At 39.6% G+C, this 132,136-nt stretch overlaps 1 protein-coding gene across 5 annotated transcripts; it reads right to left on the reverse strand.

The window, feature by feature from the left end:
• Positions 1–604: 604 nt before the first annotated feature.
• On the reverse strand, positions 605–114,388 carry ANKRD55 (ankyrin repeat domain 55). Of its 5 annotated transcripts, XR_012031205.1 has the most exons (13): positions 83,876–84,111; positions 83,627–83,717; positions 62,602–62,724; positions 49,065–49,195; positions 45,428–45,537; positions 35,636–35,696; positions 25,458–25,586; positions 18,438–18,622; positions 14,611–14,778; positions 10,785–11,446; positions 7,606–7,662; positions 3,139–3,231; positions 1,081–1,117 (listed from the first exon to the last, which is right to left on the reverse strand). XR_012031205.1 is itself a non-coding variant. In XM_072826487.1 (12 exons), the coding sequence occupies exons 2-12, from the start codon at positions 83,682–83,684 to the stop codon at positions 996–998; spliced, it is 1,842 nt and encodes a 613-aa protein (XP_072682588.1). In that variant the 5' UTR covers positions 83,685–83,717; positions 114,337–114,388; the 3' UTR covers positions 605–995. The 5 variants fall into 5 exon arrangements, 4 of the variants coding, with proteins under 4 accessions (XP_072682588.1, XP_072682589.1, XP_072682587.1 ...); XM_072826487.1 differs by lacking the exons at positions 7,606–7,662; positions 83,876–84,111 and adding an exon at positions 114,337–114,388 and having other exon boundaries at positions 605–1,117; XM_072826488.1 differs by lacking the exons at positions 7,606–7,662; positions 83,876–84,111 and adding an exon at positions 109,561–109,680 and having other exon boundaries at positions 605–1,117.
• Positions 114,389–132,136: the final 17,748 nt, after the last annotated feature.

The raw sequence follows: 132,136 nt of genomic DNA on the forward strand, positions 1-132,136 counted from the left end.
CTCAACAAATAATGCTAATACAAAATGCTAAGTGTTGTACTTGAGATAATTACAGAATGACATATAGGCTTAGAAATAACACAGAATGACTATGATCTTATACATCTAGGCCTTGAAATTTAAATCAGTCCAAATAACACATAAACATCTTAGTGACTTAAGATCTACAGTTAGTAGTAGTCTTTTGAACTTTACTACATCATAAGTTTGGGAATGTCTTGAGTAGGCGGAGACCATTATTTCAAACAGAAAAAAGAATGATTAAACACACAGAGTATTTGAGGAATGTATGAGAAATGCCTATCTCATTCTGTTAGGCCAGGATGTAGATGCTTCCAACTTACATGATCTTCTCACTATTAGAACAACCACATCTGGAAATGACAATAAGTGGAAATAATCAAATAACAAAGAAGATACATAAACATTGGCAAATAATTTGGGCTGTAGCCAGAATCAGAAGATGTTGGAAAATACTTTACAGAAGCTTATACATTTAAAAGCTATTAACTGTGACTGATTAAAGGAATTTGCTACTTTAATTTTACTTAAGTTTCATGAACCTAGGGTAGAATTATAATAAATGTGAAGAGAAAGTATGGAATATGCTTTTCTGTTGTTTTTTTTATTCAGCTAAGCATACATTTTTTAAGACAAAATCATTCAGGAAAAACAAAACAAAACAAAGACAAAAACCTCTGTTGATGTCACAACGCAAACCAAACATAGCAGAGTTTCCCTGCTGATAACAAATCCTGACTTTTTATTTTGGCATGGAGACGTTACAGAAACTCACAGACTTAAAATATATATACAATCAAAGATTCTAAGTGCTTATTTGGGAAATATCATTGGAATAAGGAGTTATAAAACCGTGAATGGCTTCTATAATGCAATTTACTAAATCAGTCTTGGTTCTCACAAACTAGAGTACTCTCATCCTTTGACAGTTGAAAATATATATAATCTATATTTTTACAGTCAGCGACCCACAGTTAATTTTCTTCATTGGTGGGATTGGCAAAGTTTTCACTGTCTTCAGCTGGCATGCTCTGCCCCCGTTGGCTTGGAATAGCAGGAAGCACTCGGTTTGTCCGCAGAGGTCCTCCAGATAGAACTGGGGAGAAAGAACAGAATGAAAGCCTTTCAAGGGTTGCTTCTCTCAGAGTCCCAGGAGGAATGGTGTTGGGAGAATGATGTTATCTCTAAAGGAGTGGAGGCATTTCTACGGAGCTTGTCTTGGTGAGAGCTCAGCTGCAGGAAAAAGTTGTGTCTGTATCTACTCAGGCTTATCACATGTCATCAGGATGTCAAATACGCACAAATACAAGACGGGGCCAAGTTTGATCAAAACATGATTGGACTATGCTTGCCTGGCACAGCTCTCTTTTCCTGGGGTGGAGTAGCTGTTGATGGCCAAGTCAGCACAGTGCTCTAAATGAGCCCCAAGACATCTGTACTGCCTTTTTATGCGATCCTCAAAAGGCAATTGAGTTTCTTTTAGGAAAAGCCCTGTGTACCTTCGCATTTCTTTTTCATAGAGCTAAAGTTGATCAAAGATCTTTATCTTCCCTTCTCTCCTTAAATTTAGTTGTGAAGAGCAAAGCTCCTGGGCTCTGCCTATGAAAATCCCCTCTCTGGCTTCTCCAAACCCCACCAGGATTCAAGGCTGAGAAACTACTTCATTAGATAACTTTGTGAGTCATTTCTGCTTAAAGACAGGGTCGGGCTTGAATTTCATCAGTGATTGAATTCACACCATCCCAAACTCTCACTTTATACAAATCAGTAAAAGCAGAGGAATGGATCTGTTAAGGAAGAGATTTTGTTTTTTGCTACTAATTCCTTGTGTGAGTTTGGAAATAAATCTCCATCTCTCCCTTTCCTTATTTGCAAAATGACAGGGTTATACTAAGACCCTGTGATTCACTGTTTTTACCTAAGAAATCCTAGAACTCTTGATTGGTCCCTTCCACACTACAGCCTGGGGCTGAAAAGACATACTGGGTATTTATTCTGTGCAAACAGTTGCCAGTGTTTTCCATATATTACCTATATTGGATGTATAAATATATTTCCATATATTACCATGTAATCCTTCAAACAACCTTTTTAGGCTGGCACTGTTCTTATAGGCTAAGGGAGGAAACTGAAGGTTAAGAAACTTGTCTGAAACCAGGCAGCTCCTAAATCATTCAACCTCTGCAATTAAGGGGGTATGGAGAGAGAGAGAGAGAGAGAGAGAGAGAGAGAGAATGAGAGAGTATGTGCATGCTTGCATACATGTTATAAATGACAGGGCTGGGATAGAAAGAGAAGGATGGAAGGAAATTAGAATCCAGTAAGAATTGCTTGTTTCCATGAGGCAGCTGACTCAGTGTCTTATAGTTTTGCTCCTGGCTCTGCTACTTACTACCCAAGTAATGCTGGGCAAATCATGCAACCTCTGTGAGATCAGTTTTCTCATCTGTACAATGGAAATAATAATAAAATCTGCCTCCTAGCACAGATATGAGGATATGCAAACTCGGAATTTCTGGGTGTGGAGCCCAGAAATCTACTTTATAACAATCACCCCAGGTAATACTTGAAGTACACTCAAACTTAAAGATCACTGACTAATAGAATATATTTAATATTTTATGTTGTGAGAAATTTTTGTACAAAATATTATTTAATAAATCAATAATGTCAAAAGTAACATGGGTGAACAGCATCTACATAATTATTCCTTTCCGTTTAGGGATGTATAGCCTCTGAGTAGAGGGATGACACATATTTGTACCTGTTCATCATAGTCAGGAAACCAACGTCAAAAGACCAATCTTAAGAGAAAAAATTTTAAAGCACTTTCTTACACACATTAAATAGAACATACCAAAATAAACATTGGTTATTGTTTTTATAATCCAAACACAAAAATTCCTCAAGGGAGGGAGTATTTTTTTTTTTTTACCCTAAACAAGCATTACCAAGTTGGACAAAACTTTAAAGACTGTCTCTATTCTATTTTCCTGTAATTTACAAGTTTTGGCGCCTGATGTTCCCTTGAAAAATGAAAGTAAACTGAAATAACAGTTAGTTGTGTCTAGACATGTTAACTTGCAAAGGAAGCTGAAGAAGATTCATAATACTTACATTTTTGGTCTGGTAGGGGAGCTAGGTTGTTCCGGGTGAAAGGAAGATCCCTGATCTGGGGTCTATTTGGGGAGACATGCTGAAAATTTTGTCCTAGGGACAAACAAAATTGTGTCAATTATCTGAGCATAACCAAGTGCAAATTATAAAATCCAGTGGATAAGAGAATCATAAAGTTGTTAGAGATCACTCAGTTTAAGATGCTAACAACAACAAAAATCATAATAGCTACACTTCTTTGAGTTTCTATTATATACCAGTCACTGTTTTAATGAAATAAAAAGACATCGGAAGTCATTTCTTGAATAAATGAGTTGAAATAAAATTTTATAAACAAGCACAGTTGGCCACTCACTCTATAAAACTTAAAAGTTTGAGGGATGCCTGGGTGGCTCAGGGGCTGAGCATCTGCCTTCGGCTCAGGGCATGATCCCGGAGTTCGGAATCGAGTCCCACATCGGGCTCCCTGCAAGGAGCCTGCTTCTCCCTCTGCCTGTGTCTCTATCTTCTCTCTGTGTCTCTCATGAATAAATAAAATCTTTAAAAAAACCAACTTAAAAGTTTGAAAAAGTAAAATAGGGTATACAATAAAATATATCAGTCAAATCTGTGGTGAATGACACATAAGTAGGATATATTCTTCTCGATCAGTGTTTTTCAATGCTGGTTGCACATAGGAATTGAATTATCTCAGGAGTTTAAAAAAAACACTGTAGCCCAGCCAAACTCCAGATCAATTAAAAGAGAATCTCTGGGGCTGGAATAGGGCATCAGATTTTTATCACTTCCCAAGGTATTCTAATGTGCTGTAGGATTGAGTATCATTGACCTAGAAGATGGGATCTGGGTGAAGTCACCTGGCATGTGGCTATTCTCTAATTTAGGCTATAAGCAGTGCTATGCTGGAGCCATGTGTACTGGCTCTTGGGAACTGATGGTTAAAATTTCAGGAATTTAGTGAGCTCTTGACATCACAGTGGTGGCTTGGCGTCGGTCATAGAAGTATTTACACCATGGAAATCAGCAAGCACTGAGTCAGCTGTTAAATATTTATCAATATACCACCAATTACAAGAGATAGACCTAAATGTCTGAAAATAGAAAGGAATACCCAAGTTATTTATGTCCCTTTAAATAGTTGACCATTTGGTCAACTCCTGGGATAGGAGTAGACTTGTCTGCCAACTTGGGTAAGAGATGCTCCCTCTCTAAACCTCAATTTCCTGAAATACAAAATGGTGAAAGTAATTGTATCTGTCCTTTTCACTTGTCATAAAAATTAAATAAGAGACCAAATGTAAAGCATTTAGCTTACAAGGTGAACACCTAATAAACATTAGTTATTATGACAGTTTTATTCTGTGGAGTGTTTAACACAATCTCCCGGAGAGTGGGGAAAGTATTCATTTGATCTTTTGCCTCATAATTTTGTAAGAATCAGAACAACTATAGGAACTGCTGATAGGCTTAATTCTTCTGCTTGGGCCAGACAGTCCTTAGAATAAGGGAGAAAAAAAGATTAGCCAAGATCCACTGTCTATCTGCATAGGGGCATTATAAGGGCAGCCCTCTGAGCATTGCCATTTGATGAAAATTGAGCAAAATTTACAGTCTCTCTGGTGGATATTATGTTTTTATTCCTTTGTATTCTAAAGGTCAAATAACCTCATAAGCTACTATTTAAAAAGAAAACATCCCTGAGTAGAATAACAGTAAGTAATTACAGTAAGTACCCATATCAACTCATACCTTATTTATCCATGAACATTTGAGCAGAAATTTGCAAAACCAAGAAATGAGATAATGATAATTATGGCTAAAGTTTACTGAGAACTTACTATTGTAGGGACTGGGCTGGATGCTATGGGCATAATTTCATTTAATCTTAACAATCACTTTTCCTTGTGACATAGATGCCATTATCATCCACATTATGCAAATGAAGACACTGGCTTGGAAGAGTTCTCAAATGTGCTCAAGGTTACATAATGGAAAGTGACAGAGCTTGGGCTCCAACTTTGGCCTGACATAAAACTCATCCTGCCTCCCTAGCAGTCAAAGCAATTTTGACAAGATGAGACATGGGCAGAAAGGGGTGGGCGGTCATTTGGGAGATGGGAGGAGAGCCCAACTTCATTCTGCACTGGCATTGGGCTCAGTTTTGAAGGACAAGGTGGATCTGTGCGCAGCCCAAAGCTCTGTTATGTGTGCTGCAGGCATCTCAGGGAGTGTCAGCCCATCAGGATAGGATCAAGGACCACTGTCCTAGATTCAAAGGCGGAAGGGTTTTCACAGTTCAACAATGGAATTCAGTCAAGCAATTAAATAAATTCAGCATTCATCTATTGTGTATCACCGTATTCCTGAGCCTAGAGCGCAAAGAGGACAAGGCAAGGTGCTCAGGAAGGGATAACTGTATGTTGGAGGAAAAACAGGTTAACTTCTATTTTGAAGCCTAAGAGCAGTGGTGTGAGGGTATCACATAGGAAAGGGATGTGGAGAGGTGTGTCTTGAATCCCACAGCACTCGAACTTCTGCTTCATCACTTCCTGCCCAGCTCTGTGACCTTAAGCAGGTGGTATAATCTCTCTATGCCTCAATTTCCTCATTTCCAGAATAGGGATTAAAAACTCCTCTCCAGCAGTGCTGGCAAAAGGGAAGTACGCACTTTGTTATCTGCCTCACAGGAGGCTCAGCAAGGTGGAGCCATTCTATGGTTCACAGTAAGAAAGAGTCTCAGCTCCTAGAGAAGTCAGGGGGACTTCCAGGCAAGGTGGCTTTTGAGCTGGTTCTCAAAAGATTGTACAAATCTGCCAAGCACACAGTAGACAGAAGGTAAAAATAACACGGGCACTGATGCCATAGAGCGAAAGGTATGGGGTGTTGGGGCCCTGAGACATATTCAAGGAAGTGTTCAAGGGGATGGGGGAAAGGATTGGAGATGTAAGGCCCAGATGCTGAGAATGGAGCCCAGCCATGCTGGGAGCATTTTGAGGCCCAGCCATGTGGGAGCATTTTGTTTATCAGCTCAGGAGTCTGGTCTTTGTCCTGGAAAAGATGTAGCACCTCTGATGAGTTTAATCAGAGGGGTCACAGGATCAGACCTACACAGGAAGGAGAGCACATTGCTGCTGGGATAGTCTAGCAAATTGGGGAGAAGGGAGTTCTCTCTTGAGGAAGAAGGGAAGCGAGCACTTTCTTACTTTTGTGATGGCTTGAAAATAACCAGGCTGGTTGCAAACACCACAGAGCTTTCTGTTCCATTTTCTCTGAAAGCTGCTCGCAATGAATTAAGCTGATGTGCTCCAAATTTCCTCATTAGGTTAAGTGCCTCATCCCGCATCTCTCCATCTAGCCCACTGACAGGTCTCAATGAATGTTAAGCAATAATCATTACGGCTAAATGTTCAGGGTTGCTGATGTAAGCACAGGATATTGGCTGCCAGGAATTCAAACAGTAGTACTGCTAGCCCTATTATTTCTACTAAACCCAGGGCAGGAAAAGAGAAAATCCACTGCTAAAGGGACTATCCAAGTTCAGACCAGCAGTGCTGTGGTATGATTTGCAGTATCTAATTGCTTTACCGTATTATACTTCCATATCAAATATGGGCGCTCAATCTAGAAATCTGCTAGACTAACAACTTAAACCACTTAAATGAACCCTCCTAATTGTAGTCCAGAAGCCTCAGTAGTTCTAAAAACATTTCAAATTGGGTTAAAAATGTCCACAAAAATAAAATCTATAAGGCAGGGAAATCTTTTTGTTTTGGGAAGGACAATGTCATTTCTAAGAAAATTGCAGTGTGGGTAATTGGTAAGTATACTAACAAACTTGACTTTGAGATTTAAGGAGAGAAACACATTGCCACAGTGATACCTTGCTATTTAGGGGATGTGGGTTGGAGTGCTGAGAATGTCACTAATTAGTTGTAAGACTTTGAGTAAACCATTTTAACTATTCTAGGCCATGTGAATTATAACTGAAAAGGGCCTCATGAGACATAATGGCCCCAGCCTCTGCGTGAGTAAGAAACTGGCTCAGAGAGACGACATGTCTTGCTTTATCAATCAGGGCTCATCCAAGAAAAAAAGAGACCTCTCTTGGTCTTTCAAACAGAGGGAATTCCCTACATATATTTGTGATAGAAAAGCTAAGAAGCCAAAACTAAGAGAGAGTAGGACAATCCAGAGATTAGCTGTTGCAAAAAAAAAAAAAAAAAAAAAAAAAAAGGCAACCACCCCTAGGCTGGAGAGATAAGAGGAAGAGATGGTGTTATGAAGGCCTACAAGCTAGTAAAAGCCAGAGCCACAGTGAGCAGCTGTGTGAAGAAGTGGGAGGAGTTAGAAGCACTGTTGGGGCTTCCAGAAGAAGCAGAGGGACACTGTGTACAACTACACAGCTTTCCTTCGTTCTCCTACTCTTCCTCTTCTGCCAAGTGCCTCCTGGTACTTGGCCTAAAGTACCTGGAAGCAGCTGCAAGGGAGCCTAAGAAGTGTCGTTTCCTTAGAGACAGAATGGACCTGGGGGGAAAAGAGGAGATGTGAGAGCAAGCAAGCAGTTGACTAGCAACAGGTACTTAAATTTCGTCTTTAAAGCAAGGTCACTTCTAGTTTCTGTCTAAAGCAAACTACATCTAGTTTCTGTCTAAACCATGGCACATGGTTCTTTAAAAAAAAAAAAAACAAAACTTTTGTATGTGTATAACATTGTGTTCGAACCACTGTTCTAAGTACTCTGCATGTATCACCTCTTTAAATCTTAACGGCAACTCACAATCCTATGAGTTAGATATTTCCTCTCAGTTTTTTTTTCAGGTGAAGAAACAAAAACCCAGAGAGATTAAGCAACAGCAAATAAGTGGGAGAGCCAGAATCTGAATCCCGGTGTCTTAACCGCTGGATGATTCTGCGTCTTGACAGATTCCAAAGACCCTCTAACCATTTAATGAATGACTGGATTGCTAAAGTCCTCTCTATTTAAAGACCCTATAATCTTGTATCTAAACATGAGAAGAAAGTTGCTTTAAAGTCAGTTGCAGAATCATTCGAGCAAATCTATATCTTTAAAAAGTTCATTTATAGGCTGAAGATTCTTGGGAGATTTATCTTATCACAACTCAGTTGCCTAGGATGGCTCCTAGTTATTATCAGCGCTTAAAAACATTGGTTGGAAAAAGAAATGCTTTGATGTGCCACAGCTAATTATTCAAGGTTTTCTTGGAGAATTTTGCTTCTTCTTTTCTGCCACCCCAGGACTGACTATTCAAATTATTTCACTGGCAAATGAAGCAAAATTTCAAATGAAGCAAGTTTATTGAGTTTCCTTTTATTTCCAGTAATATAGCAAGTTTAGATGGTTCCAGTGACAGAGCGTACTAGTTCTTCATCCAATATCTACTCTCTTAGAAACAAAAATTCTTCTCTCTTAGAAACAAAAATTCAATTTTTGAGGGACAGCTATGTGCTGAGATTTAAAATACTACAATTCACAGTCTCCCTTGTAGTGAGGCATGACCATGTGACTAGAGTTCTGGCCAATGAGATGTAAGAGAGACATGGGTACTTAGTGGAGATGACATCTTAATGGGAGCTGACTCAGCTGGGGCATATCCATTTTTTTGGCCTCTCTGTGCTCCTTTCCTCCTTGTCTGTTAGCCATAATGCACTGTGAACTAAGCTGAACAATGTTATCATATGGTGAGCTGTGGAGCACACAAATGGAAGGAACCTAAGTCTTTGGTGATGCTGGAGCTACCAAGCACCTGGGAACTACCTACTTCAGACTTCTTTCCTACAGCAGCACTGAATTTCAATGTTGTTCGAGCCATTGTTGCTTTGCTTTCTGTCATAGGCAGCTGAACTCAATCGTAACTGATGGAGAAGAGACAGACTAAGACTGTTTTGGGAAAAGAAAAAGAAGGAGATTTTCACAAATTTCAAAAGATTTTCAGAAGAGAAGGTATTAGCCAGGACAGGACCAAATCCAGAAAGAAGACTGCTTTGAGGCCCTGGAGGCCACTAAAATTAAAAAAAAAAAAAAGAAGATTAATATCTTTCCTTCCTTTATCCTTCTGTTGAATAAAAGCAAAAACACTACCTATGCCACTGACCACACACTTTAGTGCTTTGCGGGGGAAGTAAATGTTGGGTGGAGTTATTCTCAGACACCGGGAAATAGCCTTCCTGTGCTTATCCATATTTATCCTGTGCTTAAATACATATAAATTTATACGCGGGGAGCCATACTCACATGTTTCAGACACCAGGCAAACAGAAATGGGGGAAGAGAGCCAGATTCATGCTGTTTTAAACAGGAAGGAATACTCTACCTTTTCAAATACATATATTCCTCCTCCACTTCTTACCATACACATAGCTCTCTTGGTCTTTCATTCTGTGTTTGACAGAAATAGGGGTTCAAGATACATCATTCCCCCCCCCCCTTAACCCTACCATAAGAAAAACAACAGAAACACATTGATCACAAACAACTGACATGACACAGAGAGACACTGGAAAGTGTTGTGGATGGCGTTGACCTGGGGACCGTGATGTCCAACTGGCGTCAAGGGGGCTGTGGTTATTCCTAACCAGTCCATTATTACCAAGTAGAATTTGGGTTCAGTGCTGCCAGGAGTTTTAATTTCTCAAGAGAAGCTGAATCTTCCATTTTTTTGTAAAACTTCATGATTTTTAAATATTAGCAATTAACTCGCTTGAAGACAAAACAAGATACTATGGTAATGAACTGATTCTGGAAGCTGTTTTGTAACCTCTGTTTTAGAACAATAGTTCCCATTCTCTGGGGTGCATCAGAACTACCTGTGGGACATTTAAAAAATGAAAAACAAGTTTTAGTGTGATACATTTATTTAAAAAGGGGGAATCAGATACATATATATTGCTTGTATGTGTATAAAAACAAATTCTTTAGTGAGATACATTTATTTTAAATGGGGGATATTTGTTGGTGTATATATATTTCATGTGAGTGTGTGTGTGTGTGTGTACATACATGTGCATAAAACATCACTGGAAGAATAAATAAAAAATAACATCAGTAGATTTGGATGAGTGGCGGCGCTGTGTATCTGGGAGAAGAAACAGGAGGGAGAAATGTAGTGTAAGCCTTTGGAATGTGTGGAAACTCGAACCATTAATGTGTGAATATATTTCCTTCCTACGCATATACATAGAAGGCATTGCCATTCTCCTGTCTCCCTCACCAAGATTTTGTTTCGGTATGTTTGGAGTAGGGATTGAACACCTGATTTTAAAAACAAGCCATCACATAAACATTTTGACCCTTTCTCATATTGCCACTTACCCCGGTTAAGAATCTTTGCTACCGGAAATACCAATGTTCCTGCGCTAATCTGCCAGTCACTGCACATATTTGCTAGGTAGATGAGAAGGCACATACTTTAACTTGATGATTGCTTTCAGGGTGGAAAAGCCGAATGTTTCCACAGGCTGGAGATCTTGAATCCACTAGATTCAAGGGAAATAATGGGCCTTAATCATCCATTTTGTTCTGGCCCTGCCCTCTGGGCTACTGCCGCTCCAGTTCCTCATCTAGAACCCTATGAAACATTTCTCATACAGAGCCTGCCCAGAATGAGAGAAGGAAGCAAGGACAATACCTGATGAAGGATTGTGTAGATGAGGAAGATGGGGCAGCCCCAAGCCCTCCTGGTGCCCAGACCTGCTGGTGAGCAATCTGTCCAGCAGCTTATCAGAAGAAGAAACAGTCCAAGCCTTGCAGAACACCTGGTTGGAATCACCTCTCCAGGGGTTATCTAGCAATGCTTGGCAGCCAGTTCTGTTATGCAGTAAGTCCTGCTCACTTCGGCTTTTCTGAGATCGATGGGCCATATGATGGGTACCGGAGCTCAGGCCGGCATGGGAAGTGGCCCCCTGGGAAGCCGTCAGGAAGTTATTGCCCAGGGTGATGGGTGGGAGGCTCTGCGTTCTGATTGGTGGAAGCCCCTTATGGGCCACAGGCTTCTTTTCTGGCAAGAGATATTTTGAATTGTCTGAGGTCCGCTTCTTAAAGTCAATCATAGCCACCTGGTCACCAGGCTCTTCTTGGCAGTTGGTATCCACGATGCTGTCAAAGGTGGTGATGATGTCATCGACTTCCGAGGTGCGCTCTCCTCTAGGTCGGTCCCTGCTGGGATCCTTGTGATAGGCCCCCTGCTCTTCCTTTTTGTTTTTGCAGAAGATTTGGTTGAGCATGCTGAATCGTCCCTCCTTCTTCTGGGGTCTGCTGTTCTGGGAAGGAAGGGGTCGAGTAGGCTCTGTCCTATGGGAATATAAAATAACAAGGATGCTATGAGAGGATAGGAAATGGAGACGATCCCCAACCTCTCCCTCCCCTAAAAAAAGACTTCCTTGTGTTCTATCTGCTTGAGAAGGTTGTCTGAGGTCATCCAAAGACACCCCAAAGCTGTCTCAAGTCAAAGGATGTAGAGGAACTTCCAACACCCTTTGTGACTCCCTTCCTTGCTATGGTCAACTCTTTGTCCAGGTAGACTATTTCTTAGATCCCTCTTGGCCCCACAGGAGCTGTCCTTTCAAAATTTACCTCTAGATAATCTATTTTCACCAAGGGTTTAGTAAACTAAACTAAAATAGCTTAAAACACTGTTCTCACTTCTCAAGGACAGTCAGTAGGCCTGTAAGTTTTATTATGTCACAGAGATGAAGGCCAAGAGTGAGGTGAGGCTTCAACTAGAAGTAGGGTGGTGCTTGTAGAGGTGGGGGATGTGTGGTTTCAGGCTTTCTCTGAAAGAGATCCCAGCAGATCCCGGCAGAGCTCGGACATTATCTACGTCGGGAAGCCGGCCTATTTTTTGCTACTTGAATGTTCTTCACTTCCCTTTTAATTTTTACTAAATCTCCCATTGAAAAAAATGCTTTTAAAAAAAATTGTACTAAAGGAAACCAAGGGAAGAAGCTTCAGTCTGGGCTTCAGCTGCACAAGAGGAAGTGTGTATGCCAGAGATCGGGCGTGGCAGCGCAAGAAAAGCGAGCAGTGCCCAATGGGCAGGCAAATTCTAAAGAAATAAAGGTCAGCAGTTGTCCGGCTAGCTCCTCTTGTGTGGAGAGTTTCCCTGAGGCACCATTCTGTTTTTGTTCCTTGGAAAATTCTGTTATTCCCTTTTGAGGCCAAAATTGACTTTGCTTTCTGTGGTAACGAGTTAATGATGAAACCTGATGAAACCTGACCCATGTGCGCGTCCTAAAAGCCAGATTGCAACATTCCTCTTCGGAGTGAGATATTGTCATCTGTAATTTGAAAAACATCACCACTTGACGGCCTATAATTAATGTTGTTCTTCACAGGCCACACAGTGTGTAACTGAATAAGATTCAGTGATGTATTTCCGTGATGTATTTTTATCTTCCTTCTTTCACCTTTCAATAGGCTTTCTGAACTACTGAACACAACTTCTGAATCCCTGATACTACCAGAGAGCCCCAGGGGAATCTCTAACATTCTTTCAAGTTGACCTGTATAGGATATGCCCTGGTGTGATTTAATCCTACTTGAGTACTTCTACAATCTCTCATCCTTCTGTTACACATTGTGATTTAGGCCAGTGGGTTCTCAGAGTGTGGCCCATTGAACCCTGCAGGTGGGGCCCCTAACGGTGTTCAGCGGTTCCATGAGGTTAAAACTATATTAATAACAATAATATCAAGATGTCTTTTTCACTGTGCTGCTTTTTGCTCTAAGGGTACAATAGAGATAGTGGGGTGAATATGGCCCCTTGGTACAAATCACGATAGCAGCATCAATGGACTTACATTTAAAAAATTGTCATCTGACTTATTAATGCCCAGTAAATGTTATTAATTTTGTTAAATATTAACCTTTGAGTATACATTTTTTGACAAAACAGGAAATACTCATAAGCACTTCCACTATATAATGAGGGTTGACAGTTGTCTTCAGGCAAAACACTTGTGTAATTGTTTGAGTTGCCAGCTAACTCAGACATTTTTTTCCCCACAGAACACAATTTTTATGACTCACAGACAAACTATGGTAATTTGGTTAAAGTTAGATATTTGCAGAAATTTTCACGAAAATGAATAAAATAAACCTGTCATTTCAAGGTAAACAATTGACAGTAACTGCTGCCAATGACAAAAGTCCAGTTCTCAAGCAAAATTAAAAGTTTGAAAAACCTGTATACCATAAGCTTGACTACTTCCTGATACATAAAGGCTTTTCTGATAGGATCAGTGGTGATATTAGCAAATGCAATTTTAAGAAATTGTATAATGAGATGTGTCATTTGGAAAATATTCATAACTGAATGAACCAGTATTTTCCGAATGATTATGCACAGGTATGAAACTCATTTAAAGTGCAATAGACTGGGATGCCTGGGTGGCTCAGTGGTTGAGTGTCTGCCTTTGACTCAGGGCGTGATCCTGGAGTCCCAGGATCAAGTCCCACATCGGGCTCCGTACATGGAGCCTGCTTCTCCCTCTGCCTATGTCTCTGCCTCCTTTCTGTGTCTCTCATGAATAAATAAATAAAATCTTAAAAGAAATAAAGTGCAATAGACCAATTGATTTTAATACAACAGGGTAAAAAAAGTTCATTGATATGCTGATAGTCCACATTGCAACTAACTTTTAGGAAATTAACACTTGTCAAGTTTTGGTGTAATATCAAAGGAAACGTATTCATAATAATCTGAAAATGTTACTGAAATATTCCCTTCTCCAACTACATGTCTATGCAAAGCAAGATTTTTTCAAACACTTCCATCAAAATAATGTATTGCAACAGACTGAATGCAAGAGCAGATGTGAGAATTCAGCTGTATTTATTGTAGTAGGTTCCTATGAAGATATCAAAGAGATTTGCAAAAATAATGTAGAGCTATGCTGTTCTTCTCATTACAACTTTTTTTGGTTTCAGAGAATAGGTTATTCTTAACTAAAACTATGGTACTTGTGTCAACATGTAAATGTCATGGGTTATTGTTGCTTTAAAGGAATAACTAATTAAATATTTTATTAAAATTTTGTTTTAACTTCTAATGCCATAAATATTGATAGGGGTAGCTCACATACACAGAAGCACTTTGGGTTTCGTGAGTTCTGAAAGTGTAAAACAGCACTGAGCATAAAAAGTTTGAGAATTGTTGATTATGGAAAAAAAGGAAAAAAGATTAAGAGAACATGGCATAAAGGGAAGAAGAAAAGAAGAAGAAAACAGAAAGCAGAAATGAAAGTCCAGTGGACGTTAGGCTGATGGATTTGGGCTCACTACTACCATTTTGCTCCACAAGGTAGAGAGAACATGTCCCATTAGATACACTAGACAACGGCAAACACAATATTAAGTTAGTGCTGGCTTTGTGTATCAGTAAGTTAAAGAATGTCAACTGATTTTATAAATTCCCTGAGAGGAAGAAAACAATGAGTGCCTCCTGGTACACTCACCTGCTCTCTTGGGAGAGGAGTCTGATGCAGGCTGCGTGGCCGCAGTACAGGGCGTAGGCCAGGGGTGTGCTCTCCTTGGTGTCTCGCAGGTTGCTGTCTATGCCCAGCTCCAACAGTGACTGCACACAGTCTGCCTTCCCTGCAGCTGCAGCCCAGTGCAGAGGGGTCCTGGGGCACCACAGGGGAACAACACAAGGGTCAGAGCACAGAAATGGCCCAGGTTGCTTAGCCAGTGACAGCTCCCACTCAAAGTCTGGGCCTGGCCTGCAAAACATGTTGCTATTTACACTGTGAAGGTGGTAAGTATTAGACGGGGCTTTGGGGGTGATGGTGGAGCCTCATTGGAGCCTGTCCTCTAAGCTCTAAGCATTCCTTGACCTTTTGCCTTCTCTGGACTTCCTGAGAATGTCCTAGAAGAGGAAGTAGTGGGGCAAAGGCTATGGATAATTTTAAGGCTCTTTATTCTTAGTGCCAAACTGTCTTCTAAGAACACTGACTCAATTTATCCACCTACCAGCTGTGTCCCTATTCCTTCCCTCAACTGAGTGTTATTATCACCTTTAAAAATCTCTGCCAATCTGGTAGGCAAAATGATACTCCAGTGTTGTTTTCTTTTGCATTTCTTTAATAGCAAGGCTGAACTTTTGAAATATATTTTTGCCATTGGAGTCTCCTCACTGAAATGACTCTTAATGCCGTCTCTTAATGCTATTTTTCTTTTAGATTGTTAGTGTTTCTTACTAATTTATATAGGCTCTTTAGAAATTAAAGGTATCGATCTTTTTGCAAATATTTTCTCTAATTTGTTACTTGACTTTTAATGTTTTAGTGATTTTCCATAAAAGTTTTTTAAAAATTACCACATTTAATTATCTCTTCACTTTTCTTTCATAATTTTATGTGTAGAAAGTCCTTCATCAGCCAGAAGGTAGATACATATTCATCAGTACCTAAGCCTTTATTAAATTGTAAAACCAGGATTTTCTCAGGAAAAGAAAGCAAGAGACTGGGAGAAAATACTGTAATTTGTAAATTGTCCTGGGAAAGGCTTGATCCTGAGGCAGGAAAGGAGGGCACGGAAAGCTCTTGGCTTTATGCTGGGGCCTCAACCTTGGGCAGAAAGAAGGGCAGCCAAGTAGTCTCTCAGGAGGCAGCTAAGGGGCTGCACAGATGAGGGCTCAGTTGGGGTTATCTGCCTTAATATTTGCAGAGTAGCCTTGTCCCCATTGTGGCCAGCACCCCGATGTATGGATTGTGTCTCTGGTCAATCAAGCATTCTTCTCCTCAGGTTACGCTATGGGCAGCAATTTGAGAACACTTACTAGGACCATGTCTTTTTTTTTCAATATAGTGATCAATCACGGTGCTTATTTGAATATGTGTCAGATGTGATTCATTCCACTCTCCTTGAGAGAGGTCTCCAGACAATATTTATTATGAAACAGGACGAGGCACCAGTCAGATTATGCCATCCTGTTGAGAGGATATATTGCCAATAAATTCAGTAGATGAAGGGCTGGACATCAATTTTGTCAGGTTTACTAACACATGACAACCCACTTTGGAGCAGTGTGAAATATTTCTTCACAACAATTGTGAAGACTGTTTTAATTCTTCTGACTACCAACATGGAAAAAAGAGGTCCAGAAGAACAGGAGGGAAACTTAAATTGTTTTGCAGAGAAACAAGGGGGAATATATGAGTAATTCTTAACTAGTATACATAGAGCCTTTGTGGACAATCTGTAGTATCCAATCTCAAATTATCTTGGCTATAATTCCTTTCTTTATCTTTAAAGATAAAGAAACACAGCAAACACAGCAGATTGGTTTCAGCTATCACAGTTCAGGGTTCAGGGGTAGGAGTTTATGATTCAAAGAAATTCATTAGAGATGGCTGAGGAGGTAGTCTCTGAATGGCAGAAAATGATGAGTATAAGCATGCGGCAATGGTTGAGGTATCCATAGCTAAGAAATTATTTATAGGACATGTAAACATTCCCTAGAGAATTCCCAGAACTATGTAGGGAGGAGAACTTGATAAAAGACTGTATTTCCTGAAGATGGAATGGGTTGGATATTAAAGTCAAGTCTGACTTCACGGGCTGATGAAACTTGGGATATTTACACTACTTCTGGGTTTCGTGTGCTGTGCCATCCATCTTAGGCTAATTTACACCATGTTTTGAACATCATAGATCTACAAAGTACTTTAATACCTAGGAGGACTAGGGCCCCCACATTTTCCCTCTACTCCTCTCTCTCTCTTTTTTACCATTGCCTTATTTTTCTTTCTTTCTTTGCTTTAAGTGCTTTCTCTCCACTAAGAAAGAAAAGATAGGAAATCAGTTACTATAAATTCTCAAAGCACTTACACCTATGAAAATTTTGAAGAATTCTACTACTAAGACAAGCTCACAGTTTCAGTGTAAAGGCACAGGTGCATGAAGCAGGAAACGTGAAACAAAACGGAGGACAGAATTTGTCAGTGCAGGCAACTGGTGAGCTGAGCTTTGGAGTAGGAACTAGATTCTTCTTGATTTACTTCAATTTGAACTCTCCTAGGACCTTATCTTCTGTATTTTTATTTTTCTCTCCCCTTGATCTTACTTCCTTCCCTGAGGCTTGTGGAACGGGATTTTCTTTGCTAAGTGTGTGATCATGCAGAATGGGAAACAGCCCATTCAGAGTTGGTTCTAAAAGTATTTTGAATTAGGCAAACTTTTCACCTGGCCTCCTTTTTAAAAATGTGTTGCTTTTTTTTTTTTTTCTTACTCTTTTTGGATTATTCACCTTTTCTCTTCATGTAACTTTAGTCTTGCTACTGTCTTACCTGCTAAGGATCAACATCTGCTGTTAGGAAAAGGTCTACTTTCAAGGATCTATACTTTAATTTTAATTACAGTCATCAGGTTAACCATCTCCAGCTCCTGAGACTAATGAGCAACACAAGATTCTCCCCCTGTGTTATTAGGATTTCAGGTATCAGGGAGTAGGAGGTGCTTCTTGGAGTTTATCTAAAGTTAGGAATAATAGGTGGCTAATTTTGCACCTCAACAGAAGAGAGTTTAAAAAAAAAACATACGTAGTGTGTAAGCCTTTTACTTATTTTCAATAGTCTTGTTTGTTGTTATATTATTCTTGTATTTCCATTGAATCAATGCCTAACCTAAACTAAGATTAGATATACAGTATAATTGAAAAACTCCAATAGTTGATTATGGGTGAAAAGCAATTTAGATGAAAAGTTCTATGTTTGGAGGACAAGGGTACAAGTCTTCCTCTAATTGCTAACTACCTCTGAGATAACTCTCTTCCCCTTTCTGAATCCACCCTCCTTTTCTATGCTGATATATTTTTAATGATTGGGTAAAAAACCTTGATAAAGTCATATCTAGTTCTGAATACAAAACCTCTATTATACTCTTGTCTGGATAACAAGAAATTGTTGACTTTATGATATAATCCAGGAATGAAGAAAAAAATAAGAGTTACTGTTAAGAATAAAAAGTGCGTATAAAAAAAAAAACAAAAAAAAAAGTGCGTATAGCAGGAAGTTGACATACAGAAAGCCTTCTGAGAATGTTTAGCAAAAAGTGGAAAATCTGACAATACTGTACAGTCACAGCGTGTCTCTCCATAACAATGATTTTTCCTGCCCTGACTAAAATAGAGTAGTTTTTATTGTCACAAGTACATGTGTAAACATTACTAGCAGTAAGGATATAGTCATATAGGATAACCCCTTAACCATGTTCTTTATCTTAAGACTAACTTTCGGAGAAGAGGTCTGGTAGTCCCCAACGCTTTTAGAGTCGCCATGAGTACCTGTCATCCACATCCAGAGCCTGCAGGTTACATTCAGGCACTCTTGCTAACTCGTTAATAATGTCACTGAAGCCCGCTGCTGCAGCGATGTGCACGCACGTCTTCCCACTCTCGTCATCATAGTTGATTATGGACGGACCCTGGTGGTGGCTCAGGATGATCGAACACAGAATTCTATTTCCACTCTGGAGAAGAGGGGTCAAAGGAAGCTCATTATGTACAGCCCAGGACTCCTCCCTGTCTATGCAGGTTGAGATAAAATACAAGGGGGAAAAAATCCAAAAGAGAAAAAGGAAGTAACCACATTTTATCAAACCCTCTGACAAATTCCCATTTGTCTCTTGTCACTGCAGGGATCTTTGTTTCCCAGAAGAGCTAAATTGTCTTCTATGATTAACCAACTAAGGAGGACTTAAGTTAAATACAGGTATAGTTGATCAACATTGGAGCTGGCACACGCAGAGTTTACCTACACAGTAGCTTGCTGATCACATCTCTGTACTTTCCTTCCCTGACTGCTCCAGAGGCTGACCACTGAGAAGCTGAACTGAATTTTAATGTTAACAAAATGACCATGATAAGTACTCAGTGGTGGCATAATGATGAACAAGATGACCTGGTAATGGTCAAATGCCTATAAATTAAATGAAATGTAATCTTCAAAAATCTTTGGTGACAGGAGATGGATCATAATTTAGTAGCTAATCAATAAAAAAATCAACAAATACGTGAAAGAAAGAACTTCAGACAACCACATAAACTGGGTCTATCTCTCTGTGTAGATCTGTAACAAACTTTTCATCTTATCTTTGAAAGGAGGCTTTCTTTTAAAAAAATTTTTTTATTTATTTATGATAGTCACAGAGAGAGAGAGAGAGAGAGAGAGAGTCAGAGACACAGGCAGAGGGAGAAGCAGGCTCCATGCACCAGGAGCCCGATGTGGGACTCGATCCTGGGTCTCCAGGATCACGCCCTGGGCCAAAGGCAGGCGCCAAACCGCTGCACCACCCAGGGATCCCGAAAGGAGGCTTTTCTATCTACACTCTGTCCCAGCCTTAAAAGCCACCAATTCTTCCCTGAATGTCCTATATCTCTTCAACTTGCCCAAATAGGTGAGTAAAATCTGTGTGTATTACTGGTGTGGAATATCTTTTATTGACCTGAAGAAAAACCCAACAAACCCCCCAAAACCATTGCATGAACATTTGCAATGTAAGATGGCAATAAATCTTTAGGAGTAAAAGAAATTCTCATTTTATAACACACAACAGGTAGTCTTATCTTTCAGATTCTCCTGATATCTCTGGGAAGATCATAAAACAATCCAAATAATCCACTAACATTTTAATTTTCTCAGTGAATCCACAGAGAGACCCTGTAACTCTGTGCACTAGGACTCATGGGTGGAATGGAGGTCCCTCAGAGGCATGCAGAGCAAGTTAAGGAAATAGGAGAAGCAGGTTGTTGTTCTGGAAGCCGAGTGTTGGGCCACGTGCTAGGGTCAGAGACCTGGGCAAGATAGTTGGATTTTTACAAAGCTGCAATTCTGACATGCTTCAAATGCTGTTCAACAGCTACCTCCTGATACATTTTTCCATGTAAAATTTCCTGTTGGTCTTCTTCCCACTGTGTTACCCTGTTTATGTGACCCCAGGGTTGTGTTCTAGGACTTGAGTCAGTTTTACACAATTCCATGGAACAGCACTTATGTATTTCACCTTTCTTCTTCCTTTCCCTCCCTTGCCTCTGTTTGTACCCTTGGCTCTCTGGCTCTCCGGATTTCCCATTACTCAGCTTGCTGCTGGCTTCACAATGAGCCATTGCACAGTGAACCCTGGGGTGTGCTTCCAGGGCATGAGGGGACAGCAGCTGATACCAGTTCTGAAACCTCTTGCAGGACCAAGAGCCAGGAGCCCTCACAGCTCTCAACTTTGAGGTGTAGGAAGACTGCCGAGTGGGTGTTAAACATTACAACCAGGGCCAGATATAAAATGTCTGAGGCTCAGGACAAAATGAAAATGTGAGAGGGCCCCTATTTTTTTTAACATTCTATTTATTCATGAGAGACACACAGAGAGAGGCAGAGACACAGGCAGAGGGAGAAGCAGGCTCCCTGTGGGGAGCCTGATGTGGAACTCGATCATGACCTGAGCCAAAGGCAGAAATACTCACCCACTTGGCCACCCAGGTGCCTCTGGAGCCCCCTATTTACATGCCAGGAAACAAGCTTATTCCCTTCCTTGTTTTTCTTGACACATCACGGTGATTTTTATTTGTTATTTAGGGCTGTGCTCCTTTGGGCCGGAGAGTCTCACCACTAGCGAAACCCTCACGGGTCCCTGGGGCCCCTCTTGCAACCAGGCACATGCTTGATGCTGGCCCTCGCCAGGTTTGTGCCCAGATCCCTTGTCTGTGGGCCGAGAATTTTCCTAAGGAGGGAGGGAGGCAGGACTGTGTGGGCCATGGTGCCATTGTCCTATCCGACTTTACTCATGAAATAAAAATTCAAAGATAAAATTAATGAGAATTTCCAGATGGCGACCACAGAGCATTATACCCCATGTACAGGTCTCCCTTTGGGCATGGGGCTCACTGGTCCCATGCCCATTAAGCGGTTCCTACCCACAAGCTTCTCCCTTCTTTTCCACTCGCAGCCCCTCTTTCCGCTTCCACCCTCCATCCTTCCTTTGCCTAATGACTTTTAAATTATTTGGATCAATTGGTGAAGTTCTTTGGCATGCCTTTTACCAGAAGTCTGCTACACTGAACACATCCAAGCTTTTGTGCTTGCTCTATCAACTTTTCTAAAATTCTTTCAGCTGCTGTTACCTAAACATTTCGAAGGAGTCTAAAGTACACTTGAAACAATCAAGAGCCGTCCACCTGCATTGCCAACACACACACCTCTTAAAAAGCTACCAACCATATGAGAAGGAAAACAGAAGCAAAGAGTTGTCAGTTCAATGAATTTATTCTGTTTACAATTTCCTGGAAAAGCAAAGGAATTCGGGTTGCCAAGGTGATTCAAAGGGCAAAATGCCCTGTGACGATTCTCCCTTTGAGTGGAAGAGTGAGCATTAAGGACAGATAGAAGAAACAAAACCCATCTCCTCATTCCTTGTCCTCTTCCCTCTCCGCCTGACCCTCGGAGCAGCCATGTGGAAGTGGCACACAGAAACCCGGGTGGCTTCCTGGGACCTCTGCACCTGCCAATAACCCACTCAGCAGTTTCGCCTGGGGGCTGAAGTGTCACACACTCCAGAACTCCAGCCCCTTATCCTTTTGCTCCCAAATGCCCTCTGTATTGAGTTTTCCAGGCAACTTGTCTCCATACCCAGCTCTCACTTATACAACATTGTCACTGTATTTCTTTTTCTCTGATAAGAAGATACTCCAAGGAATAATGGGGACAGCTACCTTCCCTAAGTGAACATCGTGTGCCTGGCACTGTTCCAAGCATTTTCACTTACCAGTTCATTTAATCTTGGCAACAACCCTGTGGGGTAGATACTCCTATGATCCCCATATTGTACAGCAGAATATGCTCTTCCAGGTTTACTCTTTCATCTTTTTCCATCCTGCTCTTCAAGCGTTAACCTGTATAAATTGCATCAAATGGGCTCCCTTGCTCTTTGGCTTCTGAGTGGCACTGACAGGAGATGGGTGTGGGAGGACAGAGATAAGAGTGTTTATAGTTCAGTCTTTTCCATGCTAGCTATGGTTTGGTCATTCCACCAAAGGCGACACCTACTGTCGTGGGCCCTCTCCTACAGCTCCAGCTTTTGCTGTCTTTGTAACTCCCCCTTCCCATGCCCTCTTAGGCCCAGATGCCCTAGTGGCAACCTGCTATGGTGTGTTAATAGCCTCTTCATAAATCTCTGCCCAATTTATCACATCATGAATAGGCTATGTTTCCTGCTGTGACCCTGACCTGTACGGTGGGGATAGAGAGGAGATGACAGAGATGTGAAAGCTGAGCAGATAGAATTGAGGGATCTCAATAACCAACTAGACATGAAAGGTGATAAGGAAGGAGTGTTATCATGCAGAGGCTTTTGGCTTGGGCTATGAGGAGGACAGGAATGTGATGGGAAGGGAAGGCCATGGGCTGAGTTTGGACATGTCCAGTTTGAAGTGTCTGAGAAATGATGTGGAGATGCCCAGAAAGGCCAGAAATATGAGTCCAGAACTCCAGAGATCAGATCTGAGAATCTTCTCGATAGAATGATAGTTGAAGTAATGGACTTTTTGAGGCAGAGAGGAAGAAAAAGCCTGGGGACTGAACTTCTGCAGGGTCTCATGGACAGATGAGGGAGGTGAATGAGGGCAATAGGTCCACAGGAGGCTACCACCAGCTAGCTACCAAGGCACCTGAGAGATGGGGAGAAGCCCAGTTTCAAATCACTTCAAGAGCCAAATGTTTCCAATCTTTCCTGCCTTAGTTATCTGGGTCAAATACAGAGGCTTTATTATTTTAAAGTGCTATAGCTTTAAACATGGTCTCATGTGGTCCAAGAGAAAAGCAGGAAGTTTGGGAAAAGGAATAAATGACACCAGGAAATAGACTCATTCATGTGGAAAAACTGTAAAGGGAGCATAATGCTGGTGCTGTGCCATAAATGAACACGAAGGCTAAAGGCGGCAAGCATAATCATGGTTTCAGCTGACATTTGGAATTACCTAGTCTTCTCTGCAAAGTAAAGGGCAGGACACACCACTTCTGAAGTGTATTGCTAACCACAAGGACAGAGAGGGTGCACGGTTCTTCCATTTTTTAGAGGTTGTTACCGATCCTCACTGAGGAATTGAAGAAACTCATGGATGACTTTTTCAGAAAAATGTATGCTAACATATTCACACACTCACACATAGCATATTTCATACAATTGTAGGGGTTTTAGAAGGGGCCTGTCTTGTTAATCCTCTTTACCCCCAATGCCAGATACTCAAGAAATGTATATTAAGCAGTTGAGTAAATAAATGAATGACATAGTAGGCTTATGCCAAATCATGGTCAAAATGCAAATATGTTTAGGTAGGAGTAGATAAGGTTTTAGCACCCATTGATATGAATTCATTGATCATAGCAGTTTTCAACTCTTGCCGCACATTACAATCTCCTGGGGTGAAGGAAGCTTTAAAAAATATGGATGCCTGGGCTCTACCCCAGAATAGATGGCTGAAATCTAAGGGTGTGGGGCCTGTGTATCAGTACTATTTAAAAGCTCTTCAGATGGTTTTAAAGTGCAGACAGGACTGAAATCAATGTCGCAGGTTAAAAGCCCTATTTAGTGGAGAGAAAGAATAAGAAGATGTGGGTATGATAACTCAGCTGTTGTGGAGGAAATCAGGAACCATAATAAAAATGGTTATCTATGCTAATTACCTAGCACATGACATATTGCTGTCATATGCACACTTCATTCATCCACCAAAGATACATTGATAGTTAAGCCAAGAAGAGATTGGTGATTTTTCTCAGATCAAAACCAGGTCTGTCAATGCAAACAGATATTCTGAGTTGAGTACTGAGTGTTCTTTTCATTTTGCCAAATGACCTCTTGGAGGATAAGGGCAGGTGTTCCCACCCCTGAAGAGTCCAAACTGGTAGGTCTGGAGCGGGGTCTGGGAACCTAGCACTTTATAAGCACTGTGGCTGATTTCATTGCAAAGTCAGGATTAGAGCAGCAGCTCAAAACTGGGGGTGGGGTGGAGGATGTGTGAACAGAGACGTGAGCCCCATCCCAGATCTGTGCAAACAGAATGCAAGGGTGATGAGGGTGAAAACAAGAAATGCCTGATTTGGATTCCACTCCCACCTCCACTGAGCACCAACACACATGGTTGTCCAGCCAGAGGACTGGGCAGGGACTGGCATCTGGGAGGCAGAAGCAGAGATTAGATACTGAAAGTACATAGGAGGATGCTACAGGCAGGTGGGGAAGACAAAACAAGTTTTGCTCACTTCATGGTTTTGCTCAGGGCTAGTTCTGATACAGAGTAACTGAAGTCAAAGAGGCACAAAACCAGAGCAGTTTCCAAATCACTTCTGTTACAATTTTACCTCAGGCCTGAAAGTGCCAGGTGCCCGTCTCTGGTATACTCTGCACGTGAAACAAGTGGGCGAAACCGCCAGCAGGGCAGGCAGGAACCTCTTACAAGGATCCTGGCAGCAGTTCAGCAAGGATGCCTTTACTGGGGTGATAAAGATCAACAGTGGAGGTGTCTGTGCTTGGCTCTCAAAAGACAGAATGGGCTAGCAAGCTTGATGCATAGTAGCACTCTCCTCTGAAGGATGTAGTAGATGTCTCTTAATTAATCATTCCTCCCGAAAATAGAAAGCCTGTCAATCGACGTTAGCTATGGGCATTCTTTCACCTTGTCCTCACTTTCCTTCTCTTGGGGCTAGAGATTTCTTGGGCCTATTCTGACTTATTTGGTCATGTATACAGACAGAGACTCCCGTCTGTGATCATGGGATCATGATTTTCAGTGTTCAGCACAGAACTCATGGTCACCCGGAAGAACTCTGTTTTGCAGGATTTGGAAGAAGAGAAGTATGGTCCAAAGACTTTAAAGGTATTTTCATAGTAAAACTTTGAAGGTTTATCCTGGTGCACCATGAGCTACTTGGCAAGCATGGGGACAGAGAGAGAAAGAGAGCAATCGAGAGAAGTGTTATGTGTGTGTGCGCGCTCCCGGGTGCATGCACGTGTGCATGCGTGTATGACAGCCAAAGCAGGCTCTCTTCCCCCTCTGTATCTTGGCAGGGTTTCCTTCTCCACAACTGATGTACCCAAAACCTCCGAAGTGACAGATTTGCTGTTGCCCTTTGGATGTGAAGGGACCAGAGGAGGGCAGTGTGAATCTTATTTGCTCTAGCACACATAGCATCTCCATATCAGTGCAAGTGGCTACACCTTTGATAATTCCATCTTTCAGGTCTGATACACTCAGAGAACTTGTAACATTGCTTTATGCCATCTACACTTAAGACAAGTTTACTGACCAATTTCTCACCTGGACTGCCCAGTGGAGAGCTGTCTTAAAGTCTTTATCCACAAGGGTGGGGTCTGCTCCCTTCTTCAGCAGCATTTGAGTGTGTTGAGGCCGGTTGTGGAACGCTGCCCAGTGGAGTGGTGTCATTCCCTACAAAACCAGTAGGAAAGGGGAGAGGTGAACACAGGCTATCAGGAAGGAAAATGGAGCTCACTCTCCCCCAGACCCGAGGGTCATCACCAGATACGTTGGTCGCTGCCTGTCAGTTCATTTATTCCTTAAGCCATTCAATTAACAGACATCCATTGAGGTTCCGCTTTGTGCCAGGAAAATAGGTATGGAGAATACTGTAGAGAATTAGATAAACAAGATCCTTGCCCTCATGGGAACTGCAGTGTGGTAGAGGAAGACAGATAACAAATGCAAATGAGCAAAAGGATTTTCCAGATTGTGCGATGCTATAAAGAATGCATTCGGGGTGCTGTGAGAGAGAAATTGTGGGTTTAATCACTATTCTACATGGGCCTCCCTGAGCCGGCTGGGGGAACAGGGCAGCAAGTGCCAAGCCACAGAGGCAACCACTTGTGACTGGGGTCACGCTAAGCTGCCATATCCCACCACGAGGGGAGATGCATTGTCCACAGTATCCCCAGCGACTACAACAGAGACTAGATAAATAGCTGTTGAAAGAAAGAATGAATGCAGAGGGAGAGAGTGCCTGTGAGATGAGTCTGGAGAGGAAAGCAGGGCTGATCCTGAGAATGTGGGATGGAGGGATACAAACTCTGAATAAAGCATTTAGATTTTATTCTAAAGTCAATGGAAAGAGAGTGAAGGGTTTTAAGTAGATGTTGACACAATCTAAAGTGTGTGACCTTAAACTCTGAAAGAAGTTGGGTTTCACCAGACGGACTCATTCAAGCGGCCACAGCTTTAGGCATCATTCAATAATAAAATGAGCTTATGCTGGGAAACAGTAACCACGAAGACCCAGCATTATTTGGGAGTGTACTATGAAAAGGTGGCCTCTTCTCCTTGCTCACACCTCTCAATTACACAAAATATCTCTAAAATGACTCTAGATTAAGATGACTCTAGATTAAGATGTAAAGAGTATGGGCAGCTTTAAAGTTGTTTTCATAGTCCTCTCTGCAGATAACATAAAGGTAAGAGTCTAATATTGATCAATCCAATGAGTTGAGTTATGAGTTGTTATGTAGATTATTTGACGGAATCCTCCAAACAGTCTTCTGAACAAGGTACTGTGTTGAAGTCCACTATGAGTTCACCAAACTCTATTTCCTCTTCCTCCAGGGCATACAGGGTACATTTCCTAGCCTCCCAGCAGAGAGATGTGGTCAGGAGACTGACCACATTGTAGACATGAGGCGTGGAAGCCCCTAGCAGGCCTGCCTAGAAAACAAAACCCACATGGTCTTTCACACCTTCTCTCTTTCCTCATCCAACAAGTGAATGCAGAGAACAAGACTGAAGAAGATGCTGGAACCATGTAATTATGAAGCCTGGGACTCTGACTGATGAAGATAAGGCTACTCCATCAACAAATATTGGACTATGACTCTAGTAAGATATAAGCTTTTACTGTGTCAGGCCACTGAGATTTTGAGTTGATTGCTATAACAGTTGGCCAATTCTGACAGGTACTGCTGTCCTTCTTTTTATAGAAGAGGAAGCTGAGCTCTAGAGAAACTCCCAAGTCTGTGAGTGAGCACAGAACTGAATCTAGGGTTTGAGGTTTATGAGGCACTGGGATTAGAATGTTAATTCCTTTGACTAGTTTGAAAATTCTAAATCATTATATTATGGTCTGCTTTCAAGTTGGAAGTGTCATATAAGTGAGATATACTCTTGGGTATATTTTAAGAAATTGGTTCCATATGGAAAATAATGCTGATACAACATCTTATTCTGACAGCTGAATATTTACTGGGGATTCAGAATAACTCAATGTATTTCAATAAGTCCTCTTCATTACAAATTTGGCCCATTGGAACTAGAAATCTGGACTCAAGGGAATCAGATTCTTTTAATTATGTATGGATTTCCCCTTCCCAATGCTGAGTCCCATTTGCTTCAGACTCACTGGCTTCATCATGGAGTGCTACCAGTATCCAGGGTTAAAGACATCAAAGAAAATCTGAAGTCACTGCCATGTAAACTTCATGAAGGTAGGTTCTTGTTTGCTGTCTGAAGCCGTGGAGCTTAGAACAGTGCCAGGAACACTATAGGTGCTAAGTAAGTAGTTACTAAAAATGAATAACTTCTTAACTATCCTTGATTGAACTTTTTTGCTTTTGTAAAATCTAGCTTCACTTTTTAAAAAAACACATAAATTTAAAAAAAGGCAAAACATGACTTCTCCTTTATAGAAAATCAATTTGTCAGATATGGTCATTACTAGCAACTCTTCAACTGAAACCTGAAAGAAATTTTGATGAGTTCTCCAAATAGGTATATGGCAATACTATATGCCTAGGTATGATTTACTGATATGAGAACTCAGTGTGAAAATATGTTTATGAATTAAATTATGATTATGCACTGCTAATCCTTATCTCCTAAACACAACCACTAAGCTTCAAGAGCTATTTCCTTAAAACAACCCCACCCCCTACCAAATCCAACTTCTGTATGCTTTGGTGAAGTGGTGGGGTGGGGGAGGAGCACTATCATTTTTTGTATACCTACTTTCTGTCAATAAATTTATATATATATATATATCATCTCATTGAATATTTATATACCTACACAATCTTAAGTGGCAGGCATTTTTAGGCCCATTTTTAGGCCCATACAGATAGGGAAACTGAAACACAGGTTAAGTAATTTGCCTGAGGCCAAGGATACATGCCATAGTTGAGATTCAAGTCCAGGTCTCTCCAGCACTGGAGAATAACATTCTTCCCAGACATCATGCTGGTAGGCTTTCATTTTGGAAATGAGCTCAAATGCTGGAGAATTCTTTGTGATTTTAACTAGATTCAGGTCCTCTAACTCTCATGGAATGGTAGTTTTTATTAGTGTAAGGGTTGCCATCCTATATTATTATTTGTTTTATTTGGCATTGCCTCTAGGCTTTCACTAAAAACACAGCTGGCAAGTATTTATTTTTGTAAGGTATTGAACTATATATTTCCTCCCACCCCGCACCCTAGAATTTGGGTGATCATGTGTTCCTAAATCAAGACTTGAATCATTCATTCTTTCTTGAAATAATAATTATAAACACACACACATTGTTTATATTACACTAGAGCAGGTTGCAAACCATCAGTCAAGTCAAGGGAACTTTAATGTTGCTGTTTTTTCAATTGGGCTAGTGAGAAATAAAAATAAATCCCCTTAGGGTTAGTAATATGAAAACCAAAACTTTCAAAATCAGCTTCAGTGCAGCCGCTGGTATTGCACAACATACTTTGTTTAGGAAATTAGACTTTTTTTTCAAGTGTCTCCTTCTCTTTCCTCCAGCTTCTGTGGAGCCGGAAGGCATCCTAGTTGTGTTATGTTAAGACCAGTGGCCATTTAAGGGGCTGACTTCGGGCTCTGAGACTGGTATCTGCCACTGAGTGGTGGCAGGTATTCAGCTGTGATGCACTTAAAGGTAGACACTGTGACTTATTTGACGTGGTATGTCCACAGCAGTGAGCGCACAGTAAGTGTTCAAGAAATACTCACAGGAAGAATTCGTGAATTACAGGTTATCAGGGCTCCCCTGGACTCATGGAGAGTATAAACTACCAGAGTCTGTCCAATGCAGGGCAGCCCTCTGTGTCCAAACTGTGGAGATCTTTTCTACCAGCTTACTCCCTGAAATTTCATTTAGGACTCAATTGGGCCTTTGAAGCATCGAGGGGCTGAAACCCTAAGAGTCATTTGCAGACATGTTGCAGCAAACACTCAGATGGCCCTGGTGACAGAACTCCACCTTTTTGGAAAACAAAAAATACTGGTTCAAGACTGAAAAGTAACCCACATTCAGTTAAGACCACAGCTCTCCAGAATGTTTTGAAGGGAAATGTTCAGTTTTAGCTGGCTTAGAATCCATTTCAAGATTGCTGATGGGACTAAGTGTATGTCATAACTGTTGGGTGCCTATCAGGGTTGCTTTGAAACAGCGGTCTTATTCAGATGAGTAATTCTGTGCCTTGAGTCTGTGTCGACGAAATTTTAAGGGCATACAAGACCCATCAATGTCTCAGAACTCCCCACCCCACACCAGCCAAACCACTGTAACTTGTGTGTTTTATGAACCAGAAATCTGGTTAAGTGCTCAGAATGGGAACTTTAGATTGGCTCCAGCAGACACTGAAAGGCAGAGAGAAATGTGTGATATGGCCAGGTGCTTGCTGCATCCCTCATTTTGGTACCCTGGAGGATAAAATTATAGCAAGTGCTGAAATGTCAGCAAGGAAATCTTGATCTTCTAAAGGATTTAGAATTTCAGAGAAGTCCAGCTTGGCTCTCATTGACATTTTAGAATTCACATACTACTATTAATCTCCCAATCACATATGACTACTTCCACAAACGTTGTCTCCTCTAGACAAAAAATAGGAATACACGATGTGCTTTAAAAGATTTTTTAAAAATAGATGGTTAGAAGTGCAGGAATGAAAGCTATTTTCTTTAATTTTTATTTTGGAAATATTTTACAATCATAGATCAAAAAGATTAACAAATTATTTCATTGTCTTTGTTTTAGAGTTTTCCAATCCAGACAAGTTGTGCACATAGTAACAGCCAAAGATTATAACTGAAGACTAAAAATAATTAGATGTTGGATTTTAGGATGGTAAGAATGGCCACTAATGATGAAATACTTTAAAAATGCTCACTCTCTTCCTGTAATAAAGATAAAAACAATGTATCTAACAAAAACAAAAATCTTTAGGGTGGAGATTTTTATAATTTAAATGAGATACTAACACAAGAAAAGCAATATAGATTAATTTAGGCCATGGAAGTAGAAGAGCAAATTTTAACAAGAACAAACTTCTAAACAAAGCCTTTGGAATAGAGACCTAAGTTGTATTTATTTTTCAACTAAACAGAACATCTACATTCTGCATTAAATTGTGAACTATTTGAGCAAGAATCCAGCCTATATGAGACAAGGTAGGTACTTAAATATTTTTTAATGAATAAAATGACTATTTTCCCATTTCAAGGAGATCACCTTGGGAGACCTATAATTATTTCATTTGTTGATGAAAAGGTTTTGGAAGATCCTTTTTTCGAATTACCACTACAGCAGGGGTTCTAGCCACTGACAGAAAACAAGCTTTGTGTGAGCTTAGATCAGAGAAATAAATTACATCTTTACTGTCACTAACTTCAAAGTGAAATTTAGCATCTTCTTTAAATATGAATTTAGGCAACAACACACAGTACTGTTAACAATACCTGTGACTTTGCCAATGATATAAATCACAGATATTTTCATATTGCATTAATTAGTGCAGATACCTCAAAATATTGTTTGTATGTGTCACTAGCACAGTAGTTACTGGTCCTACCACTAAATCTTATTTAATGCATTAGCAAACAAGCTTGCATATTACCTTTACAAACCTGATCTTTATAATATTTTGGTAATTGTCAAAATACTGGTTTCTTTTGTAATCCTACGTATTTTATTTTGTTTCAAACATTTTTCTGCAGAGGGATCCATTGGCTTCGCCAGCACATCAGAGGTGTCCATGTCATAAAAATGAATGAGGGATCCTGGCCTAGAATCTAGAGTACATTTTTTGAAGATCCCAAATAATATAAAATCTTTTTTTTTTTTGAGAGTAGATTTTGGCAATAATTAAAAGTCACCTGCAGAGCCAAGTCTGATAAATAAAATGGGTAACTGAGTTGGATCAACAAAACAAAGAGAAAGGGCCAAAAAAATAAAATAGGACTTTTCCTGAAATTTAGTAATTCTCTAACTATAATATATACACATATACACAAGTCTATATTTGGAGTGAGGCCTCTACTATGTGCAAGTTACTGAGCTAGAGTATAGGGATCCAAAGATAAAAAAGATATGGTCTGCCTCTAGACATTCACAGGGAAAGGGGAACGTGAAGGTTCCCTAAGTAGCAGTGACTCTACTCCATTTTTTTTAAGGTGTTCATTTTTAGGATAAAAATTCTAGAGCATTAAAAAATTTTTACTTCATAATTTTACCTTTTGCTAACTATAAGGTAAAATGATTTCTAGAGTCAGGCACTGTTTCTATTGATTTTGCCTTTACAGTGCACCGTCTCTACTTACGGTTATCTTAGGGATGCTGTAAGAGAATTTAGTGTTAAGAATTATATCCAAAGGTTCATATCTGTTTTCACAACTTGGATTTATTTTCTCACAGTACTGTAATAATGAAAGTTTAGTTGTCAGGTCACTCACATAAATCTACTTATATCAGAATTTGCATTCAATATAGGATCAACAATATATCCTAAATACAATAAAAAACAGTGCTTCTCTGGGTAAATGTGTTCAAAGTTCTAACCCAGATGCCATTAGTTTATAGCCCCTTTTGATGGGACAATCTTTCTGTCAAAGCTAAAATGCCAGCAAGAGAGGTTAGATTCTAGGAGTTTAGCAACTTCTTAACTCCCTGTAACTATAATAGACTGCTTCTCTCTATGTCAGTGATTCCTCTGAGGTCCGGAAGAACAAAGGCACAAAGGACAATCTGACCCATTTTGCCTTTCCCACAGTATTAAACTCTGTAGTGTGGATAGCTTGTAAATAAGTCACTTTACAATTAAGCTCTGTAGTCAATGAAACAGGAAAAATAAACAGATCGTTAGAACAGAACAATTAAAAGAAAACTTAGCATAATGTAGTTATGTCTTGTGGGGTTAGGGAGGGCCTTCTTTAAAAAGACATCAAAGGCAAAAGCAGTAAGGAACAAGAATGATCACTTTGATTATATCATATTTTAAAATTTCCGTACTAGAAAAGACATCACAAGCAGCTCTAAAATGAGCAATGGACTGTGAAAAACTATTTGTGACCCAACAGCAGACAAAGGATTAATGTTCAGAATGGAAAATAAACTATGAATCCATACAAAAATGACAAAGTAAACCCATAGATGAATGGACAAAAGATCTATATAGGCAAGTCACAAAAGGAAGATATAAAAATGGCCATTATGCCTGTGAAATGGTGCTCAATCTCATTAGCTATCAGGGAAATGCAAATTAAAACAAGAAAACATGACCAGCACACTATTCAACTGCAGGTGGAGCTATAAATTGATATAGCCATCTTAGAGAAGCACCAGGCATGTGTATTAAAAATTAAAATGTACACCCTGGTGCCCAACATTGGTTTTCTAGAGAAATGATTGTATAAAATACTCAAGGAGGCTTGTGTAAGAACACTCTTTAGAGGAGTGTTTGTGATGATGAAAAACTGGAGACAACCTAAATATACATTCACAGGAGAACAGCAAACTAAAGGGAGGTATTTCCATTGTGTGAAACATCATGAACCCATTAAAAGAAATAAGCCAAATCTATATGTATCGACATGAATAGAGCTCTAAGACATACTGTTAGGTGAAAAAACAAAGTTGTAGAGCAACATATGGAGTGTGATACCTTCTACGGTACAGTCCACAGTGTCTGTGAATATATACAAGACATTGGGAAGGAGACGCATCAGTAATTAGCTGGGGGCTAAGGTGGGAGGGTGGAAGTAATCAAGGACTTACTATCATTACTTGTAATATTTACATTTTTTAAAAGCAAATGTGTTCACATATTACTCATACAAGTAAAAACTAATAATGTAAAAACATTGTTTTAAGTCCCTGAGCTCGGATCAGGACAGGTGCTAAAGCGATAATCACTTCCCTGATACAAAGTACTACATCATGTTTTATTTTACTTGAATAGTTATAGGAGACAGGCTTTCTTTCTTCTTTCTCTATTCTGTAGTTTCAATTATAATCTAATCTATCTTTTAACAAAGTTAGATTTCTACTCATTGATCCTCTAATCTTTAATCAATATTGTGATAAGCTTGGGAGTCCTTCAGTTATTCTGGGAATATAGTTTATTCAGACTATGTAGAGGTATGCCTTGCTCTTTCCTCTTGTATTAGAAAACCCTAATGCTTCACTAGCAGCATTAACTTACCTTTTCCCTCATTTCTTTTGCCTTTGATCTTTTCTCTTTCCTGTTTTTAGCAGACACAGGGTGTGTGCCTATGCCTACACTTTGTTATTCCATCATACATAATGGAAACTGCATTGTGCCTGGAGCTTATTGGCAAAGTGATTAAGGAAGGGGGAGAGCAGGCCATCGCTTGCTCAGAACACTCAGAAGTCGTAGGCAGGAAATCTACCAAGGTGGTGAATGAAAAAAACGCCTTGGCTGTGTTCTTTCCATGTCCGAATTATCCTTATTTCCCAGGGGTAAAGGGCTTCTAGCCCCTATACATTTATACTGATTGACTCATACTAGCAATGATATCTACATCATTGTTGTGTGTGTGTGTATTTTAAAAACACAGGCAAGTATTAGCAGTAGGCTTAGGTGGGTTTCAGACGAGCTGTGACATGTCCCCAAGAGGAAGCTGCAACATTGTATGTAAGTGTCCTATTTGAGGTCCTGCTCTCTGCACACAAAAGTCACTGGGCCACAACGCTGGTGTAAGAGTGGGAACAATCTCCTCTGAGAGGCTACTTTGCATGCGAAGGAACTGGAGACATTTCTAATATTCAGTGCATATTATCTGAAAAGTGTAACAATCAGCACTGTTAGATCTGGGTCTACTTTCACTGTCCCCAGCAGCCAGGGGCCTCCCAGGGTGAGGAAGAACAAGGAACTATCACTTTGGTGGAGCATATTCTTTCAGCTGAAGGCTGAACAGAGTTAGAGGTCTATAAGAGGAGTCAAGCTTTCGGGTATAAATGACTAAATTTGTGCCCTTTCTGGGTGAGGGTGGGAGTTGGAGGTGGATGAAGCATTTGTCAACTTTGCCAAACTCTAAGGAGTTTGTGATCTGTTGACATAAACTGCACCACTAAAGCTCCTTTTTTTCACACTATGGGCAGAGTGGTCAGAGTGTGCGCTCTCATCACTGGTTCTCATTTTTAAAGCAGAAGTTTAAAACAGTGCAATTCTCTCTTTCCTCTCTTTGCTTTAAACCCCTGAAGACATGGAGAGTGAAAGCAGCGTGTGACCACTGAGTCAGGGTGGTGTCCAACCTCAGATTGAGGTTGTGAAGAAGGGGCTTTTTCAGTGTGGTCATTAATGCCAAGCTAGCTGGGAGGAACCAGAAAGCTCAAGAAACAAGGGGCCCAGCCCTTGTTAGGGGACTTCCTCCCACACTGTTGTCTATGGCTACCTGGCTTCCTTGAAAACACTGTAATCTGGGATTTGGGTGCATATGCATTTTCAATGCTATCACACTTTGTCAAAGTGACCAGACATGCTTAGTAAAGTGCAGCCAAACCAAGCACATAATTATATATATTAAAAAAAAAAAAAAAAAAAGCTAAAAAACCAGGTATTTAAATCAGTTTAAAGAAGCTTGCTAAAGAAAACAGGCTAGGTAATGAAAATCAGTCCTGCTTTTTAAAAGAGTTAAGTAGCTAGAATAAGATCCTAAGTTATTCTGGGGCAGCTCTGCCTGGTATCTGGTAACACTCCTGCAGGAATTTTGTTTGAGAGTGCTGTATTGTCTTCTTGGAGGCCTTATGTTGTCTCTGCAGCATGGAAGAAACAGCAATTGGGATCACTGGTGTTAATAATGTGGCCTCCGGAGCATGGAGCCTGGAATTATCACCTATCATCTTTCCCTCAAAAGAAGAGCAGTGGCAGTAACAGCTTGCCCTTGAAGTTTCTGGGACTCAAGAAGACAGGAAAGAACAACAATTTGTTTCTCAATATCCAGAGGGAAATTACAAAATTTCAGTGGTATGATAGACACTTAAGTACTTAATCCAAGAAATTATTCCCTAGTTGAAGCTACCCATACCCAGGGTGGGGATAAATTTCTGCCTGAGGGTCAATAGTAAAGACACAGCTCCCCTGTCAGGATAGGAGCCCCAAAATGTGCTCCATCCCTTTCTGAACCTTTATGATAGGAAGCGCTGGTTGAGAAAAGCCCTTCCTCCTACCCTAACAGGTGCAATGGCCAACCATTCCTTGAAAGGGCAGGCTCACCTCATTGTCCTGGTGATTAATCTCGCTGAGGTTTGACTGTTGCACCAAGACTGTTAGAAGCCTGTGAAGAAAAATTGGAGAAGAGGCTCAAAGGAACAGAATCCGTATGAAAAAATAACATTAGAAAGATAGTATCTTGAAGGACTCCAAATGAAGACGGGCCCTTTCTGTTTATCTAGGGGAAAGAGTCATAGAAAAGAAGACAGTGTGATCCATGAGAAGTCACCTGGCAGGGTTGCTCTATCTCTTCTTCCACCTCCTCTCCATCTCAGTGCCTCGGGTGCGGGTGAGCACAAAGGGAATGGAGAAAGTGTGTCTTTAGGCTCATCTGATTCACCAGATCTGTGTATCTATGATTGCACTTAAAGAACTGAAGTCCTCTAGTACTTATTCTTTATTCTTTCACATAAATGTATGCGATGCTTTCGAATTGCTTCACCGCTCAGTACACGTGTCACACTTTTTAAATGTATAGCTTATATTAGGAGACAGCATTTACAACTTGGCTTATTTTTTTTTTTTTTTGTAAAACATACAAATATCTAAGCATGAAATGATACTCATCAGTGTGAAGCAACTATCAATGATTCTCAAATTCAAGTTCTTTATCTCACTTGGGTCCCACACTTGGTTGACGGAAGTCAACACTGTGGGAGAGAAGTGGTTGAGTGTAGTGGTTAGGAAGCGAGACTGCATGGGTTCACATCCCAGCCTTGCTGCTAAGCAGCTTTGTGACGGAAGGCAAGTACCTTAATCTCTCTGTGCCTACATCTTCTCATCTGTAAAATGGGGGTAGTAAAAAGTGCTCACCTTATAGCTCAGTATGAGGATTAAAGCGTAACACAGCAAATGTTATTTGTAGAACACTTAACCCTAGAAGTTTTAACCCTGGCTCCATCCCAGAATGTCCAGGGGAATTTTTTTTTTTAAACCACAAATACCTGGATCCTTTATTCAGTGTTTCTGACTCAGTAGGTCTGGAGAGAAGCTCAGCTTTCACAGTTTAAAAGGGCTGTTCAGGAAATTCTGGTAAACAGGTCTGAAAACCACTGAGAAAGGTATTGAATAAATTAACTAGTGGATACTCATTGCTATGAACTAACTTGTGTCCACCCCCTCCAACCTCCAAATTCATATGACTCTGGTCTCCAGAGCTTTAGAATGTGACTATATTTGGAGACTAAGCCTTTAAAGAGGTAAAGAGGTAATTAAGTTAAAATGAGCCATTAGGGCGAGCCCTAACCCAATTTGACTGATGTTCTCAGAAGAAATTAGGGCACACATGAACATACCACAGGTGCAGGCTTCCAGAGGAAAGACCATGTGAAAAGGCAGCAAGAAGGTGACCATCTGCAAGCCCAGGACTGAAGACTCAGAGGAAACCAATCCTACTGACACCTTGCTTGTGAACTTCTAGCCTCCAGAAATTTGAAAAAATAAATTGTTGTTGCTTAAGCCATCCAGTCTGTGCTATTTTGTTATGGCAGCCCTCGCAAACTAATATACTCATCAAGATGATAAAGGATTGTCTATGGGGCGACAATGAAGGAAATTATTTTTGGGAAGAATTATTTGAAAAAAATGAAATGGCTTAGCCTTTCCCCCAGACAGATCATTGTCTCTCAGCTTAGATGACCTGTAGTCCTGAGTGTTAAACTGCTACCTACGATAGAAGAAAAGAAAGTGGGACAATAGAAGAAAAGAAAGTGGTCATGTGGCATTAGTGGTAAATGTAACACAAAGAGAGCTTAACTAAGGAAGCACTTTGGTTATTTGCTGTGGAGGTAAAATAACCAGGAAGCCAAAGGTTTAAATCTAGTTTTTTTTTTTTTAATCTAGTTTTATCACTGTCCTTTGGGGAGCCAGGATAATGCTCGGATTTCATTCTGCCCTCACTGCTGTGTGACCTCTCTGAGCTTCTGTATCCTTACATTTCTCATGGGTGTAACAGGATGGGGTAACAGGTGGTAAGAACGGAATACCATAGCAGGCGTAAAGCTCCTAGCACACAGACTTGAAAAGAACAGTGGCTCTGAATGCAAGCTTTCTGAATTCTAAAATTCCTCCATCTAGAGGGAGGAGGCTATAAAAATAATTGCACTTTTGGATAACACTGTTTTTATCTTTGTAATTATATTTCGCTACTGGATATATTTGCCCTTAGAGTTGTTTTATAAGGCTGGAGCGCAACTGGCAACTGACTTTCTTCTCTCTCTTTACTGGCCACTGTTTAATCTCAAGGCTCATTTGGTCTGAAATATGGAGGGAGTGGGAGGCAAAGGCAAGAGGTCAGTTGTGGTCCAATCTGGTTATCCTCGGCTAACCCTGAGTAGACTGAGATCATATGTAGCCAGACAGCATCTTCTGGGGGCTGCTCTAGGGCAGTGATCACATTGAGGGAAGTCGGGCTCTGACCAGATGGGAATGAGGGAGGAAGAGCAAGACCTCTTGTCACATCCTGCGGATGCCTTCAAATGGTCATGGGATGAATCCTGTATCTGGATATTTATTTTCTTCTCAAATCCATTCACTGCCCTGCAATGTTCTGCTTTGAGGTTGACCCACAATATCTTTATCATGCAGGCTCCCTTGCCCTCTGACTTCTTTCTGGGTTTGGCCAGGAGAACTGGCAGGAGAACGGAGGGAAGCCACTTCCTTTTCTGACTATGACTTTTACCAAAGGCCATGGCTCCTGCAGGTGGATCCTCTTCTACAGCCAGAGCTCTCAACAAGTTCCAATAATAGCTCCCTTCCTTGCCCCTCCAGCCTAGGGGTGGAACATTTTCCTGTTTTGTTTTTTCTTTTTAAGGTGGGGGAGTGGATGTGGGAAATTATTTCACCATCTCTTATTAATTTTCAATAGTCTTCCATTAAGCTTGCTACAGTTATCTTCTATTATTCCATTAGTTCCCTGTTATGACCCTGATTGATATATGCCAATCGATACTCCTTGATTCCCTTTGATTCTTGTGTCTCAGATTTGTCAGTCTCCAAAGATAGACACAAATTTACAGATAAATATGATCTCTCTCTTTTTCTCTTTATTCTCTTTCTTCACGTCAGCAAATGACGTGAACCACTATCTTGCTTGCAGGGCCATCATGTATTGCCTTGGTGGTGATCCAGACTGGACTAGAAAGCAGGTGTTTGGATTCTAGGCTGGGACTTCCATGCTGTTCCATGGTACATGACTAACCTGCCAGATGCTTGTTCCCCATCTGTCTTAATTACCAAGGGACTTGCAAACCTCTTAGTTTTGTTTTTTCACAGTCCTTGTTCTGTGCTGAGGTGGCTCAGTAGTATTTCTTCCACAACCTCCAGCTTAGTCTCTTTTTAGCATCAGCTCTGTCCTGTTCTCAGCTCTCTAGGCACAAAGCCTACCTTATCCCAAGTAGCAGGACAGCAGGCACAGATGCCCAGCAGGAGCATTCACAGACAGGCAGCATGGTGAGTGGTAAGACAACAGATGCTGGGGCCCGACTACTTCCATTAGAATCCCTGCTTCATTACCAACCAGCCAGTAAGCTAAGGCAAGCTAGGAAACTCAGTGCCCCTATTTTCTTATCTTTGAAATAGAAATAATAATAGCAGCTATTTATTAAAGATCTGTTGTGATTTTAAATGTGTTAATACATACAAAGCAATTAGAATGACATTTATATGTCACAGTAAGTTCTGTGTAATTTAATAATTTTTCTTTTAGACAGAGAGCATGGGGGCAGAGGTGGGGAGGGGGAGGAGGAGACAGAAAATCTCAAGCAGGCTCCACACCCAATGCAAAGCCCAATATGGGGCTCAATCTTATGACCCTGAGATCATGACCTGCACCAAAACCAAGAGTAGGATTCTTTTTTTTTAATTTTTAAGATTCTATTTATTTATTCATGAGAGACACACAGACAGGCAGAGACATAGGCAGAGGGAGAGGCAGGCACCCCGAGGGGAGCCTGATGTGAGACTTGATTCCAGGACCCTGGGATCATGATCTGAGCCAAAGACAGATGCTCAACTGCTGAGCCACCCAGGTGCCCCAAGAGTCAGACTCTTAACCAACTGAGCTGCCCAGGCATCCCTAATTTAATATTTTTTTTAAAAAAGCTCTTACTCTTTATATTTGGAGATTCCCTGATCTCCATAAGGTGATTGGTAGGTCAGAGAGAGAGAGAGAGAGAGATCAGCTAGATGTGTGCTGGGGGGTAGAGTGGAGGGGAGTTTGTTTCTGTTGGCTTCTCAGTTTTACTGGCTCCTTGGGCTCACAGCCTTGGATCTGGCCAGCACAGTGATGGTTGGGGAAAAGGGTCCCTAAGCTAGTTGTCTGCCCTTCTATTCCTGAAGCTGCTGATGTGAGAGTATCCTGTAATACTGTAATATAACATCCATACACAGGTTAGAATACATCACCTGGTAACTAGAGAGCAGAACCTCAAAGAAATAAAATTTCCTTCCCCACTCTGTCATTAAAAGCCATGAAAAGAGGCAGATCCACTGGCACTCTGGCAGGGGGAAAAAAAAAAGAATCTGCCAGTAACTATGGAGACTATGAAAAAGATCTGCAGAGAGCCCGGTGGCTGCCTTCAGAAGAAATCGCTGCTCGCCTTCCAATGCTAGCATGTGAAGCATTGTACAAACACAACTCCTTCCTCTTTGGAGCTTCATCGTAATGATCATGTCCCCTCTTTCACACTGGTGCCCCCTGAATGTCCAAGCCAAGGAAGCAAGAAATGCCATGAGGAACTGAAAGGGAGACAACCTAGACCTGCTGAGAAGCTGAGGGTTCAAAGCAGAAAGGGAAACCTGTGCACTTTCCTTTTGTACATCCAACTTGCTTTCCTGTTCATAATAAGAAATCCTTTATTCTTGTATCAGCTTAAGTCCCCACTGAGCTGCAGCTTAGCTTAGGCTGTGTATTGGAACTGGCTAGTTTGTCTGTGAGTTGTTTCCATCACAGAATCTTGCTGGGTGCAAAGGGCTAATTGAGGTGTCCCCTTGGCTTGTTTTTAAGCAGCTACAGTTTGGGGCTTCACTCTTAAAACCCCCCAGTTGAGCCCTGAGTAGAAGGAGCATACTATTCAGAAATACAAGAGTTAGTAGATTTTAAAATGAGTATGAATACCCAAGTACAGGGATACAATGTGGCCTTATAATTATAATTAGGGGACAAGTAGAGATTTTTTTGCACTAGCAAGGTAGGGAAGGAAGTTTCAGGGGAACTGAACGGTCGAGTTTGATGTTCATTGGATTCTAAAGTCTAGCAACAGTCTTGTAGGGGCCAATGGCAGGCCACCCCAAGATGGGCTGCTTTGGTATGGAATTATTTTGAGTTAAAAGTAATCAAAACTTAGTAGATTCAGAAAAAGCTTTTTATCTCCCCCTCAACTGCCTGCCTCTACCAGGAAGAGAACTATTAACAGAGATTCCCTTTTACCTAAGAAACTTACCTGCCTAATAGGGTAATCTTTGTTTTTCAAACATCTCCTCTCACCTTCCTTCTAATGGCCTTCCTCCCCTTGGTATTCTCAGACCCCAACCCTTCTCCTTAGCCCAGATAAGCCTCATGTTACCTTACTATGTCTGGAATTTCCATGTCTGTGTGGGTTCCCAGTACATACGCTACTAAATTTAATTTTTTTCCTGTGAATTGTCTCCTGTCTCATGTCAATTTGCTGCTTAGACCATCCAGAAGAATCTTGAAGCTTAGAGGAAACTCCTCCTCCCCAACACATCTGTATGGGTGACATATTTTTTCTAGACTTGTGTATGCTAAAGTGAGGAAAGCTGGGGTGAGAGTTGGTGCGGTGGTAGGAGCAGGGATTCATTCTTTAGCACTGATCTGTGGTATTTTTTTTTTTAATTTCTATCTACCTTCCATCATAATCACTACTACTGCCATCATTATCACCAACATTTATTGAACACTGATGATTAGCAGTGTTCCATGCTTTTCACATGTTTTCTCATTTACTTCTGCCTATTTATTCTGAGATAAATACTGTATTATTCATACTTTGTAGAGAATGAAAGCTAGCTGAGCTTTGACAAGTTAATATGGTCATTAAGAGGAAGACCAGACTCAAATCCAGTTGGTCTGACTCCAGAGCTGGCACTCCTGGCCACCCTTTACCTCAATCCAAAAAGAAGTTTCATTAGTTTTCAGGTACATATAGTAAAACAAGGTTACAAGTGAAGAAACCAGGCAAAGAAAACAAGGGCAGGACAAAGAAGATGTGATTATGATCCTTTCTACATGTGTACCAAAGGTGGGACATAAGTTGGGCTTTGAGTTTTATACAGAGAGAAAAACATAATCCTAAGTCACAGTGTTCACATAGTACAAATAAATAATTATCAGGAGCAGCACAGCAATTCCTCCTTTAGGAGAAATATTTTTTTGCTGTTTCTCATTTTTTAGATGCTGTGACGAAGTATTTTCTGACAATGAGACAGTAAGGAGTTTTGTAAAGGTAGGGCTTAATGACAGAATGTGGCCATTAAAGTACATCCTATAGGGTCCACAACAGTGGATCCTAGGAGCATATCAGGCCCACAGGGCAGGTTACTTATCCTCACACATGCACCAGGGCAGTAAGTTATCTTTTTGGTACCTCAGCTTCCTTATCTGTAAAATGGGGATAGAAATACCTATCACATAAACATGTGGTCAAGATTAGATAATACATGGAAAGCACTCAGAACTCTGTGTAGAACATGGTAAATTATGTGCTGTGTGTTCTCCTTTTCCTCATCATTGCAAATGCTGCTTATATACTTTGTGGTTAGCCAAACCAGCCTAAAGTTGTATCCATTTAGGAAAATTAAACAGACAAGTTTTCATGGCCTAATGGAAGGTCACTCCCTCTGCATTATGCCTATCAGGTTAAGAGTACCCACAAGCGAGACATATATATATATATATTTTAATATATTTATATATATATATATATATATTTTAGAAAACTATTACAATTACAATTCCACAAACAAGTGGAATAAAGAAGGCCAACATTTGTGCCAGAGAGCATGGCTTAACTACTTTCTGCTTAAAACACTGAATGCAGATGCTATCAAACACTGCCATGGCTATAACATTTCTCATAAAACAATGATAAAATATCTAATTTTAAGCAATGTAATTCCATAGGGAATTCTTTAAGGCAAGCTAGTTTCTAAACGTTCTCTAGGTAACAAAGCCAATTGCTTTGCTATATGGGTTGTTGAGGTTTAACCCAATTCATTTCTGGAGAACATTTATCAGAAATGATTATTTTGATTTTGGAATACTTAACATTAACCTTTGGGTTTTCCTAGTTACCACAGTTAGTATTATCATAACTCAAGCAGAATATTATCTTCCAGAATCAGCTAAGTGTCCATTTAGGACAATAAAACTATATCATCAGCACATAGAAGGATGTTTATTTTTCTGGCTTCAGCTCTTCCGAAGGTGGTGGCTGGGTCACTAGGTATAATTTCAAGAGAAGGGGAAACTGCAACTCTGTGTTATCTCTGTTATAGTGATGTAATGTAGATCCTAGAGAGTCTAGGGCCACTGCTGGGCGTAATAAGCAATATTAATATGTCCACAAAAGAGGAAGTACAATTGGATTGGTTTTCAATTTATTACTGCAGTGATTCGAGATGATGAGCCTAATCAACTGACCAAATTGACCTTGAGTGTGATTTTGACTGACAAAGCTTAGTTTACCCGTCGGTTGCAATGGCATGACAGAGTCAGCTTTCCACCAAAATTCATTACCCCATTTCTTGTATTGGAGCCATTGCCAGGAGATGGATTCTATATTCCCAAGTGTTCCTTATACCCAGGTGTGGCATAGGACCAGTGTGGTAAGAGACTAGTCCTTATTAAAAGAATATGATCTAAAGTGAATGATATCAAAGGCTGAGATTTTAAAGAAACAAGGAGGGCTTCTCCACACTACTATTTCCACGTTTCCAGGCTGAACAAAGAGGATTCTGTGATCCTAGAGGATGGTGGAGCCATAAGATGGAAGAAACTTAGATCCCTGAGTTACCATGTGGAGGGGAGCCACCCCAAACCAGGAACACCTACATTGGACAAAGAATTTCTTGTGTTAAAATATGGAAGCTTTGGGTTTAATTTGTTACAAATGCTATAATCACCACAAGAAAGGCATTTATCTTCTAGAATCAGGCAAATTTTGAAATGACCGCTCAGTGAGGCAAGTAAGACCAAATAGAGCCAATCAAGGCAGAACAGTCTTAAAGTTACATTTTAAATATATTTTTAAAAGATTATTCTTGGGAAAACAGTGTGATTTTGTGACTAACTATTTTTGTGGATTGTCCAGAAAATTCATTCTTTCTTTTTCCCAGTTCATCAAAAGAGAGTCATCCCTTTATGATGTCTATTGATTGTTAGCTCTGAGCTTGCTATTTCTTCTCCAAACTTCCTTGTTTTGTTGGCTTTGAGTAAATCCTAGTTTTTTATTATTCCTGGATATAATCCAATGATAATAAGAGGCAATGCTTAGTTGGGAATAGTTCTGGAATTTCCCAGAGCCTTTTAGTGTAAAACAGAGTGAAATGAAGAAATCAAGTTACCTCTCAACCTTGGTCTCATGAACCCCCGCAGAGCCTTAGGTTTAGTTTTGGACACAGGGTCTAGAGGATGAGGCTCCCAGAATGCACCCCTGTGGTACTGGCCTGCACCAAACTCTGGGGAATCCTAAATTCCTATCAGAGGCATGTTCTGTGCTACAGAGGTTAAGGAAGTGCCCAGAATGTTGCTGATGCCACAGTGGGAAATGCTGTTATTAGGTGCTCCAAGGGGCTTTTGAAAGATTGTAGACTGAGGCCTTTTAGATACAGAATTGGGGAAGCTACACTTAGTCTGGACAAAACTTTTTCCTATATTGCTCAATTGTCTTACAAAAATGTGACCCTCTTGATCATCTAACTTACTTGAATATATTTCTTCATACAGCTCCCTGCAACTCACTGACCTGGTTTTCTTTCTAACTCACTCATTTCCCTGTATCACTCTACTTTGCTGGGCCCCTTGCCTCCTTCCAACCAACAAATATTGGCATGACTTTGGGGCATCTGGGTGCCTCAGTTGGTTAAGCATCCAACTCTTGATTTTGAGGTCATGATCTCAGGGTCCTGGCATAAGCCCTACATCAGGCTCCATACTCAGTGGAGAGTCTCCTTGGGGGTTCTCTCCTTCTCTCTCTGCCTCTTCCTCTACTCACTCTCTCTAAAATAAATAAATGAATATTAAAAATGAATGTTGGCATGACTCTGACTTCAGAGTCCAGTCAGTGTTCTTCCACTCCCCTCCTCACTATTTGAAATTATCCTATTCATTTTGAGATTATCCTATTTATTTGTTTACTAGTGTGCCACTCAGCTCCTTCACTAGAATGTAAGCTCTGTGAGGTCAGAGATGCTATAATGCTTACTGGGAACCCCTAGGGCATACAATAGCAGTTGGTCCATGATAAGCACTCAACATTAATTGAATCAATAAATGCCTGATTAAATGAATGAATATAAGAATTCAGATGATGAAAAATAGGATTTCTTAAATCAGAGATTAGAAGAAAAGGGTTTTATTCAATAGGAGGGGAATGAGAGTAGAGCTTAAGAATCTTCCAGGGTATTTTGATTTACCGAGATGTGGTCCTGTCCACTACAATGTCAATAAAACTGGATGGGTTTTGTTTTTATTCACTGCAGAGGGTTGATTAAGTGACATTTTAATCCAAGTTAAGTCCTTCCCAATGTGAACATTGTGTGAACCTGGCTACTTACCTCACATCAGGCTCAGCAGTGGCAGCGTGCAGTGGCAGACGGCCATTTTTATCTGGGATATTGTGCTTGGCACCATTTCTAAGCAGACTCACACAGCCTTCCAGCCAACCCTGAAATACAAGAGCAACTGTGTCATTATATAACACAGCTTGGTATAACATAGACCAACAAGCTTTCTCTAATTTTCTTTCTCTTTTTTCTTTGGTATGGCTAAAAACATATTTTATTTTATTTGAGGTGGCTCAGGATCACAACAATTCCAATTTAGGCACTTCAACAGAGGACTAACGGTCTTGAGGTGTGGATTCCTGAGTTTCCTAGATTCCCTTATCTGTCTCCCATTCCCCATTTCTTACTTGCTGTTTTTCACTTTTATACTGAGTTGCTGGGGCTAAATGTGGCACATGGTACCTCTAGCCTTCTCATTCTATGGGTTTAGCTCCAAATGATGCTTGTCAATGGTCTGACACAGGTGCCATGATCCAATTCCAAAAATTGGGCTCCTATGTCATTCTTGAGTTCTAGCCTTTACTCTGTGCCTCAGTTTATCTATATCTGATAAACAAGCTTTGGTCCACTTTTCCAAGTTCCCTTTCTATTAACCACAAGGATAATATTTTGCTTATTCTAGTATGTCTTTTCCCAATGTCTAGAATCCTAACCTGAGCCCTAGTTCAATGGCTGGGACCCTGCCATCTTGTTGACCAATTTTTCTGATGCTGAATATGGGGGTATCACCAGGATCCTTTAAGGGTTCCCTATTGCTGTGTTTCACTCACTATGAATTTCTCAAGAAACTTTATGCGAACTCTCTTCTGTCCACTAATTCTCCAGATTGAGAATAGTATTACTGCACCTCATGCTTGTCTCATTTCAAAGAGCAGGTAAAATGGCAGGCTAGTTCTCACTCTCTTTCTGTTCTTTACTACCTTAATGGACTCAACCCTACTGATAACCAACTTGGCCAAGAAGTATGCCTCCTACATTCATCTAGAGCCATTGGAGTTACTTATTCAATTGTAAGTAGACATATTAAGTAGATGAGGCTATTATTATGAAGAATAATATATTATCTCTCTCTCCTGCCATTCTCCATTCCTATATAGTTAAGCATCAAGACTACGCAGTCAGATGAAAAAAATTACTGATTTTCCCTCACAATACCGGAAACAATGAAAGTGTTACTAAATTAACGGAGAAGAGAGATAGTAAGAAAAGAAACTTATGGCTCTGGAAAGTCTGGAAAACAAATCTTTCAGTAAAAGCACATTCTCATAGGTTCTAATATTGAATATTGTTTTAAATTGGCTAATAATATCTAGGTCTTAAATAGAAGCAAATGTTTTTCAGCCTTGAGTTACAGTTCAATAATGTATTAAATCTGGTTTTAGTTTCTAAGGTCCGAGTCATCAAGATCTCTGATTAAAAGGAAAAAATATGACCCGGAGACCCACAAGAAAGGCATGCTGGACAAATTTGAGAGTTGCCTAAGTTTTACAGTTTTTGAAAAACAGATCTTCTCATGGGGGAGGGTTTGAAACATTTTAATCATTTTGCAACATTTCCTGGAACTATGTGTATGTGGTTTTCTTTTTTTCTTCAGAAATCAGAAAATCACTGAATACAATTGAAACCAATGGTCACTGTTCAGAACCAACAAGTACATTTTTTACTCACTGTGTGCTGGGTAGTTCCACATGTGTTTCTCTTTCTCTTGTGATAAATGTGGGATATTATTTTTACTACATTTTACAAATGAGGAAGGAGGTACAAGGAAGTGAAGTGATTTGCCTAAGCTTACACATCCACGGTAAGTATATTTGTATACTAAGTTTGGAGCTGTGACAGACAATTTCTAAGTGCCCTTTTTGCCAAGTTTCTCTTTAATACTTGAATTCAAACGCTGCTAGAAGGGAGTGGTGGGCTCCATGGTGCAATCCTCAGGACCAACCCTCACCCTTCCCAGGGAGCCACAGAAGAAACAGGGTGGGGTCCTTCCTTGGGTTACCACAAAGAAGAGGGGGCATCATTAAGAGAGTGATACTACATCCTGTCGTGCAGGCATACTTCCCTCAGGTAGCTCCTTAGAAAGAGTTGTCTGCAAAGGTAGCACCTCTCTCTTTAGGCTCACTACAGATCTAGGCGATCTACAGGATACCTCTTCTCAGTCCTGAAACTTCAGAATTTTGAATGAAGTGCACCTTGGTTTCAGTCTATTCCCTACACAAGTAGCAGTCAACTCTAGAAACCATCACTATTCTCTTCCTCCATGCTTGATCCAAAATTTGTCTTTCCTCAGCTCAGATACCAGGAAAACAACAAACAAATAAAATCCATAGCAGGAGCAGTTATTAGGGCATGCTGGGCTATTGGGAAGGGGGCTGAGAGGGCATTCCTGTGTCTCTCTGAGATATGAGATTCCATCTAATACTCATAGGCCAGTGGCTTTCAAACTTGATTGGGTATAAAAATACCCAGGGAGGTTTGTTTAACTTGCAGACGCCTCCTTCCCACCCATGTCTGCTCACGGTGTCTGACTCAGGAAGTCTACGGTGTACTCCTGGAAAGTGTATTTGAAACAAGTATTGCAATACTTTGAAAAATTCTTCCCAGTTTCATGTCTAAGTCCTGGAGAAAGGGGACATGCAAATAGAAAAAGAAAAAGTAGTTTCTAAAGAAAGTCTCTGTAAGAATTAGGCAATGGCTCAATGTAATCTATGCTACATCATGGCAGGAAGGTGTGGCGTATGGGGAAAGGACATGTGCCTACTTCAGCAGGGCAGCTGCAGGACACAGTGGGGCTTGTCCAGGGCAAACCCACCACTGTCAATGGGAAGCAATAGCAAATCCAAGAATCTGCTTTGGTAGCAACAATAGTTATGGCAAGGGTTTTCAGGAGCCTCACTGGAGGTGAAGGAGAATGATGATCCATGTGTGGTGCTAAGAACTTGCTTGCCCTAGACTTAATGTAGCCATGGAGTTCCCTAGAAGGATTGCATGGAGGATCTGAAAAGAGAGGGGCTTGAAGATTTCCAGCAAGGATTACCAAGCTTGCTCTAATGTTGGGAAATGCTGAACTGAAATCTCTTGATGAAGACACACTCTATACAATTTTCATAGTGAGTACTGATTGTAGATGGAGTCCTATGCTTGGTATTGCCCCTTAATAGTCTGATATTTCTCCCCTACTGCCACCCCTCACTTTTCCCAGCTCTCAATATCCCCATATTCTCCAGCTACCACTCAACTCATCTTACTCTGCAATGTTACTTCAGCTTCAAGGGCCACCACTCACTCTGCGTATTAGCAGACTGCATTCTTAGAAGTAGTACCAAGTATGTCCAGAAATGCCCCAAGGCAAATTCTGATGCAATCAAGATGGAAAATAATAATATATCCGTAATGGCAATGTCACCTCTATCTTGAAGGATTGTTAGGAAGATCCAAAATGACTGAGATCCACAAAACCAAATCTTTGTAGTGCTGTAATTGTCAGAAATGATTGGAGCAAAGCTTCAACTTCTACTTCCGCTGGCTAGGTGCATAAATCCAAGAATACTTTTCTGCAAAGGGGGACCCCATAACAACACATTCTGCCCTCCCCACTCCTTGACCACCACAGAAACATTGTGGGTACCAGATAGGTTGCCAGGCATAGACTCGTGCGGCCATAAGCATCCTGCATGTTAATATTGGCACCCATCTTCAACAGCAGCTTCACTGTGTCCACTTGACGTCCAGAAACTGCATGCATCAAGGGTGTACATCCTGGAATGAGATATTTCATCAGCTTTTAATATTTGATTTGTGAAATTTATGGGCAAACTTTATTTACCTGTTCACTTATTATGTTCTTTATAGATAAATGAGCTGTCCTCAACACAAACCCAGCTGTTGAGCTACACGGGACTCGGGAGAAATGAAAATCATTGTTGCTACATTTATAAAAACTATGTATTTTTTTCTGGCTCTATTAAATCTTCCATAATTTTGCAGTAATCGGTTGATTAAAACATTTTGTACCAATGATTTAAAAAATTCCTCTTTACTACCTTGAGAATTAGCACAATTTGGGACATAACAGGCAGTTTTATCCTGGCTTGGCCTGAACAATGTAGAATCTGAAAGTATCTAGAAAGCAACTCCAGCCAGGCAGACAGGTCCAACAGACTTTTATTAGAGGTGGTGGATGGTAAAGGGCAGTGATGGCAGTCTAGCTTTGGCTTGTACACATTATTGAGAAAAGGGTCTACCTTTGTTGAAATACTTCTGTTTTGGTTATTAATATAGGCCAAAGCATTTGGTTCCTCATGTGTTTTCTTTATGAATAAAAACGGAGCTGAAATTACACATTCTGATTAACTCGTAGGCCTGCCTGATGAGACAGAATCCAGGGGCTTCCCACTCTTTCAGATGAAGAAACCAAATCTCATACACAGTCCCTTGCTAAGCTGAGACTTGTTTACGTGTCTTATCATTGGTGGTTCCACCTTCTTCCAGTGAACTGCAAGCTAGGACCCTAGGAGATCCCTGAAAATGGACAAATGGCAGGACTGCTGTTTTCCCCGAAAGACTAATCCAGTTTATCTGCAAATCGCCCCCTTCTAATGCTCTTTGAGTAAAAGCAGCAGTGAAACTTTTGTCTTAAAAAGTTGTGACAGTTCCTTCTTTATTTCTTCCTCTCCTTTTTCCCCCTTTCCTCCCTCTCTCCCACCCTCCCTCCTTCTCTCTCTCTCTCTCTCTTTTTTTTTTTTTTTTTTTTTTGCCAGTGTTGAATTGCTCTAGCACCATTTGTTGAAGAGGCTTTCTTCCACTCTGAATTACATCTGCACTGTTGTCAGTAATCAGTTGAGTATATTTGTATGAGTTTATTTCTGATTTTTTCTTCTTTTCCATTAATCTATGTGTGTATCCCTCAGCCATTACCACATAGTCTTGATTCCTTAGCTATATAATAAGTCTTGAAATTTGGCAGACTGATTTCTCCTGCTTTATTCCTTTTTTAAAAAAAAAATTTTTTTATTTTAATTCCAGCTAGTTAAGATACAGTGTGATATTAGACGCAGGTGTATAGTATAGTGATTCAACACTTCACTTGGTGCCCATCACAATCAGTGCATCCTTAATCATCATCACCTTTTTAACCCATCCCCCCACCCAGCTCTCCTCTGGTAACCATCAGTGTATTCTCTGTATTTAAGAGTCTGTTTCTTGATTTGTCTCTCTTTTCCCCCCCTTTGCTCATTTCTTTTGTTTCTTAAATTCCACATATGAGTGAAATCATATGGTATTAGTCTTTCTCTAACTGACTTATTTCACTTAGCATTATATTCTCTAGCTCTGTCCATATTGTTGCAAATGGCAAGATTTCATTCTTTTTTACAGCTGAATAATATTCATATATATACATATTATATATATAGAGATGAATGGGTAGAGAAGATGTGATATATATATATATATATATATACATACATAGTATTAGGCTGAGTGAAGTAAGTCAATTGGAGAAGGACAATCATCATATGGTTTCACTCATACGGGGAATATAAGAAATAGTGAAAGGGATTATAAGGGAAAGGAGAGAAAATGAGTGGGAAAAATTAGAGAGGGTGGCAAAACATGAGAGATTCCTAACTCTGGGAAATGAACAAAGGGTAGTGGAAGGGGAGGCGGGTAGGGGGATGGGGTAACTGGGTGATGGGCACTGAAGAGGGCACTTGATGGGATGAGCACTGGGTGTTATATGTTGGCAAATCAAAATTCAATAATAAAAAAATATATATATACACATATATATGTGTATACACACACACACACACACACACACACACACCACATCTTCTCTATCCATTCATCTATTGATGGAAACTTGGGCTGCTTCCATATCTTGGCTACTGTAATAATGTTGCTATAAACATAGGGGCATGTATTCCTTTGAATTAGTGTTTTTGCATTTTTGCAGATCATAGGGTAGTTCTAATTTTAACTTTTTTGAGGGACAAATGAACCGAAAAAGGCCTAGAATGAACCAACCTCCATACTTTGCTTCATAGTGGCTGCATCACTTTGCATTTCTACCAACAGTACATGAGAGTCCTTTTTCTCCACATCCTCACCAATATCTGTTGTATCTTCTGTTGTTGATTTTAGCCATTCTGAAAGGTGTGAGGTGATATTGCATTGTAGTTTTGGTTTGTATTTCCCTGATGATAAGCGAAGATGAACAGCTTTTCATCTGTCAGTTGGCCATGTCTAAGTCTTCTTTGGAGAAATGTCTGTTCATGTCTTCTTCTCGTTTTTAAATTGGATTATTTCTTTTTTAGGTGCTGAGTTTTATAAGTTCTTTATATATTTTGTATACTAACCCTTTATCAGATATGTCATTTGCAAACATCTTTCCCATTCATAGGCTTCCTTTCAGTTTTGTTGATTCACTGTGCAAAAGTTTTTATTTTGATATGGTCCTAATAGTTTATTTTTGCTTTTGTTTCCCTTGTCAAAGGAGACCTACCTAGGAAAAAGTTGCTACAGCCAATGTCAAAAAGGTTATTGCCTATCTTCAACAATTTACATTTTGGTTTTTAATCCATTTTGAATATATTTTTGTGTATGGTATAAGAAAGTGATCCAGCTTCTTTCTTTTGCGTGTTACTATCTAGTGTTTCCAACACCATTTGGTTTTTTATTTTTAAAAGAATTTATTTATTTATTCATGAGAGACACACAGAGAGAGGCAGAAACATAGGAAGAGAGAGGAGAAGCAGGCTCCATGCAGGAAACCTGATGTGGGACTCTATCCCGGGACTCCGGGATCATGCCCTGAGCCAAAGGCAGACGCTCAACTGCTGAGCCATCCAGGCGTTCCTCCAATACCATTTGTTGAAGAGACTATCCCATTCCCATTGGATATTCTTTCCTGCTTTGTCAAAGATTAACTGACCACATAGTTGTGGGTCCATTTCTGGATTTTCTATTCTGTTCTGTTGAGATATATATCTATTTTTGTGCCAGTACCAGACTATTTTGATGACTATAGCTTTGTAATATAACTTGAAGTCAAGAATTATGATGCCTCCAGCTTTGTTTTTTCGTTTTCCAGATTGCTTTGGCTATTCAGGGTCTTTTGTGGTTCCATATAAATTTTAGAATTATTTGTTCTAGTTCTGTGAAAAATGCTGTTGCTATTTTGATAAGGATTGCATTAAATGTGTAGACTGTATTGGGTAGTGTGAACATTTAAACAATATTTTTTCTTCCCATCCATGAGCATGGAATGGCTTTCCATTTCTATGTGTCATCTTCAATTTCCTTCATCAGTGTTTAACGGTTTTCAGACCACAGGTCTTTTACTTCTTTGGTTAGGTTTATTCCTAGGTATCTCACTGTTTTTGGTACAATTGTAAATGGGACTGCTACCTTAATTTCTCTTTCTGGGTATTTCATTATTGGTGTAGAGAAATGCACCAGATTTCTGTCCATTGATTTTGTACTCTGCAACTTTACTGAATTCATGTAACAGTTTTGACAGTTTTTTTGGTGGAGTCTTTGGTAGAGCTTTCTATATATACTATGATGTCATCTGCAAATAGGGAACATTTTTACTTCTTCCTTACTGATTTGGATAACCTACATTCCTTTTTCTCATATGATTGCTGTAGTTGAGACTTTTAGTACTGTGTGCAAGAGAAGTGGTGAGAATGGACATACTTGTCTTATTTCTGACCTTAGAGGAAAAACTCAGCTTTTCCCCATTGAAGATGATGTTTAGGATTTCCCATAGATGGCCTTTATTATGTTGAGGTATGTTCCCTCTAAACCTACTTTTTTGAGGATTTTTATCATGAATGGTACTTTGTCAAATGCTTTTTCTGCATCTAATGAAATGATCATATGGTTCTTATACTTTCTCTTATTGACGTGATGTATCACATTGATTGATTTGTGAATATTGAACCACCCTTGCAACCCAGGAATAAATCCACTTAATTGTGGATGATTTTTTAAAATATTGTTGAATTTGGTTTACTAGTATTTTTTTTTTTAAGATTTTACTTATCCATGAGAGACACAGAGAGAGAGGCAGAGACACAGGCAGAGGGAGGAACAGGGTCCCCACAGGGAGCCCATCTGGGACTCAATCCCAGGACTCCAGGATCAAGCACTGAGCTGAAGGCAGAAACACTCAACCACTGAGCTACCCAGGTACCCTTGGTTTACTAGTATTTTATTGAGGATTTTTGCATCTATGTTTATCAGGGATTTTGGCCTGTAGTTCTCTTTTTTAGTGGTGTCTTTATCAGGTTTTGGTATCAGGATAACGCTGGCTTCATAGAATGAATTTGGAAGTTTTCCTTCCTTTTCTAGTTTTTGGAATAGTTTGAGGAGAATAGGTATTTTTTTATTTTATTTTGTTATAAATTTATTTTTTATTGGTGTTCAATTTGCCAACATATAGAATAATATCCAGTGTTCATCTCATCACGTGCCCCCCTAAGTGCCCGTCACCCAGTCACCCCCACCCCTCGCCCACCTCCCCTTCCACCACCCCTAGTTTGTTTCCTAGAGTTAGGAGTCTCTCATGTTCTGTCTCCCTTTCTGATATTTCCCACTCATTTTTAGGAGAATAGGTATTAACTCTTTTTTAAATGTTTGGTAGAATTCACTTGTGAAGCCATCTGGTCCTGGATTTTTGTTTCTTGGGAATTTTTTGAATACTGATTCAATTTCTTTTCTGGTTTATTGGTCTGTTCAAATTTTCTATTTCTTCTTGTTTCAGTTTTTGTAGTTTATATGTTTCTAGGAATCTATCCACTTCTTCCAAGTTGTCCAATTTGTTGACATATAGTTTTTCATAATATTCTTTTATAATTGTTTGTATTTCTGCGGTGTTGGCTGTTATTTCTCCTCTCTCATTTGTGATTTTATTTATTTGAGTCCTTTTTCTTTTTTTCTTGATAAGTCTGGCTAGAGGTTTATCAATTTTATTGATTTTTTCCCCCAAAGAACCAGCTCCTAGTTTCATTGATCTATTCTGTTAGTTTTTTTTTTTTTTAGTTTCTATATCATTTATTTTTGCTCTAATATTTATTATTTCCTTCTTTCTGCTGACTTTAGGTTTTGTTTTTTGTTCTTTTTCTAGCTCCTTCAGGCGTAAGGTTAGGTTGTTTATTTGAGATTTTTCTTGCTTCTTGAGGTAGGCCTACATTGCTCTAAGCTTCCCTCTTTGAGCCACTTTTGTTGCATCACAAAAGTTTCGGCCCATTGTGTTTTCATTTTTATTTGTTTCCATGTCCTTTTTAATTTTTCACTTATTTCCTGGTTGGCACATTTATTGTTTAATACTGTGTTACTTAACTTCCAATTATTTGTGGTCTTTCCAGATGTCTTCTTCTAGTTTCATGGCATTGTGGTCAGAAAAGATGCATAGTACAGAGAATGTTCCATGTGCACTTGAAGAAGAATGGGTATTCTGCTGTTTTAGGATGGAATGTTCTAAATATATCTGTTAAATCCTTCTGGTCCAGTATGTCATTCAAAGCCATTGTTGATTTTCTGTTTAAATAATCTAATCACTGATGTAAGTGGGGTGTTAAAGTTCCTTCCTATTATTATATTATTGATCATTTCCTTTCAGTTTGTTATTAATAGGTGCTTCTATGGTGGGTGCATAAATATTTATAATTGTTGAATCTTCTTGCTGGACTGTCCCCTTTATTATTATATAGTTTCCTTCTTTGTTGTTAACAGTCTTTGTTTCAAAGTCTCATTTGTCTGATATATATATATATATATAGCTATTTTGGCCTTTTTTGAAAAAGATTTTATTTATCTGAGAGAAAGGGAGAGCAAAGAAGGAGAGTGAGAGGGAGAAGCAGACTGCCTACTGAGCAGAGTCTGATGCAGGGCTCTATCCCAGGACCCTGAGATCATGACCTGAGCCAAAGGCAGATGCTTAACCAACTGAGGTACCCAGATGCTCCTCTGGCTTTCTTTTGATGTCAGTTTGCATGATAGATGTTTCTCCATCCCCTCACTTTCAAACTTCAGATTTCTTTAGGTATGAAATGAGTCTCTCAGAGGAAGCATATAGATGGGTCTTATTTTTTTTAAAAGATTTATTTATTTATTTATTTATTTATTTATTTATTTATTTGTGTGAGAGAGAGAGAGAGAGAGAGAGAGAGAGAGGCAGAGACACAGGAGGAGGGAGAAACAGGCTCCATGCCGGGAGCCTAACACGGGACTCGATCCTGGGACTCCAGGATCACACCCTGGGCCGAAGGCAGGTGCCAAACCACTGAGCCACCCAGGGATCCCCGGGTCTTATTTTTTTATCCATTCTGTCACCTTATGCCTTTTGATTGGAGTGTTTAGTCCATTTACATTCAAAGTTATTATTGATAGATATGCATTTATTGCCATTTCATTACTTGTTTTGTGGTTGTTTCTGAAGATTTTCTCTGATCCTTTCTTGTCTTTCATGTTTTGCTGATTTTCTTTATACTATATTTGGATTTCTTTCTCTTTATTCTTTGCATGTTTATTAGTGGTTTTTGACATATGGTTTGACATCTAGGTTTGTATATAACCTCTTCTGCATATAGCAGTATATATTAAGTTGATGGTCATTTCAGTTTGAACCTATTCCTTTCTCTTCTTCTCCCCACATTTTATTATGTTTTACATCTTTTTTTATGAGTTTGTTGACTGATTTTTTTAATAGAAATATTCATTTTTACTGCTTTTGTGTTTCCTGTCATTATAGTGTCACTTTTGGTCTCTCCTTTTCATACAGAGTCCCCTTTAATATTTCTTTTTTTCCCCTTTAATATTTCTTACAGGGGAAAAATCTTTATCTCTCCTTCTATTCTGAATGATAACTTTGCTGGATAGAGCATTCTTGGCTGCAGCTTTTTCGCATTCAATACTGAATATATCATGCCACTCCCTTCTGGAAGTTGCTGTTGAAAAATTTCCTGATAGCCTTATAGGCTTTCACTTGTAAGTTACTGGCTTCTTTTGTCTTACTGCTTTTAAGATTTTTTCTTTATCACTATATCTTGCAAGTTTATTTACAATATGTTTAGGTGTGGGTCTGCTTTTCTTGATTTTGATGGGAGTTCTCTATCTGTCCTGGATCTGGATATCTGTTCCTCAGAGAAGTTTTCAGCTATTATTTCTTCAAATAAAATTTCTGCCCCCTTTTCTCTCTCTTCTTCTGGGACTCCTGTAGTACAAATGTTACTTATGTTTAATGGAGTCACTGAGTTCCTATGCCTATTTATGTTTTGTTCAATTCTTTTTTCTCTCTTTTGTTCAGCTTGATTACTTTTAATTACTGTCTTCTAGGTCACTAATTACTTCCTCTGTTTTTTCCATTCTGCTATTCATTCCATTAAGAGCATTTTTCATTTCATTTAGTGAGTCCTTTATATCTGTGATTTATTCCTTATCTTTGTATTAAGGGTCTCACTCATGTCTTACACTCTTTTCTCAAGTTCAGTGAGTCTCCTTATGATCATTGCTTTAAACTATCAGGCATGTTACTTAAATTTGTTTCACTTAGATCTCTGGCCATAGCTTTTTCCTATTCTTTCAGTTAGGATAAATTTCTGTCTTTGTTTTGTCTGCCTCTCTGTGTCTGTCTCTCTGTGTTAAGAAAGTCAGCTATGTTTTTTGTTTTTAAAAGTAGTTAACTTTGGGCAGCCCAGGTGGCTCACTGGTTTAGCGCTGCCTTCAGCCCAGGGCCTGATCCTGGAGACCAGGGATCAAATCCCACGTTGGGTTCCCTGCTTCTCCCTCTGCCTGTATCTCTGCCTCTCTCTCTCTCTCTGTGTCTCATGAGTAAATAATAAAATTAAAAAATCTTAAAAAAAAAAAAGAAACTAGTAACTTTATGAAAAGGAGATCCTGGAGTGCCCTGCAGTGTAGTGTCCCCTGTTACCACTATCCTGTGTGTGCTCTTCATACCTTGAGTATTGTGTCTGAGTTAATTTTCCTTTCAGTACCATTGTCTGCAATGACTCTCTGTGGTATTAGTGGGACCCAGGCAGGGTAGCCCTGAGGGGGCATGCCCACTGGGGAACTTGGGAGTGGGGTGACAGTATTAGCAAAATTCGTGTTGGGCCATTAGTCATATCTGGATGTCCTGAAGTGCTGTGGTGGCTGGAAGCTGTGCCCTGGCACCAGGAGGCAAGTGGCTGGCTGGGTGTAGTGCTGTGGCTGGGTGGGGCACAGGGTGGCAGTTGTGTACCTGGCCACTGGGCAGAGCATGTGCACAACTTTAACAAAATTTGCCTTGAGCTCTGGGCCAAGGCTACAAGTGTCTATGTAGCCCCACCTCCCACAGGTGGCTCTGTGTTTATACTGAGGGGCGGGGCGGGGGGGTGGGGAATGGTGCTGCCAGTTTTCTCATTTTCAGAAATCACTATGAACTGATCTTTCACTTGTGCCTGCTGTTATGTAAAGTGCCGTTTTTGTTGTTGTTGTTGTTCCTTCTCCATATAATCTGCTGATTCTTTAAGGGTGGCAACCCAGCTATCACTCACCCTCCTGGCTCACCCAGAGCTGAGTCAGCTGACTTTTAAAGCTTTAGGCTCCAAGACCCACTGGTTTTAAAAACTCGCAGAATCCAGTCCCTCTGGTTTTTAAGGAAAAAATGTTATGGGTATCAGACTTCCATGAGTGGCTCCCCGTGTAAGGGCCTGTTTCTCTGTCCTCTCCATGTGCAGCTCCCTCCCTCCTGCAGGTAGGCTCCATCTGCCTTTCTGACCTTCCTAACCTTTCAGATGCAGTTTCTCTATATTTAGTTGTGGAGTTTGTTATGCCAGCCTTTGGATCACTCTCCAGTTTATTGACTTGGATGTGGATGATATCTAGTTGTAAACATGCGATGCGTGAACTAAGGTTCCTTTACTCTTCCATCTTCCTAAGTTCTCCTTTCCACTTTATTCTTTTTCAAAATTGATTTAACTCTACTAATTCTTTGGCCTTTCTATATACATTTTAGATAATTTTGTGTATATCTACACAAAAATCTTGCTGGGGTTTGATAGAAATTGAATTAAACCTGTATATGAATTTGAAAAGCACTGAATATTTACTACCTTGAGCCTTCTAATCCATGAGCATGATATGTCTCTCCATTTATTTAGATCTCTTTTGATTTCTGTCATCAGCATTTTATAGTTTTTGGTATAAAATCTGGTACATATTTTGTTATATTCACACTTAAGTATTCTTTGGTTGAGCAATTTTAAATGGTATTGTAGTTTTTTTTGTTTTGTTTTGGGGGGGGCAGAGGGAGAGAAAGAGAGAAACTTAAGTAGGCTCCACACTGAGTGTGAACCCAGATGCAGAGCTTGATCCTGTGACCCTAAGATAATGCCCTAAGCTGAAATCAAGAATTGGACGCTTAACCAACTGAGCCACCCAGGCATCCCAAACTGTATTATAGTTTTAATTGTGATATCCATGTATTCACTTCTAGTATACAGGAATATAATTTGTTTTTCTGGATTGATCTTACACACTGTGACCTTGCTGAACTCATTGAGTTGTAGACATTTTTTTGGTAGCTTCTCAGGATTTTCTACGTGGAAAATCAAGCTGTGCAAAAGGGGAAAGTTTTGTTTTTTTCATTTTCAATAGATATGCTTTTTATTTCATTTTCTTGCCTTTTTTTTTGCACTGGCTAGAACTTCCATTATTATGCTGAATATAATTAAGAGTGGACATCTTTGCTTTGTTCCTGATTTTAGAGGCAAAGTATTCAGTCTTTTTTACCACTAAATAAAATGTTAATTCTAGGGGTTTTATCTTCTTTTGTAGATCAAATGGGGGAAGTGCCCCTTTATTCCCATTTTTCTGAGTTTTTGATCATCAATGTGTGTAAAATTTTTTCAAATGCTTTTCTGCATTCATTGATATGATCATATGATTTTTCTTCTTTAGCTAGTTAATATGATGGGTTACATCGATTGATTTTGAAATACCAAATCACACATTCATATAACAAATCCCACTTGGTCATGGTATATAATTCTAGTTCTAAATTACTGACTTAAATTTGCTAACATTTTGCTAAGGTTTTTTATATCTACATTCATGAGGAGTATTGGTCTTTAGGTTCATTTTTTTATATCATCTTTTTATATCACCTGTTTTCAATGTCAGGGTAATAATTAGCTTCATAAATGTAACTGAGAAGAGTTTCCTTCTCATTTTTTCTGGAAGAGGTTATTTAAAATCAATATTAATTATTATTTAAAAGTTTGAAGTTTCCAGAGAAACCATCTAGGCCTAAAACTTTCTTTTTCTGGGAATTTAAAAATTATGAATATACTTTCCTTAATAGTTATAGGGACATTCAAATAGTCTATTTCCTACAGGATGAATTGTGGTTGTTTACCTTTTTTGAGGAATCGAGCCATTCATCTAAATAGTCAAATTTATGTGCGTAGAGATTTTTTTTGTTGTTGTAGTTTCTTTTTATTGGTTAGATGTCCACAGGGTCTATAGTGATATCTTTGGTTTCACTCTTGATAGTGGTAGTTTGTGACTTTTTTCATTTTGCGTCAGTACTGCTAGAATTTTGTCAATTTTATTGATTTTTTTCAAAGAATCAGTTCCTTCATTGATTTTCTTTATTGTTTTCTGTTTTTAATTCCATTGATTTCTATTCTTTCTTTATTCTTTCTTTCTTTGGGTTTATTTTGTTGTTTTTCTAAATTCTTGGGGTAAGAACTTAGATTATTGACTGATACTTTTCCTTTTTTCTAATGAATATATTCAATGCCATACACTGCTTTAGCTGTGCCCCACAAATTTTAAGATTTCATACATTCATTTCTACTCAAGGGCCACAAGCTAGGATTGAACCCAGAGTCTGGATCTTGCATTATCATACAAGTGGTAACATTCATCTCTCCTCATTTTCCATTTCTAGCCCCAAAACATATGTACAAGTAAGTCTGATTTAAAAACAAACAAACAAATAAAACTACTATGGATAATTAGGGGCAACTACTCACTTTATAAAACATTTTATATACATTTATGAAACATTTTGCTGTCATTATAAGGGACTCCCAGCTCTTATTGGTACAAGTACACTGGTTAAAAATCGTTAATGACTTTCCACAAGTACTAGGACAGAAAAAACAATGAGAGAACTTTTGTTACAGTCCCACGGGTTCTTGATATTCTTTTTTTTTTTTTAAAGCCCATTTTCTTTCAATTGTTCATTCAGACTGGCTGATTCCTGTCATTCTATTTTCAAGTTTCTTGATCCTTTCCTCTGCTTCCTCATTCTGCTGCTGAGCTTATCTATTGAATTTTTTTTTAATTTTTATTTATTTATGATAGTCACAGAGAGAGAGAGAGAGGCAGAGACACAGGCAGAGGGAGAAGCAGGCTCCATGCACTGGGAGCCCGACGTGGGATTCGATTCCAGGTCTCCAGAATCGCGCCCTGGGCCAAAGGCAGGCGCCAAACCTCTGCGCCACCCAGGGATCCCATCTATTGAATTTTTAATTATAATTATTGTATTTCTTAGTTTCAAAATACTCCAATTTGTTCTTCTTTATGTCTGTTATTTCTTTGTTGAGGATTCCTTTTTTTTCATTTGGTTCAAGCACATTTGTAATTGCTCGTCGAAGCATTTCTTTTTTCATGGCCTCTTCAAAATCTTTCAGATAATTCTAACATCTGTTATTTCAGTATTGGCAGGTATTGTCTTTTTTCATTCATTCCTGTTTCTTTTTTTTTTAAATAATAAATTTATTTTTTATTGGTGTTCAATTTGCCAACATACAGAATAACACCCAGTGCTCCTTGATATGACAAATGATTTGCTATTGAAACCTGGACATTTGGGGGTATTGTGTGGAGTTGCCTAATCTTACTTAAACCTTCTATTTTATCTGACATTCTCTGACACTGCTCCAAAGGGGAAGTAGGGGTGCATGTGTCACCTTATTATTGCTAGGTGGGATCAGAAGTTCAGGTGCCCTATTTGGCTACCATTGACATCTAAGGGAGAAGACTCTTCATTACTGGGTGGTGGTGAAAATACTAATTTGTAGAAAGGCTTCCTCTGACACCACCCCGACAGGTATGGGGATGGAGGCTCAGTAGTTGGAGTGGAGGTCCAAGATCTCTACTTGGTCTTTGTTGGAATGGTAGGGCTAGGACCATAAGTTTTTATTTGCTTGTTTGTATTTGTGTGATGTTTGGTTGGAGCGGACTCATTATTGTCTAAAAGTTTTCGGTCTTGCTATGTGGTCCCATTCCTGGTTCTTTGGCTAGAGAGCAGGCTTTTGTTGGGGGCTGTGTGTGTGTGTGTGTGTGTGTGTGACTATTGGCCTTTCTGAGCTGTTAGATTCTTCAACTCCAAGTACGAGATATAAGAAGCAATAAAAAAAAAACGAGGAAACTTACCAACATGTCATTCCTTAGGTCCCATGGTCCTAGCCAGTCTGTCATTTTCTTTCCACTTTCCAGTGTGTTCTTATGTTTATATTATATACAACATCCAAGATTTTTAGTTATATTTAGCAGTAGGAACAGTACATCTACTCCACCTTCTGAGAAGCAAATCTTTGCTTTCTGGCTTTAATAGTAACACTTTCCCAACATCCAATGCTACCAAAAATAGCCCTCTTTCCATACTTCTTTTTTTAACTACTTGGCCTATCTACTTTAGTCATTCATACAAAGAAGTTGAAAGAAAACCAAACCAACTGGCTTCATTATACAGGTGATATAGAAGAATTAGAAGATTTATGTCCAAGACCATGGTTTAAAAAACTACTAAGAGGGGATCCCTGGGTGGCTCAGTGGTTTAGCGCCTGCCTTTGGCCCAGGGTGTGATCCTGGAGTCCTGGGATCGAGTCCTGCATCGGGCTTCCTGCACGGAGCCTGCTTCTCCCTCTGCCTGTGTCTCTGCTCCCCTCTCTCTCTCTCTGTCTCTCATGAATAAATAAATCTTAAAAAAAAAAAAACTACTAAGGGACCTTCAGCCTCAGGCAGGATACTCCTTGGCCCTCTAGTATCAAAATGATTTGTCATATGCAATTTTATAAACATTGCTCACCTCTGAAGGCCATCTCTAAAAGAATAGAGCAGAACCTTCAGGAACCTGCAGGATTCAAAATGCATAAATAGCTCACCTTCACTGTCACAGCATTCCAGGATGGAAGGGTCTTCCCGAATTACTGAAGTCAGAGCATTGACATCTCCATTAGAAGCTGCTTGATAAACCATAGTCAGGTCAACTTCCTCAGATGAGTCACCTTCATGAATCAAACAGAGATACTCTTAGTGTGTGTACCAAATTCGCTGAAAGAATAACACCCATAACATCACCCATACAAGTGACTCATGACTTCTCTGATGAATCTGGGCAGGAGGCTGAGTCATCCTCCTCACAAGCACCCTAAATGCTTCTTAAGAAAGGTGGACCCCTGTGGGCCATGTTGTAACATCACCATTTATTACGAAGAAATTGGAAGGACTAGATGTCCTCTGAGATTTTATGAATCTGTGTAGGCTTTCAGGCTACTCAAAATTGGTGAGACCAGAGTGGAAAATGGGACCCTTATGTTGGTTTTAGGTTTCCCTCTTTGGTCTGAAATATATTAAACTTTTCCTCCCAGTGACTCAGTTTACTTAACTCTGATAGAGATATTGTGTTATTTTCTGTTCTCCTGATGTATTCTCCACCCTATTCCCTCCTGCTGTGTACTAGTAGGAACTTTGGCTGCATTATTTGTTTAGTAAACAGACTGAAAGAGGTGATAGGCCTTTTCTGTTCTTAACTGGTCAGTGTCATGTTGAGGTCTATGGCCTGCAGATTTAATGGGCTCTCAGTGGCTGGAGAACACTCAGAGAGACCAGGATAGATCCCATTTGTGTCACCTGAGGAACAACTGAAGAAATAGATGTGTTAACTCCAGAGATTATTCTATGGGACCATGATAGCAGCAGCCTTCAGATATTTGAAGACCCCCTTTTTTTTTTAATTAAAAACTTGTAATGAAATGTATACAACATAAACTTTACCATTTCAACCCTTTTTAAGTATATAGTTCAGGGGCATTTTATACAATCACCTTGTTGTGCAATCATCACCATCAATCATTTCCAGAACTCTTTATCTTCCAGAGCTCAAACTCTGTACCTACTAGATAGTAACTGTCCATTATTCCCTCCTACAGTCCCTAGAAATCACTATACCACTTTCAGCCTCTATGAATTTGACTACTCTAAGGAATGTTATGTAAGTGGAATTAACAGTGTGCTTTGGTCTTATTTTACTTAGCATAATGTCCTAAGGTTCATTCATGTTGTGGCATTTGTCACAATTTCATTCCTTTTTAAGGTTGAATAATATCCTATTGTATGTTTATACCACATGTGGTTTATCTATTCATCCAGTGATAGATACTTGGGCTGTTTCTACCTTTTGTCAATTTTGAATAATGTTATCATGAACATGGTACTCAAAAACTGCTTTGAGCTTGGAGGAATGCCTCGATGGCTCAGTGATTGAGCATCTGCCTTTGGCCCAGGGTGTGATCCCGGGATCCTGGATTGAGTCCCACATCAGCCTCCTTGTAGGGAGCCTGCTTCTCCCTCAGCCTGTGTCTCTGTCTCTCTCTCTCTTTCTGTCTCTCATGAATAAATAAATTAAAAAAAAAACTGCTTTGATACCCTGCTTTTAATTCTTTTTGCTATAAACTTAAAAGTGGAATTCCTGGATCATACAATAATAATAAATAATTCTATTTTTAATTGTTTAAGAGCCACCAAAATGTTTCCCATAGCAGTTGCACCATTTTATATTCCTGCCAACAGCACATGAGGGTTCTAATATTTCCATGTCCTTACAGATACTTGTTATTTCCTGTTATTGTTTCATGTGTTTGTTCTAATAATAGGTAGTTTAATAGATGTGAAGTGGTATCTCATGGTTTTGATTCCCATGGCTCAATGATTAGGCATGTTGAGTATCTTTTCATGTACTTACTGGCTAGTTATATATCATCTTAAGAGAAATATCTCCTTAAGTCCTTTAACCATTTTTAAACAGGTGGTTTGATTTTTGGTGTTAAGTTATAGAAATTCTTTATATACTCTGGATATTAGCCCTCTATTAGATAGACATATGATTTACCTATATTTTCTCCCATTCTGTGGGCTGCCTTTTCATTCTGCTGATACACAAAAGATTTTAACTCTGATGTAGCTCAATTTGCCAATTTTTCCTTTTGTTGTCTGTCCTTTTGTCATCAAGTCCAAGAAATCATTGTCAAATTTAATGTCACAAAGCTTCTCTCCTAGGTTTCTTCTAGGAGTTTTATAGTTTTAGGTCTTTGGCTTAGATCTTTGATCCATCTTGAGTTAATTTTTATATATGGTGTTAAGGTAAGGGTCTGATTTTTATTCTTTTGCACATGGCTATCTAATTGTTCCATCAGTATTCTTCCCCGTTGAATGGTCATAGCACTCTTGTTGAAAATCAGTTGATTTACATTTATGGAATGTAATGTATTATAGAAGGAATTCACACAGCACAGGGCAGAGCATAGCGGGACCAGAAGATGAGTGAGGCAGAACAAAATCTACTTCAGAGTTCCTACTAGTCCTTAGCTATTATACTAAACAATGGGGCCATTAAGATATAAGAAACAGAGGACTTTGTGGATCTTTCTTAGACTGTTTCTTGCAGTGGAACCGATTGCCTGTGAAGAGCTGAAGTTTAACGATTCATCCATTTACTCAACATCTACTGTATGCTAGTGAAATTGTGAGGGCAAAAGTTGCAGAGTCTCTGTCTTTAAGAAAGACTTACCCTAGTGGGAAGACAAAATGTGTATTGACAATTGAAATATACCAGGGAGGGGTCCTTGGGTGGCGCAGCGGTTTGGCGCCTGCCTTTGGCCCAAGGCGCGATCCTGGCGACCCGGGATCGAATCCCACATCGGGCTCCCGGTGCATGGAGCCTGCTTCTCCCTCTGCCTATGTCTCTGCCTCTCTCTCTCTCTCTGTGACTATCATAAATAAATAAAAAAATTAAAAAAAAAAAAAAAGAAATATACCAGGGATATGGCAGGGCAGAGGAAGAATCACTTAAATGAATAGTTCCCTGGGTATTCTCTTAATTCTGATCTCTCTGTCCTCCCCCAGGATTATCCTAGGTGTCTCAGAGACAGTAGAGAAATTCCATTTCAGGGGTTGCTTGGAATGACCTCTCCATAAGGTAGCGAGGCCTTCTACTTTTAGGGAGGATACCAAGCCTACACTGTACCTTGATGGCACCATGTGACAATATTGCCACCCGCTGGTGATGAAGAGTCCCTGTGGGCCTTGACTTGGTCCCCAGACCAGGATGGTACCAGTTCTGCTGGTTAGGATTAAAAGCCAGTCTGGAAGTCTCTGGCAGTGCAGAAACAAGTTTAAGGTCATTGATACAGTTGGCTGGCATTGAAACAAAAGTCGTTTCATATGATCCATCATGTGACACATTGCATACATACTTGGAGGCAATGTAGAAAAATGCTAAGAGCATAGACACAACATCCAGCGTTTGAATCCTGGCACTGCCACTTACCTGGTAGCTGTGTGATCCTGGGTGAGTTATTTAACTTCTCTATTCCTTTTCATCACTTGTCAAATAGGATAAGAACAGTAACTACCTAGGGCTGTTTTGAGAGCTAAATGAGTTAATCCATGAAAAGTGCTTAGAGTAATGCCTGTACAGAGTAAGTATTCAAACCAAGCCAATTATTATGAATATTACTTCTTTGACATAGATAGGGCTCTCTGTCTTTGTCCTTAATGAGACCCCCTTTGCATTGCTGAGCAGGCTACGGAGATCTTGTGAGCTGAAACATTTTGCTATTTCTCCTGTTTTCTCCTCCAGTCCCTCAGGGTATATTGGCTGAGGCTTTAAGAGTATTTTATAAAGTGCTAGTCATATGTGAGGAGGAAAAAGAGTTTCTTTCTAACATTTTAAAGAGAAAAATAGCTCCAAGCTTTCTGCATATACCAGCTGAGAGAACAAGTACTCAAAGGAACTTTCATGCCCTGGGAGTGGAAAAGGGGATTTCATTCTCTGGGGAAGAAGTCTTGCAACAATATTATCTCTGGGTAAATATCTGGCCACAATCAGACCTTTCTTAATAACTGGATTTGTGATGTAGCACATGTTGTATTTCTTTGAATCTCAGCATCACTGTGTTCCTCAGGGGGCTTCTTCTGATTTGTGAATGCCATTCCACAGTTGGCATCTCTACTGGACATCAGGTGGTAGTGGGGTGGGGGGTGAGGGTGCTGGGAAATGGAATTTGCCATTTTAAGAAGCATGTCTATGTTGAACTTCAGTAATGATGCCACTCTAGAATGTATTTTCATAAAATGAACTTCATTTTAATAATACTAATTCTTTTTTTTAGATTTTATTTATTTCTTCATGTGAGACACAGAGAGAGAGAGAGGCAGAGGCACAGGCAGAGGGAGAAGCAGGCTCCATGTAGGGAGCCTGATGTAGGACTCGATCCTGGGACCAGGATCACACCCTGGGCTGAAGGCAGGTGCTAAACCACTGAGCCACCCAGGGATCCCCGAGATCTCAATATTTAATGCATAGGGCTTTGAGTACAATGAATGGATTGATTGATTTAGCATGCATGTTCAATGGGCTTTCTCATCCACTGGAATCTTGTGGAAATCTCTTGATGTTAAAATACTGTGTCAATAAGTTCTTTGGCAATTAGGCAGGTATAAATTTTAAATGAATTTTATGAAGGGCTGTACTAGCCTAGTTGGTCTTTGGAAATTGCAAAGGAAGCCAAGTGTTGTTATTTCAACCACACTTCTTCCAATCTTCCTAACTTTCTTCTGGATCAAATATATCACTCCACCTTCATCTTACACTTCCCAGAACTGACAGATTTCCACATCAAGTATTTGCTATTTTAACTGGGGACTCTAGAAGCTGAGGAACAGGTGAGGAGATAGGATTTGTTAGCTAGGAGAAGACATGAAAACTGTTTTCAAAAACTGGAAAAACTGGAAGACAGTTTGGACTTGTTTTCTGTAGATGCACAGGGAAAACTAGTCCTGATGGGTAGAAATTGAATTAATTAAGACTTTAAATGACTAGAGTTATTTAGAACTTGAAGAGATTATCTTGTGAGCTAAGTGTGCTTCTTATCACTGCTGATGTTTGATCCTGGATCCTGGATCCTCTATTGATCTGAATGGGTTCTGACCAAACATAGCTTGGGATGCTGTTGATTAAACAACTGTGTTGAGTAGAAAGTTGACCTCTAAGATTCCTTTCATGACTGATATTCTACGTGTCTTTCTCACATCTGTGGAGAACCAAATAACCTTTTGTTGATGAATAATGACTATTGGGCTAGAAGGGATCTGGAGAAGGGGATTTTCCTTGGGTCCTCTAAAAGGCATGCTTTGAATGGCCCTCTACTGTGGCCACTTATAAAAATGCTCCTAGTGCCTTGATCCACTGAGAAAAGTTTAAGAAAACAAATATAGTTTGAGTGGCTGGTCCATTGCCAAAGACCAAACAAGTCAATCATTCCCTTTGCTATGTATTTCTCCTGAAGCCCTGCTGCAGACACATTCTGTCAGCTGGCCTACCACGGATGTTCTTGTTGTCTTGATTCTGTTTTCTCCCCCTTTATCAATAATTCCCAGATTGGATATGATTCCTTACTTCTTTAAATTTTCTTTAAAATTGCATTGTCCCGGGATGGCTGGGTGGCTCAGCGGTTTAGCACCTGCCTTCAGCCCAGGGCATGATCCTGGAGCCCCAGGATCGAGTCCCACATCAGGCACCCTGTGTGAAGCCTGCTTCTCCCTCTGCCTGTGTCTCTGCTTCTCTCTCTCTCTCTCTCTCTGTGTCTCTCATGAATAAATAAATAAAATCTTTTTTAAAAATTCCACTGTCCTTGAAAATGTCCATACTTGCTTTCAGTCCACAGTCACAGATGGACAATAAGTTCCTCAATAGCTGCCTCATTTGTTTCTAAAGATATTTGAAGGAATGGAAATGGAAGAGTGGCAGAGTTCCTGCCATAGTTTCATTACTACTTTATAAAAGGCAGAGAATAAGACCAAACCTAGTGAATAATCACTCTTCATGTGATTGCATTAGAATTTTGGCTGTATAGCTTTGTCTTCATTATAGGAAAAAGAATCTCTCACATTATATAGTAGAAGCTAGAGTAGCATTGGATATATTGTAGATACTTGATAAATACATGCTTACTGATTTAATCAGCATATTCTTTTCCAATTGGCAAATTGAAGAGAGTAGATATACAAACTGAAGTCTCATTTTTCATAATCCCTGGGAACAGAGTTAGGAAAAATGGTAGAAGAAGGAGTCTTCCACTCCTTTAAACAATTTTATAAGACATATCACTAAGATTTTAAGTAGAGTTGAGGTAAATGAACAGCTTCCATCAACTGTCATATATTATGGATATATGGTTAAAGTAAGAGTGTTTAAACTATATTATTAGAACTTTGCAGCATGTAATACTATGAGGTCTAAAAGACTGACAGCAGAAATGACTTCTCAGTAATTAAGAGATCTGACTTCTCAGTTAAATCTAAATCTCATAAAGAATCCTCTTTTTGAACAATGAGCATATTAGCCAAGTATGTTATGGTGAACCACTATGGGTTCAGCTGTGTATTTTGTAAAATGAGAGGTTGACTATATACCTGGATCTCAACACTGGCTATACATTAGAATCACCTTGGTAGCTTAAAACACACACACACACACACACACACACACACACACACACACGGATGCCCAAATACTATCCCCAGATATTTTAAGTCATTGGATTTGTCATTTTATATGTTATTTTATTTATAATTCTTGCTCTATAAAAATTACAAAAATAGAGATAAAAAGAGGAAAATATATCCTCAAAGATAATCACTGTTAAGATGTTGGTGTGTTGTATGTACTTAACTTATGTGGCACCATGGGCTTCCTCCCCACCTGCTTCCTTCCTGGAACATCTGTTCCTCTACCTGTCTATGTAAAGTAATAAGGAAGCATGGAAAAAATGCTAGCAGTTGAAACCTGGAGGCCTGAAGGATCTGGTTGCTTCAGAATGAGCAGTTGTGAACCTCTGCCCTTTCCACCTTATTCTTCAAAATCTGAACTGTCTCCTGCCCTCCATTCTGTACTCAAAATGGAGGTGACTGAAAATGAGTGGTAACTCACAGGCTGTATAAATGAGAAGGCAAGTTTCTGAGGAGCAAGCAGAGGGGATAAAAGATCCAAAAAGCTGTGAGGAGGCAAAAATCAGGAGGGAAAAAGTTCTGGAAGGTGCAACAGCACCCTGAGGTGCTGAGCCTCAGGGATAAGGCCAGTGGCTTTGTGCCTGGGGCTGCTGGTGCAGCAAGACTAGCTGACCAAGCTACTGATGCAAATCTTAAATCTCTCACACTGTGATCTTTCCATGGATTAGAATACAATGATAGAACCTGAAAAAAATGACTAAACTTTTCGAAGATCCAGCATGAGTTTGGTTAATAGTAAGGGCATTTTGTTGCTTTTTACTAAGTGAATCTCTGTATCTCACCCCACCCCAAAGTCCCCTTCCATGATAAAGGACCAGGTCAAGGGTGATATTAAGAAGATCTAACAACTGGTTTATCAGAGCTTCCATCAGTGGAGGCATGCCCCACAACTGGAGTGGTATCTGTAACTTTTCAGCTACTAAATTGTTCATAATATGCATGTGTTCCTGGGGAATGACTGATACAGGAGGATGGGTGGTCTCTACTGATCTGAAGATATAGAAACGTTTTAATATTGTAACAATAAATGATTAACAGTTCTGAGTATAGTGCTGGAATTATACATATCTATTTATTCTTTACAAAAATAAGATCATGTTGTAAACATAATTTTTATTTTTGCCCTTTTTCATTTAATATATGATCATAAATGTCTTCCCAAGCCGTAAGGTAAGATTTTTAAAATGTTATTTATAAAAGGTGGCATAAAATCCCATTGACTGAACTTATTAGCACAACTGATTTCATCATTTTCTTATTACCAGACATTTACATGTTTTCTCTCTTTTTTTTTTTTTTTTTTTTTTGGAGAATCACAAGTTTTGTGGCTATTCTAAATAATGCTATAATATTGCATATATTTTTCCACATTTTTGGCTGTTTCCTGTGGATGTATTCCTAGAAGTGAATATGGGAGTCAATGCATTTGACTCTTTGTCAAGTTGGCCTCCAGAAAGTTTAAACCATTATAATCTCCCCAAGCAGGCCTTGTGAGCATATACTTCAACTTTCTTAATGATACCATACATCATTTTTTTAAATTAATGTTGTTGTGAAAGCAAGAAAATAGTATATACTTTTCAATGGCTATTTCTTTTATTCTTCCTAAAAGTTTTTTTCATCTGTTTATGGCCATTTTATGAATTACTTATTGGTCTCCTTATATCTTCTTATTTCAAGGCATTTATTTTTTTCTGATTGATTTGAAATACCTTTATATACAGTAGGTACACCAATTTTCCACCTGTTATCTGTGTTTCAGTTATTTTCCCTGTTTGCCACTTAAATTTTCAGGTATTTTGTTGGTTTTTGAAAACCACATCTTCAAAATTTATGGATATTGCTTTTACAAAATTTATTTCATTACTTTTATGATTAGAGAGGTCAGAATTTGTGGGACCTTTGGCTTATATATATTTAAATTATATTTAACACTTAAGTATAACTAATAAGAAATTTCTTTTTTTTTTTAAAGCATGGGTTTTCATTTTTTTAAAATTTTATTTTATTTATTTATTCATGAGAGACACACAGAGAGAGAGAGAGGCAGAGACACAGACAGAGGGAGAAGCAGGCTCCATGCAGGGAGCCTGATGTGGGACTCGATTCTGGGTCTTCAGGTCACACCCCAGGCTGCAGGCAGTGCTAAACCGCTGAGCCACCGGGGCTGCCCTAATAAGGAATTTCTAAACTTTATTTTTATATGCTACAGGTTTCCCCCCAATAGCCAATTATTGAATAATTTTCTCTTTCCTTGCTAATTTGTAATGGCAACCTTATCATACACTAAATCATTACTAACTCCCTACAGGAGGCTCTTCCTACCTCCTATTCACTGAAATGGTGGCTTGGAAAGCAGGAATCCAGAACTGCCCTCTCTGCAAGTGGTGTACACATGAACTTGGGGATATAGCCAAAGTGCACCTCAGGCACATTCCACAGAGTCTTGTGGTTAGTCCACAGTCAAAGTTCTGAGCTTTTTTGTGTTTCCAGCAGAGTTTTGAATTCTAGAATTTTTGAAGGAATTAAAAAACTTAGAGCAACCCTAGAGTTAGCAAAACCTATGCTACAATCACTTCTACAGGACAACAATGTCTCCCAGTCCCTATGATAGTATCCACTGTCAATGTACTCTTCATGTCTCTGTCACTGTCTGAAGAACAATCATAATGATGGTTAATAACTATTAACCTATTAACTAATAACTAGTTACATCATTTTTATTATGTATCAGGCAATGTACTAAACCCTTTCTAGAAATCAATTAATTTAACTTTCACCTTATGAAGTAGGTACTACAAATTATCCCCATTTTACAGATGGGGAAACTGAGACATAGGGCAGGAAAGTGATTTACCCAAAGTCATGCAAGTAGTAACTGGTGAAACTCAGAAAAGGCTGCAGGCTGTCAGGCCTCAGATTCCACTGTCTGATCCATGTGCACTATTGTATATAACTGCCCTTTGACTCAGAAGGCAAAGCTCTCACGTATTCCAGCAAACGAACTTGTGACCTTTCTTTGGCACTAGATGGTCATTCTATGTTCCATTCTCTCTAACAGAGCCTATGCCTGGCTCTCCACTCTGCTGTACAAGCTGCATGGCTCAGCATTCTAACAGACACCACTGTCCTGGAGTTTAAATTCATTTGTAGCAAAAATAAAATTCACACATTAACTGAAAATTGGAAATGTATCTAGTTGGTTGTACACCAGGGAGAGAACTAAAGTTTGTGGTAATAGCATAAAGATTCTAAAGTGATGTTGACTGAATTCTTTTATCATGTTAAGATAAATATCAAATGATCAAGGAAAAATAATTCTTAAACTGAAACACAGAAAAAGCATGAAATTTTGCTAATTTCTTTTTTTAAAAAATATTTTATTTTTAAATAACCTCTACACCCAACATGGGACTTGAACTCACGCCCCAAGATCAAGAATTGGATGCTCTACCAATTGAGCCAGTCAGGTACCCCCTCTAATTTATTTTCTAATGCCAGCAAAACCAATAACACACACACACACACACACACACATACATACACACACAGAGGCACCTACAGAAGAATTCAATTTGTGAATACAGAGTTCTAAGTTTTAAATTAAATTTTACCAGATCAACTTCAGTTGGATATTGAAAGAATAATGCATCATGATCAAATAGTTTATCATTTATAAAGATGTTTTGATTTCTTGACATCTATTAATAAAATATATCACACCACTAGAACAAAGGAGAAATACATGATAATGTGAGTAAAGAATCTAAAAACATGCTTAACAGCTAAAGGTTTACATTCCAAGTATGGTTAAGCACTTTATTTCTAATCAATTCCAAATATCATATTTAACAGTAAAACAGTAGAGGATGAAAGAGGACAAACTTTACCTAATGCAATAAGTATGAAGCAAAAGACAGAGAGAGAGATAGAGATAATAATCACAAAGGGAGAGCATAATTATCATAATTTTAATAATAGCTAACTTTTACAGATGATTCATGTTCCATGTACTGTCCTAACAGTATCATTTGAATTAGGCTATTTATTTGCCTCAACAATTTTATGAAGTCATATCTTTATTCCAATTTATAGAAGAGGAAATTGAAACATAGAGAAGTTTAATTATTTCCCCATAGTTGCACAGCTATTAAGTAGCAGAACAGAATTTGAAAACACTCCATCTGGTTTCATCCTGTGCACAATGATGGCATAAAAGAATTAATGACAAACTCATTAGAAGTAGTAAGATTTGATTAAGTTAGATTTTAAAAGAAAAATAAAACTAGATAGTTCTCTGTAATAAATAATATAAACAGAAAATAACTCATTACAATGAAAATATAAAATGCTCAGGAATAAATATTTAAAATCTGAGGAAAACTACAGATTTTTAAAAAAGATTTTATTTATTTATTTATTAGAGACAGAGAGAGAGAGAGAGAGAGAGAGATAGGCAGAAGGAGAAGCAGGCTCCATGCAGGACGCCTGACGTGGGACTCGATCCTGGGTCTCCAGGATCATGCCCTGGGCTGAAGACAGCACTAAACTGTTGAGCTACCCGGGCTGCCCCCAGATTTTTGTTGAGCAATATAACAGAAAAGTTGAATTGATGGAGATATATGTCATAGTCCCAGAAAGAACAACTAAATAGAATAATACATTTTAATTATTACACAGATTCTTTTGTATGTTTAATGTGATTTTAATAAACATTTCAATAGTTTTCTGGGAGGTGGGATTTTTACAAATGATTCAACTTTTTATTTGTAAAAACAAATGGGTAACTTTATACTTTAAAGAAGAAAAAAATATTAAACTATTTGCTTATCTATACATAGAATCTCTCTGGAAGAGTACATAAGAAACTGCTTACATTGTTTTGCTTCCAGGGAGGGGAATTGGATGGCTAGAGAGTATGGCAGGGTGGGAGATTATTTATTGGATATTGTTTTACATCTTGAACACATATTAATGTATTGTCTTTCAAAAGCAAAAATTTACAAAAAGGAAACAGAAAAATGACTAAGGAGATCCAATAAAATTGAAAAAAAAGTACTGAGGCAATTTTCCTCTATCAAATAGTAAAATATGATAAAACTATTAAATTTTTAAAAATGAGATTCTGTCTAGATTCCCAGAACCTTATAGAGAGCCTAGAAGCCTGCCTGGCACCAGCATGGACACTGAAAACTAAAAGGTAGACTGGGCTTTTGAGCAAAGGGAAGAGTTTTATCTGGAAGGCAAGTCTTAAAGGACAGAACACCAGAAACAGAGGACAGGCAAAGTAGAAGTACTCCAGGTTGTGTGAGCTTTCCTGGAGAATTCATTTCCTTCTGACGTGGTTTTCCTGCCCCTTCCAATTTCCACAAAAAAACAGTGGTGATATGCCATGTATTCATTACCAAGGAGGATCCAACTTAAAGGGTAGATGTTTTCTTGACCTGGGAAGACCAGTTGTCCATGTGACATTATGTGAATCATGTTAAGAATCATCGGTATTCACTGAGTGATTACTCTGGGCCATGCATAGTTCCAACTGCTTTGTATGTATTACTTCATTAAATCTTTACAATAATCCTTGTTATAACTATCTTTATATCAATCCTATAACCACAATTAGCACTCACTGAATTACTATGAGCCAGGCATGGTTGCAGGGGCTTTGTATGTAATCATTAATTCCATCTATATAAGCAATCCTTTAGAGTAGCTTCATCTTAGTTTACAAGGTAGGAAAGTAAGGTGTAGAGATGTTAAACAGCTGGGTCACACAGTAAGAGGTGGAACTGGCATTGAACTCTTCAGTTTGGCTCCACTGGCCATTACAGCATTACTCTCTATCCCCTTCAATACCTCTGTGTTTCAGTCTTCACATGTAAAAAGTGAGGGAATTGGATTACACACTCAGTGAGGTGCCTTCTAATTCCAAAATACTGCTATTCTAAGTCAAAACACTTGCAGGATCTATCCTGAAATTGTTTTCTGCTCTGACTACCTGAAATCAGAAGCTTGTGAACCTATCTTAACTCTTCCTTAGATCAGTGGTCATGTGTTGGCCAAGTTGTGGCCAAAACTCTAGAACACTATTTTTAAATAGCACTAAGTAATCAGAAGGACAAAAGTGTCAATTCAGATGAATTTCAGGTGTCCCTCTCACAGTTCTTAAAAATAAGATTTGTTTGTTTTTGTTTTTTTTTTTCTAAAAAAAAAAAAAAACAGCAGACTGTGCTCTGATTTACTATGGTGAGTTACAGAACAGAGAAATGGTCTCAAGGTTACTCACAATCAAACCATAGGGTATCGATGTCAAAATAATTCTTTTTTTGTTTTTATCAAATGCTGTTTATGAGTGGCCTTGTTTATTGGCCTGAGCTCCCTAAATGGTCTTTTGGAGAAAACATTCACAGGTTGCTGCACAGAACAAATGTGTTCAGTAGGAGTATAATAAAGAACCTGGCTTCTGAAGCTTCTGTGATGAAACCCAAGCCTGGACCTTGCGAATGATACCCAGCTTCTATCATATCAGCTCCGCAGGTCACATTTCAATGTAACCCCAACCTGTTAGCCACTGACTCCTCTCCTAGGATCCTAGTGCCCTTCTCTGCTCCAAAGGCAGCCTGCATTCGAGACTGGATCCATCACTACCCAGGAAGAGGTCAGGCTGTCACCATGAGTAGACTCACTGGGCAGAGCTCATTGCAACTGAAAGTTCAGTGTGGGGTAGCCACTTCAGGGTTATCAGTTCCTGCCAGTCCCACTTGAGGTGTCACTACCTCTCTTTTCCTTCTTGTGCTAGGATTCATGAGTGGTAGATGGGGTAGGCTATCAGAACCCACAAAGTATAACTGTGGGGAAGGAGAGTATGAGAAGGGCTTGGGTTTTAGAAGCTAGAGTTAAAATGGCAGCTGCTCTTGTCCTATGTGGCCCTGGACAGGTCGTGTAACCTCAGACAACTAAAGATGCAACGTATCTCATAGGTTCTGTTGAGGTTTAAGTGACATAACAGGAGTAAAAAGTTTAACACAGCGCCATCACATGGGAACTGCTTAATAAACCATTTATTGCTCTTCTGATTAATGATACTGGTTAATACTCTTGGCTTGATCTCCTTTATTTCCTTTTGGAAGCTACTGCTCAGACTCCACATGGAGAGTGATTTTATTATAAGTCCATCTTGGTGGCTGACAAGCTGAGGACAGGCTAGGCTCACAGACTGAAGAACAGGCCATTTGCTAGCTATACAACACTCATTTTGCTAGAATACAACAGTTTTATGCTGAAATCCTTTTTGTATTGCTTGACTACTTTGAAGAAGGTGATATTAATTTTACAATAGGAAAAAATCTCAATATATTTTAAAAAACATTGTAAGAACTGGTTGATATGTAATAGTATAACACCTGTCACTTCAAATTACCATTTAAAAAGATTTAAATGATATTATGATAACCTGAGATGGAGACATCACCCTATGGTACCTTGGCTGGGAATGTATTGTCTAAATCTAATCATGAGGGAGCATCAGACAAACTCAGAAAGAGGAACTCAGTATTAAAAGAGAGAGAGATAGAGAGAGACTGTAATTTCAAAATGTCAACGTCATAAAAGACAAAGAAAGTGTGCAGAAATGTTCCAGAAGAAAGGAGACTAAAGACACATGACAACTAAATGTAATACCTAACTTAGACTGGATCAAGTACTGGAGGAAATGCTATGAAAGATGCTACTGGCTCACTAGACAAAATCGGAATGCAGACAGATTAGATAAAAATACACACACACACACATATATACATATACAGAGAGAGGCAGAGATAAGGAGACACAGGACAGAGAGAAACAGAGAAGAAAGCCAACAATAAAGTAAATGGGGCAAAACGTTAACATTAGGTGAATCTGAGTAAAAAGACAGTCAAGTGTTCTTTATACCATTTTTACAACATTTCATTAAATTTGAAATTATTTTCAAACAAAAAGTTTACAAAGGATTAGAATGCTATTAAATATTGTACACGTGTATTTTTAAATTCTGAGGAACATTTAGAAATAGAAATATTTCTATGTAAAAGGACAGCCTTCCCATTTTTTTCCTCCCCAACAGATCCGATAAAACAAGATCACTGATGAGCAAGTGACATTTTTAAGTTTTAAAAAGAGAAAACTAAGGGCCCTTACTAAACATACAATCTATTTATTAGTTGAAAGCTAATAAGTCTGAGGTAAAACCACTATGATTTTAAGAGATAAATCAGAAAAGCTAAGATGTAGGTCATTCTTGATGTGAGTGGATTCTCAGAATCAGCTAACACTTTGCACTGACTGCTTGATGGGCTTCCTGATAGTTACAAGTACTAAATATGACTCCTGGTTGGATGTGGTCTTTCTGCAAGATGGTATATAACTATATACATCTTTTACACCAACCTTGCATGTATGTGCAGCTAGACCCTCATCTTCTCATCTTGTCTTCTCTGTCTTGGCGACAGGTGAAATGTTTGTTTCATAGGTGTCTGGTAATAAACATAGCTACACAGGTAGTAATTTTTCATTCAGATTCCATTAAAATATCCTTGCATCCAAATGGTTGGATCAAAGAGAAGATACATGAATATCAATTACTCAACACAGTTGCTTAATAATTGTTAAGGAAATGTGGAGTTAATCAATAGAGGTGGCAAGAAAAGCTCAGTGTGGTGACCCAGACGATTTCTGAATAAGGGGTTGAACAGAGGGTTGGCTTCCTGAAATTGATCTGGCTAAGTTGCCAGACATAACATCAGGGTTGACTCAGGAGACCTATGGGACCCTGTGTACCTCCATTCCCTCTGGCTACCACTCCTGGATTCCCCTTGGAATATATACTAGGGCAAGAGGCCCCATTCCCAAGGGCAGTAGGGCTGTTCTTTGGTGGAGAATAGTGATAATGACACCACTCTCCTAATCCCCAACCCACTGAATCACTTGCATTTTCATGCCTAAAACTGTGAATGGTAATTGTTTGGGTAAGTTAGTCGAGGGCTTCCCTTCAGCTAGACTCACAAGAGGAGCCAGGAGTGGACTGCTTTGTCACAACCTTTCCCAGGAGTTTGGTTGATGGGAAGGACTTTCCTGTGCCAAAGAGACAACAAGGAAGCAAGTAAGGTTGAGGGGTAGGCTTCCAGAAAACTTGTTTGACTAAACTTGGTCTTGAGAGGGCACTGGAAAAAAAAATTCTCTCATCTCTCATTTTCCCTCCTCTTCTCTTTCTTTTTTTTTTTTATTTTTTTATTTTTTATTTTTATTTTTATTTTTTCGCTTCTCTTTCTTTACAAAAAGAGAGAGAAAGACCAAGCATTTCTCAGAGGCAACAGATATTCTGCTTCTAAACCTGCAGATTGGTGATTTACCAGCTAATCTTCCTTTATCTGGACCATCAATCTGAGAACTAATTACAGTATTCTCCTCAGTGTTCCTGAGTTTCATTCTAGGTACCCCTTCAAGGTTTTTCAACCTAAAATCATCAAATGAGCCCAAATTATTCCCTCTCCAATTTGTCTCTCCTTTGCCTGACTTTTCTCTGTTCTCTTCCCAAACCTCTTCGAAAATTTGCTTATTCTTCCTTTGGAGGCATCTGGTTGTCACACAGAATTTTCACTTTTGCTTTTTCAGCAAAGTGCAAATATGCACACGCTTAATTCTTTTTGTTTTATGTTCCCATTTTAGATGAAAAGTTAGAAATTAAAACCATCACATCTGTGTGTATGACATTTAAAAATTCACAACACAATAGAAGAACAGCTGGATTGTGAAAATACCACTTCATTAATTTGAATTTTCATTAATCTCTACTTCTTCATTAAAATATATGATTGATGAAGGAATAGTACTGTCTAGATCGAACATGGCTTTTGAAGTCGAGCAGATTTATACTTGAATCTCAGCATTGCCATTTTGTCTGTGGTAACCTTGAGTCAGTCATAACCTTTTAAAATTCCCTCATTGGTAAATGGAGGGAAAATAACAGTGGGGCAGTTGTGAGGATTAAATGATCTAGTCTGGGGATCCCTGGGTGGCGCAGCAGTTTGGTGCCTGCCTTTGGCCCAGGGCGCGATCCTGGAGACCCGGGATCGAATCCCATGTCGGGCTCCTGGTGCCTGGAGCCTGCTTCTCCCTCTGCCTATGTCTCTGCCTCTCTCTCTCTGTGTGACTATCATAAATAAAAAAAAATTTAAAAATAAAATAAAATAAATAAATAAATAAATAAATAAGCTAGTCTGTATTCAGTCCTGGGCACAGAGCCTGGCTCTGCTAAATGCTCAAAAAACATTTATTCCTATCAAATGTGATCTATGTAAAGTACCTGCAGAGTCTGTATCAAATAGATGTCCTTCCCATCTTTCCCTCCCAAAGACTAAATATCCCTCTACCTTAAATAAGAATGGATTTTACCCAAACCCCAGTCATTATACTTTCTGTCAAGGGACTTGAGATTTGATACCTTTTCATGCCATGTAGCAGGCTGAATGGTGGCCCTGAAGATACATTCATGTCCTAATCTCTGGAACCTGTGAATTTTACTGTATATGGCCAAAAAGGTAGATGTCGCCTTACACATCAAAAGATGTGATCAGGTTAAGGATGTTGAGAATAGACGTTTCTTCCTAGATTATGTAGGTGGCCCTAGATGTGATATATGCATTGTTACCATGAGAGAGAGGCAGAGAGAATTCTAAGACAGATGCACACAAGAGAGACACAGGCAGAGGACAAGGCCATGTGAAGATGGGGCACAGACCAGAGTGGAGGCACAAGCAGCCAGAAGCTGGAAAAACTAAGGAAGGATTTTTCCCCTAGAGAGTCCAGAATGAGCAGGTGTCAACATTTTGATTTCATACTTCTGCCCTCCAGAACTGTGAAACAATGCATTTCTGTTGTTTTAAGCCACCCAACCTATGGTACTTTGTTATGCAGCCCTACGACACTACTGCAGTGATTTAATCTGCACTGAAAGGCCCGGCCCTCCACTTACTGTCTCAGCAACTCTACCAGTAAAAAAGCCTGTGGGGTGGGCCCCAGCCCCCTCAGGTGCCCACAAACACACTGCTCATCAAACATGTTGCCTCCTAGACCCCAGGCAGGGCCAGGTGTGGGCAACATCCTTGGGACCACTTGTCTAGCTCCCATTCTCTCTCTGAGGTCTTGGGTTCCTCCTTCAGGCACAGCAAAGCTTTTCTTCCCACAATTAGAGACAAAGCTTAAAATGCAAATATCTTCAGTTACATAACATCTCCACTGCAGTAGGAACCTTTGTGTTCTGTAGTAAGTGAGTTTACTACAGGTCCCTTCCTGCATGTGGGCTTTGAGAGGGAAGACAGCCAGGAAGAGCACGTGGGACCAGAAGCAATGTTGCTATGGTGAAAGCAAAGAGCACAAAGCAGGAGTGGAGAGCTCTGCAGACCCAGGCTTCCTGCGTCACAATTTCACAAAGCAAGCCAGAAACACAGCTCTAATGCCTTTGGCCAGTCAGATAACCAGATCTTTAAGGCTCCCAGCAACCCTGCACATTTTACAGACAGAGATCAGCTTGCCCAGGTGCATACAAATGGCAAGAAAACTGAGACAGAATATGAGCAAATGCCATCCTTCCCTATGCCCCTAGCATAAGGATGCCTCATTACCCATACCAAAGAGAAATAAAGAAAAATGCCAGTGGAGGGATTCAGACTTAGCACATCTACATCATTTGAGCCCTGATGGTCATTCTGTGTCATATTTTTCAAGTGCATAATGCTAACCATTCTCTGGGAACTCATAAACCAGAGTTGCTTGAGTCCTACCACCACTCCATTGTAGCTATGGAGGCCAGAGACCACCCATGAAAAGAAGTTTCTCATTGTTCTGTTGTCTAGATAGAGAACACCTGGGCCTCACTCCCCTCTATGACTTGTTAGCTGGGTGTATTAGTACAAACAGGGTCCATCTTTTAACTTCTCGGTGCTTTACTCTTCCCATCTGAGACTTTAGGGAGATGGGTTGGATGCATGCTACTCAGTTTATGTTGTACATGGGATCTTCCTGGGGAGATTCTGTTAGGCCACACCCATACCAATTAAACTGGAGATCTAAGCATAAGCATTTTCAAAACCCGTCCATGTGATTCTCATGTGCAGCTAAGCTTGAGAACCAATGGGTTACATGACTTCTAAGATCCTTCCAGATATCATGTCTTTCCTAAACATCTGCATCTACTAGAATTTTGATTTTCTAAATATTCAGGATTCATGGAAAGCCTTCAAATAAAGCCCACATTTAACTTTTAGAGAGAAAGTCAGTTTGTCATGGTTTGCCCAACACCACCATATTGGTATTTAAAATCTATATAATGGTCTAAACCATTATGGCCTTTCATGCTTTTAAGAGGATGGAAGGGTTAATGTGATAATAGAACTATTCAGGTATCATTTAATTAATTACTATTCTAGGGGATGCTCTGAATGGTACACTGGAATTCTGAAAAAAAAATAAAGTTTTCTAGTCAACTAGTATTAACTAAATTATTTGTTCTGAGGACTGCTAAATTCAAGCTGGAGATAGAGAAGTGAAGAGCCTTTCACATTCGAAGAACTCATAGTCCCCATAGTAATAATTATAATAGCAATAATAGTAACAAAAGCAGCCACAATTTTGAAGTACTTATGGCACGTTAGGCAATGTGACTGCTGCTTTTTGTATATTATTTTATATTCTCAAAGCAGCTTTGCTAAGCCAGCATCATTTCCTCCATTTTATTGCTGAGGAAAGTAAGGCCCAGAGAGGTTAGGTAATGTTCTAAGGTCACTTCGCTAAGAAGTCGATCTGCCATTCCAACCTATGCTATTTCCACCATACCACAGCATCTCTTAAAGAAAGGATTGAGAACTAGAGATAGAGATGGTAGGGAGAAGGTTAACTTCGATGAGGGAGAGTTAGGACTGGGATGGAGGAAATGCTGTGAATTGTTCACATGAAAGGTACTATAAGAAAATAAATATTACAAATTAATATGTTAACAGTCTTATTTTGCATAACTCAACAATGTCATTTTTTAGACAGTATTAGGTCTTGGATTTAGGCATATTTTCACTTTTGGATGGCAGTAGGCATAGCGTAACAATCACTTTCTCTACGGTGTTCATCTTCAAATGCAGTTTGAACCAACACATTCTGAAGGTACACACATACACACACACACACACACACACACATACACACACATTTCAAAGTGAGTCAAGATGTGGAGATCAATCTACCTGTGTGTGTGTGTGTGTGTGTCCCTGTACATACAGTTACTCAGAGATGTAAATGTAGATCTAATATTTGAGAAAGCACTGAACTAAAATAATTCACCCATGAAACCAGATGTAGCTTGAAGGATAGTAAACACAGTATGGCCTAGAGCAGGAAAAGGGAAAAAGAGAGAAGCAGTGAATTTTCTTAATGAGGCTTTCACAAATCACCATTTTCATGCTGTAGCCAAAACAAGTAAATGACCAAAGGACTTGAAGATCCTGAAGAATACTCACAGATGACAGAAAGTGGTTTAGATAGCAGGTATTTTTAAAAATATTCTAAAAAATATTTATGACATTTACAGAGTGGAAATTTCCTGTACATCCACAGAAAAGATGCACAGTTGCACAAAAGTATTATGAATATGTAAACACTTCACAGGCAAAATGTCTACATGTAAACTATCTGGCTGAATACATGCTTTTTATGAGGATGAGTTGATTTCACAGCAATCTTTTCACGTGGAAAATGACCTCTACTCTGCAAATTATGAGTAGGAAATCTATCCTGTCATTACAAATAATAACATAGTGATAAATCATACAACCCCAGATGAGATAATAATCTACTAGAGCATAAATCTAGGTAACATCTATTCTTAAAAGGGAATCAAGAAGTATTTATAAAACTGTAGCAATGAGATATTGGGTTAATAGATTGAAAAGAGACATGTAATTTGTTCTTTTTATATTACTTACTATAACATTATTTTAGAAGATCTGAAAAAAATCAAATGAGAATAAAGATGATTGTATTTGAAATAGCTGGTGTGCTCGGAACCCAGTTCTTAAAATTTGTAGATTAAAATATTTTAACAAGACAAGCAAACCATAAGCTTATTTTTCCCTTCCAAATGCTTATCAAATGAGAAGTGAACGTTTAGAACAGGTTTGTTTTCTATGTGAAATTTTCTTTCCATATTACACACACACCCAAACACACACATCTCTCTTTTCCCTTAGAATTGCAAAATCTCTACTACTGAGATGAAGATGCGAAGAACCAAAGGATGAATTAAAGCATTTTTACCTTTCTGCTGATCAAACACAGATGGAGTGCTGAAATCCATGGTTGCCTGTCTCATCATTTACCATCAGAATGGCAAAAAGCATCCAGGTTTCTAGAGAGGAAAAAAACACCATCTCACATGCTACAGTCAACACATCAGTCAGATACAGCATCACTTGCCAAGACCTCTGTTTGAGAATGAAACATGCATGAGAGCTGCAGGTTGTTGTCAAGGCAAATGATGGCAATAGGTAAACGTTATTCCTATACCTGCCAGAAAAAGAGTTACTTCTTGTGGCTCCATTCATCAGCTATGCTTGTGGGTATTTATTATATACCTTCCGACCCCCAACAAATAAACAAAAAAGCTCAAATTCTAAAATAAACACCATTTGCAGGGGGCCACCTGCCTTGGATTTGAGCCAGGAAAACACTGGAGGTCACGGAGCTTCAGCAGCTGGAATGTTGCTTTAAACCTACAGAAATCTCAATGGGTGAGTGAGGATTCACAGGGCTAGACGGAGCATGTGCAAAGCTGCCAATGCAGTTGGATTCAGCTGTTCTTGGTGGAGTGAGAGCTGCATTTGGGTCATGTGAGCAGAGAGTGCCATCTCAATGGAATAGGATGTAAATAGTGTAGCAGGAAGCTGCTGGCCATGTGCTGTATGGAGTGATTATTGGCTCTCCTAGCTCATCTGCAGTCTCCCCCTTCAGCTTCATTCTCCAAATGACAGGGAGGATAAGGGGAAGCAAGTAGCATTTGAAAGGTTAGATTTCAAGGCTCAGATACCGAAGACAATGAAATTCAAACAGTCTGCAATCACAAGGGCGTTCAGTGCAGTATTATATGTGGTGGACGATAAAACCAGAAAAGAGCAGAATGTGTATCATTTGAGGTACAGCTGAATAAAAGATAGTCCATTCATACTCAAGATTTTAAAAATGTGAGGTAAATCTCTATATTCACCTGGTGGGATGTCTCTCATCTATTGTTAAATGAAAAAACAGTTATATACTTCATTTGTTCACATTTTTATAAAACCGAAAACCACCCACTCTATATGTAAATATGTTTATATATGTTCTAAGGAACATCAAGGAAGATGTAGAAAGATATCCACTAAACTGTTAATATTGATTACCTCAAGGGGTTAAAGTAGTAGATTTCTAACTCCATCCACCTTTGTAGTTTTAGTCTTATTATAACAAACGCCTATTATTTTATTTTTGTCATTAAAAATCTGATGTAATAAATTCAAAGCAAACTAAGAGAACTCTATACTCAATCAGATTTTTGGGTAAGTCACACAGCCATATACCAGATGCTCACATAAATGCTCTTAATAATGATAGTATTTTCTTTTTAACCTTGTGTGTGCATCTGGAAATGAAAGCAGAAACCGTTTTCCTTCATATGTATGACCATAATTTGTTTTGTTAATGGACTGATATAATTTAGGACATGTGTTCTTCGATAAGCAAGTTTCTTTCTTATTTTTTGCTCCGCCTATTTTCTTACTGCCTTACCATTTGTTTTCCATTAAATGCATCATCTGGCCTCAATTCCCTGTGGCAATACTGCTACTCATTTACCTTCCCCACTTTAGTCCCTCTCCCCAAAATGTCCTGCATTCTTTTTATTTAAAACATGGGCAGAACCTACTTCCTATAAATCGTTATGCAAAATGTGCTCCATAGGTAAATCTCTTATATTTCCTGATGCTGTTTTTTTGTTTTGTTTTGTTTTGTTTGTTTTTGTTTTGCATTAGCCATAAAAGCTGAAACAAGAAGGCTCAGTGGATTGGCAAATAAAGTGACTCATGCTAGCAAATACTCAGCTAGAGAAAGATGGCTCAAGCTTGCCCAAATGAGGCAAAAGGATTTAGATTAACTTCCTTCTCATTCATTTGCTCATTGATTCATCAATTGCTGTGGAAGGATTACCACACTCCAGTCATTCCTATAGGCTCTGATGATGCAGATGTGAGCAAGTTCTCTACACTCAATGAACTTAACACTCTTGGGTGCAGCATCTGCTTCTGGCCATGCTGGAGTCATAGGAACTGAATTTACCTCCTATGTAAACAACTAGAAAACTGGGCAAAATATCTGAAACAATGGTTTTCAGATATTGGTTAAAGATCCCTGGTAGTCCACAAATAAGCAGAGTCTGGTAAGTCCCCAGCAGACTGCCTAGAGTTCTAAGGTTAAATGCAGGGAAGGTATAGTAGGCTCAATGGTGGGCCCCCAAAGACACATCCACATCTTATTCCTCAGAACCCGTGAAAGTGACCTTATTTGGAAAAGGGGTTTCTGCATATGTAATTAAGCTAAGGATCTCAAGTAGAAATCATCCTACTGAGTGGGCCCCAAGTCTAACAATAAGCGTCCTTAGTAGAGCCACACAAAGAGAAGTCATATGACTAGAGATTGGAATGATGCAGCCACAAACCAGGTATACTTGGAGCCGCTAGAAATTGCAAGAGGCAAGAAACAGATTGTCCCCTGGGACTTCAGAGGGAGTTCAATACATTCACTGATGATTGATTTTGAACTTCTGGCCTCCAGAAATGTGGGAGAATAATTTCTGTGTTTTCAGGCAAGTTTGTGCTAATTTGTCACAGCAGCTTCAAGAAATGAACACGGAGGAGGAACTCTCAAAATAAATGCAAAATCTCTATAATTGTTACATTCTTGCACCCATTTATAACATTACCAAAAACCAAATTCAAATATAAACAATTTCATGTGGGTAAAAGGGCTATTTGGGGCTCATTTTGAAGAAGGGCAGTCAAATAGAGTGAAAGGATATGACTTTGAGCTTGCTTCTCCTGAGCTGTAATTTAAGCAAGTTATAGAACTTTCTGAGCCTCAGTGTCTTAATCTGTGGCAAGAAAACTCCACCCCCTAGCTTCTTATGAAACCTATTATAGTTAAGTCTGCTTCCCGGGCTTCAAATATAGAGAAAATTCTTGCTATCCAACTAAAGCCAAGAGTAAGATAACAGTTGTTCTTTCTTCAAGTATATTTCAAATAAGGCCCTTATTCAGACATATGGGGTGCCTGTGGTTCATTAACTATTATCTATTCTGTAGGAGGGGAAGAGAGAAGAGGTCTCTATGATTGCAAAACCTGGCTGCTGGCTTCCCCTGCAGCTCATCTCTCTCCACTTTTCTCAGTTCTCACATCCAGCCACACCGTTCTCCTTTCTGGTCCCTGAACATGCCAGGTCTTCCCCTAACCTTGCAAAACTGCCATTGTGCCCCTCCATTTGGAATGGCTTTCTCTAGCTCAAATGTCACCATTTCAGAGAGACTTTGCCTGAACACATTATCTAAAATAGTCCTCTAGTCCTTCACCCTACCAGTTACTTCCTTCTCCAGAATGCTATTCAGTGGATTTATGATGAGAAATACCCCTGTTAGGGGGATTGGGCCACAGTGTTTCTCAGACTACCTGTGCCAAAGGGCCAAGTTTTTAAATTTCCAAAGCATCATGGGTTGATACATTAGTAAAATATGATAGTTAATAATAGAAAAATAAAAAGAAAAGTTTACAGAATGCCAGCCCAAATTTTTATTATTAGATTCAGCAGGTATAAGGTTATATGTCAATAAGAGATCATTGAAACAGGGATGCCTGGGTGGCTCAGTTGGTTAAGTGTCTGCCTTTGGCTCAGGTCATGATCACAGGGTCCTGGGATGGAGCCCCACATTGGGCTCCCTGATCAGTGGGGAGTTTGCTCCTCCCTCTGCACCCTCCCTCACGCTCTCTCTCATTCTCTGTCAAATAAATATATATATAAATAAATCTTTAAAAAATTAATCAAAACAAACATAGAATAAAAAAAGAATTATAAAAAGTGTACCCACTGTTCACTGAAAGTACATTTAGGTATCAATACACTGCACTGTCCATTAATTATGGTAGCCCCTAGCCATATGTGGCTGCATAAATTTAATAACAATTAAAATGAAAAATCTATTTCCTCAATCACTATGGCCACTGGATTGTATCTTGCCATAATTAAAAACTTCTGCTCTTTGAGAAATGCCTGTAAGAAAATGAAAAGACAAACCACAGAGAGGGAGAAAATATTTATAAAATATACCTGTTAAAGGACTTGTATCAAGAATACACAAAGAAGTCTCAAAACTTAGTAATAAAAGATAATCCGATTTTAAAAAGGGCAAAAATTTGAAAAGGCATGTCACCAAAGAAGAGACACTGATGGCAAATAAATACACGGGAAGTGGGGATCCCTGGGTGGCGCAGCGGTTTAGCGCCTGCCTTTGGCCCAGGGCGTGATCCTGGAGACCCCGGATCGAATCCCACGTCGGGCTCCTGGTGCATGGAGCCTGCTTCTCCCTCTGCCTGTGTCTCTGCCTCTCTCTCTCTCTGTGTGACTATCATAAATAAATAAAAATTTAAATAAATAAATAAACAAATAAATAAATACACGGGAAGCTGCTCAACATTATCAATTATTAGAAAAGTGTAAATTAAAATCACAAAGAAATATCACCACATACCTATTGGAATAGCTTTAAGAAAGCTAACAATAGACAAGGGTGGGGAGTCTGGAGGACTGCAGATGGCCACCTTGGAAAACAGGTCACCCATTCCTTAGACAGTTCAACATAAATATGGCCCAGTGATCCAACTGCCTGGCATTCACTGAAGAAAAATGGAAACATCTGTTTTCATAATACGAAAGAATGTTTATGAATGTTTATAGCAGCCTCATTATCACTCAAAACTGGCAACAGTTTGCATGTTCATCGCTGGTGAAGGAACAGACCGTGGTGCACATGATGACGGAACACTACTCAGCAATACAAAGGAAAGACAGACATACTGCTGCCTGGAGCATGTGGATGAATCTTCATGGCGTTAGGCGAGGGAAAGAAGCCGGGCACAAAACCCTACACGCTGCATGGCTCCACTGATAAGGCATTCTTGCAAAAAATACAGAGATAGAAATCAAGGGAGTGCTTTCCAGGAGGCAGGGAATGGACTATCAAGGGAATGGAGAGAACTTTCGTGGTGATAGAAATACTCTATATCTTGATCATGGTAATGGTTACCTGCTCTATATTCCCTTGTCAAATTCCTATAACCTAACACCTCAAAGGGGTGATTATGTATATCCTACCTCAATAAAACTGAAAGAGTTAACAATACAAATTTACCTCTATAGTTTAATAATGTCATCCTAAATTATGAAACATATTTGTCAAAAATTAAACTGAAAATAGCAAGTTTTATAAATAAGCGTTTCTATTAGATATTTGTACACTTTTAGATTATAGTTGATGAACTAACCTTAAAATGCCACATGTGTAACATTATCCAACGGTGCATAACTTTCCATGCAAGCTTGACAATGCCCAAACAAGTCTACACAATGTTCAATGAGACAAATCCATCATCTTAGGCTTAGAAGTTGTGGCAACATCGAACTGTTATATCCAATTCTAAATGGTTACATTTAAAAGTGCTCTCAATTTTTGTACTTACCTTGTCTCCAACTGATGACAAGCAGTTCCTGGACTGGCACTAGCCATGCCCCATATTTTGCCTAGGGCTGGTCTAATTTCTCTTCCCCTGACCCTTCCATAGCGGGCTTCTTCTTATCCTAAGGTCTTAGCTCAGAGGCCTTACTGACTTCCATATTTTACCTAAAGTAGCAGCCACATCCCTGCACCATCCCAGTTACAATTAATACAACGAGCTCATTTTCCCTTTTATAATTATCACTACCTGTAATTAACTTATACTTCAGTATGTCTTCATTATCTATCTCCCTGGAGCTGATCCTGTCAGTCCCCAGACTTTTCAATGTGCTTCAGTTTCAAATTTCAAATGCCCATTTCTGTATTTTTGGTCAGAGGGAATTTTCTGGGATTCAGAAGGCCGCCCTGCCAGCTCTCAGGGTAGGTCAGAAGTTCCAGGGCCTTAATCACGCCCTCCCCCAACCAATAGTGGCCCTTGACCAATGACTCTTGGGAGCTGGTGTACACCTACCAGCTGTGTTGCCTTTGGATATAGTGATCCTGAGGCCTGCTGTTTTATGCCATTTTCCTGAGTTTCCCTTTTAGGACTAAGCTCCGTTGCTTCTTGTGTTAATTGGTTTAACAACACACTTTTTATGGGCTCCTGGTCCCTCCCCATATGACTTCCTCATTTTCCTACTGGTATTTCCTATGCTTTTCAGTAAGCCACTTGCATTGGAATCATTGTCTTTGGGTCTGCTCCTAAGGAAACCCAAAATAAGACATTTCACCACTAGAGGGTAAACTTCATAAGGGCAGGGCCCTTGTCTGCTTTGTCCATTTTGTGTCCCTATAGTCTAACACAGAGCAGGACACAGAGGAGGTGCTCAATAAACATTTAGTGAACGAAGGACTTCACTGAATACACTTTGAGAATGAAGAACATCATCAAATGACTCTCCCTGCCAAAGCTGATAATGTTATAATAAAACCCAATTAACAATCACTCATTGGGGGAAATTCCATAATAAGTACTTTTATTGATTTTAATGATTTCTGATTGTGTTGTAAACCAAAGGTGAACTCTCAGAAAAATATTAGATAGTTCTACATTTTATCCAGGCAAAACCAGAGCTTCCCCTGCAACGTGCTCAGGTTTGGGAAGTGAGAGCTGTAACGGTAGCAGCACAGGCAGGCTTTAGGGCCTTGGGCGTCAGCCAGCCTCGAGTTTAGTTCCCAGTTCAAGCACATTTCTAGCTCATTTGTGATACTGAGCAAACCATTTAATCAATGAGGATTAAAAAAAATACCCAGTGTTGTAAGAATTAGGACCCAATAATGTATGTAAAATAATATTATGGGAAATAGAAATCATGCCCTGGTTGTAAAGAAATTTGTTTAAGTCACTTACCTATATTACTAAAAAATGCCTTTAGGTTTGTTTCTGATTTTAGAAGAATACACATAATCTTTTTTTCCTGGTTGGGTTAATTAAAACTAGGCCAAAGAAATCCATTAGTAGGTTAATTATTCCTAAGTCTGATGAAAAATTAACCTCTCAAAATGAACATGGTTTTAACTTTAAATGAGCAATTACAGCTCTCCACCATAAACTTGCTAAATCCTGCAGTTTCTTGTAACAAATAAAATGTTATGAAGTCAAAAATCCTTGGATCTTTTAAATAAAACTTTCAATAATGTATCTCTTTCTCCCCTTAGTAAGCAAATTCAACTTTATAATGCCAATATGACACCTAAGTGTAGATTAAACTTAAATTTTATGAAAATTGGCACATAATTTTTTTGACCTTGTTATTTTAAAATCTACTTAGAGGTGAAAACTAACTAGCACTTGCATTCTTTTTTTTTTTTTTTTAAGATTTTATTTATTTATTCATGAGAGACACAGAAGAGAGAGGCAGAGACACAGGCAGAGGGAGAAGCAGGCTCCATGCAGGGAGCCCAATGTGGGACTCGACCCTGGGACTCCAGGATCACGCCCTGGGCTGAAGGCAGATGCCCAACCACTAAGCCACCCAGGCGTCCCATGGCACTTGCATTCTTAAAGTACTCAGGTCAACAACTTCTTTAAAACTTTCCATTATGACTCATGGTGTGTAGTTTCAATTATAATTTTAATTAATACTGACTTAAATAATTCAAATTTCTTTCATAATTTTTTCCACAGTACTCATTGTAGATGAATGTGGGTTTTTTTCCCCAAATTCATGTGTTGAAATCTAGTCCCCAGTATGATGGCATTTGGAGGTAGGGGGCTTTTGGGACATGATTAGGTCATGAGAGTGGAGGTGTCAGGAGTAGGACTAATGTTCTTGTAAGGACTTTTTTTTTTGAGATTTTAATGGATCCTTATAAGCAATCATTTCAGAGCTTCTAGAGCTTCAGTGTCCAATACAGTAGCTATCAGCTAATACATCTGGCTATTTAGCACTTGAAATATGGCTAGTCCAAAGTGAGATGTATTGGAAGTCTACAATTTTGAAGCCTTATCTGAAAAAGATAATCTAAAATGTCTCCTTAATAATTTTTGTAAAAGATTTTATTTATTTATTTGACAGAGAGAGAGAGAGAGAGAAAGCACGCACAAGCAGGCGGTGTGGCAGGCAGAGGGAGAGGGAGAAGGAAGCTCCCTACCTAACAGAGAGTCTGATGTGGGACTGGATCCCAGGACCTTGGGATCATGACCTAAGCCAAAGGCAGACACTTAACCAACTGAGCCACCCAGGTGAGCCAATAATTTTTATAAAACTTTACATTATGATAATATTTTAGACACACTGGATTAGACATAGTATATCATTAACTTAATTTCACCTGTTTCTGTTTACTTATATTTGAATATGCCTACCAGAAAATTAATATTACACATGTGGCTTGCATTTTATTTCTACCAGACATTGCTATTTTATAGGGCTCCATATAATCTTAAGGAAAAGCTGTTTAACCGACTGGCTCAGCTATATCACTGATTTCCAGCAGGACTGAAGGGGCACAGTTTGGAAGAGGGTAGAGGAGGAGAAGAAATAGAACTACACTGAAGAACACGGAGCACTGAAGAGCCCCAAGAAGCCATCATCATTTTCATTAGTACCATTATAGTTATATAACATGAGCATTACCTTCCTATGGTATCAGTCTACAGGCTGCTTTAGTTTATGTCCCTGTGGAATTGGGGTTGCTTCTTGGTGTTTCTCTTTACCACTCCCAGATGCTCCCTTCCCACCCCCACCACTCCCATCCTGCACCACTTCTCTCCCTGATATCACTCCCCTGCTGGATCCTTGATTAGATGCTTCTGTGAACCAGCAGAGTTGGGGATGAAGAAGCAGTGGCTGCTCAAGAATATTATCAGCTTGGGGATCCCTGGGTGGCGCAGTGGTTTGGCGCCTGCCTTTGGCCCGGGGCGTGATCCTGGAGACCCGGGATCGAATCCCACGTCGGGCTCCCAGTGCATGGAGCCTGCTTCTCCCTCTGCCTGTGTCTCTGCCTCTCTCTCTCTCTCTCTCTCTCTCTCTGTGTGACTATCATAAATAAATAAAAATTTTAAAAAAAGAAATTAAAAAAAAAGAATATTATCAGCTGTGGAAAAGAACTGTGGACCATAGGACAAAAGAGTCTTTGCTGCTATCCCTGGAGTCAAGGGGTTTCTTACACTACTTCTGAAATCAGTAGATACTGTCTTAGTATCTAGAAGCTTATCTAACCTTTCCTAAGGATAATCATACACTTAAGAGTTCCCAGTGTTTTACTCAGAACTATATTCTTGTCTGAAATCCTGGAAGAACTGAAAATTGATGCTTTCTATCACTTTGGGTCTCCAACTATTTATTTATACTCTACCTACTCATTTCATGAAGCTGTAATATGAACTTTGTCCTTATAAAATATGCAGTATACTTTATATATATATACTTTATATGTATATATACATTATTCTTAAAACAATTTTCATGTTACTTTGATCTTATAACTTGTACCTTTTAACACTCATCTTCTTATTCATCCATACAAATAAACATTTAGCACTTACTAAGTGCCTGGGACTCTTAGAGCTTAAATTATATCTCCCTTGCAAAGACTTCTTTGATCATTTAACATTCATTACCCTAATTTGCACTTAATCATAAAAGACTGATATTTTGCACTGCATTAGAAAATTTGTTATATAATCATGTTAGACTTACTTTCACAACTAAATTCTAAGTTCCCAGAAGGTTTGAGCTGAGTGATAGGTCTTTCGTCGCTCTTCTGGTTTGTTAAATGCCAAATGCTAAATGCCCAAATGGACAAATCCAACTTTGGGCAAAATGATGAGTTAGGTGATGGAGCCTTCTGACCCCACAGTGGGTGCCCCTATTCTCCAGAGACAGAGAAAGCACAAGCAGGAGGAGGGGCAGAGGTAAAGGTAGAAGCAGACTCCCTGCTGAGCCTGAGCAAGGGGGCGGGGCTAATGGCAGGCTTGATCCCAGGACCCTGAGATCACGACCTGAACTGAAATCAAGCATCGCATGTTTAACCAACTGAGTCACCCAGGTGTTCCAGGTTACCTAACATTTTACCTTCATACATATCATGATGGGAAGTTGCTGAGTATATACCTGTCATTTCTAGCATTACCTGGAGGCTAATCTGGAGAAACAGCTTTATTCATTCACCCATCATATGATAAATATTTAATGAACACTAATTATGTGCCAGGCAATGGTGCTGGTGCCAGGGGCATGGTGGTGACCAAAATAGGCATGTGGTTCCCATTCGTAAAAAGCTTTCAGTTTAGGGATGATTTAGGAGGCTACCTTTCATGGCTTCCTGGCACCTCAGAGTCCATGGATGCTATTCTTAGTCACTAGAAGCCTGAAGAAATATCTCTGAATGACCACCTTCTGAAAAACACAGTAACCCTCCCCACAGCAGACAGAATGCTTTTCCTTCTATCCTTCTGTTGAATAATGCCGCTCTTCTGGCCTCTAGAAAGCATGTTTGCTACTGTTCTTTGGCCAGATGAAAAATGCTAAAGGATTTTTCACCTTAGTATTCCAGTTGGATATATTTAGCCTAGTACTCGATGATAAGCACTCATATTACCACGGATGTCCACAGATTAGAATAATCTTGGCCTTTATTTTAAAATCCCAAATAGATGTTTTTAATTTTTTTTCCTCTGAACTGCATTTGTTTCATTTAGATTTCCATCTCAACTGGAAACCGTGGGGATTTACCTTCAATTACATCTGGGTTGTGACCATTTCCTCAGCAACTTGATGGTTTGGGAAAATACAGAAAACAAAACATAACAGGAACCCAAACCATGATGCTTTGTAAATGTCTGTGCAGGGGATCCCTGGGTGGCGCAGCAGTTTGGCGCCTGCCTTTGGCTCAGGGCGCGATCCTGAAGACCCGGGATCGAATCCCACGTCGGGCTCCCGGTGCATGGAGCCTGCTTCTCCCTCTGCCTGTGTCTCTGCCTCTCTCTCTCTCTCTGTGACTATCATAAATAAATAAAAATTTATAAAAAATAAAAAAAATTTAAAAAATGAATGTCTGTGCAGATGGAGAATTTACTGAACATCTCAAAAATGTTTTTAAAAGTTCTAACTTTGGCCACATATCCTTCCCTTCTATTTTCAACTCATGAATGATTGGCCAAGTTCAAATGAAGTCCTGTGGTTTGAATTAAGTTAGCATGTCAAAGAGGTCTGGCTCCAGCAAGCTCACTCCTCCCCACCACTTCCTGACAAACTCTCAAGTGTTTAGAAGTTATTTTTCTTTGCATTAATTTTTCTGAGAGGAAATCCTTGTGAGGAATCTAGTTGAACTTGGCTCTCCAAAGTTTCTTGTAGAATTAGAAAAACAAAATTTGAGGTTACTAAGCTGGTTAATGGAAGAGAACCCTGTCGCTGTTTGCTCAGAATAGTTGCTAATGGGACAAGTCTCACTCTGTAGAGTCACTCTGTTTTGTGACCACAGACTTTACCCTTAACAACCACAAAGGGGATGGGATATGACAGAGTGTGTTATATCAGTGCCAGTCACTGCCAACTGCAAAAACAACATATAACATGACACATTCTTGGTACATGAAAGCCCCAATATCATCGTTGTAGGCTAAGGCAAAGCTTCTTGAATTTTAATGAGCATATATATCACCTGGGGATCATCTTATGGAGCAGATTCTGACTTAGTAGATCTGGGCAAAAAAAAAAAAAAAAAAAAAGAATCTAGATTTCTACCAAGTTCCCAGATGGTGCTGCTAGCTGGTCCATTCCTTACATGGCAAGGGGCCAGAACATATTTCAAAGACTAAGTAAAATATACACTTAGTGGACTTTTACACCAAGATTCTCTACTGGACAGTAAAGACCTAGAAACAGTAACTAAGACCCAAGGGGCAGCAGAAAAATGCATTTGTAAAAGAAGCCAGCCAGAGGCAGGGATTGGATGTAGAAAATACATTTTGATGTATCAGAAATGAGCCAGAGGTGGGGAATGGTTACCACCTTGAATATCTGTGGCTGTTTTTTTTTTTTTTTTTTTTTATTTATGATAGTCACAGAGAGAGAGAGAGAGAGAGAGAGAGAGAGAGAGAGAGGCAGAGACATAGGCAGAGGGAGAAGCAGGCTCCAAGCACTGGGAGCCCGACGTGGAATTCGATCCCGGGTCTCCAGGATCACGCCCTGGGCCAAAGGCAGGTGCTAAACCACTGCACCACCCAGGGATCCCTCTGTGGCTGTTTTTTAGGTTAAAGAGGTATACAGGCCTATAGCTAGATGTTATTAGGGTCATATAGGGTCATGTTATTAGGGCCTCAGATTCCTTCAGAGTTCTGTCCCCATTCTAGTTCTGTGCTCTTAGGCAAATTATATTTCTCCTAATATGTACACTGGAGATAATAGTGGTCCTCACCTTAAAAGGCTGTTGGATGAAATGGGGTAACCAAACACAGTGGTGTGCTGAAGTCAGCACATACTGGCTCTCTAGAGCTAACCATTAGGTACCAAGGAATTTTGTGAGGTGCTTTGGTACCTTGAAATTAGCAATGGTGGGAATATTTACACCATGGAAACTGGCACATGCTACTAGTAGAGGCTATTTTTTGTTTTTTTGAGAGCTGCTTTACCAACATATCACTTTGTGTAAATTACCTAGTGCCTAAAGAGCTTGATAAATATGAATACTATCTTAGCTACCTTATCTGAATTCTAGCACTTGTGGTTTGAAACACATCATTTAGCACTGGATATTTTATAACAGTTTCCTTTTCAGCAAACTCTATAATTGGGTTCTTCTAAGACTGGGTCTTTTGAAACTGGAGGCTTCAGAGGTATGACCATACTCTGCCATATGCCATGATTGGTCAATGCCTTGCTTTTTGACTTCTCCAAGGAAACTACTGAGCATAAGTTCAGAATTTTTGGAGTTCATTACTCCAACAGCTTTGATTCCTTTCACAGGAAAAATCAGAGTCCAAGCTGTATGGTGTCAGGATAGATCCCAAGAATATTAATGTTTCTTCAAAGTTCGTCCAACAATAAGTGAAAGTTAAAACAGGGAGAAACAGAGTGCTATAAAATAGGTCTGTGTCCCAGTCACAAGTTTTCACACATTTGTTAAGATAATCATAGCTGGTAGACTAACTGGGAAATGGAACCTGCCACAGTAAATAGAGAGGTAATGTCCCTCTGTGTATTTGTGCCAACAACATAGATCTGAACGTAAGAGGTCTTAAGAATCAGCTGAGTTATCTAATGTGAATGCCCTCAGCTATCCTCTCTTATTCCTCCAAATTTCTCTATTCCTCCCTCTAGCCTCTTGTCAATTCCTTCTGCTATAAAGAAAGAAGTGTCTTTTCTCTGTGAGAATGTGAGGCCACCCTTAGTGTATCTCATCCTATGTAAAAACTTTCCCTAGAGAGCAGATGTGCACAACCATTAAGAGCTTGACTGGAGCCTGACTAGCTGGGTTCAAGTCTTGCAACATGATGCTGTTTAAGCTATGCCTTATTTTCCTCATCTACAAAGTCAGAATCATAATAGTTACTTCCCATAAGGTTTCTGAGTGAATTAAAATAATTTAAATATGCAATTCTTATAATGTATATAAGCAATATACATTATAAATATATATAAGCAATTCTTATATACATTTACTATTATTTCCACCCATTATTCCATCCCTTTTACAACTTCATCCTTTTCCCTCAAGATCCTTTTCCTTAGTCTTACATGTAGGCTCACATCTTTCCATCCTTACAAAACAAACTGCAACAATATGAAACAGAACGTGATGTTTCTTCCAACAGGTTTACTTTTTCTTTCCCACTGTACCTTGGGGCGGGGGGGGGGGTGCGGGGAATAAAGCCTTTTTCCTTCCTGACCACCCAATCTTTCCTTGGTCTGTTTAAATTTCAGTTCCATAGCTGCTCAGCATAGGCCCTAATGTGCAGGTACTCTGTTGACTGGATACGGGTTCTGATGGAACTGTAAGGATTCGCTTTACCTAGGGCTGCACCTATGACTGGTGGAGGTGATCGGTAATGCCTGCTATGAAAAACAGGCTTAAATAATATTTTCCACACATCTCTAGGCTTCTACCACTTAAGTATCCAGGATTATTTTGGGGGTAGAGGCAGGCTCTTGGCAGTTTAGCCTAGGCAATGTGGTATGGTGGAAAGAAGGATGAACTTTGTTATCACAAGACCTGGGCTCAAGTTCTCATTCTGTTCTACACATTGTAAATCATTATAGCTGCTGCAGTGAATTATTTCCAGCGAATCACTCAGGACTCTTGCCTTCCTATTTTTATGCTAATGTATCAGTTATCCAGGTTGGGTCTGACTCTGACAGAGCCTGAACGGAGGCTGTGTGTCTGAGCCTATAAGTCAGGCTTCTATGCGCAAGAGTGAATAAACCCAGGGGCTTTGAAAGGATTTTCTCTCTGAAGGAAGATTAAGGCAGGAAGATGAAATTGGTCACAGGACCCAGATCTGACCCTTTAAATAAAGAAATGGGGCTCAGATGAAATCCTCTCCTGCTTGAAGCCAGTCTGGTCTTTCTCTGGTATATCATCTCTAATGTACCTTCTCTCTTTCTAGCTCTGCCTCTAATCTCTTTTTTTCCTCTTAGGAGAATCTTAACCCTAGAATTCCTCCTGTCACATGTCTTGAAAAAAATTCTGAATGTTCAGAGAATCAGAAAATACAGTAGAGCAAAAAGTTATCTTAACCATCCTCATTTTACAAACAGACTCAGAGAATTGATAACTAAACCAATAATCATCGAGAAAATAATTTTCTTGCATTTGTAGGAAGAAAAATAAGGAAGTTTGGGTTATTGCTCAGCCAGTTGAGGCGACACTCCCATTGCATGAATACAGCATCAACAATTTAATGACATCAAGGATTTGGGGGTTTCCTTTACACATAGTCCAAAAGGATGTTTTCACATGAGCTTGTGCCAGATAACAGTTTTGAAATGCTGAGCTGATATCCAGCAATCCTTTTTTTGATTTCACAACATTTTTGTAAGACACATCTGTTTTCTTCTCCACTGAAAGTGGCATTGGAGCAAATAGATTTATATTAAGCTTATAAAGCAGAAAATTAAAACTTTAGCCAAACCATCATGTATTTTATTTGGTCTAAATTATGCTAAGTAACTAGTTTGATAGGCTTTGAGTCCCTAAAGTAACCATGTTTTTGGTATTGTATAGATCTAGGCTGCATGTTTCTGCTTGAAACAATGCCCGAGTCCTTCTTTGGCCTTATTTGTCCTATTTGTCAGTGAGAGACGTGCTGTTGAAGTTATACAGGCAGCAATATATCAGCCTTTAGGCAACTTTTGCTTAGTGGAACATTTCATCTGCTTGCAATATTGAAGCTTCCAGAGCTTATATTCTGACATTTCCCCTTCCTCCCTCAGGGAAAGAAATTCTATTGAAATCCAAATAGAGAAATAGGAGGAAAAAAAGATCTTAATTTGCAGCATGGGATTTTAGGCACGATCAGGTTTAAGGAAGCAAAACAATAATTTTTAAGAGCTAAATCTGAATTAATCTCTGAATCTCCAATCAGACAACAGGCTTAACCTTTCTTTCATCCAGTTAAGCAAACAAACTGAAATTCTACGGGCATAGGAAAACAATTGTCATTTGATTATATACTCTCTTTGTTATAACTTAAGATACAAAGAACATATAGGGAGAGACTCTAGCTTTCTGCTTGATAGACTGAGATGTGAGAAAAGTGATTTTCATTATCAGGCAACTAATAATTGATGGGAATAAGAGGTGGCTATGATGATCTCTGAATCCTTCTCTGGCAATGATGGGCTCCACAAGAGGAAATCAGCCTGTTTAAGTGCTATTCATGTAATTTTCTGTTTGCATGGAAACATACTTCTGGGTGTTAAATGCTATGCTTACTATGCACAAATAGAGATCCAAATCAGAATTCTTAAGTTTTTTGAGTTAAAAACCAAACAGCTGAATTAGAATGATGTACTAGAAAAAATCATTCATTGACTACTGATCAAGAAGTATGTATTGGATACTCACTGAGTGCCTGGCCTGATGTTTGGTGCCATTACTATCTCAACATACTTCATCAATGAGCTGCCTATTCTCAGACCTACTATACCCCTAAACTCCTAACAATCAAAATAAATAAATAAATAAATAAATAAATAAATAAATAAATAAATAAACTCCTAACAATCAGAAAGAAGTATTTTTAAGTCCACTTTTCTCGGCATGGATAGGTATAAACTAAGTATACATTTTGTCCCTTCTGCTGGCTCAGGAGTCTCACATATGACCCCTTTAGACCACTTTCCAGAGCAAGTCCTGTGTGTTCAAAACCTCTCTTGCCCCTTGGTTGGTTATACTTACTGTTCAAGGCCAGCCTCTGTGAGTCAGGTGCCAGGATTATCTAGTCTAAGACCCAGCTCTATGGTTACAATATATTCACCCTCCCAAATAAACAGATTCTTTCAGATAGCCTGACACCAGGAAGACATCCAGTCAAACATCCTGATTTTACAAAAGAGAAAACCAAGGCCACAGAGCTGTGTTGACCCAGGCCAGCACTTTCTCCACTGCTCCATGCTGCCTCTTGCTTTGTGAAATCAACATTGATTTACTATCACAGGTGGCTTCTGGGGATGATCTCCTAGCCAAGGACTTGCAACTTGAATGGGCAATGTGAGGGACAAGGATAATTTATCATACTTTTCAACACAAAGATAGGTCACTACTAGGTCTGGGTCAGCCCTGATTATCTCATTGGGCCCCTAAGTCTGAATTTGCCTTGAAGGGGCTAAACTGACCCTTTGACTCTCCCACCACCTTTTCAATTCCCTTTAACTCCCATGATCCCTAGTTGCTATCTGGCCACAGTGTTTCACTCAAAACTTTCATGGATAATAATATGTTCACAATTAACAGATAATCTGCATTAACAGTTCATTATGGGGCAGATGCTATGGCAAGCTCTTTATGTGTATTTTCTTCTTTTAATTCTCACAGGAGCCCAATGAGGTAGGTAGTATTGATAGCTTCACTTGCAGATGAGAAAATTCAGGTTCGGAGAGGTTAAGTCACTTGCCCAAAGTCGAAGAGCTAGATTTTGAATAGAGGTAGTCTAACTTCAGGCCTAAGCACTGACTTATACTATTAATAAACCAACTCAATACTTTGAACATTGACTATATGCAAACCATTCAGCAAGGGTCTATGAAGGATGAGGCTTCTAGCCTAGATGAGGTGGTCTGGACATATGAAAACATGTTTAGCAACATATTATGTGATAATACATAGTAAGTAATAAGCCAATAATAAGCTAGGTAGGATGGGAGCTTAATCTTTGTTTTCAGTGTGTGTGTGCCAGGGACCTCTTTGGCAGTCTGGTAAAACCTATGGACTCCTTATCAGGAGAAATGCATAAAATAAAAAAGGACAGATTGCAAAAGACACCAGTTACGTAACAACAGCACAGAAAGTATTAAAATGTTGTCATGTAATGGTATATAAGCTTCTATACTAATACATCATAAACATCATCATTTTGAGAACCAGTGACATGGAGGGGCCAGAGCTAGAGGAAACCAAGTGGATGTGGGTCCAAACTGCTTTTCATATCTCTAACAGCTCACCTAACCCTATGCTTCATTCCCAGAGATTGTAAACTGTATTTTCATTTTGCTATGCATGTCCACGTGTTTTTCTCACCAGTCTATAACAGATTTTCTCACAGCTCACTAAGTAGACACATTCTTGCCCTGTTATCACATCTATTGATGCTAAAGTCCCACAACTCAGAGAGGGATTTTAAAAGATGGTGTAGCTAGGTTTCTCCAATGTTTTCTTCATCAAAAAGCAATTTTAAAACCACAGTTTTAAGTATCAAGAAATGAACTTGGAAAGATTTCAGTAATTGCAAACAGTCACATTTAATTCCAAGAGTGAGGTTTCTGTTACAGGTTTTCACTTTTTGTACTAGGCTGGCAAAAGTTTATGTAATTACAATGGGGAATTAAAATTCATTTCACTGCAACATGAAAACCTTTTAGAGAAACCTCACTCTTTGAATTAAACTAGGCTGTTTATAACTGTTAACGCTTATTCTAATTCACTTTCTGGTATTTAGAGCGATGGTTTTGCAATTGTTTTTTCAAGGAGAAATACTGGTGTTTCTGGACTATGAGCAACATATGGTATCAAGATGTGGTTTTAATTTGCATTTCCCTTGTGAGTCATGATGCGGAGCACCTTTTCATTTGCTATTTGACCATTTTGATACCCTCTTTTGCATAGTGCCTGGTCAGGATTCTTGTCCAGTTTTTAAAACTGTGCTATTGTTTTCTTATGGATTTATAGAATGTTTAAAAAGATATTTATTTTTTAAGGTTTTATTTATTTATTTGAGATAGAGAGAATGAGAAAGAGAGAGCACAAGCAGGGAGAGCTGCAGCAGGAGAGGGAGAAGCAGGCTCTCCACTTGAGCAGGGAGCCCGATGCAGGGCTTGATTCCAGGACCCTGGGATCATAAACTGAGCCGAAGGCAGACGCTTAACTGACTAAACCACCCAGGCACCCCTAACAAGATGTTCTTGATATAAATCCTTTGTTAGATGTATGTGAGTGAGTGTGTGTGTGTGTGTGTGTGTACACGCCAATCTAAGGTTTCATTTTCCATTTTCTTAACAGCATCATTTATTGAATGGGATTTCTTAATTTAATTAAATAAAATTTATCAGCATTGCCTATGTCCTATTTAAGCTGTGGCCTCCCCTGAGGTCCTGAAACTATTTTTTATGTTTTCTTTTATAAGTTTTGTTGTTCTACATTTTCACCTTTAGGATGAACCATCTTGTATTAATTTTTGTGTATGGTTTGAAATAAGGGCCAAGCTTCTTTTTTTTTTCCACTTGAGCCAGCACTGTTTATTGAAAAGACCATCCATCTTTCTTCCACTGAATTGCTGTGGTGGTGTCATGAATGAAATGACTAATCATATGGGTGTGGGTCTATTAAACTCTATTCTATTCCACTGTCTACTGTCTATTCTTATATTAATACCACACTTTTAATCACTCTAACTCTAACTTTGATATCTGGTTTTGTTTTTCTCCTTCAAGATTGCCTCAGTTCTTCTAGATCCTTTGTATTTCCAAATACAGATTACAAGTAGCTTGTCAATGTTCACCAATTTAAAAAAGCTGCTAAGGTGTTTACTGGGATTGCACTGACTCCAGAGATGAATATGAGAGAGAATATCTTAACAATGTTACATCCTTGAGTCATATGTTAATGTTATATTCCTTCATCGATTTAGGTTTTCTTTTACTTATCTTTTTTTCTTTTACTTTTCTCAGTACTTTTTTTTGTAGTTTTAAGTGTAGAAGTATTGTATATCGTTCATTAGAGCTATACTATAATTGATGTTTTTGGTGCTTTAAAAATTTTATTGTCTAATTGTTTGCTTCTATTTATTTATTTATATATTTTAAAAAGATTTTATTTATTTATTCATGAGAGACACACAGAGAGAGGTAGAGACATAGGCAGAGGGAGAAGCAGGCTCCCTGTGAAAAGCCTATGTGGAACTCAATCCCAGACCCTGGGATCATGCCCTCAGTCAACGGCAGACACTCAAGCACTGAGCCACTAGGCATGCCTGTTTGCTTCTTTTTATTATTTATTTATTTATTTATTTATTTTATGATAGACATAGTGAGAGAGATTGAGGCAGAGACACAGGAGGAGGGAGAAGCAGGCTCCATGCCAGGAGCCTGAGGCGGGATTCGATCCCGGGATTCCAGGATAGTGCCCTGGGCCAAAGGCAGGTGCCAAACCGCTGAGCCACCCAGGGATCCCCCCTTTGCTTCTTTTTAAAAATAGATTTATTTCTCTGTTGAAATTCTCCAATTTCTCTTCTGGCTGCCATTTCCTACATTTTCTTGAACATATTAATAATCATGATTATTTTAAATTACCTGTGGGCTAATGTGAATATCTGAATCACCTATAATTCTTTTCCTATTATCTATATTTTTTACTTGGTTTCAGTAGTTTGATCCCTTTTATTTCTTATATTTTCACGAGCATAATAATTTTTGGTTAAATGTCAGATGTCATCAATGAAAAATCATAAAGACTTGAGATGATTATCAAGTTATCCTCCTCCAAAGTTAAGTTTTCTTCTGGCAGTAGATAGTTAAGATCTTGAGAAAACTTGATTTTATGCTTTTTGGGGCTAGTAGACTAGATTTCAGGGTTTTTTTTCCCTACTTATGGATTGGTCCTTATTCCTATAAGTATGGCTCTTATTCTTAGGACATGACTTTTCTAGGGTATTAGTTCAAAGCCTGGGATTTGTACCAAGCTATCTCCACCTTCGTAGGCTTTAATTATGACTTTTGGCTCCCTAGTTGTACTGAAATCTCTGATCAGCTCTTTAGGTCACCAGCTTAAGGTAATGTGTATGCAGAATTTCAGTGTCCTTCTCTACTGACCTCCTTCCTCCAGACTTTGCTCCCTAAGTAACAAAATCCAAGCTACTTCAGACTCTGACATCTGCCTCTTCAGTCCAATGAGACAACGGTTGTATGCCCTTGTTCTGCAATTTGTAAATGTCTTTAGAAAAATACCTGGGAGGAATGTGGACCTCACATCATGGGCTTTCCTTCAAGTCTGGTCTGTATTTGTTGTATCCAGTGCCTTCAGACAATTGCTTTAAATATTTTGTGCAATATTTAAGTTGATTTTGAAGACCCTATTAGTATGATGCCAGCTATTTTTGCAGGAAAACAAAACAAAACTTGTGCTAATTCCCTTTCTCAGATGGTACCAACTCATCTAAGATTGGAGGTCGGGGTGGGATGTAGGGAGAAATAAGAAAGATCAATTGTTATTCATTCAGGATGAACTGTGCTGGAAAATGGAGATTAGATAATGCATAAATAGCTTCCTAACCTTTGAAAACATGTCGTAAATTATATTTAAAGGATTAACCCTGATGACTTTAATGAATCAAAACTCATGCTTCTTCATACTCGTTTTCAAAGGAAAAAATGATGAGGCCATATATGGCTCCAGAACTTTCCTCTGAAAATTGTTTTTAGAAATAAGTTGTCATGTTTTTATTTCTTAGTTGGGCATATCCACAGTGTTCAGTGTTGGTCAAAAGTAAAAGCATTTATAACCATAATTGTCTTAGAATTTTTGTGATAAAAGTAATTCACAACAGTCAACTCGTAAGAATTCATGGCAAGATGATTTTATAAGCAATGCAGGGAGGAAGAATCAGAGGGAAAAAAAGCAGATAAGAAATTCTTTTTAAAAAATTATTTTAAAGACTTTATTTCTTTATTTGAGAGAGAGAGAGAGAGCATGAGCAAATGAGAGCGTGAGCAGTGGAGAAGGGCAGAGGGAGAGAGCCCGATGAGGGCTCTGTGGAGCTTGATCCCAGGACCCCAAGATCATGACCTGAGCTGAAGGCAGACACTTAACCAACTGAGCCACCCCCAGGTATCCCAAGAGTAGATAGAAAATTCTTAAGGAGGTGGGCTTCTCAGATCTGGAAGAGCACTGGTATAAGGAATAGGCATGGCTATAAGAGTTATCTCAGGAATGATCCAATTCAGTTTTCTGTGTCTCCTCCTCTTCTAGTCAGTGACTCTTCAGAGGTATCAGGGTCCTGATGTCACCCAGGGTTCCCACTCCTGTGTCCCCAGGCCTGTCCAGAGGACCTGAACTGGGGATGAGGATGGGGTAGGAGGTGGGGAAATTAAGAGGTAGATCTGCTATTTGCTGGATGTGTGAAGTTCACCAAGTTATTTAATCAAACTGTTAAGAAGCTTTTTACTGCAAACAATAGGAATCTAAGCCTCAAGGGCTTAGAAAGAAGAGTAACTCGCTATCTCATATATTAAGAAGTCTGGGATAGAACTCCTTTAGGATTGGTTGATTTAATAGCTTGAAAATGTCAGGAAGAACCCAGGTTCTGTCCATCTTTCTACTCAGCCATCTTATGTATTGGTATTGCCTTTAGCTATTTGGTTTCCTGAGTTACATCCAGGCACAATAACTGAAGGAAAAAAATGGTAAATTTCCTTCCTGTGAATCTCTTTTTATTAGCTAGTGATCTTTTCCCAGGATCCCCGCCCCCCCCCCCCCCCCGGCAGACATCATTTCATGATTTATTGAACATAACTAGGTCTCTTGTTCCTGCCTAAGCTAATCTCCAGAAGAAGAATGTGATTCCTGTGACTGGCCTCCAGAATCTGTACACAAGCCAAAGCCACCTGGGGAGAGATGGGCATTTGAATAAAAGTGAACTCTACCCACAAGGAAGGAGGGTATTAGGTAGATAACCACTGGTGTCCACTATACTTGAATTTGCTGAGCCTTATTTACTTTATCTGCAACATGAAGAGATAATAGTATTTGGCTTTTAGGACTGTTATAAAGATTAAATGTAAGAACCCGGGCAGCCCGAGTGGCTCAGCGGTTTAGCAACGCCTTCGGCCCAGGGCGTGATCCTGGAGTCCCGGGATCAAGTCCCGTGTCGGGCTCTCTGCATGGAGCCTGCTTCTCCCTCTGCCTGCCTTCTCCCTCTGTCTCTGCCTCTCTCTCTCTCTCTCTCTCATGAATAAATGAATAAAATAATAAATAAAATAATAAGAAAGTAAGTAAGTAAGTAAATATAAGAACCCATGGGTTATTGCTCCAAAAATTCCCACTAGACTTGTGGGGATATAGTATATATATCCTATATAACTTCTGAAACCATGCCCCATAGAGTTTTAAGGAGGTCGAGACTAACAAAATTTAAGGCTTGTTTTTCAGAGATTTGTTTCTTCTTAATCAGCTACTGTTTCTTTTCAGATCCCACTAACAAATCCACTAGCTGTCTCCACAGAGGCCTGGTCTGCCACAAATGAAGGTCACTGATACAGTTCTAGCCTATGAACAAGCTAGGCTCTGCATTCCTTCCCAGAAATAAGGAGCCCTAGGTCCCATCCAGTTTATACTAACTTGTGGAGGCATGTACACAGCCCTCTCCTTGTCTTACAGATCACCTCCTGATGTCAGGAGCCAAATTTTGCCTCATTTTAATGTTAAATCTCTACCTCAAAGTGAACATGGGAGGTATGTTTTCTTTCCTCATGAATAGTATTAAATTTCCCTCACCCTTTTCTTTAATATGTATATAATCCCAACCCTTATGATTGTAAAACTTGTTCTAGTCTCAGTCAGGGGAGGATTTGAGGCTTGCCCTTCCATCTTCTCATATGGCTTGTTTCTCGAGATAACCCTTGCCTTGCTGCATACTTGATGTCTCAGCGATTAGCTTTGCTGCATGTCAGGCATATTAACTTAGGTTTGGTTACAATTCTGCTCTATCCGTAATATTTCCTAGCTACCATTAATTTTTGTCTTGGTGTCAGATGCTACACTAGGTGCTTTATATATATTTTTTCTAATCCAACCACCAAATATGTATTCATGCATTCTCTTTATTCATTCATTCAACACATATGTGATTGCCAAGAATCTCATCTTACAGACAATGCAACCGGTTTAGAGAAGCTGACTAGTATCTTTAAAAATGACACAGCAAGTGGCCAAGTTAGATACGTGTTAGGTCTGTCTGACTCCACAGTTTGAAAAACCTCTATGACTTCCTTTCCCATAAGCCTCCTCAGAGTCTCATGTCACCAAGCTTAACCTATTAACGAGGGGTGGCTGGGATCAACTATGGCGTGTCAACTCACACTCTAATGTCTAAAGAAGAGAACAATCTTGTTAAGACTGCCCACTCCAGCTGCTTCCCTGGAACTTCAGGTTAGTTCTGCTTGGCTCCAGCAGGTGGCGGGGTGGTATCAGCACTTGCCTCCTCCACTTGGAAGAGACTGAAGCGGTGAGAAAGACTTTCTTGGCGAACTGTACAAATCAGACTCATCACTTTTTGATCCTACTCTGTAGGAAGGGCAGCTGGCCTTTTTCAGCTATTTCCAGGCATGAAGTGAGAGATGAAATAAACTGCATGTGAATTAACCTTTTTACTTTTAAAAAGTGCTCTCATTTTTATATACACATTCTTGCCAATTATGAATGTTGAGATGCTTAGAACAGACTTTCTCACTATCATTATCAATTGTATTGCTTTATTTACTTAAATGCTGTGAGGTCCCTAACGTGGTGGATAGAGTGACTTATCTCTGGACAACCAACATGAGGCACACGGTGTCCTGTGACTACTCAGTCAATATTTGCAGTGTGTGTTTGTGAATGTCCTGGAGTGGGGTGATCTGGGTTTGAGCTTTGTCTTGGTTATTTCCTATTTGGGAGATTCTCAATCATGTGCTCTCTGAGCCTCATTTCCCCCATCAGTAACATGGTGGTGATGATGATGAGGAGGAGGAGAACGACGATGAGATGATGATGATGATGATGATGATGATAATTCCTAAGCTCATTTGTTTGACAGTGACAGGTATATGAAAAAGACCTAATAAAGTACCTGTCAGAAATACTTTAGTTTTTTTAGGTGAATGTGCCAAGGTTGTAAAATATACTAGTGGTTGATACTTCCTGATAGGGTTAGAATATAAAGTGCCTGGGCCAGAATTTAGCCAGGTCCCACTGGGGACATCTCATCTCTGGTTGTCATTTCCTGCCCACAGCTCAAGAACTTACCTTCATAACCTCACATGGAGAATCACTGAAGTTATCTACTTATTGTCTGTCTTGGCTCCAATTCTACCTTTTTCAACCCGTTTCTAAAAGTGTTATTCAAAGAAGTCCTTCCATTACCTGCCTTCAATCTGTTTTTCCCAAGGGACCATTTGCCACTCATGTACCTGCACAAAGCATCTATAGCAGGTGGCAGGTTTACTCCTGGAAACCCGACCTGCCTTGAGCATCTTCAGTTCTCTGCCTGTGTATACTCTCACTCCCTCTCCTTCTCCACGATGTCCTCCCGAACCACACTCGTCACTCTTGCTGACTCTTCCTCCAAAAAGCCTCCTCTCGCCCATATTGATCTCCTACCTTAGAACTCCCATTGCTCTCATGAGGCAGTATAGATCGCTGGATAGCTAAAGGCATGGTATTGGGTGTCAGACAGGCTGGAATCAAATCTTGGCAAGTTACTTAAACTTTGTGTGCCTCAGTTACTTTATCCTTAAAATGAAAATAATAATAATACCTACCTCATAAAGATGTTTTGAGGATTTAATTAGAAAACATATAAAGCATTTAGCAAAATGACTGGAAGAGTAAGCACTCAATATACAGTGGTTAGTATTACTACCATCATTATCATTAGATTATTTGATACTTCGTTGTTGGTTTTTGCCTCTTCCAAGTAGCCTGTTGTGTTCAAGGACCATATTTTGTGTTTATTTATAGCCCTTGCCATTGCCTTGCGCACTCCCTGAACATGGTATGTATATTACAGCTTTTTATTCCTCAGTCTTACCCAGTATTAAGAACCAAAACTGACCCACAAGTTAATTTTTAGCAAAGCTATATAAGACACTGGTGGAAGACGCCACTGCAACATGCCAGGAAACTTTATAGTTTTCTGATCATTGGATGCTGGCCATTCAAAACTCACAGAGTAGTTTGTATGACTATAATACACATTTTGTTAAGTTGAAGAGAATACTTTTATACAATTTGGGGATTATCTACAGGATAGGAAGAAACAGAACAGCGAAAAATGTGACAGGTGACCAAATAACATCCATATAAAGTTTATCAACCACCATGAGCTTGAGTTGGTCCCTGATCTCCTGAATATCTCTGCTCCCCACACCCCAGCCCTGAATTTTGTGATGATGATGATGATAAATAATGGCCCAGGTCCAGTGTTCTGCTGTTTTCTCTTTTCATTTTTACGATTCTCAAAAGAAGCACTAACCTGCTTTCTCTCACCTTGCCAGGGGTGGATACGGTTGCAAAGCTCTTCTCGGCCCCAAATCAAGAGTACTTTACCCATGGTTCCAGGAGATGCGGCTCTATTTCTCAAGCCTTTTGTTGTATGCTGGGAAACCCTCTGGTGAAATGTCAATTCTCTGGAGAGGTAGGGGATCTTTCACCACTTCAGAGTAGCCTAATCTCACACACTTACCCTGGGGCCCTCTGCTGGTCAGCCATGAGAAATAAGACAGAAAGCAGTTCTTAGGATAAGAAGTCATTAATTTTGTCTTTGAGAGTAATACACACAGAGACCAGAATATTGCTGTTCAGCAGGAATAGTCACATTTGGATTATGATATAAAACAGCGAGAGAAGACTAAGCTAGAAAGAGCAGTAAAAACCTCCTTCTAGAAAGAGGATTAACAACCAGATTCAGGTGTCAATTCAAAAATCAAAATTAATTTAATACAGAGTAATAAAAAATATCCTATTGGGGATACATGTAATGTACGATTGTTTTGTTTTTAGTACAGAGTCAGCAATCAGTAGAGTTTGCTAAATTGGTTTGAGTAAATCCACTGGAAAGTATGCTCCTTACCCACCAACACTCTGCCTTTCCCTGGGCTTGCTTTAACGCATGCATTAGATTACCAAGGTATCACAGTGACAGATGCCATAGAAATACCAAAATGAATAGATGGAATCAGACACTCAAATGTGCTTAGTAGGTGAGGCACCCTGATTACAGACTGGGCTCTGTGGCCCTCTGACCCCAGCTTTTGTTAACCACCCTTGCCCTGGCTCTCTACAGAGATTTAGCGAGTGTTTTGTGTCTGTGGCCAGTGCTTTCGCTCTCCCACAGGGAGCACAAGAGAGCAATGGGCTCAGGACTGACCCAGCCAAAGGGCTTCTCACAAAGAAGCAATACCTGGTGTCTGTCACCCAAAGGACCAAAACAAGAAAACCCAAAACCAAATGTAACAACCTCAAACCTTCTCTTGGCTCATTTTATGATCATGTGGAATGAAATCTATATACAATATAATGATAGCAGACATTACATACCACTCCAGAGGAGATACAGATGAAGAGTTTTAAAAATTTAAAGAAAACCGATGAGAAAAAGATAGCACCATGTAAGAAATACTGACAATAGAGCCAAAAATAAATCAGTTTGGCAACATGAGGAGAACTCATGCTACTGCTCCTTCATCTGCATGTGTAGTTAGGGAACCAGCAGTATTCTCAAGAGACCTGGCCATCCCCCAAGATGCAACACTTGCCAGCAGCCAGTGGGGGTCAGAGGTGCTCTATGTCTGAGACAGAGTCCAGGCTGAGTCTACAGTGTGGCACCTTTAACCTCAAGACCTACAAATCCTGCTAACAGGAACCTGGCTGGAACTCCCTCTGAGTTCACACTTGTCTTCAGGAGGAACAGAACCATGAAAACATAGGAGGCAGCTGATTTCAGATGCTTCACCATACAGATTAATTTTGACCTCAAAGCAATTTGCTTATTTTGGTTTTTTTTGCATTTGTTCTCTTCCGACCCTGCTTCTTCCAGCAACAACCCTTCTGCTGGACACGGACAAAGGGCGGTCATCTCTCAGAGTCAAGCATGTAAACACACTGAAGCATTGCCTCTAGTCTACATCCCTAACCCGTATCTTTTCAGAGCACAGAACTTTCCTTCTAAGAACTTTTCCTTCCACAGCAGTTTGAAGACTGCTTAAGTGGATGGGTAGATCTAACTGGTTTATAGGCTACACAGACACCAGACTGGAGGTGCTTACTCATGAGAGCCAACTGTGTACATCTCTTCCTACCACTTACTTAATGATGTCATGTTGGTAGCTTCATAGTGGCCATGGTGAGAGTATTTATACCACAGAAAAGAGCAAATACTGCAAATCAGGGCTTTTTCTCCTGGAAAGCTGACTTTGTTAAACATATAAGCACATCAATGATTCCAGGGCAGGTTTAAGAGTAAATCATTTAGCACTATCTAATCTATCATGCTCAGACCAGAATGCATGTAGTAAAGAGAAAAAGGAACAATATCTGATTAGCTAGACGATCTTCCAGTATGAGCCATTCCTGAAACTATGGTCAACAATTCTAATGAAGATATCTTTCCTATCAAGGGCTAGCAAGAAATTAAATAACATATTCCTAAATAGTTTTTAACATTGAATTGCAATGCCAAGAGGTGCACCCATGACCACATGTATGCTTTTTCCCTTTCTAACTTTGGGCCTTGGGGAAAATGTGAGCCTCGTTAGAAAGTCGATAATATCCAACTTTGTTTCTACAAACTGAAAATCTGGAAGAAAACTGTCTCTCTTTTGTGGCACACCAGGAGCCACTGAACCATGGGTCGTATTATACATTCACTGTACAAATCACAGATTTATTTAAAAAAATTTTTTAAAGATTTTATTTATTTATTCATGAGAGACACAGGCAGAGGGAGAAGCAGGCTCCATGCAGGGAGTCCGATGTGGAATTTGATCTGGAACCCCGGGATCACGCCCTGAGCCGAAGGCAGATGCTCATCCGCGGAGCCACCCAGGCATTCCACAACTCACAGATTTAAACCCACAAAGTAGGGACACCTGAGTGACTCAGTGGTTGGGTGCCTGCCTTCAGCCAGGGTGTGATCCCGGGATCAAGGATCGAGTCCCGCATCAGGCTCCCTGCATGGAGTCTGCTTCTCCCTCTGCCTGTGTCTCTGCCTCTCTCTCTCTCTGTGTCTGTCATGAATAAATAAATAAAATCTTAAAAAAAAAAACCCACAAAGTAGTCAGCTTTTCTTAGAGAAAACACTTTTCAGAGCCACAAGGCTTTCACCTTAACCCATCAATCAAAATTACCTGAAGAAACAAACATATTCAGACTCTGTAGTACCATAATTTTTGTAGCATTTTCTACAAAGGAAATGTGTTCAGGCTATTAGTGCACAGCCTATATTATTATCATTGTAATCGAATGTTTAAATGAGAGTAGTGGTCTGCTAGAACTCTGGCAACCCAAAGAGGATGCCCAAACAGGGGTAGCAGCTCATTGGGTTTGGGAGACAGATTAAAAACAGAGGATAAAGAGGATTTTAGAAAATAAGTCAATATAATAAGGTGATGAGAACTAGGTTTCTCACTAGAGAAGGGGGTAATAAATTAAGGGAGAGAGCTGGAATGAACTATGTGGCTTAGAATTACAATTGGAAGTTCTGTATAAGTAGAGTTCTCAATATGCAGAATTAGATACAGGAACAATACTGATCTACATTTCTGTGTATGCATGCAAACACATCTGTATCTCCATATGTATGCATATGCATACACATGTACATCACACATAAATACATTTATTTCCTAGCTCTATCCCTGAGAGAGCTTGGGAGTAATGAAACCCCAATAATGAAGAGTCTACCTAGAGCCCAGACCTTGGTTTCTCAACATCAGCCTCCATTAAAAGGGAACAGTATTGATTTCAGGGCTGAAACAGGAAAAAAATAAGACATGTTTAGAACATCTCATAATTCCAGAATAAGCAAGTAATCAAAGAGTGATGGAGACATATCCAAAGGACACAGAAGATTGCTCAAAGTGGTGCCAAGTGGTCCATTTTGGGATGATTTAATATGAATGAAATCATAGCATCAGATTAAATATCACTGACTGAAATGGGCATCCATTAGATTTTCCTGATATTAATAAGTAAATGAGTATGTAAGGGAAAAATAATAATCTTCCCTATAGTATAATGCCAGCTAACAAATGTTCAAGAACTTATGGAATTAGAAAAGCATAGCTTGAGATCCATAGTGATCATTATTTTAGGCAAAAAGTATCAATAGATTCTAAAACTAGTGGATAAAAGTTGGAGTATTTACATGACCTCAAAATAACTGCCCATAAAACCTTTATTAATTTCAAAAGAGAAAAAGAGTAACTGTACAATAGAGAGCCCTGGTAGATATGATGCTATTTCAAGAGCTCAAAGTCTACATCACCAGTAATGGGATAAAACCAACATCATATGTTATGTTATGGGATGCCATGAAAACACTACATCTGTGGTATTCCTGTCCAGAATGCATAAATTTCACTTTAATTTAATCATGAGGAAGTATAAAACAAATCCAAATTGAGCCATTTCTTGAAATAAATCTCCTTAAGAGGGTGCACATGTACACACACACACACGCGCGCGCGCGCGCACACACACACTATTAGTTCTGTTTCTCTGGAAAATCCTTCCTGATAACAGTAACAAGTTTGGATTCAGAAGCTTTTGATCATTCAGTTTGCTTATTTTAAGTTTCTGCTCAAATGTCACATTCTCATAGAGGTCTATCACTGTATTGAAAATGAAAATTAATTATCTCTGCATTCCATATTCTTTTTTTTTCATTCCATATTCTTGACCCCACTGTACTTTCTTCCATAGCAATGTCACTTTCCACACACTGTGCTACTATTTATTGTGTTTATTTCCTATCTCCCTTTTCTAGTATATAAGCAGGTGTAGGACAAGTTCCTTGGGAAAAACCTCTGGAGATTTGTGTGCAGGATGCTTATGGGGGTGGGTGGTGCTCCCAGGAAGAGCAGCCATAATGGACTGAGGAAACAGGGCTGGTTAGAGAATACAGTTCTCAGCAGATCCCCAGGGGAGCTCTGAAGCTGGGGTAGGGCTTCTGGCTATCCTGAACTGAAACAAAAGGGGCTGGGCCTTTGCACCCCCATAGCAATCAGTCATTGGAAGCAGGGTGCATCAGCGAAGGGGAATTACCTTGGGTAACACAGTTCCCTTTGGCCAAGGGCAATTCCTAGGAGGAGTCAGTCATGGATCAGCAGCCGGAAACACTCCTGGAACCTAGGAAATGAGCAGTGTGATCCTGAATGGGGAATCTGGGCAGTGCACCCTAACAGTAGCTACTACAGCAGGATCTTTGTCTATTACTACTGTATCCCCAGCTCCCAGAAGAGGGCCAGAATTGTTGACCAGATGGGTGAGTACATGAATAAATGAACAAATGAATGAATGAATTCCTTACCCAAAAGGTCAGCATGCACAGACAGGATGTGGCCACTAGTCTCAGTTGACAAGCAGAATGACAACAGTGTAAAAAGAGAAAATAGGCCAATGTGAACAGAGAAACCTTTAAGACAATCAGTATAAAACAAAACCAGCAAATGGGAGAAGAGATGCATAGGACTTCTGGAAAGAATGGTAAGGCTGGATATGGCATCGAAGACATTTATATTTCAGGGAGTTTCCAAATCTTCCATGTAGATTCTGAGCAGTTATTGTAGGACCAGGGTGTGCTGTTGAAGGCCTGAGGGGCCCAGGGTTAAAGAAAGCATCCTGCTAACACAAGGAGCAACTGGCTCCCGTGACAGAACTTTTAACAAGCCTTTTCTCATATCTGTTGACTTAACGCAGACCAGGGAATTCTTTGAAAGGCAACATGGCTATAAATCAGCAAGTCCCGTAACGTGCATTCCAGGGTCTTGGAGGAAAAAGCGCACACAAAGGCACCTCTTCTAAGTCTTTAGGAATGCTGTGGTGAGTGGCCCTGGGAGTCTTGGGGTTAGACTGGGGCTGGGAATGGAAAACATCCAGAAGGGAGGAGCAGGGAAGCACCAGTGACAGTAACACCACAGCATGTTTTTACTAAAACATTGGGCACCCAAGCACCTAGCTCAGGGCCTAATACTAGTGGATAATTAGCACTCAAGGAATTTCTGTTGAATGACACTAAATCATAGTCAGTTGTCTTGTTTCTGGCCCTGGTTCTGTCATTCACTAGCTGTATGACCTTGAGGAACTCCCTTCTCTGAACTTTGGTCATCCTGTGAATAAAACGTTGGGTTTGAATACAAATGGAATCTTTGGGAGTGAATGGCCCATCAGTTCCTGAGTTTTAAAGAGCCCTGAAAGAGGTTCGTGAAGCTGTGAAAAGGAAAAAAATACAAAAAACCTACATGTCAGAGAACACTGCAGCTTCCTGAGCTAGCTTGACCACCTGAGATGGTCAGAACCTGCTAAAGGAAGTAAACAATTCCTGCCAGGGCTGCTCCTCTCACCCCCACCCCCACCCACCCCAGGGGAATCTGCAGGGGCAGCAGGAGACTGCAGCGTTCACCACTCCAGGAGAAGTGCCTCTTCCACAGCTCGCTCAAACACAACAGATCCCCCGAAACACACACACAAAAAATCCCCTTTGGAGCAGTCTGATGCCAGGTCAAGGGGGTAAGAGCAGATGTTTCTGATGCCCACTGGAACCTCCATTATATCTGGGGCAGACCATCTCCTAAAGGCCCCAAGGCAGGCAGATTCAATTTTAGTCAATTGCCTGCTTACTTCCATCAGTAGCCTGATGTGGTGGGAAGGACAACAGGCTCCCACTAAGAATACAGGAGTTCAAATTCTAGCTTTCCTGACACTTACAAACTTGACAAGTGACTTGATTTCTCTGGATCTGTAAAATTGGAATGATCAAATAGTTGATTTATTAAATCAGCATATTTATTTCCCCTCCCAACCTGTCCTCTCTCCCTCCTTCCTTCTCTCCTTCTCTTTTGTGCAAGTCAGCCTAGTTAGAGCAGAGTACAAAACAAGGCCAAGGGCATGATAAGTGTGATGCTTATATAGGGCCACATTCCTGCTCCTTGTCTTTGCCCTGTCAGTTCTAAAGAGTCAACTTGCTAATTGTGTGCTTATACCTTCTCATCACAGAGCAAAGGCAGTTTGCCACTGACCAGTATCACTGTGGACAAATACTATTTACTCAGCAAGGATGCCAAGCATTTTTAATCCCTGACTCATCAGGAAGAGGAATTTGGCAAAAGCAGGATTGGGGTGGGGAATGAATGAGATGAAACTGAGTGAGGCCAGAATGTAATTATGAGGGTCAGATTCCACCATTCTGGAGCACAGAGGAAGAGGGGAGGAGATGGTCCTTTCCCTTAGAAGAGCTGAAGCGACCTCAGTTCTCCCTTTGGAAAACTAAAGAAGAGATGACTATAAAAGATGTTTGGGGTTCTTCTTCTCTCTTTCAGAGTTGGACCTTATGCTGAACCAGGGCCTCTGAATCCTTGGGCAGGCTGCTGACATCATTGAAAGGGGCCCTCAAAATCTACATTTCTACTCAGCAGTATTTGTGTACTATGGAACTTTAAGTTCAAGTGCTTTCAAAGAGGACTTTTGACTTACTATCTGGGTCCTTGTATTCAAATCAGTTGGATTCAGACCCACTGCAGCCAGGCCTAATCGCTGAGTCTCCATTTCTCCAGACATCTCTCTCCATCTCTCCATCTCTGGAGAGATGCCCCATCTCTCTCCACACTTGGGATTCAGCAGCCTAGCTGTGGGAACAAACCACAGAGCAGCTTCCTCCCCTCTGCCTAGGACCTACCAGCAGTAGGCAGATATGGCCTGCCTGGGCCTTCCCCCTCAATGTTAATCCTCTTGGAGCTGAATCTGAAGCAGTACTTGGCTTCTCTGGGTATCAAGGGACAGTGACTCACAGTGACAGTCCATTTGCTTACTCCACTTTGACTGATGGTCTTGCTAGACCTACTCCTTTTATTGTTTCTAGCCCTTTCTTCCCGTTACTTGACTCTTCATCATCTCTTCCTCCCCCTTTTAAGATCCTAAAGACAGCCTTGTTGTCCCTTTGCACCTATCTTCCTTTCCCAAGATCCTTGCCTTCTCTTCTAAGTCTTTCCTCTGTAGGTAAGCCATGAGGATTTCCTCCTCTGTGGTGCCATAGGATGCTCTGAATACCAGATTGTACTCCGGTGGGCACAGCGAATCACCCAAGGTGAGTGGATATCGAGAAAAACTGAACAAGTCTCAAGAAAGAAAGAATGGCATCAATTGAGCCCTGACTGCAGGCCAGGGAATTTATATGCAATGTATATGTAGTCCTCACAGTACTCTTATGAGATCCTTTTACTCCTATTGTACTGGTGAGCAAATTATGGCTCAGAGAAGTTAAGTACCTAAGCTAAAGACTCAGTTAGCAAATGACAGTCATAACCTTCCCCACATTTGTCTGAATCTGGAGCTCACTCTTGTTTCCACACTTTGGCATCTTACTGACTCCACAGTAATCTTCACATCCACCTCTGGCTGATGCAATGTCATCTTGATGCTCAAGGAAATCTGATGTGTCAGGTTCAAATTTAATCACAACATCCTATAAATTATAGTTAGAGAAGCAGAAATAAATGTGTCAAGATGATTTATAGGATGAGACATAAGCTCTGATAATTTGACCTGAGTTGAAAGATGTTAAGTCTGTGTGAGTGTATGAGAGACAGAAATAAACAAGCTCAGCACATTAATAAAAGCATCAGTGTAGGGCGAGTGGTCCCAAATGCTGGAGCACAGTGAGAGAGCAGCTCAGGGAATGATTTTAATAAACAGAGACTCTGGCCTCAAAGGAATACCCAGAATTAGGAAAACCCTAAACTTTTCTCATTTCATGTTTTATTGTAAAGAAATACTGTATAGAATTTATTATTAGTAAGAATTATTGAATAAGGGGTCTTTAAACAAAACACACATAAAACAAGACTATGTATTGATCAGTTGACAAAAATGTGAACAGAGGCTTGTAGGAATCTGACCCTGAATTTCCTCAAGGAGCCATAGCTTAATACTTGCTGATTCAGCGTTTGTAGTGACTTTATAGAACATAATGACCGTGAATCATGAGAACTGACTGTATGGGTTTTTTGTTTTTGGCTTTTTGTTTTTTGTTTTTGCCTATTTATATTGTCCCTCTCACTGGACAGTATACTCCATGAAGGTAGGCATCATGTTTTCCTCACTTCTTGATTCTTGCAATCCCCTGGATTAATCCCACTATGGCATGTACCAAATAAATGTTTTTTTGGAATGAATACATGGATTAGTGAAAGTTAGGAAAAGAATCATGGAAGTTTAGAATCACAGAAGTCAAGAGAGTTTTGAGGAGTGAGTAATCATCCATGTAGCCAAAGCAGAGGGATTGGATGGGTAGGGAGGAGCAAGTATCCACTGGGTTGGCAGGCAGGAGGTCACTGATGGCCTGGGAGATCTGTTTAAGTTGTGAAAGAAGGACAGAAGGCATATTGCAGTGGGCTAAGGAACTGGGAGTGAAGAAAGAGGTAGGCTACATTTTTTAGAAGTTTAGGTAATAAGGGGAAGAAATAGATTCAACAGAAGCTAGAGGAGCCCCTGCTCAAGGAGTGGGTCTTTCAGGATTGGAGAAGTGTTTTCATAGTCAGAAGCTGAGGGGAAGTAGCCCAGAGAGAGGGAGAGGTTAAGGGTATAGCAGAGAGAGGTGGGAAGAATAGTATGTCATTCATGGCAGAAGTCAAACTTTGAACAAGAAGAGGGAGATCTCAGCCTTACAAGTTAGAGAAAAGGAAAAAAGGATGAATGCAGATACTAATATATTGATAGTGAAGGGGGCAGGAAGTTGAAGGAGATCATTCCTGATTACCTTGATTTCTCTCTGTCCAGTAGGAGGCCAGTTAGGACATAAGGGAAGGAGAAAGAAGACATCTGTACACTGAGCTGGGGCTTAGAGATTGTGAAGGAGCATAGTCCCAGATAAATCCAAGGACTGATGGATAAAGGAGCACTGGAAACCATGATGCTGCAGTGGCATTAGCAGTCAGGGTAAAAAGAGCCCCCAAGGCAGATTGTTGTGTTTCTGGTCAACTCTTGGGTTTTGCTAGGCAAGTGCAATGGAAATACTACAGAGCCAGGGAGCTGAGGAGTCTATGAGAGAAGAGTTCAGACTGGAACAGACTGATGGATGTGAAAAAAAGGCAGAAGATGAAGGATTTATGGTCCCCATGAAGTGGAAGAACAGGTATGTCAGGATAAGGATGGGAGTGGTCAAGATCAGAGGTTCATGAGGGAAGTTCTAGGTAATGACTGAGCCTAAAGTACTGCCATGTGAGTGGGCAGCTGAAGATCACTAGAGTTCTGGCTTTAAGGATATCCAGGGGTTGCAAGATCAATGATTCAACTAGTCTTGTATTAATTTAGCAAGTTGTTTCCTGAATAAGCTTCTTCAAGTAAGCTTTTGCTTCAAGCAGCTTTTCGGCCTTAGCAAGGTGACAGTGAAGCAAAATATGATGAGCATAACATAAATGAGGAAAATGGAAATATTAATCTCATAAAGTTAGACAAATCAAATCCTCCCTTCCTCTACACATATCACAAAACCTAATGGATTATTTATTTGAAAGAAAGTTGAAAAAGGTTTTACTGATATGGAAATAGTATGGTAATAAAGAAAAAACTCTGGGCCCCAAATTAAGGTAATCATATATTTCTTGATTCTAGATTCCCCATTACCAAATGGATCACTAAACGGTGATTGAGTGGACTTATTAACTGTTCTTAATCTTCTTGACTTTGGGAAGAATGGCATCTGGCACTGTGGGCCATCCCCTCCCCAGATTTTGCCTTCAGCAACACCACTTTTGAGATTGCCCTACTTCTCCTCTCTATGTCCTTCTCTGGATCCCCTACCATAAGGATCTACACTTAGCGGCCTCCCCTTCCTCTTTCCACACTTCGTCTCTTGGCATTCTCTTTCCTTTGCATAGTTTCAATCAGGGGATTTAGTTCTTTATCTTTAGCTTTGACTTTTGTCCCTTGCTTTAGACTAACTTTCCAAATACCTGTGGACATACCTACCAACATATCAAGTTTATATCAAAATGGAATGCTAACATGGAGAAGACTGAAACTGTACCACTTCCTTACAGCATACACACAAATTAATTCAAAATGGATAAAAGACCTAATGCGAGACAGGAAAACATCAATCCTAGAAGAAAACACAGGCAGAAACCTCTTTGACCTCAGCTATTAGCAACTTCTTACTAGACATGTCTCTGGAGGCAAGGGAAATAAAAGCAAAGATGAACTACTGGGACTTCATCAAGATAAAAAGCTCTGCACAGTAAAGGAAACAATCAACAAAACTAAAAGGCAGCACATAGAATGAAAGAAGATATTTGCAAATGACATATTTGATAAAGGGTTTGTATGTGGAATCTAAAAAGAACTCATCAAACTCAACACCTAAAAAACAACATTCAAGATAAGAAATGGGCAGACAACACAATAGGCATTTTTCCAAAAAAGACATCCAGATGGCCAACCCACACCTGAAAAGATGCTCAACATCACTCATCATCAGGGAAATACAAATCAAAACCAGGATAAGATGCCACCTCACACCTGTCAGAATATCTGAAACTAATAACATAGGAAACAACAGATGTTGGCGAGGATGTGGAGAAAATGAAACTAATAACATAGGAAACAACAGATGTTGGCGAGGATGTGGAGAAAGGGGAACCATTCACACTGTTGGTAGGAATGCAAACTGGTGCAGTCACTTGGAAAACAGTATGAAGGCTCCTCAAAAAGTTAAAAATCAAAATATCTTATAACCCAGAAATTGCCCTACTAGGTATTTACCCAAAAGATACAAAAATACTGATTCAAATGGGGCACATGCACCCAATGTTTATAGCAGTAATTATCAACAATAGGCAAATTATGGAAAGGGCCCAAATGTCCATGACTAATGAATGGATAAAGAAAGAATACTACTCAGCCATCAAAAAGAATGAAATCTTGCCATTTGCAACGATATGGATGGAGCTAGAGAGTATTATGCTAAGTGAAACAAGTCAGTCAAAAAAAGAAAAATACCACATGATTTCACTCATATGTGGAATTTTGGAAACAAAACAGATAGGGCTGCTTGGATGGCTCAGCGTTTAAGCGTGCGCCTTTGGCTCAGGGCATGATCCTGGAGTCCCAGGACTGAATCCCACATTGGGCTCCCTGCATGGAGCCTGCTTCTCCCTCTGCCTGTGTCTCTCATGAATAAATAAATAAAATCTTTTAAAAAAACCAGATAAACACAGGGGAAGAAAATAAGAGAGGGACGCAAATCATAAGAGACTCTTAGCTATTGGAAACAAACTGAGGGCTGATGGAGGGGAGGTGGGCAGGAGGTGGGCTAAATGGGTGATGGGTATTAAGGAGGGTACTCGTGTTGAGCATTGGTTATATGTAATTTATGAACAAAACTAAAAGGCAGCACATGGAATGAAAGAGGATATTTGCAAATGACATATCTGATAAGAATCCTGTTCTTCCACTTCCTTTAAAATGGAAGCAGGTATGGTCTTTGGACTGGAATGGATCTGTATTTGAATACTGGCTTAGTCTTTTGCTTGCTGAGTGACCTTTGGGGAGTTACTTAACTCCTCTTTGCCTTGGTTACCTTTAAAAGTTATTGTTAGCATCACTTAGATGATGGGTGTAATGTTATTAGTCAAGGACTTAGCACTTATTAAATGCTCAGTGAATGGTAATTATTATCAAGAATTCCACCTCTTTATTTTTCAGATGGTGAAACTAAGGACCAGAAAGGTAAAAGTGATTAAATAATACTTGAAAGAGTTGGAACTAGGAACCAGTCTGATAACTTTAAGACCTGTGTGTCTTCATGAATCTTAAGGCTCTTTATACATAAGCTAAGGGAGTAATAGAAACAGTAAGAAAACTGTCTTTGGAGAAGCCTATTTTTACATCATTACTGGGGGAAGGCACTATGTCTCTTTTGCTTGCTGTCAAATCTTAATTATGTATGCTAGTTGGGACCAAGGAAACTTGGTTAAATGGAAGGAACTCATAGTGTCCAAAGACCATTTAAATAACAGCTTTAGCTTTTTCCTCAATTACTGTCTATCAATTCATTGGAGGTACTACATTAAATGTGGAAACCGAACATGAAAACCAGCTTGAATCACGGGTTTCTGAGTTTCAAAATAGAGGCATAGAATCACATAAATAACTTCATCTCCAAAGAAATCTTGAAGGAAATTTTGAAAAACAGAAATGGAATGAGGGCATTGTGGTAAATAAAAATAGACAAATTAAATTTCTTATCTATTGTTATCAATGTCTGCAAGAGCTCCATGCTTGGGAGGAAATTATTCCCTGCTTCCTAATGCTGTTTTTCATTTTACTTATCTTGTTAACTTTATTAAACCCAACAGGAAATAATTTTAGCATAACAGCTAATTTGTTTTGACGTGTCTCAAGAGACCTATTTTTTTCTTTTAAATAATGCCTGCTGCTTTGTATCAAACCATGCCCCAACTGAAGGGGCATCTGTTATTGGAATGTCTTTTCAAAAATAACAGTGGAGTCTGAACGTCTGGAAGGTTTACAATAAAATCTTCTATTTGGAGCCCACATTTGTGATGGGATGCCTGAGTACATTTTATTTTATTTTTTAAGTCCTTCCAGACTTTTAAGAAAGTAATCATGTATAATCATGTTTCTTCAGCTGAACTCCATCGATTAAATCTGACTCAGTGAGGGTGGGATGGCATTAACAGCATATTCTGGATGGATCTAAAACCTACAGGCTGGGATGTAAGTTGAGATCCATGATTTTTAAAGAAATATCCTCACTTATAGTCAATTTCCAATGGCACCTATTTTGAACAGACATAAACCAGTTTGATCATCAGCAAATTATCTAATGTTCTTTTGATATACATTCATGTTATTATAGCATCCAGTGTAAGACGCAAGTATAGGAAGAAGTATATAATCCCTTACTGACAACCCCACTACCAGAGAGTATGGTATGTTAAAATGATAGTGATCCAATTCTGGGAGATACATTACTATTTAATTCATAAGTCTGAAAAACAAATGCAGAGATATTTCAAAGGCAGAATGGGCCAGCCTTGTAAGAGGGTCATGCTCTTTATGAAGTTAAAAGATGCATCTTAAATCTTTTTGATTTGAGATATGACACTGGGCATGTCAGACTCTTACTCCTAACTGATCCCCTATCTTTTAATGCTAAGTAAGAAACCCACTGGGGTAGATTAAGACAAATTATATGAACTGCTAAGCAATAGTTCTGAAAGGTATTGATTCCCAGCTGGGGTCCTCAAATGTTTTAACTACCTCTAAAGGGTATAGTGCTCATTAGTTACTTGAATGTTAACCAGATGCTGCTAAATTGCTAAACTTAAATATATATACATCACACTATTTGCAGCCAAATACAGCATCGCTATTCTCCCCACCTCCCAACCTAGACACCACAGAGGCATGCGTGTCATGCCCAACTGCCTTGCCCATCAACAGATTCTGACAAGCCTAACTGATTAATCATCTCTCCAATTTGCCTTCTTCTGTTATCTGCAGAGGCACTGGCTTAGTTTCAGTCCTTATCGGGAACTCTCCTTGAACGACTTTAACAGCCGTCCAACGACTCATTTTAAGCTTTTTCTCTCCCTATGGTTCATCCTTTCTCACCCTAAAAACAAGTCTGACCTTGTCACTCCCCAGCATAAAACCTTCTGAGGACCCACACTGCTTATTGTGTAATATCCAACCTACCTAGAAGACCTCAAGCCACTACCCACATGGACCCCTGTGGTCAAGCTTTCATAAACTTTTCACAATTTCCCATGCATTTGACCTGACTTATTCTTTAAGCCACTGGTAGATGCAGGTCCTCCCTGGTTTTGTTACCTGGCGAACGTTTTTCCTTATTTGAAGGTCTCCTTTATGTCACCTCCTCTATAAACGTTTTAGATGTTTGTTCAGGCCTTTGGGCTTCCACAGCCCTTCCTGCTTACATTCATCGACAGCAGCTATTGTGTTGTGGATGCTGGGGCTATCAAATACAAGACAGGATGCCCAGTTACATTTGACTTTCAGATAAATAATAAAGAATTCATAGGTCCCATACAATATTCCATAATAATTATTTGTTACTTACTGAATTTCAAATTGAACTCTGCATCTTGATGTTTGTTTGCTGAGTCTGGAAAGCCTAGCTGTGCTGTAATTCAACTGTGTACAACTTTCTTTCCTTATTCTGCCCCATGAGCTCCTTTGAGGCATTTGTATCTAAGTGAGAAGCTAGACTCCAGGCCTGGCACCAAGCTCCTATTCAATAAATGTTACTTGAATAAAGAAGAAAAAGAAAGGTCAAAAAAGAAATGTCACTGCTTGTCTTTTCCCACTTAGGAAAATTAAAAACAACAACCACCACCACCACCACCACCACCACCACCACCTTTGGGCGACTTGATTAGTACAGATCATAGGGCTCCTTGTACTTAGCAGTGTTTCAGAAGTCAAAAACTGTTCCAAAATGAGGCATGAAAAAAATAGGGACAGGGTGGATAGATATTTTCTAGCATGGAAGCCAGAAGTTATGCCTAATGTACAGATGTAAAAATAATAATGATGACTAAATAATGTTAGTTATATGGAACACATGCCAATATACTTCCTGGGCATCCCCAATGAATTCTCACAGATCCTATGAGGCAAGTGGTCACTGTGAGGGGCTGGACCCTTTTGCTCTCAAGTTTAGTGCCCCGTTAGCTCTGGTACCAAACACTGTTTCACTTCCTTCCCAAAGACACCCAGGGGAACTGATTCAGTAGGAGAAGTGTTCAAAGCCCCACCTTATAAACGGAAAATAATGCATGAAGTTGCCAGGTTTCTGTGAGGGATTTGGACTGAGTCCCATTTCTTCTTTGGGAAGCTTTCTTTGCCTATAAAGGATTCTCAGACTTACACTTTTGTTTCAGTCTTGTGGTCATAAAACTGCCTTGACGAAAAGTTTGTTTTAAGGGCTTATGACTTGAGGACATAAAGAAATGTTTGAAGAAGGAAAAGGGATAACAGCATGTGAGTTTCTTTATGGAATGGACGATATGGAGCCCCCTCCACTTCCTTTCGTTGAGCCCATGGTGGGAGAACATTCAAAAAGCCAACAAACTTGGGTAACAGCCCTTAAATCGACATTGTTTGAGTATGAATGGATCCAATTGGCTTCAGATGTTTTGTTCCTCACATAATTCCTATTTTAGGCAGATTGGTTACTATAGAGACTAGAGCCACCTTAATTATGGATGGTCAAGAGAGGACATGTTGACTAATGGTTAGAGCAGAGGTCTAAGGTCCAAGGTCCTAATCTTAGCCCAACCACACACTCACTGTGAGCCTGTCTCACTTAGGCTCTGTGCTACAATCTTGCCTAACCAAGCAGGAGTGAAAAATATCTTTGCTGGAACTCTCTGAGGACTGATATATATATATATATAAATTTTTTTTTTTTTTTTTAGATTTTATTTATTTATTCATGAGAGACACAGAGAGAGAGAGGAAGAGACACAGGCAGAGGGAGAAGCAGTCTCCATGTAGGGAGCCCAATGTAGGATTTGATCCCGGGTCTCCAGGATCTCGACCTGGACTGAAGGCGGCGCTAAACCGCTGAGCCACCTGGGCTGCCCTATATATTTTGTTTTTAGAGGAGTGGGTGAAATAGAAGAATTGGGAATGAGAGAGAGAGAGAGAGATTCTGACATAAAATAGATTTAAGAAAATATTGAACTTGGAAGGCTTTGTTGACCTGCTAAGTAATCCACTGACAAATGGGAAGTGACTACTTATCACAGTATCACCTCTGGGCATGAAATGTGGGCAACAGTGTTTTGGGTATTTAAAAAAAGTATGTGTATGTGTACTTCAATTTCTTAAAACTAAGACATAAAAGCTACAATTTACAAATCTATATAAATGATGATTTGTCCCTTTAGAATTATTTTATTTTCAAGCACCCCTTTGTATGTATTTTAATTTTTAAAAATAACTTCTTATTATGAAGATTTTGAGACACAAAGTGGAGATGCTACTAATGTAAAGAATACCCACATATATATTATCCAGCTTTGACTCTTATCCACATTCTGTCAGTGTTCTTTCATCTCACTTAGCTCTATTTTTTTTTTTTCCCTTTTCTGGATTATGTTAGAGAAAATCCCAGACAACATATCATTTCACTTGTAAAAGATGAAGGTTTACTTTCTTCAACAGAAAAAGGCTTTTTGTCCCCTATAACCATACTGCAGCATTATCTCCAACAGAATTAACAATTCCTTAACATTATCTAATACCCAATCCATTTTCAATGCTCCAGATTATCTTTAAAATATCCTTTTTTATAGCTGGTTTGTTCCAATTAAGATTAAGACACTGCACAGACATTACATTTATGTCTCTTAAGCATGTTTTAATCTATAACAATTTCCTTGTCATCTCCCTCCTTATTTTATTTGGAAATGAAACAGAAAAGTTGCGAAACAAAAAGCAATGAAGATTCATTCACCTTTATGTTTGATATATTTGCTTAATTCTCTCTTTCTTTTATGTGTATGTTAGGTTTTTTGTTTGTTTGTTTGTTTGTTTGTTTGTTTTTTGTGCTGAACCATTACTGAGTTAGGTGCAGACATCATGACACTTTATCTTTAAATATTTCAATGCTTTTCCCATAAGAATAAAGTCATTCTCCTACAAAGTTACATTATAAATGTCACATGGAAGAAATTTGACACTAACACAGTATTATCTATTATTCATTCTATATTCAGATTTCTCCACTTGTCCTAGTACTGTGCTAATAGTGTCCTAATAATAATGTAGCTTCTTGGGGCACCTGGGTGGCTCAGTCAGTTAAGCATCTGCCTTCAACTCAGGTCATGATCCTGTGGTCCTGGGATTGAGCCCGATGTCGGGCTCTCTGCTCAGCAGGTTCCCTGCTTCTCCCTCTTCTTCTACTCACCACCCCCTGCTCATTCTCTCACTTTCTCTCTCTCTCTCAAATAAATAAAATCTTTTTAAAAATACTGTAGCTCCGGGCAACCCCGGTGGCCCAGCAGTTTAGCACCGCCTTCGGCCAAGGGCATGATCCTGGAGACCCAGGATCGAGTCCAACATCGGGCTCCCTGCATGGTGCCTGCTTCTCCCTCTGCCTGTGTCTCTGCCTCTCTCTCTCTGTGTTTCTCATGAATAAATAAATAAAATCTAAAAAAAATACTGTACCTTCTTCTTTTTTTAATCCAGGAGCAAGTACAGAACCAAGTATGGCATTTAGTCATCATGTTCTTTGGTTCCTCTAATCTAGGATACTCTTCAGCTGTCTTTCATGACACTGAAATTTTTTAAGTGTTTTGGCTAATTGTTGGGCAAAATGACTCTCAGCTTGATTTGCCCAATTATTTTTATTTTCTGTGCATTCCCTACTCATTATTTTACTTTGGAAATGTCTGTCCTCAGACGGGCATTTATGTCTTATAATTTTTATCTCCCTAAATAGATTAAGACTAAAGTTTATTTTCAGGGGCTTCTGTGGGGTTCTAAGGATGCATCTGAAGCATTATTCTTTGTCTTGTTCTTGAGACTCTCCTTTTTTTCAATTCAGAGAACAGCAGATATGTGTTCAACTGCAGTATGGAAAAGACAGAAGGTAGGCACCAGACATTAATCTCCTTGAAACAAAGCCTAGCCTCTCCCACCTGGAAATTTGGAGCTTTCCATACTTCCTACAATGTGGGAACAGAAGGCACAGGATCCTGTTCCAGCCAGCGGTGCTGTGTCTGCATGTGTCCTTTGGTCTTTGGTGTAAACTCTGTCCTAGCCAAAGTAACTGGCTTGTCTTGGTCCTCGTAGCTACATATCGCTTGTGTGGGTGAACCATGGAGGAGCTGTGTATTTTCTGGCCAGATGTTCTAGAGCTGCTTTTTGATATTGAATTCAGAGTCCCTAAAAGTGGCTGGCAGTGGGGCACACCCTGGTAAGGTCTGACACCTCCACAAGATCCTCTGTGTCTGTGCCAGCAGCCTCTCTCCTTTCTTTGCCATGGGTGTGGATTCTGTGGGACCCTCTCTCCCCATCACCAAGGAGACTGCTAGTGCTGGGCTGGAAAAGTGTAGAGGGTGCTTTAAGCTCAGTTCCTAGTCCAAGTCCCTTTGTTTCTTGACCACAGAACTGTACCTCACCTTTCAGGCCATTTAGTGGAACGGTATGGGAAGGAGGAGGTTGGGACAGGAAAAAATGCTTTCTGATAGCATTACCAGTGAACAGTTTTGAATCCCTAGGAGATCCCTCCTTCCCATCCACTCTTGATCAAGTATCTCCTGTACCAGACTTAGACAGCTATGCAGATATTGCTTTGCTCTCTCAAAGGTAAACTGGGTACCTACCATGGGACCCAAAGGCAAAGCTGCATTGTTTCTGTTTTTGAAAGCTTTATTGGGGTTATGTCCACATAGAGTCAGAAGATGGAATTGAAAGGGAGGTAACATAAGAAAGGAGAAGGATGGTCCCAAGTATGTGAGAGGCAGCTAGAGGACAAAGGCCTGTCAGTTCCCAGTTTTGTAACTCCCAGCCCAGTAGAGCTCCAGCTTTTGGCCTTTATGCAGGAGGAAGGACCCTGAAGCTGGGCCAGAGGTCTGGCCAGATTAGAGACTGCATCTCTCAAATGCTAAGGAAAAGGGATTTTTAGAGTTTCAAGCCTGGGAAGTTGATTTAGATGGACTTTAGCATACCATAGGTATCTCCATGGCTATCTTCATTCATCTTAGTCCTATGTGTTCCTGGATATTATATTCCTATGCTCTAATCTTTGTGGCCAAAGGATTGAAATGCTATGTCTTGGCTTTCTACAGCATGTTTGGGCAGTGGTTTTATCCCAGTGACCATCATCTATGTGTTATTGCTGGGGAGACACAGACAATTTGAAATCTGTAGCAGAAATAGCAGGATGGAGTCTCTCTTTTTCATGCCTTTTCTAAAAGTGTCCTCTGTGGCCAAAACATCAAATTGTTATGGCAAGAGGCTCAGGACTCAGAGAGATTATTCAAATCCCCTATTTTCCATTTACAATTTGTCCTTGGCCAAATTTCACAGCCTCTGTGAGCCTCAACATCCTTATCTTGTAAAATGTGAAAAATAATGCCTCCTTCCCAGGCTTGTGAGGCTGAAATGATAGAATGTGTGCCAAAATGGCTCGATTTGTTCCTAGGAGTGTGAGAGTTGGTTTCCTTCCCCTTCTCTGTCCTCTGCATACTCATTCCTTCTTTTTCCCTTTTGTTATAGTTCAAATTAGCACTGTGAAAAAAAAAAAAAAAGCAACAGAGAAACAAAAGGCATTATCTGCTTTTTATTTCTCCTGAAAAGGCTGTGTAAATTTAGCATCTTAGGTTGATGATGCTTAGGAGATAAATGCTTATGAGAACCATACCAAGGAATAGGACAGCCTCTTCCTATCCAAACACTTGTTTACCAGAAAAGGAGATAGACAGCTTGGCCCAGCGAAATGCAGGCCAAGGAAGAGAAAAGACACTAACAGAAGCCTCAGGATTTCCTCACCAGGTAGAACCAAGAGGTTAAAAGAGCAGGACGTTTCCTAGACATCCGTTTCTCTTGGGGCCACAGCACTGATCTTTGCTTCAAGGATCTGAATGCCTCATTGCTGGAGGCAACTCAAAAGAAATTCAGTCAGTAGAGGCAGAAACAAATCAGTAGACAAGCTGGCTCAACGGAAATGCCCTCCACTAGAATTCTCTAGTTGCCTGAGTTGGATTTCCATCAGAACAGATATTCAGTAAGATAGTGGAAAGCTTTTTATATCTGGACTGAATAGAAATCCAGTGCAGGAAAACTGCTAGAAAATCAAGGAAGGCAAATAAAATGCTGAAATTTTAATGTAGTCCTCGAGTGAATATTTTTGTTTCTGTTCCAAAATTCTGTGTTTCCTTCAATAAATCTGTAATGATTTTGTAACAGAAAGACAATAACAATGACTGGTGGAGCAGAGACAGAGGCAGAGAGGAGAAGTAAGATGTGTTCTGAGTTAGAGCTGTATATTTAATACCGTAGATTTGGAACTTCAGAGTTTTGAGATATAATTACATGAAAGTAATACCGTTTTTTCTCTCTGTGTGTGGTACATGTGGCAGGGGTATAACGGCTTTTGCAGCAAAGCAGAGCCTTTAAACAAGATGATAAAACCACTCTGGGTGAGACCCTCACGTGAATGTCTAAGCTGTGGTGAGAGGGTTCACAGCTTTGGAATCAGAAAGCCCCTTGGAATCCCAAATCTTCCAATGACAAACTATGTGGATTTGGGCAAGATTCTTAGTTTCTCTCAGTTCTGATCTTTAAAATGTGTGATCTTTAAAGGATTTAAAAGTAAATCCTTACTTCACAGGATTGTTTTGAGATGTAAATAAAATAATGTTTTTATTAGAAGTTTTGTTTCATTCAAAGAACTAGACCCATTTCTTCTGAGCATCTTTTTCCAGGTCTCTCTCAACACCTCAAATTATTCTTCTACCATTTCCTTTTTGACCAACCAGCAAATATTGACTAAGAACCCATGATACATTCTGTAGCCCCCCAGCCTTCCTGAACTCAAGGTAAACAAACCAATGTTTGTCGGGGGAGATATCAGGGGGTGGGTGCTAGGACTGTACTTGGCTCAAAGCGATGTACAACTGGAAATGGTCTTTGGCATTCTGCTGTCTCCCTTATAAATATGAGCTTCTTTCTTCCCAGGGAAGGTATTCATAGTCTATTCAGTGCCATTCACTCCACATTTCACTACCTGATTTTTGTAGTAAGTGAATTTGCTTTGTTATTATGAAGGGTAGGCCTCCTCTAACCTCAGAAGAATGAGTCATGGTTACTCTAAACATAGGGTAACCTTATTCCCCTCTGTCAGTGATTGGCTTAAGGGAAGGGAAATTATCCAGTTCTGACAATAAGATGCAAGGAAAGGTCTTTTTGCAGCTTCTACTAAGAATTTCACTTTCCTAGTAAAAGGCACAGACAAGGCTTGTGAAGCTCATTCATTTTCCTTCCATTTTCAAAGTGGGAATGATGCCTGAAATTGCAGCAGCCAGCTTGGGGCCATGAGGCAATAAGCACAAGAATAAAAAGCCAATAACCAAAGATGGAGATTGCAGGGATAGGACAGAAAGAAGACAGAAAGAATCTGGGTTCTCCATGATATTATAGAGCTGTGAACTGCTAAACTTCTTATTAGGAGAGATGAATAAATATTTTTATTGCTTAAATCACTTTGAGTTTTCTGATGCTTGCAACTAAAAGCATTCTTATTTAATATTCCTTTCTTTTGAACAGTATTCTTTTCTGAAGGGTCATACTGCAACCCTCCTTATAGCCCAACTGCCATTTTTGTTTCTAAACGGCTTCTAAGGAACCCTGCTAATTCCTGAAGATCATGGTATTAGTTGGGCATGGCATGATTTCATCAAAGATATTTGCATTTTAACAAAGAATTCCTGGGATGAGAAAAATTTCCAGAAAAAAAGCATAAAACCATGATGGTAGAATGACAGGCTGTGGAACTGATACTTTGCAAAGGACGGGGAGCCCTGATTTCTGCCCCTTCAAGCCTAGGGTATAAGTGGTCACCTGGTCTACTTAGGCATGTTTCCCAGAGCTTTTAACTCAAAATGTGGCCTACCAGCAGGACTAGTAGCGCTTGTGGACTTGGAAAAATGCAAAAATCTCATGTCCTGGCCTATATCTACTCAATCAGAACTTTTATCTTAACTAAGATCTCCAAGTGATTCATAAGCACATTCAGGTTTGAGAAGCACAGCTCCAGAGGACACGGAATTGCTAGAGTTAGAAAAAAAGC

Source organism: Canis lupus, chromosome 5 (genome assembly GCF_048164855.1).
Source record: "Canis lupus baileyi chromosome 5, mCanLup2.hap1, whole genome shotgun sequence".
NCBI lineage: Eukaryota > Metazoa > Chordata > Mammalia > Carnivora > Canidae > Canis > Canis lupus.

What these genes read in the sequence shown, in the direction of transcription:
- ANKRD55 (XM_072826487.1), bottom strand. Translation starts at nt 83,684, where the DNA reads ATGATGAGACAGGCAACCATGGATTTCAGCACTCCATCTGTGTTTGAT. An exon ending in GGAATGCTGTGACAGTGAAG is followed by an intron (nt 49,196 to 62,601) that starts GTGAGCTATTTA and finishes ATCTCATTCCAG; the next exon opens with GATGTACACCCTTGATGCAT. An exon ending in CTCCTCTCCCAAGAGAGCAG is followed by an intron (nt 11,447 to 14,610) that starts GTGAGTGTACCA and finishes ATATTCCCATAG; the next exon opens with GACAGAGCCTACTCGACCCC.